The sequence below is a fragment of the Ahaetulla prasina genome, chromosome 4 (genome assembly GCF_028640845.1).
Source record: "Ahaetulla prasina isolate Xishuangbanna chromosome 4, ASM2864084v1, whole genome shotgun sequence".
NCBI classification, from domain to species: Eukaryota; Metazoa; Chordata; class Lepidosauria; order Squamata; family Colubridae; genus Ahaetulla; species Ahaetulla prasina.
In genome coordinates, this window is record NC_080542.1 from 5,966,267 (window position 1) to 6,085,400 (window position 119,134).

Below are 119,134 nucleotides of genomic sequence, written 5' to 3' on the forward strand. Positions count from 1 at the left end.
TTTAGATGCAAATGAGGAGGGCGGGGCTGCTCTTCTGCCAGCATATTAATGCAGACTTCTCTTTTCTGCGGTGGAGGTGGAAGGGTGGGGGACTCTTGGATTCCCACATGCAGTCCTGTTTTTTGGGGATTGTCCAAGCCTGATTTCACCTCTCTGGCTTGGAAGTAGCCCTGTTCATCTGGTGGTTTTTGGCCTGATTCCTGGGGTTCAGAAAGGATCCCCGGAATCCAGGGATCGACTTGGTCTCTGGAGAACAAGCTGGAACAACTTTCCTTTCCTTTCCTTTCCTTTCCTTTCCTTTCCTTTCCTTTCCTTTCCTTTCCTTTCCTTTCTTCTTTCTCCTCCTTTCTTCATTCCTGAATCCCTCCCTTTTTTCTTTCCTCCTTTCCTTCCTCCTTCCCTCCCTCCTTCCGTTCCCCAATCCCTTCCTTCCTTTCTCCCTCCCCCCTCAATCCTCCCCCTCCCTTCCTCCCTCCCTTTCCTCCTCCCTTCCTTCCTTCCTTCCTCAATCCCTCCCTTTCTTCTTTCCTCCTTCCTTTCTTCCTTCCCTCCCTCCTCCCATTCTCCAGTCCCTTCCTCCCTCCCTTCTCAATCCTCCCTCCCTTCTTCCTCCCTCCCTTCCTGAATCCCTTCCTTCTCCCCTCTCTTCCTGAATCCTCCCTTCCTCCTTTTCCTCCTTCCCTTCCTCCCTCCCTCCTCCTTCCCTTCCCCAATCCCTCCCTCCTCCCTCCTTCCTCCTTCCATCCTTCCTCAATCCTCCTTTCTTCTTCCTCCTTCCTTTCTTCCTTCCTCCTCCTCCCATTCTCCAGTCCTTCCTCCCTCCTTCTCAATCCTCCTCCTTCTTCCTCCTCCTTCCTGAATCCCTTCCTTCTCCCCTCTCTTCCTGAATCCTCCCTTCCTCCTTTTCCTCCTTCCCTTCCTCCCTCCCTCCCTCCTTCCCTTCCCCAATCCCCCCCTCCCTCCCTCCCTTTCCTCCTTCCATCCTTCCTCAATCCCTCCCTTCCTTCTTTTCTCCTTCCCTTCCTTCTTTCCTCCCTTCTTCTGTTCCCCTATCCCTCCCTTCTTTCTTCCTCCCTCCCTCCCTCCTCAATCTCTTCCTCCTTCCTCCCTCCCTCCCTCCTCCCCTTTTTCAATTCCTCCCGCCGTCCTCTTTTTTCGGTCTTCCCGTTTCCCAATCTGGAGTACCAATCTCGGGCTCTCCTCGTGGTGCCCCATCCCTTTTGGAGATGAGACAACGGAGGGCTAGATTGCTGCTTCTCAACCTTGGCCAGTTGAAGATGCCAGGGGGTGGGTGGGAACGCATCAAGGTTGAGAAATACTGGTTGAGATGACTGGAGGTTTTCTTTGTGTGTGCGCATGTGTGTATATGTCTGTGTGTGTCTGTGTGTGAGTGTGTGGTGGTTTGGGGGTAGCTTGCCAGACCTTCCTCCCTCTGGGACCTCCTTGTGGTCTCCCATCCCTGGCCTAAAAAGCCAATCGGCTCGCTTCTCTCCCCTTCCCTCCTTCCCTCCTCCCCATCTCTCCGCCTGGCCTCACTTGCTCTACGCTCCCCTTCCCTCCGCCTCCAGGTGACAGCGTCCAAAAAAGCCGATAATTGCCTCCCCCCACACATCAGTTAATGGTTTGACCCCCCCACCGCTCTGCAGCGTTGATTGACAGTTCCGGCGGCTGGTATATACGCCCCCTGTCCCATGACGGGGAGAAGCGTCAATACGATGTGGCAGGAGTGGAGTGGGATGGAGGGGTAGACAGAGAGAGGGAAAAAAGGAAAGGAAAGGAAAGGAAGATAGAAAAGGGAAAGGAACAGGAAGGAAGATAGAAAAAGGAAAGGGAGGTAGAAAAAAGGGAAGGAAGATAGAAAAAAGGAAAGGAAAGGAGAGAGAAAGAGAGAAAGAGAAGAGAAAAGGATAGAAGACAAAGGAAGGAAGGACAGAAGAGAGGGGGAGAGAGAGAGAGAAAGGGAAGGAAAGGAAGATAGAAAAAGGAAAAGAAGATAGAAAAGGAAGGAAGAGAAAGGAAAGAAAGGAAGATAGAAAAGGAAAGGAGAGAGAAGAGAAAAGAAGAGAAATGGATAGAAGAAAAAGAAGGAAGGACGGAAGGAAGGAAGGACGGAAGAGAGAGAGAGAGAGAGAGAGGAAAAGGATAGAAAAGGAAAGGAAAGAAGATAGAAAAAGGAGAGGAAGAGAAGAGAAGAAGAGAAAAGAAGAGAGAAAAGGATAAAAGAAACAGGAAGGAAGGACAGAAGAGAGGGAGAGAGAGAGAGAAAGGAAAGGAAAGGAAGATAGAAAAAGGAAAGGAAAGGAAGATAGAAAAGGAAAGAAGATAGAAAAGGAAAGGATAGAAGAAAGGAAGGAAAGGAAAGGAAAGAAGATAGAAAAGGAAAGGAAAGGAAAATAGAAAAGGAAAGAGAGAGAAAGAGAAGAGAAAAGGATAGAAGAAAAAGGAAGGACGGACGACGGAAGGACGGAAGAGAGGGAGAGAGAGAGAAAGGAAAGGATAGAAAAAGGAAAGGAAGATAGAAAAAAGGAAAGGAAAAGAAGATAGAAAAAGGAGAGGAAGGGAAAGAGAGAGAAAGAGAAAAAGAGAAAAGGATAGAAGAAACAGGAAGGAAGGAAGGACAGAACAGAGGGAGAGAGAGAGAAAAGAAAGGAAGGGAAGATAGAAAAAGGAAAGGAAGATAGAAAAAGGAAAGAGAGAGAAAGAGAGAAAGAGAAAAGGATAGAAGAAAAAGGAAGGACGGATGGACGGAAGGACGGAAGAGAGGGAGAGAGAGAGAAAGGAAAGGATAGAAAAAGGAAAGGAAGATAGAAAAAAGGAAAGGAAAATAAGATAGAAAAAGGAGAGGAAGGGAAAGAGAGAGAGAAAAGGATAGAAGAAAGAGGAGGGAGGGAAGGACAGAAGAGAGGGAGAGAGAGAGGGAAAGGAAAGGAAGATAGAAAAAGGAAAGGAAAGGAAGATAGAAAAAGGAAAGAGAGAGAAAGAGAAAGAGAAAGAGAGAGAAAAGAATAGAAGAAACAGGAAGGAAGAGTGGGAGAGAGAGAGAAAGAAAGAAAGAAAGAAAAAGAGAGAGAGAGAGAGAGGGAGGGAGGCAGGGAGGGAGGGAGGGAGGGAGGAAGAGGAGGGCTGCAAAGCCAGTCGGGGATGGGCAGAGAGAAGAGGAGGGGGCCCAGGACACGGGGACGGGGACGGCTAGAGAGAAAGCCTGGCAGGTTGGCAGGCGAGACATTTCCGCCCCCCACCCCCACCTCAGTCCCCAAAACAAGCCTGCTTGGCCGCGCACGAGAGATGCCAATTAAGATAGCGGCAGACCGTGGCGCGCCAGCTTTGAAACGTGGCGCGCACCCGGAATAGCAATCAGCTCCAGGCTCCCACACGCCAAGCCTATCCCATCGCAAGCACTGGGGGTGGGTGGGTGGAGAGGACAGCATCCTCTTCTTTCCACCCCCTCCCGCCAAAATAAGGCAGGCCCTTCCCTAAGAGGGGGGGTCTCTTCCTAGCTCTTCCTGCCCTTCTTTGCAGCGCCCAGAGACCAGGTGCGAGAACAGACCCCACCCCCCATTTGAGGGTCCCTTGCCCCCCCTCCCACGCTCCCAAGAATTAGAGGCCGGGCCGGCTGCCTACTGTTTTGTCACATTTGCACGATTCCCGCAATACACCGAGCCCTCCTTCTGGGTATCAGAGTAACAGAGTAGGAAAGGATCTTGGAGGTCATCTAGTCCAACCCCCTGCTCACGCCGGAGACCTGCGCTAGGGATTCGAACCGCCAAACTGCCGACCTTTCGGATCGACAAGCTCCGTGTCTTAGCCACTGAGCCACCTAGTCCGGCGACTAATTTGTGCAAGCTTCCGAAATAAACAAACTAGCTAACTAACCTGGGTCGGCATGAGCTAAACTGGCTGTGTGAATGAATCCAAGCTTGCCGGTTTGGTCAGCTGATAGTCTGGAGTGGCAGCCTCCGATATCCTTAGTCCCATTGGAAGGTATCTAGAGAGCCCCGATTCACACAAAGTGAGGACCGCATGAGCCCATCCTCTCCCAACCAGCGTTCAGAGGTAGCTGACTTACTTGCCCCGTAACCCGGTTTGGCTGACTGATCTCGCACCTGGTTGCCTTAGTTTATGGCAAGACTCAGAACCCGTGTGGCCTGTCCTCTATCCTGGTTTATACTGGCCTCCGGCTTCCTGTAATGGATGCGATGTGGCCATCTGTTCCTTCCCGACATTGTCTAGCTTATGTGAGGTCATGCTGGTTTACGTCGGCTCAAGCCAGTGGCTTGTGTCGATTATTCCCCATCATGTCGGCTAATGATTTCATTTTTGGAGGCCCCGTGAGTCCTGAAAATGGATCCCTCTTTGATCTGGAACCGAACAAAAGAGCCCAGACTGATATCGCTCAAGCTGGTTTATTTTGCACAGTTTCCCTTCCCCACCTGACAATCAATCTATGGCATTCTCCGTGCTCAAAACAATAGATTTCTCGATCAAAATAGACCATGATTGCTGCTAAAGGGTTACAGAATAACAGTTGGAAGGGAACTCGGAGGTCTTCTAGCACAACCCGCTGCTTAAGCAGAAAAGACGGGTGTTAGTTGGTCTCTTCGTGAGGATCCTCTTTGCGGTCTCCATCCTCTTCAGCACGGAACTCCAAGCCACGATAAACTTGACTCAGATCTTCCCGCGACACGAAGACCCACCCGTTGGGCCGGACGTGATAGAGATCCACGTTGCCGCCGGAATAAGCGTCTCGGTGGGTAGCGTGAGCCACCGCTTGGCGAGCCAGCCAGAACGCCTCCGCCCGGGGTAGATCGTACCGATAGGTGCCATCCAGCACTCCGTAGGCGTAAGTTGATCCGGACCCCACAGCCAAAACGTCCCCGGAGAACCGGGTCCCGTCGCTGTAGACATAGTGCAAGCCGGGTCCCTGGCGATCCCAACCGCAGAGCAAAGTGGCCACGCAGAGATCCTTCTGGGTGCATCCCCGCAGCATGAGAGCGAGCAGCTTGGCTGCCCCAGCCACGCTCGGCTGCCGTCCTTCCGAAAGGTGTCTCAGGCGGAGCGCACAGCGCAGGAGACGCAGCCAGGTAGCGCAGTCGGCCGAAGTCCCTGACGTGGTTGCTATAAGATGTTGGTGCAGCGTGACGACTTTGCGGGAAGACGGGTCGGATACCAGACCCGCGCAGGAAGAGCGAGTGTCCGCTGCTACCACCACCCCGTGGCTGCAGCGGAAAGCTAGCGTGGTGGTGCCGTGGGACAGCAGGAAGGGACGGGGCACCTCGGGCCCACCGGGTGATGGCTGAACCCAAGGAGGTGCCTGCGAAGGGTCCCTCTTTCTGACAACGTCCTGGAGCGCCATTTGGCAAGAAAATAGAAAGCGAGGGGAGGAGAGCATTTAAAGGATGAGCCCCTTTGCTCGGATGGGGAGAGGGGGGCCCAGGTCAACTGGAGGAGGAAGAGGGGAGGGTGACGCGGAGGAGCTAAGGATTATATTTCTTGGGACGTGGAGCAAGATTTGAGAGAAGCAGCAGCATTAGGTTGCAAGCGTCGGAGAGCAGGTCTGGGCCCATGTCAGGGCTCAATTATCTCCCTAAATGGGATGCTTTTAGATGTTTTCATCAAACGGAGGTGGAATTCGATGCCGCAGCCTATCTTGGCCCCCAGCTTCAAGCTTTTCTAAAGAGTGGTACGGTGCACCTTCTTCTGGATTCGAATTCGGGACCTCTGTATCCCAAGCAGTCTTAGAAAAGCACACCGGTGTGGGAAGAAAGGAATAAAAATTCGTCTTGAAGAATAGTCTCGGCGAGCAAGGCCGATAACCCAGTATGGAGAGTCCTCTACTTACAAACAGTTCATTTAGTCATCATCATCGTTTAACGACCCAATAATCCCTTGAGAGTGTGGGGTCTAGGCAACTGAATGGAGCTAGCAGAGTGTTTTTTACTGGCCGGATGCCTTTCCTGTCACCAATGTGGAGTTGTGTTCAGCAGACATATATTCTCATTGTGCTGAGAGACAGAGAGAGAAATATCTGTCTCTACCTAGGATCGAACTCACAGCCTCCTGATTGTGATGCGAAAGCTCCACCTCTAGGCCATGGCACCATTCCACATGTCCCCATAATCATTGTCCTCTTTTAATTACTGTAAAATCCCTTGCGGGTGGAGTCTGGGCAGCTGAACGGAGCTAGCAGAGTGTTTTTTTACTGGCCAGATGCCTTTCCTGTCACCAATGCGGAGTTGTGTTCAGCAGACATATATTCTCATTGTGCCGAGAGACAGAGAGAGAAATATCTGTCTCTACCTAGGATCGAACTCACAGCCCTCCTGACTGTGAGGTGGGTGCTCCATCTCTAGGCCACCACACCACTCCACAAACAGTTCATTTAGTGACCGTGCGAAATTACAACTGTGCTGGAAAAAGGGACTTAGGACCAGGGGGTGGGATTCAAAAATTGCTGTGGGCACCACAGGGATGGGCATTTTCGCCCTCCCCAAGCTCCGGAGGCTTATCTCAAGCCTCAGGAAAGGTGAAAATGGCCACCCCGGGCTCCAGAGGCCCTCCAGAGGCTGAAAATGAGCCCAGAACCCTGTTTTTCACCCTCCCAGAGCCTCCACATGGGCACTACACTTACCTGGCATTCAAAACGGGCCATATGGAGACTCCTCGGAATGGCGGGGAGGGGCAGATGGGGCCAGCCAGTCCTTGAAACTACCGGTTAGACCAGCGGTTCTCAATCTGTGGGTCGGGACCCCGCTGGGGTTCAAATGACGATTTGCCAGGGGTCGCCTAAGACCATCGGAAATATGGGAAGTATACTTGCGAGTCGAAGAATCGCGCTCCAATGGTTGAGTCCACAAGCCAGCTGCAGGCTCTTCAAATCGCTAGCCAAATTCGGCTTCAGGCGCGATGAATTAAAAAAGAGAGAAATCTTTCCTCTGATGTCTCCCTCTCAAGCCAGCTGCAATCGCTCCCAATCGCTAGCCTAATCTGGCTTCAGGCGCCATAAACTTAATAGGGGAGGAGTCTCCGCTTTAATGCCTCCGTCCTCAAGGCAATCGCAAGCAGTTCAGATCGCTAGCCAATACGGCTTCAGGCGCGATAAATTCAAAACGAAAATAATTTTACGGTTGGGGTCGCCACATCATGGGGAATTGTATTAAAGGAGTCGCCACATCGTGTGGAATTGTATTAAAGGGGTCGCAGCACTATAAAGGTTGAGAACCACTGGATTAGACAAACCAAATGTAAAATTAGCATCCGGTTCTCCCAAATTGGCTGAATCCCACCCCTGTTTAGGACTGGTTTTTTTTAGCCTAACCCTTTGGGATGGGGCTGAGCAAAACATAAGACAAGGAAAGAATCTCTCTTTTGTTCCAAGAGTGTCTTTGATTGGCACCCACTGCTCCCTCTTGGGAGGGAGAGAAACAACTTGATTTTTACTCTTGGGATGCTGTTTTTAGGACAATTTCTCTTGAGCAATCCGGCAGTTGCGTTTTGGTACCCAAGATACCTTCGCTGCATGCGGCGTTCAATGTCGTTTTTTGGGTGACCTGTCCTGGAATACAAGGACAGGACACAAAACGGCTGGCGAATAAGAACACCTTAATTCAGGTTTGACTTTCCCTGCGGCCGAGACTGGCGTTCCCAACCTAAAAATGGTTTGTCCTCTTGCCAAGGTTATTCCTGGCTTTGTCTCTTCCTCGCCTGACCCCAAAACGATGCTTATTGTTAACAGCTGTTAGTCTTTCCTAACCACGCGTCCTCCGCGGGGGCGACGTTGAATTGTCTCCACCCCACCCCACCGCACCCCTGCCTGTCCTTCCCGAGGTTGGGAAACAAGAGTGAACAAGAAAAAAAAAGTGTACGTGCCACAGATGTGCCGGAGGTGTGTATCTGGATAGCGGGAGACAGCTGGGGACTGTCTTTACACACTTCATTGGCGCTCCAAAATCCCGTGGAGATTCTCTTCGAATTTATTCTAATTTACTTCTCGAGCGGTTTAACTTTATGGCAAGAACTGAGCATATTTTGGCTCCTGCGATCTTGGGAAAAGTTGCGACGCTTGTTCCAGATGTTGGAAATTGCAGTTGTCAGTAGAATAATTTGGGGTTCCAATTTGGGGTGAGTTGAGCGAGCAAGCTTAAACATGAGATTCAAGGTGTTGGTTACCATCTTTAAAGCGCTCCATGGCATAAGACCGGGTTACTTACAGGACCGCCTGCTGCCACCAATAGCCTCCCAGCGACCTGTGCGCTTCCTCAGGGTACCGTCAGCCAAACAATGTCGACTGGCGGCACCCAGGGGGAGGGCCTTCTCCGTGGGGGCTCCTGCCCTCTGGAACGAGCTGCCTCCAGGGATACGCCAACTCCCCGACTTCCAGACCTTCCGACGCGAGTTAAAGACCTTCTTGTTTCGCCATGCAGGGCTGGCCTAACGTATTTTAATGTGGCTTTTTACTATGGTTTTATTACTGTTTTATTCGTTTTGGCCGAATTGAATTTTAGATTTTAAAATGTTTTTAATTTTTGTATTTTGCTTTTTATTTGGCTGTAAACCGTCCTGAGTCCTTCGGGAGAAGGGCGGTATATAAATGGAATAAATAAATAAATAAATCTGTACAATTGTGAGGAAAGAAGAAATATTTATTTCCCGAAAGCAAACCTTTTGCCGTTAAGGGCAGCTGCAGAGAAATGGGGTACGGCGACCGATTTTCATGGTGGGAGGGGGGGCAGCTTGGCTGAGGTGTGGAAGTGTCTATGTGCTGATTTTAAGGTGACACTTGAGTGGCGTTTGTATATGTGTGTGTGTATATGTTTGTTCATGCCGTTCCGCTGGGAAATCTAATTTAATTAACTCTTCTTTGTGTTTACAGACCTTATCCTTTGATATGTGGATTAGGGGGTTTGAGGAAGTTCGAGTAAAAGATTTCCCTCCATTTTGCTATTTTTACTTGATTAACTTAGTTTCATTTTGACTGTCGGTTATCTAGTGGGGAGGCTGATTCTCTGTCCGTTGGGGATTCTATTAATGTTTTAAGAGACAATGGAAGCAGCATAAAGAATGAAGTATATTTTGATATTAAACTTCCCACAGGGTCAAAGAGAAAGAGAGGTCTAGAGACTTGAAGTGGTTATTTTAGTTCTTCCAGTTCCACCTTTTGAAAAAAAAAAAAGTTAGGTTATTGTTAGAGATAGTCCTTGATGCACAACCACAATTGACCCCAACATTTAGATTGCTAAACAAAGACATTTGTTAAGTGAGTTTTACCCGATTTTATGACTTTTCTTGCCTCCGTCGTTAAGTGAATCATGGCAGCTGTGAAGTTAGCTACACGGTTATTAAGTGCATCGGGTTTACCCCATTGACTTTGCTCGTCCGAAGGTCACAAGAGGGGGAAATCGCGTGATCTCGGGACACTTCAACCGTCGTAAAGGTGAGTCGGTTGGAGGATGCTGCAGTGACTGTAAGTGTAAACAATGGCCGTAGGTCCCTTTTTTTTCCAATTATGTTGAACGGTCACTAAATGAACCAATGGAACGGCTTGCCTCGAGAAGTTGTGGGCGCTCCATAACTGGAGGTTTTAAGAGGACAGCCATTTGTCTGAAATCAGAGGTGGTATTCAGCCGGTTCGCACCGGTTTGGGAGAACCGATCGCGGTTACTGTGAGTGGGCCCGCCCTCCCGCCCTGGCATAATGCCATCCTATTTAGCCACGTTTTCGAGAGCGGGCACATGTGTGGAAGGCCGGGCACTTGTGCGGAAGGCAGACGTGCAAAGCGAGCGTGCGCGCGGCGATCCGGTGGTAAGAATATGTGAAACCCACCACTTTCTGAAATGATGCAGGGCAGTAATAGCTAACCTTTTTTTTTCCTCGGGTGCCAAAAGCTCACACCCATAATGCAATGCCCCCCCACGCACGCCCCGCACCCCTGCGCATGCACGCGCAATTCCCCCTGCGGTCCCCATCCCCCCCTGCGCAGGCACGTGCGACTCTCCCGCGCTTCCCCACCCCCGCACACGCGTGTGTGACCCCATTTTGAGCGTCGCAGGCCTCCCTCAAGCCTCCGGAGGCCGGAAATGGCCTGTTTCCGGACTTCCAGTAGGCCCATTTTTTTGCCCTCCCAGAGCCTCCGCGCGAGCCCTGCAAAACAAGCTGCATGGAGACTCCTGGGAAGGGAGGGCCGGCATAGGCATGAGCGCACATCCTGCGTGCGCGGCAGAGACCCAAAAATCCGCTGCCCGATGGAGGCACGCGCGCATCGGCAGTGGAGCTGACCTAAGGCAGTGATAGTTAACCTCTTTGAGGTTAAAAGCGTGCCAAAAGTGTGGGGAGCATGGGGGAGGTCACGCGCACACGTAGCCACACCCATAATTCAATCCCCCTGCCCCCACCCCTTTGGGCATACATGCACTCCCCCATCCCACGCTCCCCACACTTTTGGCACGGTGGGCCTGATAGGCCCGTCTTTTTTGCCCTCCCCAGCCTCCAGAGACTTTCTTGGAGCCTGGGGAGGGCGAAAATGGCCTTCACCACCATCCCGGAGGCCCTCCAGAGGTCGGAAACGGCCAGTTTCCTGACTTCCGGTGAGTCTGGAAGGCTTGAAAATCAACTGGCTGGCTCACACCTGCGCGCTGGAGCTGGCCTAGGGCCTGTGGCACGCGTACCATAGGTTTGCCATCGCGGACCTAGGGTGACGGCTCAGATGCCCGCAGAAATGGCTACATCACGGATGTAGGGTCTCCTGCTTGAGCAGGTGGTTGGACTAGAAGACCTCCGAGATCCCTTTCCCACACTGCCATTCTGTGATTCTGTAAGTCAAGGGGAACCCTTACAAAATTTAATGGAATTGACTATGATTAATTCCACCTGTTCGGTGGCCCAAATGTCATTAGTTCCTTGATCATTTTTAAAAGAAGATTAAAGAGGAATACGAACGCCAGGTACAGGGAATAAACAGGAACAAAAGCACACCAAAAAAAACAAAACCCACCAAAGCTATTTTCTGTAGAGAGATCACAAATCTTAAGAGACACCTTCCCATGGAGAATGTTCAGCGCATCAGCATGGAAGCGAAACTATTACGACCGTTCTAAAGCTTTCTACAGATATAAAATTGGGATTGAATTTCCTTTTTTCTGCGGGGAAGAAGGTAAGTGTTCCGGGAGGTCCTTGGAAGGGGGTCCATCCATGCAAGTAATAACCTGGCCTGATGTAAAAAAAAAAAAACATTTATTTTGTAAAAGAAAATAAATTAGCAACCTATCAGCGATGATGTATTGGTTTACCTTTGCTTTTGTTTTGTGGTGGGTTAGCCCCTCAGAGTCACCTGTTAGAGATGGGCAGCCATGTAAACTAAATTCATTTTATCTATCTCAATCTCTACTATCTATCAATCTATCTATCTATCTATCTATCTATCTATCTATCTTATATATCTCTCTCTCTCTATCTATATCTATCTATCTCTAGCTATCTATCTATCTCTAGTTATCTATCTATCTCTCTCTAGCTATTTACATCTATCTATCTATCTATCTATCTATCTCTATCTATCTCTAATCTCTTATAGCTATCTATCTATCTCTAGTTTATCTATCTATCTATCTATCTATCTATCTATCTATCTATCTATCTATCACCATTTCTATAACCATCTATTATCCATCTCTCTCATCTATCTACATTTATTCATCCATTGTCTGTGTCTATCTCTCTCTCTCTCTGTGTGTTCCAGCATAACTCTGGAACGGCTCGAGCAATTTCAATAAAACTTGGTACATAGATGACTTACACTCTGGAAACAAATACTGTGGGGGGTAAGACACTCCTGGTGTGTGTGGGTGTGTGGTTGTGTGTGTCTGTGTGTGTTCCACCATAACTCTGGAACACCTGAAGCAATTTTAACCAAACTTGCTACACAGATGACTTACTCTCTGGAAAAAAATATTGTGCGGGTAACACACCCATAACATCCCTCAGTGTGTGTGTGTGTGTGTGTGTGTGTTCAGCATAACTCTGGAATGGCTCAAGCAATTTCAACCAAACTTGATACACAGATGACTTATTCTCTGGAAACAAATTTTGTGGGGGTAAGATACCCCTAACACCCCTCGGTGTGGGTGGGTGGGTGTGTATTTCTAAGTGTGTGTGTTCCAGCATAACTCTTGAACGCCTTGAGCAATTTTAACCAAACTTGCTACACAGATGACTTGCTATCTATCTATCTATCTATCATCTATTTCACCATCATTTCTATAATTACCTATTATCTATCTATCTACCCATCTATCTATATCACCATCATTTCTATAATTACCTATTATCTATCTATCTATCTGTCTATCTATCTATCTATCTATCACCATTTCTATAACCATCTATTATCCATCTCTGTCTCTCTCATCTATCTACATTTATTCATCCATTGTCTTGTCTGTCTGTCTGTGTCTTTCTCTCTATTTTCCTTTCAATCATATCTATCACCATCATTTCTATAATCACCTATTATCCATCTCTCTCTCTCTGTCTATCATCAATCTACATTTATCCATCCATCGTCTGTCTGTCTGTCTGTCTATCTATTTTCCTTTCAATCATGTCTGGTTCTTGAAGACTGTCTCTGCACCTTTTCTTGCCAAGTTTTTTTTTTAAAAGTGGTTTGGCATTGGCTCTTTTGTTGGGCTCAGCAAGTGACCGGCCCAAGGTGACCCAGCTGGCTCGGTACCCAAGGCAGGACTAGAACTCATTGTCTCCTGTGTCTAGAGCCCAAAGCCTTAACCCACTACACCAAAATGCCTCTTGTGTGAACGTTACAGTATCGATTTGCTATCGTTGAATCTCTTTGTACTCCAGTGCCATCATGAGGCAGTGAGTTCCCCGGGAGAACTCTGCGTGGCACAGATTGCATCCTGCAGAAATCAAAACGGACTCCTTTTTGGGTTATTTACTTCCCTAAAGTGGAATAAATTTGGATTTCAACAATGTTTCTTTCTTTTTTTGTTTCCCTTCCCAGAACTCATAAAACATCGGGCGGACCAACCGGCCTGGCAAGCTCAGCCTTGCCCTCATCCAACATGGCATCTCCCCCATTGTTATCCAAAGCAGCTAAATCCGGCACCGAAGTTAAATTCTGCCCTCATCCAACATGGCGTCCCCCCATTGTTATCCAAAAGCAGCTAAATCCGGCGCCGAAGTTAAATCCTGCCCTCATCCAACATGGCGTCCCCCCATTGTTATCCAAAAGCAGCTGAATCTGGCGCCGAAGTTAAAATCTTGCCTTCATCCAACATGGCGTCTCCATTGTTATCCAAAACAGCTAGTCCGGCGCGGTCGCGTCTTTTTTTACGACTTGACGCGGTCTCTTGCCCTCACCCGACATGGCGCCCGGCATCTATATAGCCTGGAGGCCGTAAGCGCTTTCCTGAGTCACGGTGAATTGCCCTCACTTAAGATGGCGCTGGCCAGTTTGTTGGAGCCTCAAGTCCCCTCGAATGGGCCCGGTTTCTTCGGCGTGGGGGCGCCGGGCCTTCGCGGCGGGGCGAAAATGTCAGGAGACCTGGCGTTGGCCGCCCCTTACGCCGGGCTGACGGCGGGCGACGCCAAAATCGAGCTGGAACACGGGACCACCACCCTGGCTTTCAAGGTAGGCAGGCGGCGGGAGAGCCAAGGTAGACTTTGAGAGGAGCTGGAGGCTCTGCGGAGCTGGTGAGGGCTGCCCAGAGGACGGGAAAGCCCTGCAGGGCTGGGGAACCTCGCTGAGCTTCACAAAGGGCCCAAAATCGTGATTTTTTAAATTAAAAAAAATGATTTACGTGCCTCTTGCGCTATTTTTATGGTAGTCCTCGACTTACGACCACAACCCCCAAAAAAGCAGCTGTTAAGTGCGATCTTGATTGAGTTTTGCCCCATTTTACAACCTTTCTTGCCGCAGTCGTTATGTGGGTTGCCCTAGCTGATAAAGTAGTAAACCTGGTTGTTAAGTGAAACCCCCACCCCTGGACTTGGCTGGTCGGAAGGTCGCAAAAAGGGGATCGCATGACCAGAAGGGGACCCTGCCACGGTCGTAAGTGTGAAACAGTTTCCCGGCCTCTGTATTACGATCATTGGGGGATGCTGCGATAGTCATAAGTGCGAAAAATGGTCGTAAGTCACTTTCCCCCAACCCATGCCGTTGTAACTTTGAATGGTCACTAAATGAACTGTTGTAAGTTGAGGAACTACCTGTCTAGGCTGGGTCAGAGGGCGGTGCTCAATTGCACTTTGCAGGTGTCTTTTAATAATCCTTGATTTACGACCACTGTTGAGCCTGAGACATTGGTTAAGTGAGTTTTGCCCCCTTGGACGACTTTTCTTGTCACAGTCGTTAAGTGAATCACTGCCATTGTTAACTTAGGCCGGTGGTTGTTAAGTGAGCCCGGCTTCCCTGTTGACTTTCTTGGTCAGAAATTCGCAAACGATGATCGCATGAACATTGCAACCGTCGTAAATGTGAGTCGGTTACCAAATGTCTGGATTTTGAGCACATGACCACGGGGAAGGCGACAAGGGTCGTAAGTGTGAAAAACGGTCGTAAGTCCCTTTTTTCAGTGCTTGTCAGAAGGTTGCAAAAAAAGGAGATCCCATGACTTTGGGGACACCGCCACGGTCGTAAGTATGAAACAGTTGCCCGGCCTCTGAATTACGATCATTGGGGGATGCTGCGATAGTCATAAGTGCGAAAAATGGTCGTAAGTCACTTTCCCCCACCCCGTGCCGTTGTAACTTTGAATGGTCACTAAATGAACTGTTGTAAGTTGAGGAACTACCTGTCTAGGCTGGGTCGGAGAGTGGTGGTGCTCAATTGCACTTTGCAGGTGTCTTTTAATAATCCTTGATTTACGACCACTGTTGAGCCTGAGACATTGGTTAAGTAAGTGTGAAAAACGGTCGTAAGTCCCTTTTTTCAGTGCTTGTCAGAAGGTTGCAAAAAAGGAGATCCCATGACTTTGGGGACACCGCCACGGTCGTAAGTATGAAACAGTTGCCCGGCCTCTGAATTTACGATCATTGGGGGATGCTGCAAAAGTCGTGAGTGCGAAAAATGGCCATAAGTCACTTTTTCCCCCACGCCATTGTAACTTTGAATGGTCACTAAATGAACGGTTGTAAGTCGAGGACTACCTATCTAGGCCTGGGTCGGAGAGTGGTGGTGCTCAATTGCATTTTGCAGGTGTCTTTTCATACAGGTAGTCCTCGATTTACGACCACCATTGAGCCTAAGATTTCTGCTACTAAGTGAGACATTTGTTAATTGAGTTTTGCTCCATTTCATGATCTTTCTTGCCTCAGTTGTTAATTGAATCATCGCAGTTCAGTTAGTGACGTGGTTGTTAAGTGAATCTGATTTCCCCATTGACTTTCCTTGTCAGAAGGTCACAAAAAGGGATCACATGACCCCCCCAGGACAATGCGATCGTCATAAATGCGAGTCAGCTGCCAAGCATCTGCATTCTGATCACGTGACCACAGGGGGATGCTACAAATGGTCGTTAAGTGTGAAAAACGGTCGCAAGTCACTTTTCAGTGCCATCGTAACTTTGAACGGTCGCTAACCAAACTCTTGTAAGTCAAGGACCGCCTGTAATTCGAAAAGGTGCCATCGGAGTCATCCAAACTCTTCAGCTACGGGGCTGAATTTAGAATAATCTCTTTTAACGCAGATTTTTCTGCAGGTCGTCGTTTCACGGAAAAATAGGGGAAGGGATCACTGAATAAAAGGAGTTAATGAAGATTTAATCCAGTGTTTCTCAACCAATATGGTTTGCCGGTCCAGACAATTGACACTAAATGATTGACAGTCAAGGTTTGAACTCCCAGAATTCCTGGCTGGCTGGGGAATTCTGGGAATTGAAGTCCCCACATCTTGCCAAGGGTTGTGAAGCTGCTTTAAGAAATAAAAATGGGAGTTTTGACTTGTCTGCCTCTTTAACATCCAGAGGCTGTGAGGGCCTTCCGGAACAACCCAAGATATACCTGTACAGGTAGTCCTCGACTTATAATTTATTTAGTAAAAGCACTGAAAATATGACTTAACGAGTATTTTTCACACGACCGTTGCAACATCCCCATGATTACACGATCAAAATTCAGACGCTTGAAAGCAAATTAGATACCCAGACAACACAATGTTTATAAAGTGCTAAGAATTGCATTTAATAAAAAAACAATTTAATAAAAAAATTCAGACGCTTGGCAACCAGCTCCTATTTATGACCCTTGCAGTGTCCCGGAGTCACAACTCTCCCTTTTGTGACCTTCTGACCAACAAACTCAATGGGAAAACCCGAATTCGCATAACGACCCACAGTGACCAAGTTACTACCTTTGGCCAATTTAACAATTGTGGCCATTCACTTAACGACGGTGGCAAAGTGTCAAGACTTTGTTGTTGCACACATACTCAGGCGCACAATTACCGTATATACTCGAGTATAAGCCGAGTTTTTCAGCACGTTTTTTGTGCTGAAAAACGTCCCCTCGGCTTATACTCGGGTCTATACGGCTTATACTCGAGTTTTTTTTTTAAGCCCTCTATACAGTATATATCTTTATACTTTTTTTCTTTTTTTCACATTTTGAAGCCCTGCCGGTGCAGTGAGAGGCGGGCGGGGGCCAGCCTTCTCAGCTGAGGGAGGAGGTTTCAGGTGGTGCCTCATTTCCCTCCCTCGGCTTATACTCGAGTCCCCAGTTTACCCCAGTTTTTGGGGTAAAATTGGGGACCTCGGCTTATACTCGGATCGGCTTATATTCGAGTATATACGGTAAATAATTGTGTGGTATGGCTCAGCCTTTCATCCTTTATAAGGTATGTAAAATGAGGACCCAGATTGTTGGGGAGGGCAATAAGTTGACTTTGTATATAAATATACAAATAGGATGAAATTATTGCCTTACACAATGTAAGCCGCCCTGAGCCTTCGGAGAAGGGCAGAATATAAATGTAAAAAAAAAATAATAAGAAATAATCCTGCAGGATTCATCTACATAAGAAAATGTCTTTATATACAATACCGTTGTAGGTTTTTCCATGTTGTAGAGAAGAGAAATAGCAAGTACAAACACAGCACAAAATGGAAGCAGTGCCCTCAAGCTTTTATACAGAACAGTTAAGCCAAACCCAGGCTCCAAACTGTCTCTTATGATCCCATATAAATATTATGTTTCAGTTACCAAACAGCCCTCATTGGCTGACCTGTTGCTATGCCCTATTCCAGTTCATGAATATACTCCGACAGTTACTACCTTTGGCCAACTTAACAATTGCAGCCATTCACTTAATGACCGTAGCAAGGGAGCTTATAACAGGGGGACGAAGCTCGCTCAACATTCTCCCTTAGCGATGGACGTTTGGGGCTCAATTGTGGCCGTAACACATAGATTTGACCTAATTTTTGATCTTCGGCGGTCTCTCTTGCTTGGTTTCTCCAGTTCCAGCACGGTGTAATTGTGGCGGCGGATTCGCGGTCCACGGCTGGCGTGTACGTCGCTTCGCAGACTGTCAAAAAAATCATTGAGATTAACCCTTACCTGTTGGGCACCATGGCTGGCGGGGCGGCGGACTGCAGCTTCTGGGAACGGCTCCTCGCCCGGCAGTGTCGTATTTACGAACTCCGCAACAAGGAGAGGATTTCGGTGGCAGCTGCCTCCAAGCTCTTAGCCAATATGGTGTACCAGTATAAAGGCATGGGCCTGTCCATGGGCACCATGATCTGTGGCTGGGACAAGAGAGGACCAGGTGAGGAAAAAAATTACCTCTTTCTTTTGTAGATTAATGGAGGGGGGGAATTGAATTTCAACAATGGCAGAATCAGATTGCAGCATAACAAAATGGACAAAACTGGCGAAAGTCTGAATGCTCTCTGAACACGTTGTGCATTTCGTTTATTATTGGCTTTATATCATCGTCTTTTTAACGGCCCTGTAATCCCTTGTGGGATGCAGTCTGGGCAACTGAATGGAGCTGAATGTTTACTGGCCAGATGCCCTTCCTGTTGCCAGGAGAGGAGGGAGGACAGGCAAAACACAACGCTTTTCTCTGATGCTTCTGAGAAAACGTTGATATCGAAGACATTTGGGGGTCTTTATTGACCGAAACTGTCTCGGAGGGACAGTGAGCAAGAGAGGCACAAACTGGCTAACACAGGGAAATTGTAATTCCCTGGTTAGGCAGAAGTAGCCTTTCAACCAGACGACTGAGATAGCGGCCATTGAATGAGCCGCAGCGAAGCTGGGGCAGTCACAGCGGAAGCAGAGAAGCAACGGACGTGGAATCATCTGGAGTAGAAGCCGGCTTTTTGATTTTATATTTCTTTTCATAAATCCCGAGAAACATCTTGAAGAAAAGTAAAGGGCACAAAGAGAGCCTGATTGAGTATTTTTAAATGTTGGTCTTTTGGAGACATTTGCTTTCAAATGAGTTACTGAAAACCAGAATTTTCAACTCTTCTATTTTGTTGACACGTTATGCAGTTCTTTAAATTTTGCTGGAATGGCTCTGGTGTCCGTTATCGTCGTTTCTTGTCTTGACTTGCTTGCCGTTCTCTCTGTATGTTGCACGTTTAGCCACGCAATATTTCCCTGCATAATTGTTCACAGAAGCGGAGCCAGGAGTTCTGTGCGCCAGATGCAATTGTCCAGTGGTCCCTTGGAAAAATTACATCCAGTGTATCGTTTTTGTTTTGAGAAGTTGTGTTCTGACCCAGGCAGGCTTCCCTAAAAAGCAGGAAGCAGAGTCTTGATCCCGGCCAAAACCCCTTCACACATGACTGAATTCCTTTCATTCACAGTCGGCAAGGCCTGCCCAAACAGTTTTTTCAAAGGAATATTTATCAACACAGACCTTCTCTCGCTTGGCAAGCTGCAATGTAAATGCAGTGCAAGGCCAAACTTGGCACAGAGTCTCTGAGTCACAGACAGATCTTCCCACTCTTGAAACCACCAAACGAACGAATTGTTTCCTGCAAAAGCCCCTTCCCTGTTCGCTCCTCTTTTGATTCCTCTGGGAGGGGCCAGTCGCCTCCAAGGTGTGGCTTTACTCCCAAGTCGACCCTTCTTTCTTAGTTGTTCTTGTCTTCTCGCAGCTCTGCGGCTGCGCACACTGGGAATGGGCTCCAGCTGTTCCTCTGCCTCACTGCTGTCTCTGCCTCCGACGCAGAGCCCTTGTCTGAGCTTTATTGGCCAAGTGTGATTGGACACACAACGAATTTGTCTTTGGTGTATATGTTCTCAGTGTACATAAGGAGAATATTCATCAAGAATAAAAAGATAGAATACTTAGTGATAGTCAAGGTTACTAATAAGCTATCAATTCGTACTAGGAAACAAAAACAATATAATTGAAAGATACAAGCAACGTGGTTATAGTAATAAGTGGGAAGAGATAAGATACTAGTAAGGAAGAGAAGAATAGTAATATAGTCTTAGTAAATTATTTGACAGTGTTGTGGGAATTAGTTTCCCACTCTGTTAAGCAGAGTGATGGCATTCGAGAAAAAAACTGTTCTTGTGTCTAGTTGTTCTGGTGTGCAGTGCTCTATAGCGTCGTTTTGAGGGTAGACATTGAAACAATTTATGTTAGGATGCGAGGGGTGTGTAGATATTTTCGCAGCCCTCTTTTTGATTCGTGCAGTATACATGTCCTCACTGGGAAGGCAGGTTGGTAGCAATTATTTTTTCTGCCGTTCTAATTATCCGTTGAAGTCTGTGTCTGTCTTGTTCGGTTGTAGCGCCAAACCAGACAGTTATAGAGGTGCAAATGACAGACTCAATCATTCCTCTGTAGAACTGGATCAGCAGTTCTTTGGGCAGTTTGAGCTTCCTGAGTTGGCGCAGATGTGCAGGGTGGTCGCATCCAGTTCTCAAAGGGTCCCCCCCTTATAATGGGACAAAATTCACTTTACAACTGCCTCGCTCAGCAAGACAAGCTTCGGGCCCAACTGTAATCATAATAACAACAGTAACAGAGTTGGAAGGGACCTTGGGAGGTCATCTAGTCCAACCCCCTGCTCACGCAGGAGATCTATACTAGGGATTCGAACCGCTGAACTGCCGACCTTTCCGATCGACAAGCTCAGCGTCTGAGCCGCCCAAAATCTTGCCCAAAATCGGGACATTCAAAACTCCCAGCATTGCAAAATATATATATATGTGTGTGTGTGTGTGTGTGTGTGTGTGTGTGTGTGTGTGTGTGTGTGAGCATTTTGCAAGGTTAATGAGGCGGATTCTATCTTGCAATTTGCCTTTTTATTCCTTTTTTCCTGAGCAGAATGCCAACCCATTAATGGAGATGCCACAGGTTTATTTATTTAGTCATCTTTATCTTAACGCTGTAAATTTGAGGCATTGGCAGCTCGGTTTTTGCAAAGTATGCGGTGTTTGCCTCCCGCCATACATAACTTTTTCCCCTGCGTTTGGGCTGTGCCACAGCTAGACAAGAGATAACCCAGAAGCCCGAAAACCCTTCACACATGACTGAATTCCTTTCATTCACAGTCGGCAAGGCCTGCCCAAACAGTTTTTTCAAAGGAATATTTATCAACACAGACCTTCTCTCGCTTGGCAAGCTGCAATGTAAATGCGGTGCAAGGCCAAACTTGGCACAGAGGCTCTGAGTCACAGACAGATCTTCCCACTCTTGAAACCACCAAACGAACGAATTATTTCCTGCAAAAGCCCCCTCCCTGTTCGCTCCTCTTTTGATTCCTCTGGGAGGGGCCAGTCGCCTCCAACGTGTGGCTTTACCCCCAAGTCGACCCTTCTTTCTTAGTTGTTCTTGTCTTCTGGCAGCTCTGCGGCTGCGCACACTGGGAAGGGGCTCCAGCTGTTCCTTTGCCTCACTGCTGTCTCTGCCTCCGACGCAGAGCCCTCGTCTGAGCTTTATTGGCCAAGTGTGATTGGACACACAACGAATTTGTCTTTGGTGTATATGTTCTCAGTGTACATAAGGAGAATATTCATCAAGAATAAAAAGATAGAATACTTAGTGATAGTCAAGGTTACTAATAAGCTATCAATTCGTACTAGGAAACAAAAACAATATAATTGAAAGATACAAGCAACGTGGTTATAGTAATAAGTGGGAAGAGATAGATACTAGTAAGGAAGAGAAGAATAGTAATACAGTCTTAGTAAATTATTTGACAGTGTTGTGGGAATTAGTTTCCCACTCTGTTAAGCAGAGTGATGGCCTTCGGGGAAAAAACTGTTCTTGTGTCTAGTTGTTCTGGTGTGCAGTGCCCTATAGCGTCGTTTTGAGGGTAGACATTGAAACAATTTATGTTAGGATGCGAGGGGTGTGTAGATACTTTCACAGCCCTCTTTTTGATTTGTGCAGTATACGGGCCCTCACTAGGAAGGCAGGTTGGTAGCAATTATTTTTTCTGCAGTTCTAATTATCCTCTGAAGTCTGTGTCTGTCTTGTTGGGTTGCAGAACCAAACCAGACAGTTATAGAGGTGCAGATGACAGACTCAATCATTCCTCTGTAGAACCGGATCAGCAGCTCTTTGGGCAGTTTGAGCTTCCTGAGTTGGCGCAGATGTGCAGGGTGGTCGCATCCAGTTCTCAAAGGGTCCCCCCCTTATAATGGGACAAAATTCACTTTACAACTGCCTCGCTCAGCAAGACAAGCTTCGGGCCCAATTGTAATCATAATAACAACAGTAACAGAGTTGGAAGGGACCTTGGAGGTCATCTAGTCCAACCCCCTGCTCACGCAGGAGATCTATACTAGGGATTCGAACCGCTGAACTGCCGACCTTTCCGATCGACAAGCTCAGCGTCTGAGCCGCCCAAAATCTTGCCCAAAATCGGGACATTCAAAACTCCCAGCATTGCAATATATATATACATATATATATGTGTGAGCGTTGTGCAAGGTTATTGAGGCGGATTCTATCTTGCAATTTGCCTTTTTATTCCTTTTTTCCTGAGCAGAATGCCAACCCATTAATGGAGACGCCACAGGTTTATTTATTTAGTCATCTTTATCTTAACGCTGTAAATTTGAGGCACTGGCAGCTCGGTTTTTGCAAAGTATGCGGTGTTTGCCTCCCGCCATACATAACTTTTCCCCCTGCGTTTGGGCTGTGCCACAGCTAGACAAGAGATAACCCAGAAGCCTAAAAACCCTTCGGGCTATTGTGTTGTCGTCGTCGATTTGTACTCTTGTGTTGATTCTGCTCGGCTGGGCAGGTTTGCCATCGTCCTGAGGAGGAGGGGGGATAAAAGCTATAAATTTCACTTAAATTGCTTGTGGCCTGAAGGGTTTTTCCGAGGGTCCCCGAAGCCACCTCTAGAAATTCTCCAAGCGTTTTGTGTAAATAGATCCGTTTCCATTAACTCCCGGGGGATCAAGCTGGCTGGTACTTGAGAGAAATGTCACCAAATGTGCGTTTGGTGGATGGCGCTACGGTTCTGAAATAACACGGCGAGAATAAATTTCTGCTGAAGTACCTGAACGGGGAAGTAAATAAATTTTGGAGTGGGATTATCAATCATAGGCATGGTCTTTCTCCCTCCCCTCCTCCCTGTGCTGTGGGGTTGTTCTTCCAAGCTTAGTGTTTCTTCACCTCAGCGATTTTAAGACGGGTGGACTTCAACTCCCAGAATTCCCCAGCCAGCCATCTTCTCTCAAAGTCCTTCATTGGTTCCCTGGAAATATAGTACGGGGTCTCTCTTTCTTCTCTGTCTCTTTCTCTGGGTGTCTCTCTCTTTCTCTCCTGTCTGTCTCTCTGTGTCTCTCTTACTCTGTGTCTCTGTCTGTCTCTCTCTCCTGCCTGTGTCTCTCTGTCTCTCTTTCTCATCTGTCTCTCTTGCTCAGTCTCTCTCTCTCTCTCTCTCTTTGTGTTTCTGTCTCTCTCCTATCTGTCTGTCTGTCTCTCATCTGTCTCTCTCTATATCCCTCTTTCTCCGTCTGTCTCTCTCTCCTGTCTATCTCTTGTCTATCTCTCTTTGTGTTTCTGTCTCTCTCCTGTCTGTCTGTCTGTCTCTGTCTTTCTCTGTGTGTCTCTGTCTCTCTCCTATCTCTGTCTGTCTCTCATCTTTCTCTCTATATCCCTCTTTCTCCGTCTGTCTCTCTCTCCTGTCTATCTCTTGTCTCTCTCTTTCTCAGTCTCTCTCTCTCTTTCTCTGTCTGTCTATCTCTCTCTCTCTCTTTCATTGTGTCTCCATCTCTCTTTCGTGTCCGTCTCTTGCTCAGTTTCTCTCTCTCTCTCTCTCTGTTTCTGTCTCTCTCTCCTATCTCTGTCTGTCTGTCTCATTTGTCTTTCTCTGTGTCCCTCTTTCTGTCTCCTCTCTCTCTCTGTTTTTTTCTCTGTGTCTCTTGTCTCTTTCCTGTCTGTCTGTATGTCTGTCTGTCTCTCTCTCTTTCTCTCTCTCACCTTTCTCTCTGTGTCTCTCTCTGTCTGTCTCTTGTGTCTATCTGTCACTCTCTCTGTCTCTCTCCTGTCTGTCTGTCTGTCTGTCTGTCTCTGTCTCTCTCTGTGTCTCTGTCTCTCTCCTATCTCTGTCTGTCTCTCATCTTTCTCTCTGTCCCTCTTTCTCCGTCTGTCTCTTTCCTGTCTCTCTATCTTTCGTCTGTCTCTCTTTCTCAGCTTCTCTCTCTCTTTTTCTCTCTCTCTGTGTGTGTCTGTGTCTCTCTCTCTCTGTCTCTCTTTCATTGTGTCTCCGTCTCTCTTTCTCGTCCGTCTCTTGCTCAGTTTCTCTCTCTCTCTCTGTTTCTGTCTCTCTCTCTCTCTCTCTCTCTCTTTCTTTGTGTCTCTGTGACTCTCTCCTATCTCTGTCTGTCTCTCTCATTTGTCTTTCTCTGTGTCCCTCTTTCTCTCTCTGTCTCCTATCTCTCTCTCTCTCTCTCTCTCTCTCTCTCTCTCTCTTTTCTCTGTGTCTCTCTCTTTCCTGTCTGTCTGTCTGTCTGTCTGTCTGTCTGTCTCTCTCTTTCTCTCTCTCTCATCTTTCTCTCTGTCTCTCTCTCTCTCCGTCTGTCTCTCCTGTCTCTCTCTCTCTCTCTCTCTCTCTCTCTCTCTCTCTCTCCCCTGTCTGTCTCTTTGCCTCTTTCTCGCTGTCTGTGTGTCTCTCCCTTCCCCCCCACATCTCTACAAATCTGTTCTAATTTTGAACCCCTCCGTGAATTTTTATTTGAATAACCCCATAATACGCTTTCCTTGTATTGTCTTGAAATGGTTTCTTTGAAGACCTCTTCCTCTGTTTACACTATGGCTTACTCCCTGTAGACAGCAGCCGCTTTGCTGCTTGGATGGCAGTGCTATGGTTTCTTAGCAAAGCTTTAGAATAAAAGGCCGGAAAACAACTTGGAAGAATTCCTCTTCCTTCTCCCCTTTCCCCTTCCTCTCCTCTTTCCTCTTCCTTTCCTTCCCCTTCCTCTTCTCCCCTTTCTACTGCTCTTCTTTCTCTTCTTTTCCTCCTCTTTCCTCTTTCTCCTCCTCCTCTTCTTCCCCTTCTCCTCCTGCTCTTTTTCCTCTTTCTCTTTTTCTTTCTCGTCCTCCATTCCCCTTTCTCCTCTTCTTTCCCCCCTCTTTCTTCCTCCTCCTTTTTCCTTTCGTTTTCTTTCTCCTCCCCCTCCTCTTCTCTCCTTCTGCTCTTCTCTTTCTTTTCCTCCTCCTATTTGGGAGGGCTGAATGGCATGAAATATGCCAAGGTAGAAATATAAGCAGCGCCCTGCTGGAGGGGGAACCTGCCCTCATAGTAGCCAAATATGATTGGACACACCAGGAATTAGTCTTTGGTGCTTAAGCTCTCACTGTACATGAAAGCTATAAGTGATAAATCATAGTCATCATAAAAATACATTCATCATAAATCATAAGATACCGCACTTTGTGATAGTCATAGGATACTAAATAAGCAATCAGAAACAAGAGTTGGAAGGGACCATGGAGGTCATCTAGTCCAACCCCCTACTCAGGCAGGAGACTTAGGGATTCGAACTGCCGACCTTTCTGATTGACAAGCTCGGTGTCTTAGCCACTGAGCCACCTAGCCAATCAACATAAATCGCACTAGGAAACTCAATTAAAAAAATACAAATCGTACAGATCCAAACAACAAAGTTCTAGTCATAAGTAGAAAAGGAATTAGGTAGTCAGAAAGATGAAAAGACGACTATTAATGCAGACTCTCTGTATTTGAAGGTGGTAAAATTTGGAGTAACTCGGTAGATTTCAACCAGAAAGCGTGTTTCGCCTAATTAAAACCTTTTTAATTTTTTAAAGGAAGAATGCCACATGCTTAGCTGCGGTTTAAGGCAGGGGTGAAATTAAAAAATTTCCCCTACCGGTTCTGTGGGCGTGGCTTGTTGGGGGAGGTCATGTGACTGGGTGGGCGTGGCCAACTCGACATCGCTCACATCGAGGGGCTCCTCACCTGCCACTCCCCTCCTAGCCACTCCTTGTCACGAATGGCAGGAAAATGGGGAGGGGAACATTCCTGCCTACCATCCTTCCCTCAGTCTGTGCTGAGATTGAGGAATGGATGACAGGCAGGAAAATCCCCTTCCCCGTTTTCCTGCCTTTTGCAAAAAAACGGCTCAGTTCCAGCTGCTCTCTCCCCACCCCCTTCCTCCTGGGGACTACCTTAAAGTAACGTCCCGCTTCTGGCGGGACAGTCCCGTTTTTTAATAATTTGTCCCGTGTCCCGCGGCATTTCAAAAAAGTCCCAATTTTTTTAAAAAAATCCCACCTTCAGACGCAGACTCCATTCACTCCCATTCTGAAAATGGGAGGCGGCAACACAAGAGGAGGAGGCAGAGGCGGGGGAGTGGGTGTTACAGACATCAAGCAGCGTCTTTCCTCTGCCCGCTCTCGCGAGATTTCCCGCTCTCGCGAGAGCGGGCGGAGAAGAGACACCGCTTGACTTTGCCCGCCAGAGGCAGCCTGGAAGAGCCGAGAGCCGAGAGGAGAGGTGAGCCTGCCTGGAAGAGCCGAGAAGCAGTGCAGCAGCTGCTCCTCCTCCTTCAGCCAGGTGGCGAGACCCAGCGCGCATGCGCAGCCCCCCCCCCCCGGTCAATGGTGTCCCGCTTTGCCATCGCTGAAATCTGGTCACTTTACCTTAAAGGGACAGGCTGCAGCAGCTCCGTTCTGAATGGAGGGAGAAAAGTTAGCAGTCTCTCTGCTGCATTGAACATTGAATTCTGTGGCAGAGAGAAGGCTAACTTTTCTCCCCCCATTCACAGTGGAGCTGCTGCTCCCTTTATGGTTCCCTCCCGGCCCCCTCCCTCCTGGGGACTACCTTAAAGGGACAGGCTGCAGCAGCTCCGTTCTGAATGGAGGGAGAAAAGTTAGCAGTCTCTCTGCTGCCTTTAACATTGAATTCTGCCGGAAGAGTTGAGCGGCGACCGGCCGAGTGTGGGTGGAGCCAAGGAGGGGTAATTGCTACCGTTTCGGTGAACTGATGCCCATAATCTCTAGCGGTTTGCCCGAACTGGTCCAAACCGGTAGGATTTCACCCCTGGTTTAAGGCCATTGTAGAAAAATTACGGTCGATTCCATTAACCCTGGTTTCTTTGCTTTGTCTTTCAGGTCTCTATTACGTGGACAGCGAAGGGAACCGTATCTCGGGAACCGTCTTCTCAGTGGGCTCCGGTTCCGTCTACGCCTACGGGGTGATGGACCGTGGCTACTCTCACGACCTCTCGGTGGAAGACGCCTACGATCTGGCCCGCCGAGCGATCTATCAAGCCACGTACCGGGATGCTTACTCCGGTGGCTCGGTCAACCTGTACCACGTCCGCTCGGACGGCTGGATCCACGTCTCCAGCGACGACGTCGCTGAACTGCGAGAATTGTTCGTTGACACGTCCGCAGAAGCCGTGGCTTGAAACCGTGGACCGAAAGGGGGGGGGGGAGACAGCAGGCCATGGGGTCTACAAAGGCGTGTATGTTCAAAACCGTCAAGAAGCGAAATTGTAACTCCAACTGTTAGCAGAGGCCGCAAGTTGTTGAAGACGTCTTGACCAGTGTTTTATGTAATAAAATGTCCGGTTTCTTCGGAATTAAACTTTGCTTGTCCAAGCTATTTGGTGTTCTCATTGGAAGAAAGGGAAAGTGAGTGGTGCGGTGGCCTCGAGGTGGAGCTCTCGACTCACGATCAGGAGGCTGTGAGTTCGATCCTAGGTAGAGGCAGATATTTCTCTCTCTGGACACACCGAGAATATATCTGCTGAACAAAACTCCGCATTGGCGACAGGAAGGGCATCCGGCCAGTAAACACTCAGTTCCATTCAGTTGCCCAGACTCCACCCTGCAAGGGATTATGGGAACATTAAATGATGATGATGATGATTGGAAGAAAGGGAAAGCAAGTTGGATCTTGCCTACTGCAGTCCCACTGAGTGTGCGCATATTCACACAATGCCCGTGTTATACAAATAGATTCAACTTCACGACCATAAGAGAGCCCCAATCATTTGGACACATCTCTTAAGGTGAATTTTGTTCCATGTTACAATCTTTCTTGCCACCGTTGGTAAGTGAATCCCTCCAGTGGTTCAGCTAGCGACACGTTAAAGTGCCTTTCCCCTTGGTTTGTCTGAAGATCGCAAAAAGGGAATCAAGTGACCCCGGGACAATACCACTGTCATAAATACGAGTCGCTCACCGAGCGTCCAAATTCTGATCACGCAGACCATGGGGATGCTGCTATAAAAACCAGTCTTAAGTCGCCCCCCCCTTTTTTTTTTCATTTTGTAATGGTCACTAAATCTGTTGTGTCCCCCTCCCCCTCCGACGACCGGGTCAGGGAAGTCTGTATCAAACGTGGCAACGAAGCCTCTGCAGCTTGCCAAATTCCTTCGAGGTTTATCAGGGCAGGCAGGAGTCCAAGTTGTGACTTCAGCGATAGAGTGATATCAGCAAACTAGATGAGACTTTGCTTGACTCAAGGTTGGAATGCCAAAAGTAGGTCCTTTATATAGGCTGTGGGGTGTGGCTCCATGACTCAGCATTTATCCAGGCCTGCCCCTCCCTCCCTTCTGCTGGCGTTGCCTCTCAGATCTCCGGAAGCGAGGATCCTCCCACTGTGAATTCTCTTCAGCTGGATCTGCTGTCAGTAATTCCAGCACGTGGCTGGCTTCCTGCTCACATGCTGTAGGAGTGAAGTTTATCGGGTTTGTCTGTTCACTCCTGACATCCTCTCCGGGCATGGGGCCGGGGGCTGGAGACATGACAGGCCGTTCATCTTCATTATCAGACTCGGAGTCTGATAACAGGCCCGGGTGGAGACGGGAGGGGCCCGGCTGAGGAGAGGAGGGAGGACGAGACACAACAAAATCAGTGCTGGTATTCAGCCGGTTTGGATCGGTTCGTGCGAACTGGTAGTGGTGACCTGCGGGTGGAGGGGTGGTGGCTATGCCATCCTATTTTGCCACGTTTTCTAAGCCGCGCGTGAGAGAGCAAAGCGCATGCGCGGCGAACCGGTGCTAAAATTACCGTGAAACCCACCTGTGCGCTAAATGAATGGTTGCATTCTCCAAAGCATTCCGAGAGGCCACAAAAGAAACGGGGAAGCTGGAACGGTCGCCATTCGCTTTTTCCCCCCAAATGCCGTTTGCAGCTTGGAACGGTCACTTCAATGAACCGTTCGTAAGGACGAGGACTATCTCTAGTTTTAAAAGATCCTCGCTCAGACAGAGCGTGAACGTCTGCAAGGATGTTGATTGAGCAGATGCTGGAGCTGGGTATCTGATTGGAAGGTTTAATTTGGGGACAAACCCCCTGCCCCCCTTCCCCATGCCCAGCTGAGTCGTGTGATCATCAGAGCGTTTTGGTTTTTTTTACTTTTAAAAGCATTTTTTTCTTTGGCCGAAAAAATGCTTTTAAAAGTTTTTTTTTAAAAAAAGTTGGCCACGCCCACCCAGTCACATTATTGCCCCCCAAGCCCCTCCCACAAAACTGGTAGTAACAAAATTTACATTTTACCCCTGGCCTGAACCCCCAAGATCCAATGCACACGCGGCCCCACATATGGCCCCCCCTGCACGGTTCCGCCTCTCCCGTGCATGCCAAGTCCCCCCCCCCCGCTCATGCGACACTTCCCCCGCATGCGACCCGTGCGTGGTTCCCCCCACGTGTTCTGCCCACCGTGCATGCACATTTATTTATTTATTTATTATTTATTTATTCATTGAATTTATATACCGCCCTACTCCCGAAGGACTCAGGGCGGTTTACAGCCAGATAAAAACACAATAGCACAAAAATTAAAACGATTTTAAAAATCTGATTCAATTAGGCCGAAACAAAATTTTAACACTATAATAAAACCATAATAAGCCCCTATTAAAATTACTTTAAGTCAGCCCTGCGCGGGAAAAACAAAAAAGTCTTCAGCTCGCGACGGAAGGTCCGGAGGTCAGGGAGTTGTCGTATCCCTGGAGGGAGCTCATTCCAAAGGGCAGGAGCCCCCACAGAGAAGGTCCTCCCCCTGGGGGTCGCCAGTCGACATTGTTTGACGGCACCCTGAGGAGACCCTCCCTATGGGAGCGCACAAGTCGATGGGAGGCTATTGGTGGCAGCTGGCGGTCCCGTAAATAACCTGGTCCTATGCCATGGAGAGCTTTAAAGGTGATAACCGACACCTTGAACTGCACCCGGAAGACCACCGGAAGACAGTGCAGCTTACACAGGAGAGGTGTTACATGGGAGCCTCGAGTTGCTCCCTCTATTACCCGCGCGGCCGCATTCTGGACCAGCTGGAGCCTCCGGGTGCTCTTCAAGGGGAGCCCCATGTAGACAGCGTTACAGTAATCACAGTAGTCACATCAGAAACCCGAAGAACAGCTGGCCGCAGCAGAGCTAAACTGGGGCGACGGCTCGGGTGCTCAGAAGGAGGGCGCTGCGTGTTTCCTCTGGCACGCGTGCCATAGGTTCGCCATACAGGTCTAGACTCTTCTTCAAAATCTCCACTGATGGAGTGACCACGATTTCCAGTGGCAAGCTGTTCCATTGGTTAATTGTCCTCGCAGTTAGGAAGTTTCTCCTGAATTTCAGGTTGCTTCTCTCTTTTGATTAGTTTCCAACCATTGTTTCTTGTCCTCCCCTCCGATGCTTTGGAGAATAATTTTTTTTTTGTCACAACATTATATACAAGCACGTACATTGAAAGGAAACAATAGGACAGGAACGGTAGGCACTTTTGTGCACTTATGCACGCCCCTTACAGTCCTCTTAGGAATGGGGTGAGGTCAATGGTAGACAGTTTTTGGTTGAAGATTTTGGGAGTTTGGGAAGAGACCACAGAGTCAGGTAGTGTATTCCAAGCATTAACAACTCTGTTACAGAAGTCATATTTTCTGCAATCAAGGTTGAACATTAACATTAAGTTTGAATCTATTGTTTGCTCTTGTATTGTTGCGATTGAAGCTGAAGTAGTCTTTAACGGGAAGGACATTGCAATAGACGATTCTGTGTGTTAAACACCGGTCTTGTCAGAGTCGGTGGAGTTCTAGGTTTTCTAATCCCAGGATTTCAAGTCTGGTGGTATAAGGTATTTTGTTGTTTACAGAGAAGCGGAGAACTTTGTTGACTTTGTATATAATATACAAATGGATGAAGACTATTGCTTGACACATTGTAAGCCGCCCTGAGTCTTCGGAGAAGGGCGGGATATAAATTCAAATAAAAAAAAAACTCTTCTTGTAAAATATTTCTGGACGCGTTCAATTGTATTAATGTCAGAGATGTGGTGAGGGTTCCAGACAGGTGAGTTGTATTCAAGAATAGGTCTAGCAAATGTTTTGTATGCTCTGGTTAGTAGTGTAGAGTTTTTGGAAAAGAAGCTACACTTCTTTGGGGGCAACCCCTCAAATACTGGAACACTGCTATCATGTCGCCGTCCCTCAAAAATTCTTCTTTTCTTTAGACTAGCCAGACCCAAAACCTGCAGCCGTTCTTCATATGTTTTTAGTCTCCAGGCCTTTGCTCTTCTCTGAACTTTTTCCAGTTTCAGCATCCTTTTTGACAGGCTCATACCTTAGATAATCCTCTGCCTTCCTCTCAGCTTTCTCTGAGGTGGGCAGTACCAACCATCCCTTTCCTCCCTCTCTCTCTTTCTCCCTCCCTCTCTCTCTTTTCTCTCTCTGTCTATCTCTGTGTCTCTTGTCTCTCTCTTTATTTCTCTGTTTCTGTTTGTGTGTTTCTGTATCTCTGTTTCCCTTTCTGCCTGTCTCTGTCTCTCTGTGTGTGTCTCTTGTCTCTCTATCTCTGTCGCTCTGTCGCTGTTTCTGTGTGTCTCTCTTTCTGTTTCTCTGTGTGTGTCTCTCTCTTTCTCTCTGTCTCTTGTCTCTCTCCTTATCTCTGTCTCTCTGTTTCTGTCTGTGTGTCTCTGTATCTCTTTCTCTCTGTGTGTGTCTCTTGTCTATCTCTGTCGCTCTGTTTCTGTGTGGCTCTTTCTGTATCTGTTTCTCTGTGTATGTGTCTCTCTCTCTGTCTTTTGTCTGTGTGTGTGTGTGTGTGTGTGTTTCTCTCTGTGCCTCTGTTTTTCTCTCTGTCGCTCTCTCTCTTTGTTTCTCTATGTGTGTGTGTCTCTATCTGTTTCTCTCTGTCTCTTTCTCTTTCTCTGCCTCTTTCTCGTTTCTTGTCTCTATCTGTGTGTGTGTTTCTCTCTCTGTCTCTCTGTTTCTCTGTGTGTCTCTATCTGTTTCTCTCTGTCTCTGTCTCTTTCTCGTTTCTTCTCTCTCTCTCTCTCTCTCTGTGTATCTCTCTCTCTGTTTCTCTGTGTGTGTCTATCTGTTTCTGTCTCTTTCTCTTGTTTCTTCTCTCTCTCTGTGTGTGTCTGTTTCTCTCCCTGTCTCTCTGTTTCTGTGTGTCTCTATCTGTTTCTCTCTGTCTCTGTCTCTTCTCTGTCTGTCTGTCTCTGTCTCTTTCTCTGTCTCTTTCTCTCTCTCTCTCTGTCTGTCTGTTTCTCTCTCTGTCTCTGTTTCTCTCTTTCTCTTGTTTCTTCTCTCTCTCTCTCTGTGTTCTCTCTCTGTTTCTCTGTGTGTCTATCTGTTTCTCTCTGTCTCTTTCTGTTTCTTCTCTCTCTCTGTCTCTCTGTGTGTCTCTCTGTCTCTGTTTCTCTGTGTCTCTATCTGTTTCTCTCTGTCTCTCTGTCTCTCTCTCTGTCTCTCTGTTTCTCTCTGTCTCTCTTGTCTCTCTTGTCTCTCTCTGTTTCTCTCTGTGTGTGTCTCTGTCTCTTTCTCTTCTCTCTGTCTCTCTCTCTGTTCTCTGTCTCTGTTTCTTGTTTCTGTCTCTCTCTCTCTCTCTCTCTCTGTCTGTTTCTCTCTCTGTCTCTCTCTCTGTTTCTCTGTGTGTCTATCTGTTTCTCTCTGTCTCTGTCTCTTTCTCTTGTTTCTTCTCTCTCTCTCTCTCTCTCTCTGTGTCTCTCTCTCTGTTTCTCTGTGTGTCTCTATCTGTTTCTGTCTCTGTCTCTTTCTCGTTTCTTCTCTCTCTCTCTCTCTGTGTCTGTTTCTCTCTCTGTCTCTCTCTCTGTTTCTCTGTGTGTCTCTATCTGTTTCTCTCTGTCTCTGTCTCTTTCTCTTGTTTCTTCTCTCTCTCTCTCTGTGTGTCTGTTTCTCTCTCTGTTTCTCTGTGTGTCTCTATCTGTTTCTCTGTCTCTTTCTCGTTTCTTCTCTCTCTCTCTCTCTTTGTCTCCCTCTCTGTGTTCTCTGTGTTTCTCTCTCTGTTTCTCTCTGTGTCTGTCTCTTTCTCTTGTTTCTTCTCTCTCTCTGTGTGTGTTTCTCTCTGTGTCTGTTTCTCTCTCTCTGTCTCTCTCTCTGTTTCTCTGTGTGTCTCTATCTGTTTCTCTCTGTCTCTGTCTCGTTTCTTCTCTCTCTCTGTGTGTGTGTTTCTCTCTGTGTGTGTTTCTCTCTGTGTCTGTCTCTTCTCTGTCTCTCTCTGTTTCTCTGTGTCTCTCTCTGTTCTCTGTGTGTGTGTGTGTGTGTGTGTGTGTGTTCTCTCTGTGTCTCTGTTTCTCTCTCTGCTCTCTGGGTCTCTCTTTTTCTGTTTCTTTGTGTCTGTCTCTCTGTATCTGTTTCTCTCTCTGTGTGTCTCTTGTCTCTCTCTCTGTATGTTTCTCTCTGTCTCTGTTTCTTTCTATCTCTTATCTCTCTGTTTCTCTTTCTGTTTCTCTGTGTGTGTCTTTCTGTCTGTCTCTTGTCTCTATCTGTCTTTGTGTGTGTGTGTTTCTCTGTGTCTCTTTCTCTCTATCTCTGTATTTCTCTGGTTTTCTCTATTTCTCTTTGCCTTCCTCTTCCCCCCCCCCTCTCTGTATCTCTCTTTCTCTCTCTCTTTCTCTCTCTCTCTCTCTCTCTGGCCTTTCTCCTTTGTTCTTCACTTGGCACTGTGTGTGTTCAACGCCTAGACCTAAATGTGAAAGGAAAAGATCATTGCAAGCTTCGGGGGAGTAAAAAGGACGAGGAGGCAGGCCACACGCTTGCAGAAAAGGTGTTGTAATCTTTTCTTCTTAAACAAAGGTGGCTTCTGAAGTGTCGTCTTTCTTCGGCGTGCGGCTTTCCAGCTTGCAAAGAGGAACGGATGAAAGAGTTTGCCAAAACAAAAACCAAAACCCAAAGTATAGGCCAAGCGTAAAAATGTTTCGCACCCGTTGCAAAGTGGATTACTAGACAGGTGAGAGAAGGATGGGGATGTTTGCCCTGGGTTCAAAACTCCCGTGCAAATAGGGGTAGGCCTCGAAGTATGGCTGCAAGTGAGCCCCAGATTTCTGTCGTTCAGCGAGTTTTGCCCCGTTTTCCTGCCACCGTCGGTACGTGAATCGCTGCCGTTGATAAGTTAGGAAGCCGGTTGTTGAGTGATGCTGGAAAGCTGGTAAGTGTGAAAAACGCGCAAGTCACTTTTTTTCTAGTGCTGTTGCAACTTCGAACGGTTGTTAAATGAACTATTGTTAAGTCGAGGGCTATCTGTCCAGCAGTGGTGGGATTCAGCCGGTTCCCTCCGGTTCGGGCAAACTGGTAGCGGCGACTGTGGGAAGCTCCGCCCACCAGCCAGGATGTTATGCGCGAGCACTGCGCATGCTCAGAAGGCCGTGTGCATGCGCAAGATAGAGGCGCATGTGCTCACATTTGCGAACTGGTAGGGCTTGAGGGGACGCGGTGGCTCAGGGGCTAAGACATTGAGCTTGTCGATCGAAAGGTCGGCAGCTCAGCGGTTCGAATCCCTAGTGCTGCTGTGTAACGGGGTGAGCTCCCGTTACTTGTCCCAGCTTCTGCCAACCTAGCAGTTTCGAGAGCCTGTAAAAATGCAAGTAGAAAAAATAGGGACCACCTTTGGTGGGAAGGGAACAGCGTTCCATGCACCTTTGGCGTTGAGTCATGCTGGCCACATGACCACGGAGACGTCTTCGAACAGCTCTGGCTCTTCGGCTTTGAAACAGAGATGAGCACCGCTGCCCCCTAGAGTCGGGAACGACTAGCACGTATGTGCGAGGGGAACCTTTACCTTTAGGGAAGGTAAGTAAATCCCACTGCTGCCATCCAGGTAGCAGTTCATTTAGCAAGTGTTCCAAGTTACACCGAGTCACACGATCAGAATTCCGACACTTGGCCACCGACTCGTATTTACGACGGTTGAGGTTTTCCCCGGGTTCACGGGATTCCCCTTTGGCGACCGGCAAAGTCCACGAGAAAAGCCAGATCTGCTGAACAACCGTGTACTGATTTAACGACGGGCAGGGATTCACGGAACGCCTGTGTTGGCAACGGTATATTCCGGCTTCGATTGTGGTCGTAAGTCAAGGATTCACTTGTAGTACTGCTGGTTAGAGCCAGCAAGGGAAGCGATCTAAAAAGCACCCAGAATTAAGAGGTGAAATGTTCATGTCAAGGAGAAGGGAAAAAAACAAAAAAATTGGAGGTGCCCAGTTTTGGTCGATGTTCCCTGTTGGGGCCCTGCTTAGGAATGCGTGTGCAGCTCTGGCGTGTAATTGTGTGTGCGCACGTGTGCAGGAGACTGGCCAATCAGGGCAGGAGGGTGGGGGGGAAGGCACGGGGGTGTGGCGGTTGGCAGCAGGATGCACAACCCCTCCCCTCTCTTTATTTGCACACACACACATGGACACGCAGGCGAATACAAAGAGCTATACGACCTTCCCGTATCCTTTGCCCAGGGATGCGTGTGCATGAATGCATGTGGGGGGAAGGGGCGGGATCCAGGGGAAAATGTGGGGTGGGGGGGAAGGATGGCGGGAAGGAGAATCCTCCCCAGTCTGCCCTGTTTTTTTGGCCTTGCCAATAAGAAAAAAAAACCAGGAAGCAGAATGAGGGCGGGGGAAGAATTGGCAGGAAAGGTGTACATGTGTGTGTGTGTGTGTGTGTATGTACATATACACACACACACACACACATATATATATATATGTATATGTATATGTATAGATATGTTTTCTGAGGTTTTCGCGGGTGTTTGTATGTAGGTCTTTGGTTATTCGGGTTTTCTCCCGCGTAAAATTGGAAGTGTCTTGGTGACGTTTTGACGAAATCCCATTCGTCATCTTCAGGCTTGTTCTGCACCGCTGTAAACATAAGATGACGAATTTATAGACCTTTAATTACGGGAGAAAACCAGACAACAAGATATATACAATGTGTGTGTGTGTGTGTGTGTGTGTGTTTTTTTGTAGGTTTTCACGGGTATAGGTATGTAGGTCTTGGCATTTTCGGGTCTTTTCCTATGTCAGGTTGAGAGTATCTTGGCGACGTTTCGACGAGGTCTCACTCATCACCTTCAAGCTGGTGTTTTCAGGTTCATGCTTATGGACTAGCTCGAGAAGCACAAAGCCAAAGACACCAGCCTGAAGATGATGAGTGAGACCTCGTTGAAACGTCGCCAAGATACTCTCAATCAAAGATAATAAAAGACTGTACACACCTATATATATATATATATATATATATATATATATATATTTTTTTCTGAGGTTTTCATGGTGTTTGTATGTAGGTCTTTGGTTATTCGGGTTTTCTCCCGTGTAAAATTGGAAGTGTCTTGGCGACGTTTGACGAAGTCTCATTCGTCATCTTCAGGCTTCAACCGTGCTTCTGGGAGCAATGTGTGATTGCAGCTGTTTCTTCCTTTTAACTGCTAGTGGGGTTTGAACTGATTGGGTGGGAGCTTGGCTGTGCTCTGATTGGATGGGGTTTTTGTGCTCTGATTGGCTGGGGTGTGTCCTGTTTGGGTGGGGGCTTGGTTGTGCTCAGTTAGTCTGAGTTGCAGGGGATCTGGTGAGCTGCACTGCTGCTGTTTGGCTTCGTGTTGGTGGTGGTGCTACATCTTCATAGTGGGTGTCAGTCTGCTGCATGTATGGATTGGAGGGGTTTGAAATGGCTAATGTTGCAGCTGCGGTCTGGCTTCTGGTCCTTGGTCGTGCTTCCTGATCAGTGTGGGTTTGGGTGTGCTTTCTGGGTGGATGTGTGGTGGTGACATCCTGTGTGGACCTCGTGAGTGTGGGTCTGGTGTCATTCCTCGTGTTAGGGACACGTTTGTCAATAAGGGCAGGTTTCCAAATGGCTGGTAGGCGGGAGGTATCATCTCGTTTGTTCATGCTGTGTGGGCGTTTTTCTATCTCGATGGCTTCTCTGATTATTCTGTTGTTAAAGTGTTCAGTTTTGGCGATAGTTCTGGTCTTTTTAAAGTCAATATCATGTCCTGTGACTTTAAAGTGTTGGACCAGGGAAGAAGTTGGTTCCTCTTTTTTGAATGAGTTCTTGTGTTCTTCAATCGTGCACTTATTCTTCTGTTGGTTTGTCCAATGTATGTGGTGGGGCAGGCGGTGCATGGGATTTCATATACTCCTTGATTTTCTAACTCAATTTTGTCTTTGGGGTTTCTTAGGATGGTGGATATTTTTGGTTTGTGCAGAATGCTGTCTTGATGTTATGTTTGTGGAGGATCTTGCTGATTCTGTCTGTGGTGCCTTTTATATATGGGAGGAGGGCTGTGCCATTTTCTTGCTCTCTGTCTTGGGTTTTAGTGGGGGTTCTTTTGGATTAGTTTGGTAATCTTATTTCTCTGGAATCCATTGGATGTTAGTACGTTTGTGAGAGTGTGTAGTTCGGTTTTTAGGTGTTGTTCGTCAGCTAAGCATTTTGTTCTAGAGATGAGTGTCTTGGCTACGGAGTTGATCTGTGCTGGGTGGTGGTGTGAGAGTGCATGCAGATAGCGGTTTGTGTGTGTTTTCTTCTGGTAGATGGTGTGTCCTAGGGAGCCATTGGGTTTCTTGTAGACTAAGACATCTAGGAAGGGAAGTTGGTTGTTAACTTCTGTTTCCATGGTGAACTGTATTTTGGGGTGTAGGCTATTGAGGTGTGTGAGGAAGTTTTCAAGTTTTTCTTTCCCGTGTGGCCAGATTATGAAGGTGTCGTCTACGTATCTGAGCCAGAGTTTGGGTTTGTGATCAGATTTTTCTAGTGCTTGGGTTTCAAAGTGAGAGAGCAAGACAGAGAGCAAGAAAATGGCACAGCCCTCCTCCCATATATAAAAGGCACCACAGAGAGAATCAGCAAGATCCTCCACAAACATAACATCAAGACAGCATTCTGCACAAACCAAAAAATATCCACCATCCTAAGAAACCCCAAAGACAAAATTGAGTTAGAAAATCAAGGAGTATATGAAATCCCATGCACCGCCTGCCCCACCACATACATTGGACAAACCAACAGAAGAATAAGTGCACGCATTGAAGAACACAAGAACTCATTCAAAAAAGAGGAACCAACTTCTTCCCTGGTCCAACACTTTAAAGTCACAGGACACGATATTGACTTTAAAAAGACCAGAACTATCGCCAAAACTGAACACTTTAACAACAGAATAATCAGAGAAGCCATCGAGATAGAAAACGCCCACACAGCATGAACAAACGAGATGATACCTCCGCCTACCAGCCATTTGAAACCTGCCCTTCTTGACCAACGTGTCCCTACCAGGAGGAATGACACCAGACCCACACTCACGAGGTCCACACAGGATGTCACCACCACACATCCACCCAGAAAGCAGACCCAAACCCACACTGATCAGGAAGCACGACCAAGGACCAGAAGCCAGACCGCAGCTGCAACATTAGCCATTTCAAACCCTCCAATCCATACATGCAGCAGACTGACACCCACTATGAAGATGTAGCAACCACGAACACGAAGCCAAACAACAGCAGTGCAGCTCACCAGCTCAAATCCCCTGCAACTCAGACCAACTGAGCACAACCAAGCCCCCACCAAACAGGACACACCCCAGCCAATCAGAGCACAAAAACCCCATCCAATCAGAGCACAGCCAAGCTCCCACCCAATCAGTTCAAACCCCACTAGCAGTTAAAAGGAAGAAACAGCTGCAATCACATTGCTCCCAGAAGCACGGTTGAAGCCTGAAGATGATGAGTGAGACCTCGTTGAAACGTCGCCAAGACACTTCCAATTTTATTGGAGAAACCTGAAAAAAGACCCATATATATATATATATATGTAGGTCTTTGGTTATTCGGGTTTTATATATATGATGGCCAGACAAGTTGATGTGTACCCAGAGAAAGCGGGAAGCTAACCAAAGGGGGAATTTGGAAGCGATAAACCAGCAGCGCGTAGAAACTCAGGCTAAATAGGCATTCGATAAGATAGACCGAACTCGAGTCGCATCGTTGGGTTTCTTGAAAACCAAAACAAAAACCGGGGCGCAGGAAATCAGGATCTGCAGAACCTTTCCTCGTGAGTGTGCAAAAGATTTGTGGTGTGTGTGTGTGAGTACGCAAGGATTCTTCCGAACGGGAGAAATTGATCTCCTTAAGGATCGGATCGTCGGGGTGCAGGGCCACCTTTCCCCGAAAGCTAGAAAAGCAAAAAACGAAAAAGAAAAAGCGATGATAGCCGTAAGGCCCAGAGCAAGATTTTTACAAACGACAGCAATGAGAATAGAATAGAATAGAATAGAATAGAATAGAATAGAATAGAATAGAATAGAATAGAATAGAATAATTTATTGGCCAAGTGTGATTGGACACACAAGGAATTTGTCTTGGTGCATATGCTCTCAGTGTACATAAAAGATACCTTCATCAAGGTACAACACTTACAACTCTTAATGATAGTCATAGGGTACAAATTTAACACTTAATGATACAACACTTAATGACAGTCATAGGCTACAAATAAGCAATCAGGGAACAATATCAGTATAAATCGTAAGAATACAAGCAACAAAGTTACGGTCATTAAGTGGGAGGAGATGGGTGATGGGAACGATGAGAAGATTAATAGTATGCAGATTTAATAATAGTTTGACATTGTTGAGGGAATTATTTGTTTAGCAGAGTGATGGCCTTCGGGAAAAAAATGTCCTTGTGTCTAGTTGTTCTGGTGTGCAGTGCTCTGTAGCGTCGTTTTGAGGGTAGGAGTTGAAACAGTTTATGTCCAGGATGTGAGGGGTCTGTAAATATTTTCACGGCCCTCTTTTTGATTCGTGCAGTATACAGGTCCTCCATGGAAGGCAGGTTGGTAGCAATTGTTTTTTCTGCAATTCTAATTATCCTCTGAAGTCTGTGTCTGTCTTGTTGGGTTGCAGAACCAAACCAGACAGTTAATGAGGTGCAGATGACAGACTCAATAATTCCTGGGTAGAACTGGATCAGCAGCTCCTTGGGTAGTTTGAGTTTTCTGAGTTGGCGCAGGAAATGAGGAAATTTCGGGCCGATAGTTTATGAAACCTCTCCCTTTGGGGGTTTTCATTTTGGATTGGCGGGAGGCAACATGAGGCTTATTCAGTATTATAATTGTCGTTTTCATTCCCAACTCCTCAGCCCCAAAGCCACCAAACTTCAAAATCAAGTTTTCAATCTCTGGCTGCTTACTCTAGCCCTTACAGAAATCCAGTAGCCCGGTTAACGGAGCTTTTTCCGGGCTTGGTTTCCACCGCCCAGTTAAAAGAATAAATAAAGGTGTTTTTAAGTGCAGGGAAATGGCAATCGTTCTCTGTAGGAAGCGGGGCCTGAGTGATGGATGGAATTGAACAGGGAAGGCATGTATGATTTCATGGGGCAGGATTTTTCGTTTGCAAAATAGGAGAACCGGGCCGATTTGAGGCCTGGAGCCAGAAACCAAAAAATAAAAAAATAAGCGAATGGAACTTGCAGGTGCAAATTACATTTTAGGGCTTGAAAGCTTTGCTTGATGTATAGGCATCCCTCGGGGTCTCTTCAGAGCTGGGGGAGACCTACCAAGGGAGATTGCAAAAGGGAAGAGAAAAAACCCCCTCAAAATCTTGAATTTAAATAGGATTTATTCGCCACAAGCGTCTTTGGCTCATTCTGGGATAGCAAAGCAAGGTCCCGGGGCTGTTGCAAAGACCCTTCACCAGAAGTCAATCTCTTTGCAGCATCCAATCAAGGCAGGATTTGGTCAGAATACAAGCTGGATGGGGACCCTGGAGGTCTTCTAGTCCAACCCCCTGCTCAAAGCAAGAGAACCGAGTGCCAAAAAGAGAGCATTCGCACACACAGCACTAAGTGCCAAAAAGAGAGCACTGCATGTGTGGATAGGATAGGATAGGATGGAATGGAATGGAGTGGAATGGAATGGAATAAGAAAGGGAATAGGATAGGATAGGATAGGATAGGATAGGATAGGATAGGATAGGATAGGATAGGATAGAATAGAATAGAATAGAATAGAAGAAGAGAGACTAGAATAGAATAGCAGAGTTGGAAGGGACTTTGGAGGTCCTCTAGTCCAATCCCCTATAGAATAGAATAGAATAGAATAGAATAGAATAGAATAGAATAGGAGCTGCAAGGGATCTTCGAGGTCTTCTAGTCCAGCCCTCTGGCTCAAGCAGGAGAAAGGAGTGGGTGGGGGGCAACTAGAAAAAGCATCTGAGCCTTGAACTCATCGCTTGCAAGTTGGAACCCTCTGGCCGTTTCAAAGCAGCAGAGAGAAGGCGAAAGTCCCGGATTCCAGAGGCGGCCTTGAAAAAAATCAAAAGCATCCAGCCTCGCGAACCTCCCTCAGGCGGCCCCTTTTTTCTCCTTCTTGGGCTTCCTTCCTCCCCTCAACTCCCATTCCCTTTTCTCGTCTCCGGGGCAAGGCGGCAGGTCTCGGAGCCAATCAGATGCGTCCGGCTCCACCGCGCCGGCCAATGGGAAAGAAAAAGGGCCGGAGAGCAAGAAGCCCTTCGCGTGGTGTACACGGCGGCTCGCTGAGCTGGCGCGCGCGAGGGCGCGCGCTCTGTACACGCGGGATGGAACGTTGGGCGCCGCGGCGTTCCATTTCCCAGCCTTTGAAGTCGGAACCCGTGTCGATCGCGCGTCGTGTGAACCGGTCGACCCGGATTTTTTTTTTTGATTTTTTGTTTTCCTGACAGTGAGAACCATCGCAGCTTGCCTTTCAGAAGCTGTGGGAAGCTTCATCACTGGAAGATTCTCACATGGTTGTGGTTTTTTTTTTCAGAAGGCAACTGGACATTTCTTGGTTTTTTTTGTTCGTTGAAGACTTCTCTCATGGGAGGCTTTCAAGAAAACTGCCATCTGTCAGAAAGGATGTAGGGTCTCCTGCTCGGCCGGCCGGGTTGGACTAGATGACCTCAAAGGTCCCTTCCAAGTCTGTGGGTCGGAGTTGCAAAGCCGTCTGCGGAGCTTGAACCCCAGTTCCTCACACACACACACACACACACACACACACCCCAAAGATGGACCTAGCATTCCTACGACCTCCTGTTGCTTCGGGAAGCCATTCAGAGGTGTTTTTTTGTTAGAGCCCGTCTTCCCCGATTTAAGATTCATTTTCACCGCTGTTAGTTTAGGCCGCAGCCTGCCGTGCCCGCAGCCAGGAAAAAAACAACAACGGTGAACCGAAGAGTCAGGTTGACTCGATCAAAGGAGAGATTCCACCTAGAAATAAGGAAAAATTTTCTGACAGGGACGACAATCGACCCGATGGCACAGAAGTTGCCTTTGGAAGTTGTGGGAAACTCCATCCCCAGAAGTTTTGAAGAAGAGACTGGACTGCCATCTTGTCAAAAAGAATGTAGGGTCTCCTCCTTGGGAGGGGGGGAGGGTTGGACTGGATGACCTCCAAGGTCCCTTCCAACTCTTGTTATATAGCACGCAGGCGAAAGGTAACGGGGTCTACTCCTCAGCCAGTTAGTTACGGCCTGGAGATGTTTTACAAGATTAGTGAATAAGTAGCAACTTAAATTGGGGCTGCTCTTCTCACAGATTCACTCAAAGATCCTTCACTAATTGAAAAGTTTTCAATTCTCCGGCACTTTTCATCAAAGCAGGGAGAAAACAAAATCACAGGAGAGAGAGAGAGAGAGAAACAAAAAATGGGGAGAGAAAGAAAGAAAGGAGAGAGAGAGAGACAGAGAGAAAGAAAAAGATGGAAGAGGAAAGGAGAGAGGGGGGAGAGAGAGAGAGAAAAAAACTCCCCGATCTCCGGACTTTTCGACGCGAGCTGAAAACATGGCTGTTTCATCGAGCAGGACTGGCCCGATAGTTTTAATTGGGGAGTTTTAATTGGGAGTTTTAGATGGGTTTTATAGTGTCAGACAAATTTAAATATTTTATTTTATCTTATTTTAATAGAATAGAATAGAATAGAATTTTTATTGGCCAAGTGTGATTGGACACACAAGGAATTTGTCTTGGTGCATATGCTCTCAGTGTACATAAAAGAAAAGATACGTTCATCAAGGTACAACATTTACAACACAATTGATGATCAATATATCAATATAAATCATAAGGATTGCCAGCAACAAGTTATAGTCATACAGTCATAAGTGGAAAGAGATTGGTGATGGGAACGATGAGAAGATTAATAGTAGTGCAGATTCAGTAAATAGTCTGACAGTGTTGAGGGAATTATTTGTTTAGCAGAGTGATGGCCTTCGGGAAAAAACTATTCTTGTGTCTAGTTGTTCTGGTGTGCAGTGCTCTATAGCGTCGTTTTGAGGGTAGGAGTTGAAACAGTTTATGTCCTGGATGTGAGGGATCTGTAAATATTTTCACGGCCCTCTTCTTGATTCGTGCAGTATACAGGTCCTCAATGGAAGGCAAGTTGGTAGCCATTATTTTTTCTGCAGTTCTAATTATTAATATATTATTAATATAATTAATTCTAATTATGTTTGTAGAAATGGTTTTAATATGGCTGTAAACTGCCTTGAGTCCTTCGGGAGAAGGGCGGTATAGAAATATGAGAAAGAAAGAAAGAAGAAAGAAAGAAAGAAAGAAAGAGAGGGAAGAGAGAAGAAAGGGGAGAGAGAGAGAGAAAGAAAGAAAAAGGGAAGAGGAAAGGAGAAAGAGAAAGGGGAGATAGAGAGAGGAGAAAGGAGAGAGAAATAAAAACAGAAAAAGGAGAAAGAGGAGGTGGGGGAGAAAGAGGGGAGAGAAAGGAAAACACGGGAGAGGAGGAGAGAGAAAGAGAGGGGTGAGAAAGGAGAAAGAAAGAAAGAGGGGAGAGAGAAAAAGAGAGACAGTTAAGGGTCATCCTGTGATCCTGAAGGCACAGTAAAGGTATTCCTCAATTTACAACCATTCATTTAGTGACCAAAGTTATCGTGGCACTGAAAAATGTGACTTATGACCATTTTTCACACTGATGACCGCTGCAGCATCCCCATCTCATCAAAATCTGGAGAAGCATGGTCAATGGAAAAACTAGATTCACTTAACAACGGTCTTACTCATTGAACAACTGCAGTGATTCACTTAACGACTGTGGCAAGAAAAGCCGCAAATGGCGCAGAACTCACAATTGGGCTCAATGGTGGTTGTAAGTCAAGGACCACCTGCATTGTCTTTTGAACTACAACGGCCATAATTTTGCTAATATCCAGCTGGGGCAGCCAGATTTATTCAGAATACGTTGTAGTCGTCGACTTACGACCGCCATGGAAGCCCAAAATTTTGGTTGCTGAGCGAGACTGTTGTTAACTGAGTTTTACCCCATTTTACGACTTTTCTTCCCACCGTTGTTAAGTTAGGAACACGGTTGTTAAGTGAATCCGGCTTTCCCCATTGACTTTGCTGGTCAGAAGGTCGTAAAAAGGGGATCGCGTGATCCTGGGACACTGCAACCGTCATAAATACGAGCTGGTTGCCAAGCGTCTGAATTTTGATCACGTGACCAGCGGTCGTTAAGTGTGAAAAAGGGAAGGGAAGTATGCAGTGGAGTACTCCAAGGCTCTGTTTTAGGCCCAGTACTCTTCAACATCTTCATCAATGACTTGGACGAGGGGATAGATGGGGAACTCATCAAATTTGCAGATGACACCAAGCTGGCAGGAATAGCCAACACTTCAGACGATAGGCTCAAGTTACAGAAGGATCTTGACAGACTTGAACATTGGGCGCTATCTAACAAAATGAAATTCAACACTGAAAAAAGTAAGGTTCTACATTTAGGCAAAAAAACCCAAAATGCACAGGTACCGTATATGTGGTACCTTGCTCAATAGTAGTACCTGTGAGAGGGATCTTGGAGTCCTAATGGACAACCATTTGGATATGAGCCAGCAGTGTGCAGCAGCTGCTGAAAAAGCCAACACAGTTCTGGGCTGCATAAACAGAGGGATAGAATCAAGATCACGTGAAGTGTTAGTGCCACTTTATAATGCCTTGGTAAGGCCACACTTGGAATATTGCATCCAGTTTTGGTCGCCACGATGTAAAAAAGATGTTGAGACTCTAGAAAGAGTGCAGAGAAGAGCAACAAAGATGATTAGGGGACTGGAGGCTAAAACATATGAAGAACGGTTGCAAGAACTCGATATGTCTAGTTTAATGAAAAGAAGGACTAGGGGAGACATGATGGCAGTGATCCAATATCTCAGGGGTTGCCACAAAGAAGAGGGAGTCAAACTATTCTCCAAAGCACCTGAGGGTAGAACAAGAAGCAATGGGTGGAAACTGATCAAGGAAAGAAGCAACTTAGAACTAAGCAGAAATTTCCTTACAGTGAGAACAATCAATAAGTGGAACAACTTGCCTCCAGAAGTTGTAAATGCTCCAACACTGGAAATTTTTAAGAAAATGTTGGATAACCATTTGTCTGAAATGGTGTAGGGTTTCCTGCCTGGGCAGGGGGTTGGACTAGAAGACCTCCAAGGTCCCTTCCAACTCTATTATTATTATTATTATTATTATTATTATTATTATTATTATTATTATTATTATTATTATTATTATTATTATTACAAGCCGGTTACCAAGCGTCTGAATTTTGATCACGTGACCAGCAGTCATTAAGTGTGAAAAAACGATCGTAAGTCACTTTTTTCCCCAGTACTATAGTAATTTCCAACGGTCACTAAACGAAGGGTTGTAAGTCCAGGATTACTTAAAATGTGTCAATACTTTATCCGGGTTTTCTGATAAGTTTCAGACTGTTCTGGAAGCTGCCGAATATTCCGTTAACCGGAAAAATGCTTGTTTTTGAAAATCCCACTTCTCGTTTGGTAGTTCCCCCGCCATCTCTCTCTCGGCGCTGAGTTAATTGCGAGAGTCCATTGACAAGACACTCAGGAGGCCATGAATAAAATTTACAAGAGGTCAGCAGTGAGTTAATAGAGTTTCCGATGCTGCGGAGTAAGAGCCAAGACGACACTACAATTCAGATGAAACGGCAAAGCGAGAGACGCTGAAGGATCTTTTATGAAGGAGTGTTTCCGTCTTTGAAGGGCTGCTGAACCGAGCCTTAAGATGGAAGTGGCTTCTGCCACTTTATTAATGTTTATTTATTTATTTCTAGGCTGATTTTTATTATTTTTACAAATAGCTCAAGGCGATGAAGCATATCCAACACCCCTTTCTTCACCGATTTTCCCTACAACAGTAACAACCCTGTGAGGTGGGCTGGGCTGCGAGAAAGGGAGTGGCCCAAAGACTAGATGACACTAAAACTCACAGTCTCCTGGTTTTTGGCACAGTCACCCAGCCAGCTTTTGTGTGGAACTAGAACTCGCAGTCTCCTGGTGATGGATTCAAAGTCATCCAGTGACTTTCATAATTAAGGCAGGACTAGAACTCACCGTCTCCTGGTGACTGGCTCAAAGTCACCCAGTGACTTTCATAATTAAGGCAAGACTAGAATTTACCATCTCCTGGTGATTGGTCCAAAGTCACCCAGCTGGTTTTCATGCCTAAGGTGAGACTAGAATTCACAGCTTCCTGGTAATTGGCCCAAAGTCACCCAGCTGGCTTTCATGCTAAAGGTGAATTAGAACTCCCAGCCTCCTGGCTTCTAGTCTGATGCCTTCACCATTAAACCAAGCTGGCTCTCTTTCGCTCCCTTTGGCTGGTTTTTGTGTCCGCCTGGCTGGCAGAAATTGGTTAGAGACCCTGGTTCGAAATCTCTGCGCTGTTCCAGAAAAACCACTTGGCCAAGTTGCATGGCCGACGCTAAGCCACGTTCATCCAGCTGCTTTATTTTCCTTGATTCGTTCCTTCGGCAGCCTGGTGTCTACAGGTTGAGCCGCATCCTGAGGTTTTACACACCGCACTGGTGTCGTCCTCCCTTGTACTGTCACTGGTGTGACGACACCGCACTGGGGTCGTCCTCCCTTGTACCGTCTCTGAGATCCCGGTTTCAATGTCGTTCAGCGCCACCATCTTGTTCTCCCCACCCCACGCTAATGAAGCCAAATGCTGCTGTTGCACTTGCAAGCAGGAGCCGGGGGCTCCCGTCACGGCCCCGCCACCCCCGCCCCCATCGTCCCCTCCTTGCACCCCCATCACCATCACGGGTACTGGGCTGACGGTCCAATCCTCGGAACAGCTGCTCCACGTTATCTACCAGCGGGTTGAAAAGGCAGTCAGCTTAGCCGAACTGGCGCTCAGCTTGGCGAAGGCCAACAACGAAGCTCTGAGACGTCTTGAGGAAGACGTGGCGGCCCTGTGCCAGGGTCCTGTTGTGGCCCTCAAAGCCAGCCCCCTGCAGGTCTCCGAGGCGCCCGAAAACGAGGAGGAATTGGAGACCGAAGAGTTCGGGAACGGCGTCCAGGTGGTCATCGAAGAATTGAAGCAGCTGGGTGCCGCGTCGGCTGCAGTGGGGCGGCCCGAACCTTTGGACTTCTTGCCCGGAGTATGTAGCCTAAAATCGCGGGCCTCCATCTCTCCCACCCCATAAAAATCCGTAATCCCGTCCCTCCGGTTGGGCACAGATGGCATCATGAATAGTTGATGGCATTTCTCGCGCTTCCTGCCAACCAACCCTCCAGAGAGTGGCGGTCTGGGAGTCGCGCCAAATCCAGGCTGGAGAGGCTGCAACGAGAGCCGAAAAGAGTGGCACGGTTGGCAACATCATCCCAAGCTGAACTGGAACTGGGTTTGGTTCTGTTCGGGCCAAATAAAGAATTTGGACCAAGCTAGGAGGGAGGTGTAGGGGAGGTGAGGTTGGCAGCAAAAGAGCGCAGAAAAACCTTCCGGCAGGATGAGGAAAAACGCCTCCCGGCCTCCGGTGCTCATTTGAGCCTGGCATGATTTTCATTCGCGGGCGATGCGAAAAGGTTTGCTTTGTAAATGCGTGCTCGGAGCATTGTAGATTTTGCATTTGCATGTATAGTCCTCGGCCTGCGACCATAATTTCCACCGCTCAGCGAGGTGGTTGTTAAGCGAGTTGTGCCCAATTTTACGACCTTCCCTTTTCACAGTTGTTAAGTGAATCACTGCAATTCTTAAGTGAATCATGCTCATTAAGCCATTCCAGCTCCCCCCACTTGTCGGAAGCCATCTGGGATGGTTGCAAAAGACAATCACAAATGACTCAGGTGATACAACTGTCGTAAACACATCCCATACAGCTAGTGCTCGACTTACAAAAACAGCTCGTTTAGTGACCATTCAAAGTTACAACGACACTGACAAAAGTGACTTAGGACCGTTGTTCACAGTTACGACCTTTGCAACATCCCTCCTGGACATGCGATCAAAATTCAGACGCTTGGCAGCTTCATACTTATGACCGTTGCTTTGTCCCCAGGTCACGGGATCCCCTTTTTGCGACCTTCTGACAAGCAAAGTCCATGGGCAAGAAAGATCGTTAAACAGGGCAAAACTCACTTAACACATGTGTCTCCCTTAACAGCAGGAATCCTGCCCTCAGTTGTGGTTGTAAGTAGAGGACTACCTGCACTCATACATCAACTGTCTCGCTTAGCAATGAACATTTGGGGCTCCATCGTGGTCGTAAGCCGAGGACTTCCAGCAAAGGTGATACTTGTTTGCAAACGTGTATAATTCTCCCTCTCCCGCCAGGTAGCCGAGCAATGTCCTGCAGGAGATGCCCCAATGCCGCCGGTCTATGTTCCTCCTTCCTCTCCTACCCCACAGATGGCCCATCAGCCACCTCTCCAATCTCTGGACGAGCCCCTCTCCTGTCCAGAGGGGTCCCCCAGCAGCACGACACAAGAGGAGGCCACGAACGGTGAACCCCATTTCTGTGTAGGTTTCGCTGGTCTCCCTTGCAGGAGCAGAAACCTCGGGCAGAAGAACGCCAGGCGCAAAAGGGATCTGGTCTTATCCGTAAGTCGATTCCCTTCCTTGGGGTGAGCTTGTGACCCACAAGGCACGTGCCATTCAGACCTAAAAAGCTTGTCGGAATTGTGTTTTTCATCACATGGGACCGATGGCATAATACCGGGTTTCGCTGAAAATAAGACCAGGTGTTAAAAGGTAAAGGTTCCCCTCGCACATACGTGCTAGTCGTTCCTGACTCTAGGGGGCAGTGCTCATCTCCGTTTCAAAGCCAAAGAGCCAGCCCTATCCGAAGACATCTCCGTGGTCATGTGGCCGGCATGACTCAATGGCAAAGGCGCATGGAACGCTGTTACCTTTCCACCAAAGTGGTCCCTATTTTTCTACTTGCATTTTTTACATGCTTTCAAACTGCTAGGTTGGCAGAAGCTGGGACAAGTCACGGGAGCTCACCCCGTTACGCGGTGCTAGGGTTTCGAACCGCTGAACTACCGACCTTTCGATCGACAAGCTCAGCGTCTTACCCACTAAGCCACTGCGTCCCTTTGAGACCAGGTGTTACATATATATATATATTTATTGACCAAAAGACCCATTAGGTCTTATTTTCTGGGATGTCTTATTTGCGGCCGCTCACCCGCTCCCTCCCGCCATCTGCTTGCTCATGGCCGCAACACCTTACAGGCTGCACTTTTCACCCGGCTGGAGAAATGACGGAATACTGGAAGCTTTGAAGCAAGCAGACGAAGTTTTGTCTCCCTCTGGGTGAAAAGTGGTTAGCGATTTTCTCCGTTCCCGAGCGCCCCATAGGTGCCCAAACACTTTTCACCTGGACGGAGAAATAATGGGATACTGGAAGCTTTGGGGCACTTTGAAACGGAGCTGTTGTGTCCCCCTCCCCCTCCGACGACCGGGTCTAGGAAATCCGTATTAAGCGTGGCCACAAAGCTTCTGCAGCTTTGCCAAATTCCTTTCAGATTTCTCAGGGCAGGCAGGAATCCAAGTTGTGACTTCAGCAAACGAAAGGAGACTTTGCTTGACTCAAAGTTGCTTGACTCAAGCTGATCCTTTATATAGGCTGTGGGGTGTGGCTCCATGACTCAGCGCTTATCCAGGCCTGCCCCTCCCTTCCTTCTGCTGATGTCGCTTCTCAGATCTCCGGAAGCGGGGATCCATCCACTGTGAATTCCCTTCCTCTGGATCTGCTGCCGGTAATTCTAGCACGTGGCTGCCTCCCTGCTCACACGCTGTAGGAGTGAGGTTTGTTTGTTCATTCCTGACATTCTGTCCGGGCATGGTGCCAGGGCTGGGGGCTGGAGGCATGCCAGGCCGTTCCTCTTCATTATCAGACTCTGAATTTGATAGCAGGCCCGGGAAGCAACAGGAGGGGCCCGGCTGAGGAGAGGAGGGAGGGTGAGGCACAACAGGAGCTGGTCGCGAAAAGTACGCAGTGGAGCCAGTCAGAGGCTGAGGCAGGGCAAGGCAGGCGATCCAATGCGCTGCTCACTCTGTCCCACCGTTTCTAGGCTTCCCCGTGGCTATACTGGGGCAGGTTCCTGTGCGAGATGTCAGAATTGCCTGCCTCCAACCTCGTGCCTCTGCTTCCACCTGTTGCCGGTGCTACCACGCAAGCCTCCCACGAGGCTCCCATGAGCCAGGCAGCCGCGCACCACGTCCAGATCGGCTGTCTCCCCCACCCCCGCGTCTCTGCCTCCGCGCTTGGACTTATCTGCGCTGTGCCAAGGGGCCGGATGGCGGCTACTGCCAGACACCGTCGGCCCCCTCATGCTCTCCACCTGTTATGCTGGCCACACCAATCCCCGGGCTTAATTTTGGGGTAGGGTTCATATTAGGCTCACCCTAAAAATCAGGCGGTGGTGTATTTTCAGGGTAGGTCTTATTCTGGGGGAAACACGGTAGTTGAGCCAATCCTCACATTCTTCTCTCTTTCCCTTGGTAGAAATTGGTCCACAACGTTCACAACCACATCGCCAACGAAAAACGGTTTGACGGCGCGGAAAGGTGAGGAAAAATCAAGCGTTGCTAATTACAAGGAAACAGAGTTGTGGTGGCGCAAGTGGCTAGAATGCGGTATTGCAGGCTGACTCTGCCTGCTGCCAGCAGTTTGATCCTGACCGGCTCGAAGTTGACTTAGCCTTCCGTCCTTCCGAGGTCGGTAAAATGAGGACCCAGATTGTTGGGGGCAAGAGGCTGTAAACTGCTTAGAGGGGGCTGTAAAAACAGTGAAGCGATATATAAGCACTATTGCTATTGCTACAGGTAGTCCTGGACTTGTTTAGTGACCGTCCGAAGTTACAACGGTGCTGGAAAAAGGACCGTTTTTCACACTTACGACCGTTGCAGCATCCCCATGGTCACATGTTCAAAATTCAGGCACCTGCGACCTTTTGACAAGCAAAATCTATGGAGAAGCCAGATTCACTCAACAACCGTATGACTAATTGAACAAGGGCCGTGATTCACTTACCAACTTCAAGAGGAAGAGTCGTAAGTGCAGCAAAACTCACCACTGTCACACTTAATGACAGACGTTTTTGGCTCGGTTGTGGTCCTAAGTCGAGGACTACTTGTATATCTTTATCGTCTCGGGATCTTGCCTTCCCGTCGGAGAAGAATACACTGGACTTCGTAGCGCTGGGCTTTGTAGCAAGACGGTCCACTGTGTGATGACCCAGGACAAGGCACGAAGGCCACACAGCCAGCTGAGAGTTCAAACTCCCCTCTAAGGTTCCAACTTTCCCCCAAACGCTTCCACGTGCATGGCAAGTCGCAGAGCAAAACACTCACACGCACATACAGCAGCCTCTGGCTGCGAGCAAAGCCAAGGAACTGGGAAATGGATTCGTGAAGCAAGGAACAAGGCATTGAATCCACGAAGCAGGGAAGAAACAACGAGTCCACAAAGCAGGGAAGAAGCAATGAGTCCACAAAGCAGGGGGAAAGAAATAAGTCCACAAAGCAGGGAAGAAGCAATGACTTCATGAAGCAACAAACAAGGCACTGAGTCCACAAAGCACGGAAGAAGCAAACAGTCCTGCAAAAGCCAGACGTCGACAACGGCACACAAAACTCCACTAATTCAGCATTTGTTCCCGACAAATGTCCCTCCCCACAGCATCTCCTTAAATCTCAGTCCCCAGGTGTGCCTTGGGAAGAGGGGGTGGACGCTCTCCTCCTGAGTCGTCAGGTCGGCCTGCGCTGTTCCCGACTTCCCTCCTCTCTCCGTGCTCGTGGATCAAGAGGGGGAAGTCCTTGCTCATCGCCTGAGCTCCATCCCACCTCATTTCCACTCCTTGCCCTCTCTCCGTCGTTGTTGTGGCTCCAGCCCCCGAACCTGACCCCATGCCCAAAAGTGACTCCGAGAGTGAGGGGGAAGGGCCGGTAAGGTTTACCTCAGAAGCGCGGATTCCTTTGGCCCGGCTCCAGGAGCCAGAACCAGGCCAGTCGGAGGACGTAATGAGGCTGACATCCCCTGATTCCTCCCTTCCTCAGGCTACGCCTTCAGACGCAGCTGATAATCATACTAATCAAGCCTGGATCGACCCGTGCTTCAGAAGATTAGAGAGGCGGCGTCATCAAAGGGAAGGGTGGGGCAGGAGCTCCGCCCCACAGGATATATAAGGAGCTTTGGGACTGCTCTCAGTTCCACGGGAAGCAAATTAGCTGAACCGTGTCGAAGTGAGCTGAAGTCTTAATCTGTTGGAACTTTTTGGCAGGCAGCTGCGTTTTCTCAGCCAGGACTGATAGGAGCCGTGAACCCACTGGCTGTAGGCCAGCTCGTTACTCCAGAGTGAGGACGGAGACAGAACAGTTGTCCTGCCCCCGTTCTTCCTGCTAGCAAGATGTCCCAATCCTGAGGGGGCCTGGGCTGCCTCATCCTGCTCCTCCCCATATTCCTCCGAAGCTAACGAAGCTGCCCCCTCGATTCATCCTGCTTCGCAGATTCAGGCTTCAATGGGGGCATGACATATTGATGGTGCGGTGTTTTTTATCAATTGTGTATGCCATAATGCACAAACCCAGCAAAGATTTTTCTTCCATTTTTCTGGCTGCCTGCTTCCATAAGAATCCCATAATCCGTTGTTATCAGCAGAGTCTGATTTATAGATTATGTGCAAAAAGTATTTTATCAACGGAGTGCAGTCCTTTCCTGTGAAACATATAAAAACTGCACAGTTAGTCCTCGGCTTAACGACCACGACTAAGACCCAAATTTCCGTGGCTAAGAGAGACAGCGGAATGAATTTTGCCCCATCTTACGACTTGACACGGTTGTTAGGTGAATCCCTGCAGTCAATTTAGTCATGTGGTTGTTAAGTACATCGGGCTTCCCCGTTGCCTTCGCCTGTCGCAAAAGAGGGTCACGTTAACCCTGGACACTGCAACCATCGTAAATGTGAGTCATTTGCCAGGCGTCCCAGTTTTGATTGCATGACCACAAAGATGCTGCAACAATCCTAAGTGTGAAAAATGTCCACAAGAGTTGTGGTCCGTCAGCATTTGCGGAGCTGGCAGCAGAGTCGGACAGTCAGGATGCTGGGGAGGAATCCTGGAGTCTGGAAAGCCTGGACGAGGGCTCTGCGTCGGAGGCAAAAACGGGGCCAGGGCCATCTGGGAGTTATGCGCGGACTCCGGAACCTCCAGAGTCGGACAGCAGAGAGGCAGAGGGACAGGAGGAGCCTGTTCCTAGTGCGCGCATGCGCAGAGCTGCCAGAAGGCAAGAACAGTTAAAACAAAAGGGACGACTTGGGAGTAAGGCCTGGAGATGATTGGCTCCTCCCATAAGGCTTAAAAGAGGAGCAAAGGCACGTGGGCCCTTTGCAGGAAAGCAACGTTGTTAATTCTGTTCCCAGTCGGCATCTCTGTTTGATTCTGGACTCTGTGTGGCTTTGCCAAGTAGGTCTTTGGTAGCGTATCAAGGGAGATAAAGGTGGGTGATTATCCCGAAAGACTTTTTGCAAATAATTGGGATTCAGCTGTGAATGAACGTAATTCTCAGCTGTTGCAATAAAAGAGGGTTTGGGGATTATTCGTGTATTTTAATGACTCAGTAAGCCTAGGTCACAACAATAAGTCACTTTTTTCAGCACTGTCGTAACTTTGAACGGTCACTAAATGAACTGTTTGTAAGTTGAGGACTAACTGTATTTCATTCCATAAAGGCACGTCCTTTTCCTGTGCATTGTAAGTACGGTATTGGTCTTTTACTGATACTATTGTGATTTTATTCTAGAGTGGTGCTGTGGCCTAGAGGTGGAACTCTTGCCTCACAATCAGAAGGCCGTGAGTTCGATCCTAGGTAGAGGCAGATATTTCTCTTCCTCTGGGCACAATGAGAATATATCTGCTGAATATAACTCCGCATTGGCAACAGGAAGGGCATCCGGCCAGTAAACACTCGGCTCCATTCAGTTGCCCAGACTTCACCTTGCAAGGGATTATGGGGTCATTAAAAGGAGACGACGATGATTGTGGTTTTATGCTAAAAAATTTTGGTACCGTTTTTTTGAAGTTCCTCATTCTTAATCTGAATATTTAACTCCCTTCCCTCTTTTACAGTATTAAGTCACCCTGGAATATTTCGGTAGTGAAGTTTTTGCTGGAAAAACTCAAACACGAATTGGTCTCCAAGCACCATAATTACACGGATAAGGAACTAAAAGGTGAGCTGAGTTTTTTGTTTTGTTTTTTAAATTTTTCCACCCGAGATCAGGCGATCCTCTTTTACGACCTTCCGACAAGCCACGTCAATGTTTAATCCGGATTCACTTAATAACGGCAGTCAGTCACTTAACAAGTGTGGCGTAAAACAGAGCAAAACCTCACTTTAAAAACAAAAACAAAAACAAGTTTTTATTGATTTTTTAAATTTCCCCCGTTACACACATACATGGTTTATGAACAGAGTATTGGCCATATCATATCTTATACAATTCAATACTTATTTATTTTATTTATTTATTTAATTTATATACCGCCCTTCTCCCGAAGGACTCAGGGCGGTTTACAGCCAAATAAAAACAAATATCACAAAAATTAAGAAACATATTAAGAAACTAATTCAATCAGGCCAAAACAGACTAAAGCTATAGTAAAACTCCCATTACAACTACATTAAGCTAGCCCTGCGCAATGAAATAAAAAAGTCTTTAGCTCGCGTCAAAAGGTCCGGAGGTCAGGGAGTTGACGAATCCCCGGAGGCAGCTCATTCCAGAGGGCAGGAGCCCCCACAGAGAAGGCCCTCCCGCCGGGGGTCGCCAGTCGACATTGTTTGACTGACGGCACCCTGAGGAGCTCCTATGGGAGCGCACGGGTCGATGGGAGGCTATTGGTAACAGCAGGCGGTCCCGTAAATAACCCGGTCCTATGCCATGGAGCGCTTTAAAGGTGATAACCAACACCTTGAATTGCACCCGGAAGACCACCGGAAGCCAGTGCAGCTTGCACAGGAGAGGTGTTACATGGGAGCCTCGAGTTACTCCCTCTATTACCCGCGCAGCCGCATTCTGGACCAGTTGGAGCCTCCGGATGCCCTTCAAGGGGAGCCCCATGTAGAGAGCGTTACTGTAGTCCAGGCGGGAAGTGACAAGGGCATGAGTGACTGTGCATAGGGAGTCCCGGTCAAGGAACTGGCGTATCAGGCGAACCTGATAAAAAGCTCCCCTGGCGACGGCCGTCATATGCTCTTCTAAAGACAGCCGTACATCCAGGAGGACACCTAAATTGCGAACCCTCTCCATGGGTGCCAATGACTCGCCCCCAACAGTCAGCGATGGAGTCAGCTGGCTGTACCGGGATGCTGGCATCCACAGCCACTCAGTCTTGGAAGGGTTGAGTCGAAGCCTGTTTTTCCCCATCCCATATATTCAAATACATTTTACTTAGTTACAATTTTTGTCAGAATATTCTTTTTTCATAATTTTTATTCATATCCTAATATTTCCTTGCTCCTTTCACTAAGTCACTTCTTCTTTCGCCCTCAAGTTCTAATTTCTCCATTTTTATTAGTATTTATTCTCTTTCATTCTTTTTTTTTTTAACTTTTTTTCGATTTTTATCCTAATACGTTCAAATACGTTCGGGGTTGCCTTTCTTCCATTTCATCTTTTCCTTTTCACAGCAATCCTTTCTTCTCCTTCTCACTCCTCTTCCTCCCTTCTTTCATCCTACCTACTTTCCTCTCTCCTCTCCTACTCCTTCTCTACTTCCCTGTCCTTTCTCCCTGTCCTCCCCACTTCCTCCCTGTCTGACCTTCTCTCCTACTCTTATTTCCCCTACCTTTCCTCCTCTCCTCTTCCCTTTCTTCTTTCCCTCTCCCTCCTTCTCCCTTTCCATCTCTCTTCTTCTTCTTATCTTCTCCATTGCTGTATTTATTTTCATTTCAATATTTCTGGTGTCCAGGCAACCCCGATTTTCTCATTCATTGAGTATATTTCTCAAACCTCCCCTCATATATTTTAGTTATTAGCATTGTCTTCATCTTATTCCATTTGTGTCTTACAATCAATTAATACAACCTCATTGCTCACTTAGCAGCGGAAATTTGGCTCGGGAATGGCGGTCGTACGTCGAGGACTGCCTTCATTCCAAATATATCCCTCTGCCCCCACCGAAAAAAAAAAATAAAATTAACATTTCTGTCCTTCGCTAAGCCGAAAATTTTCTTCGGCTTTAGCAATAGCTGCCGGCTGTTTAGTCCGCAACTGATGGATGATATTTGAAATGTTGAATTGTGTATGCAGACACGCGTTTATAGCAGCCTCCGGCTATTCTAGCCCCTAATTCTGGATTGCTGATTTCTACACACTTGTGCACAGACAACATTTTCTCCTCTTAGGTGCTTGCGTGGCCTACTTTCTGACCAAGCGACGCGAATATCGGAATTCTCTCAATCCCTTCAAAGGGCTTAAGGAGAAAGAGGAGAAGAAATTACGCAGCAGGCGGTATCGGGTAAGCTTTAGCAATTCCACATGCTGTGGGTATGTCTAATCTAGTGTAAAGAAGGACTTGGGGGGGGGAGGTTTGACATGATAGCAGCCTTCCAATATTTGAGGGGCTGCCCCAAAGAAGGGGGGGGGGGTCCCACCTTTTCTCCAAATCCCCTGAAGGAAGGAAGAAGAAGCAACGGATGGAAACTAATCAAGGAGAGAAGCAACCCGGAAATGAAGGAGAAATTTCTTGAAAGAACAATTAATCAGTGGCTAATTCAGTAGTTGTGGGTTCTCCATCACGGGAGATTTTGTAAGAAGGCATTGGAGAACAATTTGTCTGAAATGGCATAAGGGGTTCTGTTTGAGTAGGGGGTTGGACTAGAAGACCTCCAAGGTCCCTCCCAACTCTGCTTTTTTTAAAATTATTTTTGTTCACCTCTAAGACTTGTTACCAGAGGTGAAATCCAGCAGGTTCTGATAGGTTCTGGAGAACCGGTAGCGGAAATTTTGAGCAGTTCGGAGAACCGGTAGCGGGAATTACGAGCAGTTCGGAGAAGCTGTAGCGGGAATTATGAGCAGTTCGGAGAACCGGTAGCGAAGATTTTGAGCAGTTCGGAGAACCGGTAGCGGGAATTATGAGCAGTTCGGAGAACCAGTAGCAGAAATTTTGAGTAGTTTGGAGAACCGGTAACGGGAATTATGAGCAGTTCGGAGAACCGGTAGCGGGAATTTTGAGCAGTTCGGAGAAGCAGTAGTGGGAATTTTGAGCAGTTCGTAGAACCGCTAGCGGGAATTTTGAGCAGTTCGGAGAAGCGGTAGTGGGAATTATGAGCAGTTTGGAGAACCGGTAGTGGGAATTATGAGCAGTTCGGAGAACCGGTAGCAGAAATTTTGAGTAGTTTGGAGAACCGGCAAATACCACCTCTGGCTGGCCCCAGAGTGCGGTGGGAATGGAGAGTTTGCAGTATCCTTTCCCTGGAGTGGGGTGGGAATGGAGAGTTTGCAGTATCTTTCCCTTGCCACACCCACCAAGCCACGCCCACAGAACCGATAGTTAAAAAATGTGGATTTCACCACTGCTTTTTACACACGTATTGCATCTAGTTCTGGTCACCACAACCTAAAAAAGATGTTGAGACTCTGGAAAGAGTGCAGAGAAGAGCAACCAAGATGATTAGGGTCAGCGGTGGGTTTCAGATATTGTTACCACTGGTTCGCCACATGCTTGCTTCGCACCCCCTTCTGCACATGTGCCCAGCCTCAAAAACGTGGCTAAATAGGACGGCATAGCGCCGGGGCGGGTGGGCAGGCCCACCCGTAATCTCCACTACCGGTTCAGGCGAACCGGTCCAAACCATCTGAGTACCGCCTTTGATTAGGGGAATGGAGGCTAAAGCATATGAAGAATAGTTGCAAGAACTGGGTTTAATCTAACGAAGAGACAGACTAGGGGTGACATGATAGCAGCGTTCCAATATTTGAGGGGCTTCTACAAAGACGAGGGGGTCTACCTATTCTCCAAAGCAGCGGTCACCAACTGAGAAAATTTTGGTGGTCCGCAGAAAAATTATTTGCATTTTTTATATTGCACTAAATCAGGGGGTCCTCAAACTACGGCCCCTGGGCTGGATATGTGCAATGAACGTTTGTGTTCTGTCCCCCTCGCCTCAGTCCGAACAATGACTTAATTAGCCGGCAACTATCAGCTTCTGGCAGCAAACTAGCGAGCGTCTGCCAAGTGTCTCTGTTATCTCTCTTGATGCCGATGAGTCAACCAGGAACAAGCAGTACTTCAGCTCTAGTTAAGCAGTTGATTTGCTTGCCACGAAGTGGTATAGCAGCCCTTGCTGCTTTTATATCCGGTGGGGTGTGGCTCCGTGTCTCAGCACTTCCTAGGCCTGCCCCACCCCTGCTTCTGTTGTCCCTGCCCCTCCTACCTATGAAACCTAGGGTCCTGCCAGGCCTGATTGCCTGGGGGGGGAAAGAGTCAGGGGAGGCCTCGTTATCTCCTCCACCTGGCCTGCCTCTGGCTCCTGGAGCTGAGCCAGGGAAGCCGGTGCTCCAGAGGTAAGTCCTGATGGCACCCACAAAGACCAGCTGGCCGGCGCGCACATGTCTGTTTTTTGGCCGTTTTGAGGGCCAATTTCAGACCGTTTTCAGGCTGTTTTTTTGGGCCGTTGTCAGGCCGTTTTCCAGCGCTCTGGCACCTGCGAAGACCAGCTGGCCGGTGCGCGCATGTCTGTTTTTTGGCCATTTTGAGAGCCAATTTCAGACCATTTTCAGGCTGTTTTTTGGGCCGTTTTCAGGCCGTTTTCCAGCGCTCTGGCACCCACAAGGACCAACTGGCCGGCGCGCACATGTCTGTTTTTGGGCCACTTTGAGGGCCAATTTCAGACCGTTTTCAGGCTGTTTTTTGGGCCGTTGTCAGGCAGTTTTCCAGCGCTCTAGCACCCACAAAGACCAGCTGGCTGGCGGGCGTAGGCCTGTTTAATGGCCGTTTTGAGGGCCAATTTCAGACCGTTTTCAGGCTGTTTTTGGGGCCGTTGTCAGGCCGTTTTTCGGCCTTTTTTTGGCCTGAAGAATGTCTCAGAAAATAGCCCCCAAAAGGCCCCAAAATGACCTGGAAAACGGCCTAAAAACGGCAGGGTTTTTGGCCATCTTTTGGCCATTTTCCGGCACTCTGGTGCTCGTGGGGACCAGCTGGCATGCACACTAGAAACCAGAAGAGCAGCTGGCGATGGTGCGCATGCCCACAGAGCGGGCTCTGTGTGCCGCCTCTGGCACGTGTACCGTAGGTTCGCCATCCTGGATATAGGGGAATTCTTCTAGACTCCATAAAACGTTGCTCTCTTTTTCAACTCCGGCCTTAGCCTTATTTATTTTCAAATGCAAACTTCTATTTTTACGACCTCTCTTTAATTGTATTTACCGAAGTGCTGGTTCCATTATCTGCCAGGGCTGATATATAGTGAGGCTGGCAGTTTATCAACATTACGGTGAGATTAAGTCTTACTGGATTTAATTTAGATTTAAGTTCTAGTCCCTCCGCTTTGCAGTTAATCGCAGCGTAAACCCGCAAGTAGTCTTCAACTTATGATGGTTCATTTAGCGACCGTTCAAAGTTACAAAGGCACGGAAAAAAAGCGACCTACGGCCGTTTTTCACACTTACGACCGTTGCTGTATCCCTGCGGTCATGTAATCAAAATTCAGAACTGGTTCCTATTTATGACGGTTACGGTGTCCCGGGATCACACGATTTCCTTTTGCAACCTTCTGACAGGGAAGCCAATATTCACTTAACGACCGTGTGACTAACTTCACAAATGCAGTGATCCACTTAACGCTGCAGTCGTAAAACGGGTCAAAACTCACCTAACACATGTTTCACTCAGCGACGTCAATAAAGGGGAATAGCGTCGTATGGTATCGCATCAGGGGCCGATCAAAATTGTGCAATGAAATGAAACCAAGGGGCTCTCCCAACTTGGCAACTTTAAGGCCTGCGGACTTCAACTCCCAGAATTCCCTGCTGCCTGAGTCCACGCGATGTAAAGTAGACAAAGTTGAGAAATACGGCCTAGGCCAAGGGTCGGCAACCTTAAACACCCAGAGAGCCATTTGGAACCGTTTCCCACAGAAAAGGAAACACAGAGAGCCGCAAAACCCTTCCCATGCCCGACTACTTCCTGAACGGCCACAAAACTAGCATATGTTGTTGAATTAAATGTTCCTGTTTTTGTCGTGTCCCACTCCTCCACTGACGGCCGGGTCAGGGAAATCCGAATCAGGCGTGCCTCTGCAGCTCTGCCAAAGTCCTAGCAAAGTCCTCAGGGCAGGCAGGAGACCAGAAAGTGACTTCAGCAAGATATGTTTAGACTTTGCCTGACTCAGAGAATGCCAGAAAGCAGATCCTTTATATAGGCCATGGGGTGTGGCTCCATGACTCAGCACTTATCCAGGCCTGCCCCTTCCTTCCTTCTGTTGCCTCCGCCTATCAAGTCTTCTGACGCGAGGGTCACTCCAGTCGGCAGCTGTTGGTAATTGACCTCCCTCAGGCTCACATGCTGTGGAGGAGGGGGAGGGGTCTAGTTGCTCCGTTTGCCTGGGCATGGAGCCAGAGCTGGGGGCTGGAGATACTTCCTCCTCTTCAGCCTGTCTGGGTATGGAGCCAGGGCTGGGGCCGGGAGGCATACTAGGACATTCCTCCGTGTTCGGAAGCAGATAAGAAGGCCCCGGCTGTGGTGAGATCGGACGAGACACAACAGTTTTCTCCTGAAACTTTTCTTTTCTTGGATTTATCCATGGTTGGCCTACCGGGGGTTGAAAAGCTCAATTAATTGCAATAAATGGGTGCCGCACATTGGCGGTTGTGACGCATATTTTGAGTGACAGGGAGCCGCAGCAGAGGGATGAAAGAGCCACATGCGGCTCCAGAGCTGCGGGTTGCTGACTCCTGGCCTAGAAACTTGAAGTCAATGGGATTTTGAGCTAAGAATGATCGTTTCTTTCTTGATCTAGTGGATCTTCCATAGATAATTACCTATTTTGGATCCAGGTCGTTGCCATTATCTGTGCTTTTGTGTAAAGGCGACAACAACAAGCTACAGAGTCAAAAGAAAACCGCAATGGTATCACACAGGTTGTGATATCTCCGTATAGGTGGCCTTGGATTTTTTTCCCCCTCCTTGTTTCCTTTCCCTACCCTGATACCCGGCAGAAAGTTTTACAGTATTTTCATCCTGGTTTATTTCGGGGTAAACAAACCTAATTCAGTAGAGTCTTCCTGCCAATTTCAGCTCCCCCCTCCTCAGAATAGATCATCCTCTTTTAACGACCCCATCATCCCTTGTGGGGTGGAGTCTGGGCAGCTGAATGGAGCGGAGTGTTTACTGGCCGGATGCCCTTCCTGTCGCCAATGCGGAGTTTTTTCCACCACCACCCCCAGCAAATATATTCGCAGTGTGCCCAGAAAGAGAAATATCTGCCTCTACCTAGGATCAAACTCACGGCCTCCTGATTGTGAGGCGAGAGCTCCATCGCTAGGCCACCGCACCACTCAACCCTCAGAATAAGATAATTTGGTTAAAAAAGAATAATTCGACCGCCTCTTAATCATCCAATTCAGGGCCAGGAAGCGATAGCAGGTTTATAATACTTTAAGTAGAAAAAGAGCATAAAAATTCCAAAACGAATCTTTTACAAGACTGGATATGATTTAAGTTTTATCCTTTGCTTAAACAAGCGAGGTCTTTAATCGGGAAAAGTCTCTGGGATCTTTTTTTTTACGGTTATCTCGTTAAGTTATGAATGGATGTCTCCGAGAAATAAATTAGATTTTACCCCCCCTGGAATTCATGTGCCTAAGATGACGTGAGAGAGGCTTCTTAAAACAACGCCCCCCCACTTCAAAAAAATATTATTTTCCCAAGCAGCAGCTCACCGCCCGATGTGCTCCTACGTCAAGGTAATCCTCGACTTACAACAATTCGTTTAGCGACCGTTTGAAGTTTACGACGCCGCTGGAAAAAAAGACAGCCGTTTTTTTTTCACGCTTACGACCCTGGCAGGAGGTTTCGCTTAGCAACGCCAGTAAAGGGGAATAGCGTCGTATCGTATTGCGCCAAGGGCCGATCAAAATTGTGCAATAAAACGAGACCCCTAGGTGCAGTTCTGTGGGCGTGGCTTGGTGGGGGGGTAATGTGACTGGGTGGGTGTGGCCAACTTTTTTTCTTTTTTTAACTTTCAATAGCATTTTTTCTACAACCTCTTCTTCGGCCAAAGAGGTTGTAGGAAAAAAATGCTTTTAAAGGGTTCTGACAATCCCAGCTGAGTTGCCTCATTGCCAGAACCCTTTAAAAGCATTTTTCTCACAGCCTCTTCAGGCGAAGAGGTTGAGGAAAAAATGTTTTTAAAAGGTTCGGACGATCCCAGCTGAGCTGCGCGATCATCAAAGGCTTTTTAAAAAAAAACTTTTAAAAGCATTTTTTCGGCCAAAGAAAAAATGCTTTTAAAAGTAAAAAAAAAAAAAAACTCTGATGATCGAGCGGCTCAGCTGGACATGGGCTGGGGGCGGGGGGTGTCAGGGAGTTTTGCTACCGGTTCTCTGAACCACCTGCCGCCATTGCTACCGGATTGGGCGATCCGGTCCGAACCGGGAGCATTTCACCCCTGGGCAGGTGTCTCCCAACTTGGCAACTTTAAGGCTTTTGTGGACTTCAACTCCCAGAATTCCCTGCTGCCTGAGGAATTCTAGGAGTTGGAGTCTGGGAGCTGGAGTTGTGAGGTAATCAAAATTTGGACGCTTGGCAAGCGGCTCGTATTTATGACGATTGCAGTGTCCTGGGGTCAAATATGACCTTTTGATAAGCAAAGCGAATGGCGGAGCCAGATTCACTTAACAACTGTGTTCCTAACTTGCAAAAATGGCAGGGATTCACTTAACAATGGTTGGGCTCAGTTATAGTCGTACGTTGAGGACTACCTGTATTGAATGTTAGCGGCCCCTCCCAGATCAAGAGGGTTTATTTCTCCGCGTGCCTATAAAATGGAGCAAAACTCACTGAACAACGGTCTTGGCTCAATTGAGGTTGTAAATCGAGGACTATCTGTATACAGGTACCCCTTAACTTATAAGTATTCACTTAGTGATGATTCAAAGTTACAACAGTGCTGAAGAGTTATGTCCAGTTCTCGCACTTGCAGCCTTCCCACGATCACACGATCAAAATTCTGACGCTTGGAACTGACTCATGTTTCTGACGGTCGCAATGTCCCCGGAAATCACATGATCCCCTTTTTGCGACCTTCTGAGTAGCAAAGTCAAGGGGGTAAGCCAGAATCACTTAACAACGGTGGCCCTCACTTAACAACGGCAATGGCCGCTAGGGCCCGAAACATCATCAAACGGGGCAACACGTAACAAACCGTCGCGCTTAGCAATAGAAGGGTTGGGTCCAATTGTGGTCGTTAGTCGAGGGTGGCCTCAGTAGTGGGTTCCACTTACCTTCGCTGCCGCTTCAGAACTGCGACCATGCGCGTGTGAGCGCTTGCTTCAGTCGTGCGCAGAGCTTCTGCGCGTGTGCAGAACCTTCTGCGTATGTGCAGAGCGTCCGTGATGACATCTGGGCGGGTGGGCCTTCCGCCACTATCACTATCCCGTCACTGCCTCCCGCCGCTGCTACTATCAGTTCGCCCGAACCGGGCTGAACCGATAAAAACCCACCACTGGGCAGCCTGTATATTTCATTATTACGGCTCCCTCCCAGATCTGGAGGGTTTAATTCCCCAAAGTGCTGGTAGGTGGTCAGCAGAGAAAAACTGTTCTGACCCAGCTCTCCGAACACGACAAACCCTCTGAAGTGAACTCAAAGATTCCTTTAATTAGGAACGCCGGTAGCCCCAGCAAAAAGTTTCTCTCTCACCGCAGGCTAACAAATCTGTCCGGCTGGAAGATGAATAGTTGTTTGCCACATCTATTCATCTCTGCCCCCTGCCTTTTCTCCCCGGAGCTAGGATGGGCCTTCGCTAGCAGCGGTGGCTCTTCCGTCCCGAGGATCGGCCCATAGATTTCCACTGCTCTCCTCTCCTCTGCCTTCTGCACATTCTCCCGTCAGGCACTGGACCCAGCTGTTCCTCCTCTTCCTCATCAGCCACCACCAGACCTAGGAATTGTTGATTCTCCATCTGAGGGCTGACAGATGGCTCAGGCTCCGCCTCTGTCTCTCTGTCTCTGTCTCTGTCTCTCTCTCTGCCAGCTCCACTTCCCCCTCGGAGCTCTCAGGTTGCCTTGGTTGTGACCCAGGCCCAAGTAGGTAGTAATAAACTTAGTCCGTGGACAAACAAACTATTCGAACAGCTGGGAATTACTTCATTCTCAGCATCGTTCAGCTCAAAGTAAAACAAATGCTTCCTGTTGTGTCAGAACACCTCCCAATACAAATTCTTCAGTTATCTCACAAACCTTGGTCCAATTAGGCAAACTGCCAAAGGCCCTTTTTGGCAAACATCCAGAAGCCACAAAAACAAAGACGTATACGAAGCAGAGGATGAAGCAGAAGATGCAGCTACAACATTGTTTTCCGGCAAAGCTGAAACACTGGTCTGTTTTAAGCCTTATGGGAGGGGCCAATCATCTCTTGGCCTTACTCCTCAGTCGTCCTCTCTGCTTCAGCTGCTCTTGCCTTCTGGCAGCTCTTCTCATGATTGGATTAGGAACAGGATCCTCCTGTTTCTCTGCCTCACTACTGTCAGGCTCTGGAGGCTCTGGAGTCCGCACCTCACTTCCCGATGGCCCTGGCCTCACCTCAGCCTCATTGCTGTCTGACTCCGTTGCCAGCTCCGTAGACTGCTGACGGACCACAACAGCCTTGATGCTGACCCTGACTCCCACCCTCCTCTGATTTGGCTGTGGAGGGGCCGACGGCCGACAGGCCACAACAAAAAATAAAAAAAATTGGGAAGACAGCCTGCGATTTGCCTGCAACCCACTGGTTTTCCAAGAGCGTTCGGCAAAGCCAGAGCTCGCTTTGGCTTTCCAACAGCGGAAAAATTGAGCTGGTCGTGATCTATGGAAGCTTCCCTCGCCCAAGACCGCCCGCTCCTCAACAGCAGCAGCTGTGGAATGAGGTGGGGGGCTGCCAAAGGGACCCGCCAGATTCAAACCCTCCCACCTTTCCACCTGCCAAGAAGCTTTTGAATTAGTCACGGTCATCCGATCCGTGAAGCCGCGTGGGCCTCTGACAAATTTGACAGGGGATTACTTCCCGGAACCGCCTCATGCCAAATGTGGAGCAGGGGACCGAGCCTTGCATGTACCAAGCACACAAAGAAAACACAGGTACTCCTTGACTTACAACCGTTCGTTTAGTGACCGTTCAAAGTTACGACGACACGGGAAAAGAGTGACTGTGATCTTTGTGACTCTGTGATCACGGGATCAAAAGTCAACTGGTTCGTATTTTTGACCGTTGCAAGTGGAAGCTTTGTGGAAGTGTGTCGACTGCCATCTGTCCAAAATGGTGTAGGGTCTGCTTGGGTGGTGGGTTGGACTGGATGACCTAAAACAGTGATGGCTAACCTTTTTGCCATCACGTGCCAGGAGTGGGGAGGGTTGTGCGCGCACATGCCCACACTCATAATTTTTTGCAGCCTGGCCCCGCGCATATGCATGCGAACCACCCCACCCCCCCGCACTCTCGGCACGCAATGACACGGTAGGCCCATTTTTTGCTCTCCCCAGCCCCCAGAGCCTTTCTAGGAGTCTGGGGAGGGCGAAAACAGCCTTCTCCACCCCTCGGATGTGCTCTGAAAAACGGCCCGTTTGCCAACTTCTGGTAATAATAATAATAATAATATTTTTATTTATAGACCGCCCTTCTCCCAAAGGACTCAGGGCGGTGTACAGCCATAAATAAAATACAGAAAGAAACAACAATACAAAACTAAAAACAACCCTTAAAAAAACCTATATAATTTGGCTACTTATAGATAAAAATATTCCCCCTAAAATTTACTAAAAAAATTTAAAACCCATAAATCAATTTAATAATATAAAATTTAAGCGAGTCCAGCAAGACGAAATAAGTAGGTTTTAAGTTCGCGGCGGAAGGTCCTAAGGTCAGGTATTTGTCGGAGTCCAGGGGGAAGCTCGTTCCATAGGGTAGGAGCCCCCACAGAGAAGGCCCTCCCCCTGGGGGCCGCCAGCCGACATTGCTTGGCGGACGGCACCCTGAGGAGCCCCTCTCTGTGAGAGTGCACCGGTCGTTGGGAGATAGACGTTGGCAGTAGACGGTCCCATAAATATCCCGGTCCTAAGCCATGGTGGGACCTAGAAAGGCTCTTGAGAGCAAAAATCAGGCCTTCCAGTTTGGAACAACCATGACCTGGATGACTGAGAATCTCTAGACACTTTTAGCTATACAATTTGGGATGAACATCCTTTGGAAAGTGTGGGAATAGGAATGGATTTCCAGAGGAAAAAAATTGCAGACTATAGGAAACCCTTTGCGCTACTCGGGTGACCCTGAGGACACAGATAAACCTCCAAGTGGCCTCAACGGTTCTCTAAAAAGGCGGCAAATGACCAGCTGTCTTGCAAGGAATATCAATCCTTCCCTTCCCTCACCATCCTGTCAGAGCTGAAGAAGCTTCTTGGATGAGACGCGAAACGTCTTCACAAGAAAAAAAAACAAGAAAGTCCAGTTGTCTCTTGAAAAAGCACCTTTGGGACAAAGGAGATTTAGATCAGGGGGCTCCAACCTTGGCAACTTTACGACTTGTCGACTTCAACTCCCAGAGTTCCTCAGCCAGCAAACCACAAGTCTTAAAGTTGCCAAGTTTGGAGACCCCTCACCTAGATGACTTGAGAATCTCTACAGACTTTTTTTCTCCTATTTAAGTGATTGTCCACTAGGACTCCAAGATCTTTCTCACAGTTACTACTATTGAGTGAGGTACCATGTCAAAGTAGTAATTTATTAAGAGCCGAACAGCTGGAGCAATGATGGGAATGAATCCGCAGGATTTTTGGCTGTTATCCCTTTAAGAGCCTGTGTAATAAAAGGAGGCCCTGTTCACAGTTTGTGGAGTTTCTTCCCTGCTGTAATTGCTGTTTGTTTAGATACTGCTTGTAGCACGTGTATGTATAGTATCCCTACATTCCTAGTGTAGATAAAGACCACTATTTGATACAAACCACTGTTGGTTGTACTTGCTCCTGGGTTGATACACGTGATAGACCTGCGCAAACTCTTGACGTACCACCTCACTGTACTTGTGCATTTTGTTTTTCTTGCCGAAATAAATTGGAATCTCCTCTTTTTTTTTTCTTTTTTCCCTTCCTTTCCCAGCTTTTCGCCAACCGTTCGGGGGTGGCCCGGTTGTTGGGCTCGGAAGAGCAGCGATTGTGGCGAGGGGTCACCGAAGAGCTGATGTCGGACGAGGAAGACAGCGCCCGCGAAGCCGGCGTGTGGGTAGCGCGACCGCCCCGCTTCCGAGCGACGCCTCTCAGCCAGCTCTGCTACCGTCTGGATGCCAACTCCAAGCACGGCACGAAAGCTAACCGGGTCTACGGGCCGCCCTCTGAACGGCTCCCGTCCGCCGAAGTCCAGCTTCTGCCCCCGCAGCTCTACAACCCCCATTTTCAGGAGGAAGACCCCAAAACGGGCACCCTGGTCCACGTACCCACCCGCAAAGATTTCGGCCCAGAGCTCAGCTCCTTTGTGGAGATCAAAGTAGAAAAGGACCAGTAAGGACTATCGGCTCCTTTGTACGACGGCCCGCTGAATAAAACCATCGTGAAGGGAGCCGGGTACTGTACAGGTAGTCCTCAGATTACAACCGTTCTTTAGCGACCTGTTCGAACTTAGAAGGGTCCTGAAAAAAGTGACCCGCTTCCCAGTTTTGATCAGCTGAGTGTGGAGATGCTTACAACGGTTGTTAAGCCTGAAAAACGGTCGTAAGTCACTATTTTTCAGTGACGTCGTAACTATGAATGGTCACTGAATGAGGTGTTGTTAAGTCAAGGACTCTCTGGGCGGGCGATTAGTGACTGTTCAAAATTACAACATTTACGACCTCGGCAGGATCGCCGCGATCACCGGATTCAAGGATTCAGACGTTTGGATAACTGGCTCGGACTTACGACCGTCGTTGCAGTGTCCCGGGGTCACGTGATCCCCTTTTGCGACTGTCTCGACAAGCAAAGTCCATGGGCGGGAAGCCAGATTCGCTTAACGGCCATGTGACTAACGTAACCACGGCAGCGATTCACTTAACAGCGGAGGCCAAGAAAGGTCGCACGACGAGGCCAAAGTCACTTAACGAATATCCCGCAGAGATTTTGGGCTCCATTGCGGTCGTAAACCCGGGGAATACCTATATATTTGTGCCTCCTGAATGGTAGCTGTGACAGATTTTGGGCGCCGACGGATGACCTCCATCAACGAGTTGCAAATCCTTTTGGCCTGATTCCCGTAGATCTCCGTTTTATTTGCAGAAAGATTAAATCGATAGTTTATAAGAGAAAAAAGGATCATTTTAAAATCATTTCATGCGTTTCCCCGCAGTCATATTGGCTTAGCGCCTCCGATGGGTGTCTTGGTGAACCCTGTCTGCCCCCTGGTGGTTCTTTTCCGTACTACAAATAAAGGAACGGTCCAAGTGCACTTAACTTACAACGGTTCATTTAATGACCGTTTGAAGGGCACAGAAAAAGGACCAACCGATAGCCGGCTTCCTTGCACTTTGGGCACCTGACAAAGGGGGATGTATTTAACAGAAGAATAGATTTTGAAAGGGACCTCGTAGGTCATCTAGTCCAACCCCACTTGCAACCTGGTCAGCCGCCTTCTGACAAGCAAAGTCAATGGAGGGGGAATGCCAGATTCGCCTAACGACGGCCTGGTTCACCTGGCGTGATTTGCTTAACCAAAGAGGTCATAAAATGAGACGTGACTCGCTTAACAGTGGAATTTCCGGTCACCGTTTTGATCACGAGAACGACCTGGACTTATTCGCGATTTTTCAATATTGAAAAAAAACGCATGAAAAATCTTTTTTCTTTCATCCTGCGGCTCTCATCCCTGGCTATCTGTGTTTCGTTCCTTTCTTTGTTTTTGTCTTTTTATATTTACTTTCCCAGGTGAAAATTAAAAAATATTTTTGGATCATTGGAGAGGCCTGGACATCCTGGATCTATAAATTCGTTGGCGGGAGAAGCCGTTTAATCTAGTTTTATTTACTTGTTTGGCTTATATTCCACCTTTATTATTTTTATAAATAACTCCAGGCGCCAAACATGCACCATGTTCCATCTTCCCGTTAGTTTCCTCAGAACAACAACCTTGTGAGGTGGGCTAGGCTGAGCGGGAGGGAAAGGGACTGGCCCAAAGTCATCCTGCTAGCTTTCATGTGTATGGTGGAACTAGAATTCACCGTCTCCTAGTGATTGACTCAAGGTAACCAGCTGGGTTTTCATGCCTAAGGCAAGACTAGAACTCACCATCTCCCAGTGATTGGCTCAGTCACCCAGCTGTATTCCATGCTTAAGGCCAGACTAGAACTCACCATCTCTTGGTGATTAGCCCAAAGATACCCAGTCGCCTTTCATCTCTAAGGCGGAACTAGAACTCACTGTCTCCTAGTGATTGGCCCAAAGTATCCAGATGGGTTTTCATGCCTAAGGCAGGACTAGGACTCAGTGTCTCCTGGTGATTAGCTTAAAGTCCCCCAGCCAGTTTTCATCTCTAATGCGGAACTAGAACTCATTGTCTCCTGGTGATTGACCCAAAGTCACCCAGCCACCTTTCATCTCTATGGCAGAATTAGAAGTCACCGTCTCCTAGATGATTGGTCCATAGTCACCCAGCTGTATTCCATGCTTAAGGCAGGACTAGAATTCACCGTCTCATGGTGATTGGCCCAAAGTCACCCAGCCACCTTTTATCTCCAAGGTGGAACTAGAACTCACCGTCTCCTAGTGATTGACTCAAAGTAACCAGCTGGGATTTCATGCCTAAGGCAGGATTAGAACTCACCATCTCCTGGTGATTGGCTCAGTCACCCAGCCAGTTTTCATCTCTAATGCGGAACTAGAACTCACCGTCTCCTGGTGATTGGCCCAAAGTCACCCAGTCACCTTTCATCTCTTAAGGAGGAACTAGAACTCACTGCCACCTGGTGATTGGCCCAAAGTCACCCAGTCACCTTTCATCTCTTAAGGAGGAACTAGAACTCACTGACACCTAGTGATTGGCCCAAAGTCACCTAACCGCTTTTCATCTCTAAGGAGGAACTAGAACTCACCGTCACCTGGCAATTTGGCCAAAGTCACCCAGTCGGGCTTCTGTGCCTAAGGTAGGACTAGAATTCACTTTCTCTTTCTGAGGGCCCCCAAAATCATCCAGTTTTGACACCCCTGCCTAGGCAGAACTAGAGCTCCCGTCTCCTAGCTTGTAGCCAGTTTCTGACTTTGAAAACAAGGGATGATCCAAACAGCGTGAAGAATTCCTATTCCAAAGAAGGCAGATTAAAAAAAAAGCTCTCCAGCTACATCCGGTTTCGATTCTTGAATTATTCTTTATTTATTTGATTCTTTTCCACCCAGAAAAGCAAAATAGTTTGTGCATCAGGGGGAAATCCACGATTTTGAGGAGATCGGGAAGAGCAGAAATATTAATTAATATTAATTAAGTCACTTAAGTAATAGGAATTAATACAAGTCATTTGAATATTAATTCAAATGGAAATTCCTTTCCTGGCAAGAATTTAGATTTTCCTCCGCAGAGAAATTTAATCTCTTAAAATGTCCCCAATTCATCCCTGCCGAAGCCCATGCTGGCTGGGGATGATGGGTTTTTTTTGCACCTAGACGACGGGAGGACAGAGCTCGAAGATCCCAGAGGCGTAAAAAAAAAATCCCGACGATCCTTTAAAAAGCCAAGGAAAGAATTTTTTTTTTTTAGAAAAAAAACCCCAGATTATTATTATTATTATTTGCAAGCCGGATTGGATAAGAATTGAGCGGCGGGCGCCCGGTTGGAGAAGGCGAGCCCGCTCCACGCTGAAGGCCTGGGGGAAAAGAGCACGACAGCGCCCTCTTAGGATTGCTGGAGGGAAATAAACCCAAGCGCTGACCAATCAGAATGCTTTAAACGAAAAAAACAACAACGCTCGGAGACCCCTTCCTTCGGCTCCGACCCGCCTTCGTTACCCAAGGCCACGCCTCCCCTTGGCGCTTCCCGTGCGCCCATTGGCGGCTTTCCCTCGGCCAATCGACCAACCAATCCCTTCCCGCCAGCCTTTTGGTTGGAATTCTCGGCGCGCGCGAGGCGTTTCGTCGAGCGCGCGGGGCAAAAGGAAACGGCGGGGGAAAAAAAAGAAAAGGGCGCGGGTAGAGCGGCCCCGCCCTCCCGTGACGTCACAGGTTGGCCTTCCAGGGCTTTGCTAGGGAAGGGGAGGAATTGGGGAGATGCACGTGCGGGGGGTTGTTGAAATCTTGCAATCTAATATTTCTTGGCTTTGTGCTATTGCTTTGCAGTTTGGTGGGGGGCGTGTAGGAGAGCTTCACCGGTTGCATTTCTGCCTGTTGCTGGGCAGGGTACAGCAAAGCAAAGGATAAGCGAGCAGGGGGTGGGGGCGGCTTTGGGAAGTGGGGGTGGGAGAGGATGCAAGGTTGTTGGGAGGGGGGAGAGATTTTCCTTGGGGGCAGGCGGGGGGGGGAAATCAATAAAGCCCCCCCTCCCACACACTGCCCTAGGCAGGGGGTTGGACTAGATGACCTCGGGTGCCCCTGGGCGGCCCCTGGGATTGCTCTGGTCTCTGTAGGGTTGGCAGGGGAGGGGATTGCATTCGCATGACGCCCTTTAGAGTGGGGTTAACCTTCTTTCTTCCGCCAACCCTATAAGGTGGGGCTGGGCTGAGAGGAACTGGCGCAAAGCCACCCAGCTGGCTTTCCTGCCTAAGGTGGGACTAGAACTCCCAGGCTCCAGGGGATTGGGCCAGAGTTACCTAGCCAACTTTCGTGTCTAAGTTGGGACTAGAACTCCCAGTCTCCTGGTGATTGGGCCAGAGTTACCTAGCCAACTTTCGTGCCTAAGGCGGAACTAGAACTCCCATTTCCCAGTGATTGGCCAAAAGTCACCCAGGCGGCTTTTGTACCTAAGGTGGGACTAGAACTCCCAGTCTCCTGGTGATTGGGCCAGAGTTACCTAGCCAACTTTCGTGCCTAAGGCGGAACTAGAACTCCCATCTCCCAGTGATTGGCCCAAAGTCACCCAGGTGGCTTTCGTGCCTAAGGTGGGACTAGAACTCCCAGGCTCCAGGTGATTGGGCCAGAGTTACCTAGCCAATTTTCGTGTCTAAGGCAGAACTAGAATTCCCATCTCCCAGTGATTGGCCCAAAGTCACCCAGGTGGCTTTCGTGCCTAAGGTGGGACTAGAACTCCCAGTCTCCTGGTGATTGGGCCAGAGTCACCCAGCTGGCTTTCCTACCTAAGGCGGAACTAGAACTCCCATCTCCCAGTGATTGGCCCAAAGTCACCCAGGTGGCTCTCATGCCTAAGTCCGGATTAGAACTCCCAGTCTCCTGGTGATTGGTCCAAAGTCATCGAGCAGGCTTTCATGCCCCAGGCCGAACTAGAATTCCCAATCTCCTGGTGATTGGCCCAGAGTCACTCAGTAAGCTTTCATGCCTAAGGTGGGACTAGAACTCCCAGTCACCTGGTGATTGGCCCAAAGTCACCCAGCTAGCTTTCATGGTTTAAAGCCAGACTTGAACTCACGGTCTCCTGCTTTCTAACCTGGTGCCTCAAACTAGCTTTCTTCCGTGCCACGTGAGAAAGGAGGGGATTGGCTCAAATTGTGAGGGAATCATCAACCCTTCATCGCCCCATCCGTCTCTTCTCCAACCGCTAGCCCCTTCCCGTGGGCGTGAGTTCGAATCCTAACCCTCCTTCCCCCTGGTGAAAAGCTCAGCCGCCAATTAATCCGGAGGTCAGCAGGTTGAATTAAAAAAAAAAAAATCTGATATAATCGTGATGTGCTTTTTATAAATCTGGGATCTCGAAAGGAAGCCGCCGGATTGATCTCCCAGCCATTTTTCCCCCCCTCCATCCTTCATTCTGTGGCTTTCTCTGATTTTATTTCCTTTTTTTTTTTTTTTTGCAGTTTTCCTGAGGAACGGGAAGGAATGGCGGCTTCGGAAGCTGTGGACGGTAAATTCCTACAACCAGGTTCATCTGGGAGGGAACGTGAAAAGAATTTTAAAAAGGGGGGGAAATTAGCTTTATTCCTGCCCCCTCCCCAATATCTGTTTCCACCTAGACTGTAGGAGCCGGCTGCCCCTTTGCTCCATGACAGATGATGATCTCTCTGCTTATCCTGGCTTGGCTAACCTCCTGATGGGTCTGAAAAAACACATCGATCCTTCGGGGATGACCATCGCTTTGGCCCAACCATTGGAAGAGGTGAGAGGAGAGATGGCTGGAGTGGGGCAAAGAATAGAATAGAATAGAATAGAATAGAATAGAATAGAAAAGAAAATATGGAATGGAATGGAATGGAATGGAATAGAATAGAATAGAATAGAATAGAATAGAAAATATGGAATGGAATGGAATAGAATAGAAAATATGGAATGGAATGGAATAGAATAGAATAGAATAGAAAATATGGAATAGAATAGAATAGAATAGAAAATATGGAATGGAATAGAATAGAATAGAATAGAAAATATGGAATGGAATAGAATAGAATAGAATAGAAAATATGGAATGGAATGGAATAGAATAGAATAGAAAATATGGAATGGAATAGAATAGAATAGAATAGAATAGAAAATATGGAATAGAATAGAATAGAATAGAAAAGAATAGAATAGAATTTTTTATTGGCCAAGTGTGATTGGACACACAAGGAATTTGTCTTGGTGCATATGCTCAGTGTATATAAAAGAAAAGATACCTTCATCCATTTACAACACGAATGATGGTCAGTATATCAATATAAATCATAAGGATTGCCAGCAACAAAGTTACAGTCATACAGTCATAAGTGGAAAGAGATTGGCGATGGGAACGATGAGAAGATTAATAGTAGTGCAGATTTAGTAAATAGTTTGACAGTGTTGAGGGAATTATTTGTTTAGCAGAGTGATGGCCTTCGGGAAAAAACTGTTCTTGTGTCTAGTTGTTCTGGTGTGCAGTGCTCTATAGCGTCGTTTTGAGGGTAGGAGTTGAAACAGTTTATGTCCTGGATGTGAGGGATCTGTAAATATTTTCACGGCCCTCTTCTTGATTTGTGCAGTATACACAGTATATACATTGTGCAGTTCCTAGTCCTCAGTGAGGTGCTTCTGCTGAGCCTCCTTGATGGCCAGATCCAATTTGAACTGAGCTGTTTTGCCAACTCTTTCTTTCTTTCTTTTTTTTAAAGAATTTTTATTTTTAACAAAAAGGTCCTCAATGGAAGGCAGGTTGGTAGCAATTATTTTTTCTGCAGTTCTAATGATCCTCTGAAGTCTGTGTCTTTCTTGTTGGGTTGCATAATAGTAGGCATACAGGTAGTCTTTAACAGATTAATAGAGATGGGAAGGATCTTGTAGGTCATCTAGTCCAGTGGTCACCAACTGGTGGTCCGTGAGAAAATTTTGGTGGTCCACAGAAAAATTATTTGCATTTTTTTTATATGGCACTAAATCGGGGGTCCTCAAAACTACGGCCCCTGGGACAGATACGTGCAATGAACGTTTGTGTTGCTGCAGAGAGTCTCCCCCTTTGGGGGTCTTTGTGTGGGTCGGAGGGGGGCAGAAACTTGGGGTCTGCTTCAACCTCCTGTTGCGGGGCTTTGGGCGAAGGCTGGACGGACGCGCCGCTGGTGGCGAAGAGCCGGAGGGCCTCATTCCAGTGGGACTACATCATGGCCTGGAACTGGTTGACCATCTCAGCCTGCTGAGCCTCCAGGCGCCGGTACCTGGCCTTGCACTCTCGCAGGTCTTCCCTTTGCTTGGAAAGCCTATGTTCCTAGTCCTCAGTGACGTGCTTCTGCTGAGCTTCCTTCTTGGCCAGATCCAATTTGAACTGAGCTGTTTTGCCAACTATTTCTCTCTTTTTTTTAAAAAAAAAAAGAAAATTTATTTTTAACAAAAAAAAAAACCATTCACATCAAACAATTTCAATATGCTGAAGGGGTGTTTACATATCTTCTTGTGCAATCTCAAGATGAAGATCTCTTTCATAAATATATTTTTATTTTTCTAACATATTTTCCCATCTAGCCAATTATAGAATGAATCCCATATTTTATAATATGGCTTATCTTCTTGATCTCTAATTTCAAAAGTCAATTTACTCATCTCCGTACATTCCATCGTCTTCCTAATTATTTCATCTTGCAAAGGTAATTTCTCATTTTTCCAGTTTTTGGCAAACACAATCCTGGCTGCTGTAATAATATTCACAATCAAATATTTTACATCTCTAGTATATATCTCTGGAATAATTCCCAACGGAAAGACTTCTGGCTTAAAGTCTATGTGTTTTTTAATCATTTTCTCCAACCATGTGTGTATCTTAGTCCAATATCTTTTCCCTTCAACGCATGTACACCATATATGGTAATCTTATTCTAATCCTATTCTTGAATACAGCTCATCTGTCTGGAACCCTTACCACATCTCTGACATTAATACTATCGAACGCGTCCAGAAATATTTTACTAGAAGAGTTCTCCACTCCTCTGAAAACAACAAAATACCTTATGCCACCAGACTTGAAATCCTGAGATTAGAAAACTTAGAACTCCGTCGCCTTCGACGAGACCTAAGTTTAACACACAGAATCATCTATTGTAATATCCTTCCTGTAAAAGACTACTTCAGCTTCAATCGCAACAATACAGGAGCAAACAATAGATTTAAACTTAATGTCAGCCACTTCAAACTTGATTGCAGAAAATATGACTTTTGTAACAGAGTTGTTAACGCTTGGAACTCATTACCTGACTATATAGTCTCTACTCCAGGGGTGTCCAAAGTTTTTTGAGTGAGGGCCAAATACAGAAAAATAAGCAAAGGCACGGGCCACGGGGCAGGGGGGGGCTAAAAATTTTTGTACCAGTTCTGTGGGCGTGGCTTATTTTGGGGTGTGGCTTGGTGGTCATGTGACTGGTGGGCGTGGCTAACTCCTCATGTGACTGAGTGGATGTGGCTATGGGCATAGAAACCTAAATACATAGAGACCTAAATACTGACAGCGGCTACCAGTAATCCTCGGCTTGCAACCACTCATTTAGCGACCAATACAACAGCACTGAAAAAAGTGACTTACCACCAGTCTTTGCATTTATGACCTTCGCAGCATCCCCAGTTACATCAAAAGTCAAGCTTTTGGCAACCAGCATGTATTTACTGGGGATTTTCCGCCGTCCGTCGCGAACTCTCTTCCCACTGAGGGAGACACAGCAGCCAATGGAGGGACTCCGGGGAGGCCCAGGCGAGGCCCGCACCGCTTCCTCGCAGCCACTCAGGTGTGCCACGCGGCTCCCACCCAGGCCAGAAAGGGACGGGGCTAACTAGGGGGCGAGAGTGGGCGGGCACCGGCCCCTCCTCCGAACGCCGAGTGGCGGCGCGGAGCGGCAGGCGCGGCGGCCAATGGGAGCGGGCGAGCTCAGCCGCGTCACGGGCCGGCACACGGGCCCGCGGCTGAGGTAAAGCGGAGCGTGTGGCGGGGCGCCGCGGCGGCTGCTTCGGCGGCGCATGGAGGCGATGCCTTGCCGCGACCGGCGCGTGGTGGGCCCGGCGGGGGCAGAGGCCGGGATGCCGGCGAGCGGCGAGGGCGGGCCTCAGCAGCTGCGCTTCGCCGACCCCGGCCCGGGCAGCGGTGACAGCCTGAGCCCGGACAGCAGCAGCAGCAGCGCCGACGGCAGCCGATGCTGCTGCGCTGGCGGAACGGCTGCTGTGCGGGCGACGGGCGCCGAGGAGGCCACGGCCACGCCGGGCGACGGCGACGCATCACGACTGGCCGGGATCGGCGGCCCAGCTCAAACTCCTGCCCATGAACGACCAGATCCGGGAGCTGCAGACCATCATCCGCGACAAGTAGCGCCCATTGAGTAGCGTGCAGAGCGCCGCGCCTGGAGAGGATCCCGCGGGCTGGGAAGCAGAGCGCCGCCCGCCTGGCTTCCGGGCTGCAGCCTGGGACGATGGCGCCGCCGCCCGCCTCTTCCTCTGTCTGGTGGGCCGGGCTGGAGCCATGGGCGCCCTGGGCGCCTACAGCCCAGTGGCGGAATGGCCGCCCGCAGCCCCGGTGGGCGGGATCGCCTCAGCGGAGCCACTCCGCATCTGCAACCGGCGAGCGGCGGCTTCCTTGGGGCCAGGACGGGGCCGCACCCCACTGTCCACCGAGAATTTCAACTGACCAGTTTGGACACCCCTGCTCTACTCAAAATCCCAAAATCTTCAACCAAAAACTACCTACCTTTGACCTCACCCCGTTCCTTAGAGGACTATAAGGGGCGTGCATAAGAGCACAATAGTGCCTACCATTCCTGTCCTATTGTTCTCTTCATTATAGTATTATATGCATACTTTTACTTATATATACTTTTTCTCTCATGATGAATTATTGTTTATGTTGACGATTGTATATACTGTTGTGACAAAATTAAAAAAAATGATCCAGATGCCTGATGACACTTCCAACATTTTTCAGATTTGTCTTTAAACATTCTTGCAATTCTTGTCACCTGTAAAACATCTTCTACAAATTCTCTTTATATGCTGTAGACATTGTCATTTTATAATTATACATCCATAGTTTTTGCCAGGCATCTAAATCTATCCCATAGGCAATATTCTTCCTCCAAGCAATCATAGTTTCTTTTACTTGTTCTTCCCCCATTTTTTTCTTCTAATAAATATCCATACAGTTTCTTAATCAAATTGTCATCAGAACCAGTTAAAAATCTTATCAAAAGCAGTTATATTATTATCAAAGCCTTCTGTTTTAACATCTATCATATCTGGATTGTATTTGCAAATAAGAAAACCAACTAACCAACAAGAAAAACACAGACTTCAGAGGATAATTAGAACTGCAGAAAAAACAATTGCTACCAACCTGCCTTCCATGGAGGACCTGTATACTGCACGAATCAAGAAGAGGGCCGTGAAAATATTTACAGATCCCTCACATCCTGGACATAAACTGTTTCAACTCCTACCCTCAAAACGACGCTATAGAGCACTGCACACCAAAACAACTAGACACAAGAACAGTTTTTCCCCGAAGGCCATCACTCTGCTAAACAAATAATTCCATCAACACTGTCAGACTATTTACTGAATCTGCACTACTATTAATCGTTTCATAGTTCCCATCACCAATCTCTTTCCACTTATGACTGTATGACTATAACTTGTTGCTGGCAATCCTTATGATTGATATTGATATATTGACCATCAATTGTGTTGTAAATGTCGTACCTTGATGAACGTATCTTTTCTTTTATGTACACTGAGAGCATATGCACCAAGACAAATTCCTTGTGTGTCCAATCACACTTGGCCAATAAAATTCTATTCTATTCTATTCTAATTATTATGCCTTCGGCTGAAGAGGTTGTTCAAAAATGCTTTTAAAAGTAAAAAAAAAAAAAGGCTCTGACGATCGCGTGACACAGCTGGGCATTTGGGGGGGGGGGCAGGTATTTTTGCTACCGGTTCTCCAAACCACCTACTGCCATTGCTACCGGATCAGCCGAACCGGGAGCATTTCACCCCGGTTACACCCGTGTTCAGTGAATCGGGCTTCCGCGTTGACTTTATTTGAAGGTCGCAAAAGAGGGACTCCCGGGATGCCACGGCCGTCATAAATATGAGTCAGTTTACCAAGCGTCTGAATTTTTGATCACGTGACTGTTGCTGCTGCAACGGTCGTAAGTGTGAAACACGGGCCATCGGTCGCTTTATTCAGTCCCGTTGTAACTTGCGACGGTCACTAAACGAACCATCGTAAGTCTAGGACTGCCTGTAGAGGTACGCTGAGAGTTTTGCCCCATCGTACGACTGTCTCATCAGAAGGCCGCAAAAGGGGATGAGGATCCCGTCCCTGGGTCCGTCGTAAACGTGAGTCAGCTGTCGGGCATCCGAACGTAAAATTGTGCGATTGTGGGGATGCTACAACGGGTCATGGTAAGCATGAAAAGTGGCCGTGAGTCACTGCGAACGGTCACTAAATGAACTGTCGCAAGCCTGAATTCCTGGAAAAAAATCCATATTTTTCCGTGTTTGGGGTCAGGCGTTGCGAAAGAGGTGAAGGAAAATTAGGATCTAAATCAGCATTTTTCCATTTCAGCCACTTGAAGACGGGGGTGGACTTCAAGTCCCAGAATTCCCTAGCCGGCTGGGGGAATTCTGGGAATTGAAGTCCATCCCTCTCAAATAACCAAGGTTAAAAGATACGAGGTAGAATTTAAGGAAGATCTTAAAGGGGTTGGGGGATTATGTTGCATTGCAGATCTTAAGCTTTGAATGAGCAAATGGACCATATTCCCTGCTCGTCGTGTGCAGCGCAGAGAGCTAAAACAAACACCACAAAAAGAAAAATATTTACCCATGTAAGCTGCGGGGTTCGACGTCTCTTGAGGCGGTATTTTTTTGCCCCCCATTTATGATAGCGCGTGACATACACACGGCAGCTAAGCCAACCACAGGAAGAGAGCAGAAGTAATAAGGGGAAATCGTGCGTTAACGCTAGGTCCGGTTCCTAAGGACGGACAGAAAATCGGCGCGTTTTTATCCAGCGTGTTTATCTAATTCAGAGTTCAGAGATTTGTCGGGTTGCGTGAATCGGGTAGCTCGGTTCTTTTTCTGGGTTAAAAAAAAAGGGGGGGGAAAACGTATTTGGACCCAGGATATTCAGCAGAGCTGAAATGAAGTTAACTGGAAGTTAATTCTTCCCGCTGGCACTCCAAGAAATCTTGTGGGGGGGGGGGGAAATGGGTGTTTTGGTGTCTGCTTGCAAAATAGTCTGTGTTCAGTGCCCTTAAGATGAATAGTCTATTCCAGCTTCTATACATTGCCTGCCTGCCTGCCTCTCTCTCTCTCTCTCTCTCTCTCTCATCCATCCATCCATCTCTCTCTCTCTCTCTCTCTCTCTCTCATCCATCCATCCATCTCTCTCTCTCATCCATCTATCCATCTCTCTCTCTCATTCATCCATCCATCCATCTCTCTCCCATCCATCCATCCATCTCTCTCTCTCATCCATCTATCCCTCTCTCTCTCTCTCTCATTCATCCATCCATCCATCTCTCTCTCCCATCCATCCATCCATCTCTCTCTCCCATCCATCCATCCATCTCTCTCTCTCATCCATCTATCCATCTCTCTCTCATCCATCCATCTCTCTCTCTCTCTCTCTCATCCATCTATCCATCTCTCTCTCTCATCCATCTATCCATCTCTCTCTCATCCATCCATCTCTCTCTCTCTCTCTCATCCATCTATCCATCTCTCTCTCTCTCTCATTCATCCATCCATCCATCTCTCTCTCTCATCCATCTATCCATCTCTCTCTCTCTCTCATTCATCCATCCATCCATCTCTCTCTCCCATCCATCCATCCATCTCTCTCTCTCATCCATCTATCCATATCTCTCTCATCCATCCATCTCTCTCTCTCTCTCTCTCATCCATCTATCCATCTCTCTCTCTCTCTCATTCATCCATCCATCCATCTCTCTCTCCCATCCATCCATCTCTCTCTCTCTCTCATCCATCTATCCATCTCTCTCTCTCTCTCATTCATCCATCCATCCATCCATCTCTCTCTCCCATCCATCCATCCATCTCTCTCTCTCATCCATCTATCCATCTCTCTCTCATCCATCCATCTCTCTCTCTCTCTCTCTCTCATCCATCTATCCATCTCTCTCTCATCCATCCATCCATCTCTCATCCATCTATCCATCTCTCTCTCTCATCCATCCATCTCTCTCTCTCATTCATCCATCCATCCATCTCTCTCTCCCATCCATCCATCCATCTCTCTCTCTCTTTTTTTTGTTGTTGTTGTTTACATTTATACCCCGCCCTTCTCCGAAGACTCAGGGCGGCTTACAGTGTATAAGGCAATAGTCTCATTCTATTTGTATATTTTTACAAAGTCAACTTATTGCCCCCCCAACAATCTGGGTCCTCATTTTACCTACCTTATAAAGGATGGAAGGCTGAGTCAACCTTGGGCCGGGCTTGAACCTGCAGTAATTGCAGGCTTTGTGTTCTTAATAACAGGCTTTACCAGCCTGAGCTATCCGGCCCCTCTCTCTCTCTCATCCATCCATCTCTCTCTCATCCATCCATCCATCTCTCTCTCTCTCTCTCTCTCTCTCTCTCATCCATCTATCCATCTCTCTCTCTCTGTCTCTCACATCCATCCATCCATCCATCTCTCTCTCATCCATCCATCCATCTCTCTCTCTCTCTCTCATCCATCCATCTCTCTCTCTCCCTCTCTCATCCATCTATCCATCTCTCTCTCTCTGTCTCTCACATCCATCCATCCATCCATCTCTCATCTATCCATCCATCTCTCTCTCTCTCATCCATCCATCCATCTCTCTCCCTCTTTCTATCTTTCTTTCTTTCTGTCTGTCTATCTATCTATCTAAACTAATCTATCAATATCTACCTACCTACAACACCAGCCTTGCAAGGTAGGTTTGGCTGAAAGAGCGTGATTAGCCCAAGGTCACTCAGTTGGCTTTGTGTCTAAGGAGGACTAGAACTCTTAGCCTCCTGCTGGTGCCTCAGTCTCTCTCTCTCTCTCTTCCTCTCTCTCTCCTTCTCCCTCTCCCTCCCTCCCTCCCTCCATACATACATACATACATACATACATACATAAATGTTTGTGTATGTATGTATGTATGAGCTAGCCATACCCTTACTCGGATTCGAACTTGGGCTGCCTGCATATTAGGCAGTTGTATTAACCTCTGAGCCATTTATCTTCTTTATCAGCAAATATATATTTGGTATAAAATGGTTGGTTGTGAATGCGACTGCCTGAGGGCTCCTGGATCAGAGCTGAAAGGTGATAGGGAAGCAATATGCCTCCCTCCCACATTGGGGCAGACCAGCCGGTAGGTTTCACATTTTGTTACCACTGGGTTTGCTGCGCGCCCACTCGTTTCGCGCACCCGCCTTCTGCATATGCGCCCAGCCTCAAAAATGTGCCTACATAGAATGGCATGGAGCCGGGGTGGATGAGCCCACCTGCAATTTCCGCTACCGGTTCAGCCGAACCGGTCTGAACCATATGAATACCATCTCTAACACACACACACACATATATACAATATATGTCTCTGCCTTCCTCTAGCTACTGTCTCTGTATCTCTATCAATTTCTATCTACCTCTGTGTCTTCCTATTCATCTCTATCTCTTTCTGTCTATATTGATCTATTTCTATATCTATCTACTTATCATGCAGAATGAAGAAAATTTGGTAAAACAAATTATAAATCAAATTCAGGCGCATATTAGAATTAGAATAGAATTTATTGGCCAAGTGTGATTGGACACACAAGGAATTTGTCTTGGTGCATATGCTCTCAGTGTACATAAAAGAAAAGATACGTTCATCAAGGTACGACATTTACAACGCAATTGATGGTCAATATATCAATATAAATCATAAGGATTGCCAGCAACAAGTTATAGTCATACAGTCATAAGTGGAAAGAGATTGGTGATGAGAACTATGAAACGATTAATAGTAGTGCAGATTCAGTAAATAGTCTGACAGTGTTGATGGAATTATTTGTTTAGCAGAGTGATGGCCTTCGGGAAAAAACTGTTCTTGTGTCTAGTTGTTCTGGTGTGCAGTGCTCTATAGCGTTGTTTTGAGGGTAGGGGTTGAAACAGTTTATGTCCTGGATGTGAGGGATCTGTAAATATTTTCACGGCCCTCTTCTTGATTCGTGCAGTATACAGGTCCTCAATGGAAGGCAGGTTGGTAGCAATTGTTTTTTCTGCAGTTCTAATTATCCTCTGAAGTCTGTGTTTTTCTTGTTGGGTTGCAGAACCGAACCAGACAGTTATAGAGGTGCAAATGACAGACTCAATAATTCCTCTGTAGAATTGGATCAGCAGCTCCTTGGGCAGTTTGAGCTTACTGAGTTGGCGCAGAAAGAACATTCTTTGTTGTCCTTTTTTAATGTTGTCCTTTTTTAATATAAAGAGATTGTATAATGTGTTGATAGAAATAGACTCTGAAAGGGATTTAGTAAAGGATTGTATGATAAAATGGGCACAAAATATCCAAGAACCAATATTTTTGGAAACTTGGGAAAAAATTTGGGTTAGAAATGTTAAATTTACGCAAGCACAGAACTTGAGGGAAAATTTTTATAAAATGTTTTATAGGTGGCACTTAGACCCTAAGAAACTATCGTGTATATATCCAGATATGCAAGCGAAATGTTGGAGATGTAATTGTGATGATGCTACATATTTTCATATTTGGTGGACTTGTGAGAAGATTAAGGCTTTTTGGATAAGGATCTGTGGATTATACAAAATGTTTTGAAAAAGAAGATAAAGTTCCTACCGCAATTTTTCTCATTGGGAATTATTACGGACTGTACAGTAATTGAGACCAAGTTAATTTTAAACTTAATAACAGTGGCAAGACTACTGATAGGACAATACTGGAAGAAAAAAGAGTTACCTACAATAGAAGAATGGATATTGAAAGTTGCTAATTTGGCTGAGATGGCTAAAATCTCAGCCTTTTTGAAAGACACTACACAAGAAAAATATCTTAACTGAATGGAAAAAATGGATTGAATACACGCAAAATAGATATCAGATTAAGAGATATCAGATTGCTTTTGAATAATTAGGATGTATTTATCTGTGATTTGTATGGGGGAAGTTAGGATTTGAGAAGAAGGGTAGGATTATAATTTGTGTTAGGGAAAATTTAGCGAATGATTGTTTTTTCTTTTGAACTATACCTTGTGTTTGTTCTGGGAAGTGGGGGGGGGAGGAGGGTGGTTTTGGAGGGAGGGGAGGGATGAAGTGAGGGGGGAAAATTTTTGTAAAAACTTTTTCAATAAAAAAAAAGAAAGAGATAGAGATGAACAGAAAGAGACATACAGTAAACAGACAATCTACCTACTTACCTGCTGTTTCACCCCCTCCCTTCTCTTTCTGTCTTTATCTACTCTCAGTATCTCTATCAACCAATTTATATCTATCTACATTTGAGTATAGGGGCCGCAGTGGCCAAGACGCTGGGCTTTGTGGATTGAAAGGTCGGCAGTTCAGCGGTTCGAATCCCTAGTGCCGCGTAACAGGGTGAGCTCCCGTGGTTTGTCCCAGCTTCTGCCAACCTAGCAGTTTCGAAAGCAGGTTAAAAAAATGGAAGTAGAAAAAATAGGGACCACCTTTGGTGGGAAGGTAACAGCGTTCCGTGCACCTTTGGCATTGAGTCATGCCGGCCACGTGACCACCGAGATATCTTCGGACAGCGCTGGCTCTTCGGCTTTGAAACGGAGATGAGCACTGCCCCCTAGAGTCAGGAACGACTAGCACATATGTGCGAGGGGAACCCTTACCTTTACATCTGTGTATGTCTCTTTCTATCCCTCTCTCTATCTCTTTCTGCCTATATATTTGTCTATGTACCTATCTAAGGTTGATAGACAGACAGTTATGTATATATATAGATTGATATAGACAAAAAGAGAGAGAGATAAGTGGATAGAAAGAGACTTTGATGGGTAATCTATCTATCTATCTATCATCTATCATCTATATCCTCTCTCTCTCTCTCTCTCTCTTGTCTCTCATCTATATCCTACCTACCTACCTACCTACCTACCTATCTCTATCTATCTTTCTATCTTTCTATCTATCTATCTATCTATCTATCTATCTATCTATCTATCTATCTGTTAAGTTTGGGTATTGACGAGGCAGGAGACCAGGTTAGTGACAACAGCTCTTTAATATAGTGTGACCCAGCAAAACTCTGGAGAAAAACCTCTCCTTATATACACTTCAGCCTGAGGCTGCATCCAATCAGAAACGAGATATTTCCCGCCTAAAACTCCCGCCAAAACTTACAGTAATACATTACACTCCTTCCCTCCCAGAAGGCACTTTGCCAATATTTGCATATTACTTCTCTACGTAGTCCTGCAGGTACGTGGGGCGTCTCCTGACTCTCCCGGACCTGCGCAGTTCACTTTCTGGAGTTGAGTCGAGCTTGCCGGAGGGACTTTTCGTTCCTCTGAGCTCCTCCTCCCGCCATCCGCCCTGGATTATTCGCCGGCTCGGACCTGCTGTCCTCTAGAGGGACCGGAGGTGTCGCTGGACCTCGCCTGACTCAGATAAGTCTCTGTTTGGTTCTTTGCTTACGCTTTCTGTTTGTTCTTGGCGCCGTCAGCTGTGGGGTTAATTAAATCATAGTCAGGGCTGTTCTCGCCTAATTCTGCCTTATCGCTCAATCTGTTTCTTAATTGATCTATGTGGCGCCCAGATTCTGCCATCGTCTAGTTCCACTAGATAAGATTTGGGGCCCGTTTGTCTATGACTATCCCCTCTTCCAGTTAGGGCCGTCGCTGTAATTATGTGCCCACACCGAGTCTCCTATGTTTAACTCTCGGATTCTATCTGGTTTTGTTTTGAACCCGTCCTGTACGTAGTTCGGTGTAGCCGGTCTAGCGGGCACCGTAGCTTCCGCCCATTAATAGCTCGGCTGGGCTGCGGCCGGTGGCCACACAGGGGTCCTGTGTTGGACGGTTAGGAATCGTCGATTTGTGCCTGCCAATCGCCGGGCCGCTTCGTGATAGCGCTTCTTCGCACTCCGGACAAACGTTCAGCAAGGCCGCTCGACGCAGGGTGGAACGGCGCTGAGAGGGCATGTCGGATGCCCTCTTCAGCCAGGTACCCTTCAAATAATGCTGCGGTGAACTGTGGGCGTTATCGGACACGAGGGTGTCCGGTAGCCCGTGCGTGGCGAAAAGGTGTTTTAGTGCTGAGATGACAGCTCCAGCGGTTGTGGATTTCATTAGGATGATCTCCAGCCATTTGGAGAATGCATCCACCACAATTAGAAATGTTTGGCCGTGGAAGGGCCGGCAAAATCAATGTGTATGCGGACCAAGGGCCTTGGGGTTTCTCCCACTCCAAAACTGGGGCCGAGGTGGTAGTGGTCTGATTCCTGACATACTTGGCATCGCCAACCCTGTCACTGATTTCCCTGTCCATTAGGGGCCACCAGACATAGCTCCTAGCCAAACCCTTCATCCTCACAATTCCTGGGTGACCCTCATGCAGGAGTTCCAGAACTTTTTCTCAGCTTCTCTGGAACTACCACCCTATCCCCCAGAGCAGGCACCCCTTGCACAGACAATTCTTTTTCTTTACAAATTCCTTGAAACGTTGCGCAGCGGCCATCCCTTGAACCCAACTGATTACAGTCCTTAAAACAACGTCGGTAGGAGGCCGAGCCACTTCCTGCGATGTGACTGGCCCAGAGTCCAAAGAGTCAATTAGTAGAACGGGTGTGCCCGGGTGGGGTCCTCGATTTCCCTGGCAATGGGCATCTGCTCAATGCGTCCGCATGCCCCAGCTCCTTTCCAGGCCGATGCTGCAGCTTGTAGGAGTATGCGTCAAAAAATAGTCCATCTGGTCAGTCTAGGTGAGAGTGCTACTGGCGTTGGGCGGTCGCCAGCCAGTAACCCCAATAGCGGTCTGTGATCAGTGATAATTTCAAATCTCGCCCAAAAGCGTATTCGTGAAATTTTTCACCCTGACACTATTGCGAGCCTCCTATCTAGCTGGCTGTAATTCCTTTCAGCCGGGGACATCGTTCGTGAATAGAACGCTATAGGGGCTTCAGTGCCGTTTGGGAGTCTGTGGCTAAGTACAGCTCCTACTCCATAGGGGACGATCACAAACCAATACTACCGGCAGTCTGTTGTTGTATTGTATTAACAGGCTATCACTTGATAGCAAACTTTTTACTGCCTCAAATGCCCTATTCTCTGACTTCCCCCACGACCAAACAGTGTTTTTTCCAAGCAATTTATGCAGCGGTTCAGCAACGGTTGCCTTGTCTTTTAAAAACACGGCGTAAAAGTTTACCAGACCCAGGAAAGCCTGGAGTTCTGTCTTGTTTTTGGGTGCTGGGGCTCTCTTTATCGCCTTGACTTTGCTCTCAGTGGGTGAATCCTTTTTGTCTATTCTATAGCCCAAAATTCAACAGATTCGACCCCTATCTGACACTTGCTTGCTTTGACTTTTAATCCTGCCGACCTAAAATGGCCAAAACTTTCCTTAATCGCTTCCCCAGTTCTCTTAAATCTTCCCTGATACCAACACATCATCGAAATAGTACGACTCCCGGTAACCCTTGTAGGAGCCGCTCCATCAAATTTTGGAATAGCCCCGGGGCCACACTCACCCCGAACTGTAACCGGGTGCACTTAAAGGCACCCCGGTGCGTTACAATGGTCTGGGCCTCAGCTGTGCTAGCATCTACGGGTAGCTGTTGGTACGCTTGTGCCAAGTCTAATTTGGCGAAAACTTGTCCGTGCCCTAGTGAGTGCAATAAGTGTTGCACTACTGGAACTGGGTAGGCGCTCTTTGCAATGCTTTGTTCAAGGTAGCCTTGTAATCAGCGCAAATCCTTATGGACCCGTCTGGTTTTATAGGGGTGACGATTGGCGTCTCCCATTTGGCATGGTCAACTGGCACTAGTATCCCCTGGCTGACTAATTTATCTAACTCTTTGTCGATTTTAGGTTTGAGTGCAAAAGGAACCCTCCTTGCCTTTAACCTAATGGGAGCTATTTGGGGTCTAAATTGAAGGAGATAGGGGTCCCTTGTACTTGCCTAAACGGTCCTCGAATCGTCTGCGAATTCCTCCAGTAGGGCGTTTTGCAGGTTGCATCCGCTCCGTGGACGCCAGTCACCCCATTCCCAACGCCTGAACCAGTCTAGCCCCAGCAAGCTTGGCAAGGTTCCTCGACTAACGTGATGGGCAGGGTCTTTTCGTATGTCCGATTGACCTCGACGGTCGTTGTCCCTCGAACAGGGATGCGGTTGCCCTGGTAATCCTGCACCCGGAGCCGTTGTTTCTGTAGCTTGCGCTTTGCGATGTCGGCAAGGCTTTCACAAAAGTGTCCCAGGACATGATTGTGATAGCTGATCCTGTGTCTACTTCCAGTCGGCACGGTACGCCTTCAATTGTCGGGTTTGTGAAGATCTTTTCTTCGATGCGGGTAGCTGCGTGGTCTATGGTAACAGTCATTCGGTTTGACTTCGCTCTTTCTTTCCTGTGCCAGCGGGTCGCCTCGCCGATCTCGCTCTGATTGGCTGGTTTGAAATTTCCGGAATGTGGGGTTTGCATCTCTGACTCAGAGCCGCTCTGATTGGCCGATTTGAATTTTCGGCGGGAAGGTTGGGGTGCTCGGCAGACTTGAGCCAGGTGCCCTTCCTTTCACACCGCCGCAAATGGCGCCCTGAACTTACATCTTTGGCGCTGATGTCGCCCGCAACTTCCGCATTCCTCCGGGTCTTCCCTTGTCGATTTTCCGGTGTAGTGGACTTCTTCCTCCTCTTCGCTGGTTGACTCACGATAGGTTTCTTCGTGGTGGACTGTGCTCGCTTTGCGCCCGCCATCGGCGTGAGTCGCTTTGTAAGGTGTCTGCTGCATGGTTGGACATCTCATGGGCTCTGGCTTCGTCCAGAGCGTTTGCCAATGTCAGGTTGCTCTTGGCTGTAACCGTCTCCTCAAACGGATGTCTCTGACCCCCGTATAAGTTGTTCCAGCAGCTCTTCGTCCAGATCGCGGTACTGCAATGCTTGGAGGCTTGTCTCAGGGCTGCCATGTAGTCGCTGATAGACTCGCCTTCTTGTTGCCTCGCTCCCCAAACTCGCACCGTCCGAACGATTTGGACGGGGCTGGTGCGAGTGATTCTTCAGGAGGGTCTGAAGGGTCTGCCACGATACGGAGTGTAGCGGTGTTGGCTCCGCTAGGGCTTCTGCGGCGATGACTGCTGACCCACAGTGGCTTATGAAGTAAGCCCGTTTGCGGTTGTCGGAGACTCCTGTAGCTCGTTGCCTCCAGGAAACTTTCGAAACGGGTCATATATATTCCCCATGTCTCCTGGGCAGGGTCAAACGGAGTGGGTGGCGTGTAGCCGGTCATCGCTGCAATGGCCGTCACCTTGCTGGGTTTGATTCTCGTAGTGAGTTCAGCTCTGTTCTGGTGCTCTGCCTCAAGATCCCATCCTCGTCGCCAATGTTAAGTTTGGGTATTGACGAGGCAGGAGACCAGGTTAGTGACAACAGCTCTTTAATATAGTGTGACCCAGCAAAACTCTGGAGAAAAACCTCTCCTTATATACACTTCAGCCTGAGGCTGCATCCAATCAGAAACGAGATATTTCCCGCCTAAAACTCCCGCCAAAACTTACAGTAATACATTACACTATCTATCTACATACACACACGGAGTTCTACCGGTTCGGGCAAACTAGTAGCACCGATGATCAGCTGGGAGCGAACCGGTTCTCCCCGACAATCAGATGGGCCTGCCCGCCCATCCGCCCACGCTATTTTCCTACCTTTTATCTTCTCAGCTGAGTTGCGTGGCAGAGTGGATTGCCGCACGAATCAGGTGTGTTACTCCTCTGAAGAAACCCGAAAGTGAAAATTTCTTCAAAATGTGCAGGCGCGCGCAGCGTGCATCAGGTGTGGGCGCGCGCAAAGCGTGCAATCACCAAATTGGTTGTTAAACTGAGACGATCCCACCACTGTATATATGTGTGTGTATGTATGTGTGTATGTATATGTAAAGGTAAAAGATTCCCCTCGCATATATGTTCTAGTCGTTCCCGACTCTAGGGGGCGGTGCTCATCTCCGTTTCAAAGCCGAAGAGCCAACGCTGTCCGAAGACGTCTCCGTGGTCATGTGGCCGGCATGACTCGACGCCAAAGGCGCACGGAACGCTGTTACCTTCCCACCAAAGGTGGTCCCTATTTTTTCTACTTGCATTTTTTACATGTTTTCGAAACTGCTAGGTTGGCAGAAGCTGGGACAAGTAACGGGAGCTCACCCCGTTATGCGGCACTAGGGATTCGAACCGCTGAACTGCCGACCTTTCGATCGACAAACTCAGCGTCTTAGCCACTAAGCCACCGCGTTCCTTGTGTGTGTTTGTGTGTGTGTTTGTATATACACACACACATCTATCTTTATCTGTCTAGCTATCTCTAGCTAGCTATCTATAACTATTTACTAAATCTGCAGTACCATTAATCTTCTCATTCTTCCCATCACCCACCTCCTTCCACTTATGATATGACTGTAACTTTATTGCTTGTATCCTTACGATTTATATTGATATTGATTGTTTCCTGATTGCTTATTTGTAGCCTATGACTATTATCAAGTGTTGTATCATTAAGTGTTAAATTTGTACCCTATGACTGTCATTAAGTGTTGTAAGTGTTGTACTTTGATGAAGGCATCTTTTCTTTTATGTACACTGAGAGCATATGCACCAAGACAAACTCCTTGTGCGTCCAATCACACTTGGCCAATAAAAAAATTCTATTCCATTCTATTTTATCTCTATCTCTCTATCTATTTATCTCTATCTCTATCTATCTATCTATCTATCTATCTATCTATATCTACCTCTATCTATCTATCATCCATCTATCTATCTATCTATCTATCTATCTATCTATCTATCTATCTATCTATCTATCTCTATCTCATCTATCTATCTGTATCTCTCTCTCTCTCTCCTCTCTCTTTCCCTCCCCCATATATATGCATGCACCACACATTAAAACAAGAACTGACTGCCAGCCAGCAAGAGAAAAATAAAACCCCTGCTGTTTCGTGGTCAAAGATGGTAGATCCTCATCTTGGCAAGGTTATCTGAGCCAGAGCCCGGGGGACTGCCTTCGCTTGCCGTTTCCTGCCAGCGGCTATTTAATGTAATTTGAGCAAGTGCCCATTGCCCTTATTAAAAACCTTTTTCTCCTTTTCCCTCCCCTCCCCTCCCCTCCCCTCTCGCAGGCCAGGAAGGAATTGCAGATGCACCGTGCCAACTGGTTAAAATGGGAAGCCGTGCATCGTCTGTTGCAGGAAGCTTTGCTGAAGCTGGCCGCTGACCCCTCCCTCCAGGATAAAAAAGTAAAGCCCGGGTGAACGAAAGCCAGGCGGGCGGTTGGCGAGAGCGAGATAGCTTGGCAATGTGGCGCCAACTAAACCGGCCAGCCGAGAGCCGATTCGGTGGTCTAACTAATCTCAACGGAGCAGAAAAGCGGAATAAAAATTAATTGGTTTGGCTGGAGGGCTTGCCGTCAATTCGGCAGTTACCTTCTCTTTTTTTTTTTTTAATTTGCATTTATATCCCGCCCTTCTCCGAAGACTCAGGGCGGCTTACACTATGTTAGCAATAGTCTTCATCCTATTTGTATATTTATATACAAAGTCAACTTATTGCCCCCAACAATCTGGGTCCTCATTTTACCTACCATATAAAGGATGGAAGGCTGAGTCAACCTGGGGCCTGGTGGGACTAGAACGTTAATAGCAGACTGTCTTAGCAGTCTAAGCCACCAGAGGCCCTTTTAACAGTAACAGAGTTGGAAGGGACCTCGGAGGTCATCTAGCCCAACCCCCTGCTCAGCTGGACCCAACCCCGTGGTAGGATAGGAAAGCCTGATATGGGGGGGTGTTTTCTTGAGCCCGACATTCCTGTCGTTTGGCGACACGTGGGAGAAGTGAGCTTCTCCCCGTTTTACGACTTCCCGTGACGACGGACGTTAAGCGAATCGTTGCCGTTGATTAAAAAAAAAAGTCAGCTCGGTTGTTAAATGAAACCTGGCTTCCCCCTTTGTTGGAAGGTCTCGAGGAAGAGGAGGGCGGCGACGGCTGAGGGGGTCCTTGGTGCTCTCTGAGTCGGTGGTTTTCTTGCAGACGTTTCATGACCCAACTAGGTAACATCATCAGTGCGAGTGATGATGAGTGGGCTTGCCCTGGGAGTTTTGGTGGGAATGTTCTTAGTGGTTCCTTCATTAGGAACTTTTATATATATTATGTAAGTATATATAATTCTTCTTCTCCTCCTCCTCCTCCTCCCTTCTTCTTCTCCTTTTCTTCCTCTACCCTTCCTCTTCTTCTCCTCCTTCTTTTCCTTCTCCTTCTCCTCCTCTTCCTCCTGCTCCTCCTCCTTTTCCTTCTCTTCCTTCTTCTTTCTCCTCCTTCTCCTTCTTCTTCTCCTTCTCCTTCTTTTCCTTCTTCTTCCTTTTCCTTCTCTCCTCTTCCTTTCCTTCTCCTCCTCCTGCTCCTGCTCCTTTTCCTTCTCTTCCTTTCCTTCTTCTCTTCCTTCTCTTCTTCCTCCTTTTTCTCTTCCTTCTCTCCCTTTCTCCACCACTTCCTCCTTCTCCTTCTTTTCCTTCTCTTCCTTCTCTTCTACCTCCTTTTTCTCATCCTTCTCTCCTCTTCCTTTCCTTTCTCCTCCTCTTTCTCCTCCTGCTCCTCTTCCTTTTCCTTCTTCTCTTCCTTCTCTCCTCCTTCTTTTCCTTCTCTTCCTCTTCTTCCTTTTTCTCTTCCTTCTCTCCTACTTCTTTTCCTTCTCTTCCTTCTCCTCTTCCTCCTTTTTCTCTTCCTTCTCTCCTCTTCCTTTCTCCACCACTTCCTCCTCCTGCTCCTCCTCCTTTTCCTTCTCTTCCTTCTCTTCTTCCTTTTTCTCATCCTTCTCCTCCTCTTCCTTTCCTTTCTCCTCCTCTTTCTCCTCCTGCTCCTGCTCCTCCTTCTCTTCCTTTTCCTTCTTCTCTTCCTTCTCTCCTCCTTCTTTTCCTTCTCTTCTTCCTTTTTCTCTTCCTCCTCTTCTTCCTCTTCCTTCTCTCTCCTACTTCTTTTCCTTCTTCCTTCTTCTTCCTCCTTTTCTCTCTCTTCCTTTCCTTCTTCTCCTCCTTTTCCTTCTCTTCTTTTCCTTCTTCTCTTCCTTCTTCTTCCTCCTTTTTCTCTTCCTTCTCTCCCTTTCTCCACCACTTCCTTCTCCTTCTTTTCCTTCTCTTCTACCTCCTTTTTCTCATCCTTCTCTCCTCTTCCTTTCCTTTCTCCTCCTCTTCCTCCTCCTTCTCTTCCTTTTCCTTCTTCTCTTCCTTCTCTCCTCCTTCTTTTCCTTCTCTTCCTTCTCTTCTTCCTCCTTTTTCTCTTCCATCTCTCCTCTCCTCTCCTCTTCCTTTCCTTTCTTCTCCTCCTCCTCCTTATCTCCGCAAGTCTCACTCACTTACTACTGATGTTTTTTATTTTAATAATGAAATTCCTGCAAAATAACAACCAAGCTCGGAGACCACCAGGGTCCCCACAATCCTCTTCTCCTCTTCTCCACAAACCCCTTTCCCTTTTAGCAGTGATGATGTTACCTAGTATGGTAGTGAAACGTCTAAAAAAAACAACAACAACCCTCCACAGAGAGACCACCAAAGACCCCTCGTTTGAACCCTGAGCTAAAAACGTTCTCTTTCCTCGACAAACTTTTTGAGTTGCGCTCCCAGAGGCCTGTGGAACCGGCATCGAGCCAAGTTGTTTTCTCGGCCGTAAAATTGGGGCCTCGCTTGAAATCCCTCTGCGAGAAAAGCTAGGATTACAAAACAACAGGATTTAAAAAGAAAAATAATAATAATAATCAATGGCCATAGCCCAGGGCCACCAATAATTGCTGTGCCGTACGGCCATCAAACACGGCTCGACGGGTCATTCTAATGAAACAAGGCCGCTTGGCCGGCGCGTTCGCACAACATTGCGAAGCAAAAAACCCAGGGCCTTTGGTGTTTTTTTGTTTTTTTAACCTAACGGCCAACTTCACATAAGGCTCCATCGGATTTGTTTGTTTGTCTTTGGCTCGGTGACTCAGCCAGCCAGACATTTTACGGCTTAAATATGTTGTCTGGAGGGAAGGTTCTGGACGGGTGAAGTTTATTTATCTCTCTCTTTTTTTTCCCCCCACTAAATCTTCTTTTCCTGCCCTCAAGTTCTTGGAAACCCTGGAACAGCAGCTGTTAGTAGTGGAGTTGAAACGGATGCTCGATCGCCATTCGTCCCCGCCAAACGCCCGTCCGTCTGTCTTAGGCCTGGAAAGCCGACATTTAACCGAGTTTCTCCCGCCTCACCAAGTAAGGATCCACCCATTCCTTTTCCCCATCCGTTGTGGGGAGAGGCCGCTCTGTTGAAAAGGTGGGGAAAAAAATAATCAAGTTTTCCTCGCTATGCAAGACGGTCCTCGAATTACAACCAGAATCGAACCGTGAATGTTCTCTTGCGAAGCGAAGGCTGTAGCGAAGTGAATTTTGCTTCCGTTTCACGACCTTCCTTGCCGCCATTCTTAAGTGAATCCTGGTGACGTAGGCAGGGGTGAAATTCAGCCGGATCTATCCGGATCGCGCGATCCGATAGCGCTGGCGGTGGGAGGCTCCGCCTACCTGCCCGGATGTCATCACGCCCCGTTTTTTTTATCCTCTGCGCATGCGTGGAGGGGAGCACACTCACATTTGCGAGCCGGTTAGGGAAAGGTAAGTGAATTTCACCCCGAGCGTAGGGATTCACTTACGTTCTTAAGAACACGGTCATTAAGTGAATCTGGCCTCCCATTGACTTGGTTGGTCGGAAGGTTGCAAAAGCGGGTCGCGTGACTCGTGGACACTGCAGCCGTCATACATGTGATTCTGTTGCCAAGCATCCAAATTTTGATCACGCGACCAGGGGGATAATGCCAACGGTCGTAAGTGTGAAAAATGCCCATAAATCACTTTTTTAATGGTGTTTTAACTTCAAATGGTTGCTAAGCGAAGTCTCGTAACTCGAGGACTACTTATAATATTCCCTGCTGGAGTATCACTCCTATTTTAGGGACCCCGATAGCCACAACCTGGACTTAATCCGTTGGATTGAGACTACAAGTTGTCCTCAATTTACGACCAAAGTTTACAACGGATCTACTTCCGGGTTACTTCTTATCCGGATTCAGAGTTCCAACGGTCAGATCTCCACAGTTACATGACCGAAGTTGGAAGCGCGGCAGCCATTTTGCGGGGTCCAAGAATCGTGTTTCCACAATGTCTTTGCCAAAAATGGACATTTTTTCAATCATACCGTGCTCTTTGTGAGCCATTAGTTTGCTTAACGACCGCTGATTCGTTTAATGGCCCCTTCAGAGAGGTAAAATCATCTCTACAGATGAAAGTGTAATTAAAAAAAAAAAAACCAGAATGTGCAGAGATGGATAGATTAACGCTCAGAATAAAGGAGAAGGAAGAAACAATATTTTTTTTAACCTGGGATTTGTTTTACCAATGATTGGTTAATAAAACCAGAAGTTAGAAACTCAAAAGTTTAAGAGAATGATTAACTATACAATGAAGGTTTATTAGTATGGATACGCAAATATTAGTGCTGTTACTTTTCAAAATTAATTGTACCCAGACAGCACACTATTCATGTAGTTATTGAGTTTTTATGTATTTTAAAGAAAAATGTATACATAGATACATACATACATATATATAAAAAGATACAGGACTGACCCATTTTACGACTGCCTCAATTTATTTAATTTTTTGAAAAAGTTCTTTAATTATTTTTAAGACAAACATAAAAACATCTTCAATCCATTTACAGTGTGATGGGGTGATTACAGATCTCTTGTGCAATTTCGACATAAAAATATCTTTGATTCATTTAATGTTACATTACATCTCTCTAATATCAAATCCTTTAATTAACCAATGGCTATAAGCTTCTCATTCTCCCGTTTCATATAAATTTCTACAAATTAACATTTTATCTAATAACATCATTCATTCCCTCCTTAATCAGTTCAATTTGTTATTTCACGTAATAATAGCCTTTCTCAGATCTTTTCTATCATATCCTTCCTTCTAACCATTGATAAAATAAATCCCATATCATATAATATTGTTTATCTTCCTGCTCTCTAATTTCAAATGTCAATTTACTCATTTCTGCACATTCCATTATTTTCCTAATAATTTCATCTGGCAATGGTAATTTCTCATTTTTCCAATTTTTAGCAAACACAATCCTAGCTGCTGTTATAACATTCACCATCAAATATCTCAATTCTCTACTGTATATTTCTGGTATGATCCCCAATAGAAAAACTTCTGGCTTAAAATCTATATGTTTTTTAATCATTTTTCCCAACCATGTGTGTATTTTAGTCCTGTTGTGTCTGCGTCCCCCGAGCCAGGCCTCCTGCCAGAAAGTGACTTGGAAAGTGAGGGGGAAGGGCCGTCAGAACTTACCTCGGGAGCACCGGCTTCCCTGGCTCAGCTTCAGGAGCCAGTGGCAGGCTATATGGAAGAGATAACGAGGCTCTGTCCCCTGACTCTTTCCCCACCCCCCCAGGCCACGCCTCCAGACCCGGCTGATGGCAATCAGGCCTGGCTGGACCCTAGGTTTCGTAGGCAGGAGAGGAGGGAACAACAGAAGCAGGGGTGGGGCAGGCCTAGGAAGTGCTGAGTCATGGAGCCACACCCCACAGGATATAAAGGCAGCAAGAGCTGCTGTGCCTCTTCGTAGCAGGCAAATCAACTGCTTAACTAAGAGCTGAAGTACTGTTTGTTCCTGGGTGACTCATCAGTGTCGAGGGAGATAACAGAGACACTTGGCAGGTGCTCGCTAGTTTGCTGCCAGAGCTAATAGTGCCGGCTAATTAAGCCATCGCTCGGACGGAGGCGAGGGGGGAACAGAACAAGTCCAGTATCTTTTCGCTTCCACACATGTCCACCACATACGGTAATATGATCACGACTTCCTCGATTTACGACTGTGGTGGACAAGGCTCTATTACAGTTGTATGTTGAGGTCTGCTTATTATGTCACAAGTTCAATCAAAGGCATGGGATGGGTGAAATTTATTTTATTTATTTATTTATTTATTTATTTATTTTATTTGCATTTATATCCCGCCCTTTCTCCAAAGACTCAGGGCGGCTTACACTATGTCAGGCAATAGTCTTCATCCATTTTGTATACTATATACAAAGTCAACTTATTGCCCCCCAACAATCTGGGTCCAGACGACTCATTTTTCACCTTTTTCTTAAAAATGGATACCCCCGATGAAGAATATGCCTAAAAGTCTTAATTCTGAGCAGAGGAACGTTGCCTGCAATAACATCCCTAATACAGGTAGTTCTTGAGTTACGACGGTCGGTTTAGTGACCGTTTGAAGTCGCAACAGCCATGAAAAAGGTGACTTATAATTTTCTTTCATACGACTCTTCATTATCATCGTTTCACAATCCCATAATCCCTTGTGGGATGGAGTCTGGGCAACTGAATGAAACTAGCAGTGTGTGTACTGGCCGGATGCCCTTCCTTGTTGCCAGTGTGGAGTTTTATTCAGCAGATATATTCTCAGTGTGCCCAGAGAGAGAAATATCTGCCTCTACCTAGGATCGAACTCCCGGCCACCACTCTCCCACGACTCGTGATTACACGATCGAAATTCAGATGTTTGGCAACTGACTCGGATTTATGACGGTTGCATTTTCCCTGGGCTCAAAGTGATTCCCCCCTTTTACGACCTTCGGACCAGCAAAGGGGAAGCCAGATTCACTTAGCAACCGTTGTTCCTAAGTGAACAACCGCAGCGATTCGCTGAACAACGGTGGCAGGGAAGGTCGTGAAACGGGGCGAAAGTCACTTCCACAAACTGTCTTACTTAGCCATGGAAATTTCCGGGCTCGATGGTGGTCGTACGTCGAGGACTATCTAATCCTGGAGAGAGCAGGTGATAAAATTGAAAGTTTTGGCAGAGAAAGGAATATATTTCTGAGGCTCCAGTGACGTCACCGCTCCTGCTGGGTGCTCTAACAGAGCACTCCGTGTTAGAAGATTGTAAAAGTCAGTGAAACAGAAAAAAAATCACTGTTCACTGAGCTTAGCATACCCTCTGGGCAAAAGAGGGTTATCAGAGTTGTGGGAAAGTGGCAGGTCTGACAGGGGGTTTGCTCTTAAGAGCGAATTTTCCTGGATTTATGACCCCACCGAATTCCACTCCCTCCAACTTCAACACGCTCCTGTTTTTATCAGGAAAAAGGAGTGGGAGAGTCGCTTCTGTTCAACAGGACTTATTAAATTGATTGATTTTCTAAGCAGACGGGAATTTCACAAGCGTTCGATCTTTGATGTAGATTCAGCACTGCAAGTACCGACTCCCTTTTTGAAACTTGAAACCTTTCTTTGTCTTTGATTAATTGACTTTTAAAATGACGTCTGAAAGTGAAAGTAAAAATTTTTAGTACGATAAAGTAGCGTTATTTGTGGATTGTTACAAACGGAGTTTTTTTATACTGAAAGGAGGGAAGGAAAGTTATTAAGTTTAAATTCCTGATTCTTTTGAAGACAGAATGGCAGCTAAACCTTTAAAGCCTTCTGGAAGAAGGGGATCTGAACCAAGTCTTGAGGAAATATTGAAAGAACAATTAAAACTTTCTGAAGATAGGCAAAAAGAGATGATGGAGAATTTTAATGCAAAAATAAGAGAAGATATTCTTATGGCAGTTCAAGGACTGAGTAAAAAATTGAGGATTGGAAGTGGAAATGCAACAGATCTCTCAGTCAAATAAGCATTTAGAAGACAAAATGAAAGGTGTTCAGAAAAAGTGGATCAAAATGAAGATCAGGTTGTGATATTACAATATAAACTTATGGAAGGAGCTCTTAGAATTGTGGTATGCAAGAAGAGCGAGGAGAAGACTTAAGAAAAATTATATCAGAAGCATTGGCTGAATTTATTGAAGTGGACCCCAAGAGGTAGCTTACCAAATTGATAAAATATATAGAGTTAATTCTTGGATTGCAAGACAGAGAAAGCTTCCTCGGGACATTGTGGTTTATTTTGTGAAAAGGACTATGAGAAATCAAATTCTGCAAGTTTCATATCAGACAACTTTAAAAATTGGAGAACAGGAGTTGAAGGTGTTGAAAGAGATTCCTTCAAAGATGTTAAGAGACAGGAAGGAATTTGCTTTTTTTACACAAGAACTTAAAAAACATCAGATTCAATTCAGATGGGAGGTGCCAGTTGGACTGACAGTATTCTATCAAGGAAGGAGATATAGAATTGACACTGTTTTAAAGGCAAAGGATTTTCTTTCTACAGTTTTGAAAGTCGAAATAGAAGTGATAGAAAAACTTCAAGAGATTCAAGAAGGCGTGGTGATCCAAGAGCCTTTATTGCTGCCAGTATTAGAGGAACCACAAGAGCAAAGGGTGACAAGAGGAGCCCTTAAGCGTAAAGAAGAGCAACAGTCTCAAAGTAAAAGTCAGGATCCCATTATGGAAGCTGTGGGAGGAGCTAGACGGAAGATACGGAGGAGGAGCTTCCGTTGTCTGCTTCAAAGCTTCAGGAGGCCAGTAATGGCAAATAGAATCTTGTCATGGAATGTTAATGGCTTGAATTCAGCTCAGAAAAGAAGGAAAATATTTCACTACTTGAAACAATTTAAAAATGATGTGATTTGTTTGCAAGAGACACATATAAAATTATCAGACCAAAAATATTTAATTAATTCAAAATTGGGTAACCATTTTGTTGCATCAGCTTTGGAAAAGAAGCATGGAATTGTTGTATATATCAGGAAGGATATACCAGCTAAGCTAATTGAGGCAGATATTCAAGGAAGATTTATTGCTATTGAACTGGTGATAGATGCAAAAAAGACTTTGTTGATAGGTATTTATGCACCTAATCAGCAACAAGAAAAGTTTTACAAAATGTTACATGAGAGGTTGACCCTCTGGGATTATAGTTCGTTTATTTTATTAGGAGACTGGAATGGAGTAATTGATACAAGAAGGGATAAGAGAACCTCCTCCAAGAAGATACCTATACATGCAAAATTACCAAAATCCTTTTTTGAAATGATGGAAGACTTTGAGTTTAGAGATATATGGAGGTTACGGAATCCAGATGAGAGAGATTTTACTTTTTTTTCTGATAGGCATCAATCTTTTCACGATTGATTTTATTTTAATTTCTAATGACTTGCTTTCTAGGGTGAAGAAAATGAAGATATTTCCGAGGTGTTTAACTGACCATAGCCCAGTATGGATGGAATTATTACAAGGGAAAAAAGGTGGTAGAACATGGAGGTTGAATGAAAATCTGTTTAGATATGAGGATAATGTAAATTATTGTAAGAAACAGCTGAAAGAATTTTTTGATTTTAATATGTACAAAGGGACACCTATAGGAACTGTGTGGGAGGCAAGCAAAGCGTTTATTAGAGGGATATTGATTTATTTGGATAATAGGCAAAGGAATAATAAACAAAGGCAACGTAGGTACTTGGAAGAAGAAATTCAAAGGAAGCAACAGTTATTAATTCAAAACCCACAAGATCACAAACTTAAAGAGGCTATAAAAATATTACAGAGTCAATTTAATATGTTAATGGCAGACCAGGTGGCAACGAATATACAATATGCTAAACATAATACCTTTTGTAACGCAAATAAACCTGGGAGATGGTTGGCATATAACTTAAGGAAAAAACAGAAAGCACGTGTCATACAAAAAATAGAATATAAAGGTAAAGAGATATATCAACAGGATAAAATTAAAAAGGCATTCTCAGAATTTTATACTGCACTATATGCAAAAGACAAAATATTGAATAGGGACATTTATGATTATTTGAAAGATTATAAGGTTAATATTCTAACATTAGAACAGAGGGAGGAGCTGAATCGGCCGATAGCTACTGGAGAAATAGTGGAGGCAATTAAACAATTAAAATGGGAAAACCCTGGTACAGATGGTCTTACAGCAACTTATTATAAAAACACAGGATGAAATATTAGGCCCACTTAAAGAATTATTTAATCAGATACAATTAGGAGTGGAATACCCCGTCATGGAAAACATCTTTTATTTCACTGATACCAAAAGAGGAGCAAGACTGCTCTAAACCTGGTAACTATAGGCCGATTTCACTTTTAAATAATGATTATAAGATTTTTGTAAAAATAATAGCAAATAGATTAATGTTAGTTTTACAACAAAGAATTCATACTGATCAATCTGGTTTTATAAAAGGGAGGCAGATGAGGAATAATGTTAGACAGATTATTAATATATTGGAAAATTTGGAAAGAAGAATACTTCAGCAGCACTTATTTTTTGGATGCAGAGAAAGCCTTTGATCGATTGCATTGGGATTTTTTATTTAAATTAATAGAGAAAATGCAATTTGGAGACTGTTTTATTAGAATAATTAAAGCGATTTATGGAGAGCAAACAGCACAGATTATAGTAAATGGTAGTTTGACAGAAGTTATTAAGATTGCGAAAGGAACAAGACAGGGATGTCCCTTATCACCATTATTGTTTGTTTTGACTCTGGAACCATTATTAGATAAAATACGAGAATTAACGAAAATAGAGGGAATTAAGATTAGACAACATGAGTATAAAGTTAGAGCTTTTGCAGATGATGTAGTGGTTACATTAACAAATCTTATAAATTCAAGTAGATTTTTGTTGGAAGTAATTGATAAATATGGAAAGGTATCAGGATTTAAAATAAATCAGAATAAAACAAAAGTGATAATTAAAAATATGTCTATACAACAGAAACAAAAACTAGAGGAAATGACAGGATTTGAGGTAGTAAAAAAGGTTAAATATTTAGGGGTCTATATTAGCTCATCGAACAAGAAAACTTTATAAGAATAATTATGACTTGCTATGGCAAAAGTTCAGAATGATATGAGTGGCTGGAAGAAATTGCAGTTATCCCTATTGGGAAGGATTGCTATTAAAATGAATGTGTTACCTAGATTTTTGTTTCTGTTCCAGATGATACCAATAATTAAAAGGATAAAAATTTGGAAGATTGGATATTGAAAGTTATTAATTTGGCTGAGATGGCTAAAATCTCAGCGCTTTTAAAAGACAATACGCAGGAAAGATATTTAATTGAATGGAAAAATGGATTGATTATCTACAAAACAGATATCAGATTAAGAAATATCAGATTGCCTTTGAATAATTAGAAAGTTATTTTATGTAATGGGAGGTTGGGAGATGAAAAGCTTTGGATGTGGTTATTTGGATTGAAGGAAAATTTTATTCTATGTTTGGTTTATGTATAACAATACCTTGAGATTGACCTGGGAAGCCGGGGAGGGAGGAGGGGAAGGGCCGTCAGAACTTACCTCGGGAGCACCGGCTTCCCTGGCTCAGCTTCAGGAGCCAGTGGCAGGCCAGATGGAAGAGATAACGAGGCTCCGTCCCCTGACTCTTTCCCCACCCCCCCAGGCCACGCCTCCAGACCCGGCTGATGGCAATCAGGCCTGGCTGGACCCTAGGTTTCGTAGGCAGGAGAGGAGGGAACAACAGAAGCAGGGGTGGGGCAGGCCTAGGAAGTGCTGAGTCATGGAGCCACACCCCACAGGATATAAAGGCAGCAAGAGCTGCTGTGCCTCTTCGTAGCAGGCAAATCAACTGCTTAACTAAGAGCTGAAGTACTGTTTGTTCCTGGGTGACTCATCGGTGTCGAGGGAGATAACAGAGACACTTGGCAGGTGCTCGCTAGTTTGCTGCCAGAGCTAATAGTGCCGGCTAATTAAGCCATCGCTCGGACGGAGGCGAGGGGGGAACAGAACAAGTCCAGTATCTTTTCGCTTCCACACATGTCCACCACATACGGTAATATGATCACGACTTCCTCGATTTACGACTGTGGTGGACAAGGCTCTATTACAGTTGTATGTTGAGGTCTGCTTATTATGTCACAAGTTCAATCAAAGGCATGGGATGGGTGAAATTTATTTTATTTATTTATTTATTTATTTATTTTATTTGCATTTATATCCCGCCCTTTCTCCAAAGACTCAGGGCGGCTTACACTATGTCAGGCAATAGTCTTCATCCATTTTGTATACTATATACAAAGTCAACTTATTGCCCCCCAACAATCTGGGTCCAGATGACTCATTTTTCACCTTTTTCTTAAAAATGGATACCCCCGATGAAGAATATGCCTAAAAGTCTTAATTCTGAGCAGAGGAACGTTGCCTGCAATAACATCCCTAATACAGGTAGTTCTTGAGTTACGACGGTCGGTTTAGTGACCGTTTGAAGTCGCAACAGCCATGAAAAAGGTGACTTATAATTTTCTTTCATACGACTCTTCATTATCATCGTTTCACAATCCCATAATCCCTTGTGGGATGGAGTCTGGGCAACTGAATGAAACTAGCAGTGTGTGTACTGGCCGGATGCCCTTCCTTGTTGCCAGTGCGGAGTTTTATTCAGCAGATATATTCTCAGTGTGCCCAGAGAGAGAAATATCTGCCTCTACCTAGGATCGAACTCCCGGCCTCCTGATTGTGAGGCGAGAGCGCCACCGCACCACTCTCTCACGACTCGTGATTACACGATCGAAATTCAGATGCTTGGCAAAACCGATTCGGATTTATGATGGTTGCATTTTCCCTGGGCTCAACGTGATTCCCCCCTTTTACGACCTTCTGACCAGCAAAGGGGAAGCCAGATTCACTTAGCAACCGTTGTTCCTGAGTGAACAACCGCAGCGATTCGCTGAACAACGGTGGCAGGGAAGGTCGTGAAACGGGGCGAAAGTCACTTCCACAACTGTCTTGCTTAGCCATGGAAATTTCCGGGCTCGATGGTGGTCGTACGTCGAGGACTATCTAATCCTAGAGAGAGCAGGTGATAAAATTGAAAGTTTTGGCAGAGAAAGGAATATATTTCTCTTTCTGTCTTTCTCCAGGACCTGGAACAAATGCAGAAACACCTCCCAGCCGAGGTGGAGAAGTTTCTGAAGGCCAAATGTTTGGACGTGCTCAGTTACTATCGTCCCGAGAGTGGTAAGTTTGGAACCATAGTACATATGAGGTGCAGGCTCGAGTCCCAGGTGTTGTGTCTCGTCCGATCTCACCACAGCCGGGGCCTTCTTATCTGCTTCCGAACACGGAGGAATGTCCTAGTATGCCTCCCGGCCCCAGCCCTGGCTCCATGCCCAGACAGGCTGAAGAGGAGGAAATACCTCCAGCCCCCAGCTCTGGCTCCATGCCCAGGCAAACGGAGCAACTAGACCCCTCCCCCTCCTCCACAGCATGTGAGCCTGAGGGAGGTCAATTGCCAACAGCTGCAGACTGGAGTGACCTCGTCAGAAGACTTGATAGACGGAGGCAACAGAAGGAAGGGAGGGGCAGGCCTGGATAAGTGCTGAGTCATGGAGCCACACCCCATGGCCTATATAAAGGACCTGCTTTCTGGCATTCTCTGAGTCAGGCAAAGTCTAAACATATCTTGCTGAAGTCACTTTCTGGTCTCCTGCCTGCCCTGAGGACTTTGCTAGGACTTTGGCAGAGCTGCAGAGGCACGCCTGATTCGTATTTCCCTGACCCGGCCATCAGCGGAGGAGTGGGACACGACACCAGGTGTGGGAGGGGGGCACTTTTTAAAAAACTGACAAGAAAACTTAAATGTAAAGGTCCGGATGAACCGATAACCAATTAAGCAGAGTTGGATGGGACCTTGTAGGTCATCCAGTCCAACCCCGCTCCCTCCCCGCCCAAGCAGGAGACCCTACACCCTTTCTAACAGATGGCAGTCCAGTCTCTTCTTGAAAGCCTCCAGGGATGAAGCTCCCACAACTTCCGAAGGCAACTTCTATTCCATGTGTTCCTTGTTCTCCCTGTCAGAAAATTTCTCCTTATTTATTGAGATATTTGATTGTGACTGTAGTAACAGCAGCTAGGATTGTGTTTGCTAAGAATTGGAAAAGTGAGAAATGACCATCGCAAGATGAAATTATTAAGAAAATAATGGAATGTGCGGAAATGAGTAAATTGACATTTGAAATTAGAGAGCAGGAAGATAAAACAATATTATAAGATATGGGATTTATTTTATCAATGGCTAGAAGGGAAAATATGTTAAAAAAAGATTTGAGAGAGGTTTTTATAAGGAAAGAATTGTTGAAAGACACGATTTAAGATGATGGAATGAATGATGTAATAAGATAAAATATTAATCTAGAATATTTGATATGAAATGAGAGAATGAAATATTATAGTTAGTTAAAGGATCAATTGATTAAAATATTTGGATACATATTAGATTGACAAAATGTAAGACTAGACAAATTAATGATATGTTTATGTTGAAATTCCACAAAAGATTTGTAATCAACCTACCGACACACTGTATCTGTATTGAAGATGTTTTTTTTTTTTTTATTATTATTATTATTGTTGTTGTTGTTGTTGTTGTTGTTGTTGTTATTGTTATTGTTATTATTATTTACATTTCTATACCGCCCTTCTCCGAAGACTCAGGGCGGTTTACAGCCAAGTTAAAAAGACATATACAAAAATTAAAACACAATATTTGAAATTTAAAAATCTGAAACCATAAGGCCGAATATTAAAATAACATTATGTTTGTTTGTATTAAAAAAATAAAAAAAATACAACAAAAAAAAAGAAAAGAAAATTTCTCCTTATTTCCAGGTTGAATCTCTCCTTGTTCAGCTTCCATCCATTGTTCCTTTGTCTGGCCTTTGGGAGCCTTGGAAAAAAGTTTGACACATACCCCTTCCTCTCTGGGGCAGCCCCTCAAATATTAGAAGATGCTATCATGTCTCTCCTGGTCCTTCTCTTTATTAAACTAGCCAGGCCCGGTTCCTGCAACCGTCCATCGTATATTGTAGCCTCCAATCCCCTCATCATCCTGGTTGCTCTTCTCTGCACTCTTTTCTAGAGTCTCCACATCTTTTTTTTATAGTGTGTTGACCAAAACTCGACCAATACAATCAAGATCAAGGGAGGTACTAACACCATTCTATAAAGCCTGAGTAAAACCACACCTAGAGTCCTGCATCCAGTTTTGGTCACCAGGCTATAAAAAAAAAGATGTTGAGACTCTAGAAAAAGTGCAGAGAAGAGCAACCAAGATGATGAGGGGACTGGAGGCTAAAACATACGATGAACAGTTGCAGGGACATGGCTAGTCTAGTGAAGAGAAGGACCAGGGGAGACATGATAGCATCTTCCAATTTTTGAGGGGCTGCCACAGAGAGGAGGAAGGGGGTCAAGCTATTTTCCAAAGCACCCGAAGGCCAGACAAAGGAATAATGGATGGAAACTGATCAAAGAGAGTTTTAACCTAGAAATAAGGAGAAATTTCCTGACAGTGAGAACAATCAACCGATGGAACAGAAGTTGCCTTTGGAAGTTGTGGGAGCTTCATCACTGGAGGCGTTCAAGAAGAGACTGGACTGCCATCTGTCAGAAACGGTGTAGCGCCACGATGGCGAACCTATGGCATGCATGCCCAAAGTGGCACGTAAAGCCATGTCGCCCAGCACGCGCAGCCTCACCTGCTTGTCCTTTGGGTTTCTGTATGCGCATGAGCGCGCGCTGATCAACTGTCCTTGTGCGCGGCTGTGCTAAAAATCGGGAGTGCGTATGCGCACTGGCGAGTTGATTGTCGGGTGCGCATGTGCGCCAGAACCTAAAGGTTCGGCTTTTCCGGACCATGGTTCTGACAAGCAAATGCACGCACGCGAGGTTTCCGCCCCACTTTTTCGGCACTTGGTATTAAAAGGTTCCGCCATCAGTGGTGTAAGGTCTCCTGCTTGGGCGGGGTGGGGAGAGGGTGGTGGTTGGACTAAATGACCTACAACAGGGGTGTCAAACTCTTTCATTGAGGGCCTCATCAGGGCTGTGGTTGACCTTGGGGACGACCGGGGGGGGGCGTGGACAAGTGGATGGGCCTGGCCAGGTTGACACCACTCCTCAAACTGCTAGCCCGATGTTTTCTCTTCGCATTGGGTAGTGTTGTGATCCGCTAGCAGCCTGCAGGGCTGGCAACAGAGTCGGACAGCGATGAGGCTGAGGAAGAGCGTGGGCCAGTCCTTGAGGCTGGGGAAGGCATAGATGAAGGCTCTGCGTCGGAGGCTGAGGTGGGGCCAGGGCCATCTGGGAGTGAGGTGCGGACTCCGGAGCCTCCAGAGGCTGACAGTAGTGAGGCAGAGGAACAGGAGGAGCCTGTTCCTAGTGCAAGCATGAGAAGAGCTGCCAGCAGACAAGAGCAGCTGAAGCAAAAAGGACGACTCAGGAGTAAGGCCAAGAGATGATTGGCCCCTCCCATAAGGCTTAAAAGACCAGCAACAGCATTTGAGCTCTTTGTCGGAAAACAACATTGATAGCTTCGTTTTCTTGCATTTATTTTTGTATCGGTGTCTTCTGAACTTTTGCCGAGGAAGGCCTTTGGCAGTTTGCCTAATTGGACCAAGGTTGGCGATAGGACTGAGGAATTTGTGTTGGGAGGAATTTGCTTTAATTTAATTTGAACTACGCTGAGAATGAGTTAATTCTCAGCTGTTCGAATAAACTTAGTGGTGGCTGTAGTGGCCACCGTAGGGGCCCCTTACATTTTCCAGATCTGGCCTGCGAGGCCTGGACTTCAACATCCCTGACCTACAAAGTCCCAATCTTGGGGGGTTTTTTTTCTTTAAATTCGTTTTTTATACCTTCCATCTCCAACTCTTGCGATTCTATCGCTTGGCTCTTGTCCCTTCCGAATTTACTTCCGGCAGGTAACGTCGGAGCCGCAGCTCAGATGGTTATGCTGGGGGCCTTGGCAGAGAGTCTAGCCACCGAGAAGCAGCATTTGAAGGAGGCCAGATCTCGGCATGAAGAGCTGATCGGGTATCTGGAGCAGCAGAGAGCAGCTTACCCCCAGGTAGAAGGTGCAAATATATATATATATAATTATTTTTTCCTGGCCTGTCCAACAAAGGATCCATTCTGCTCAGGGTAAAGGACTTCCAGTTTGTTTTGGAATGCCGAGATTAGGGTAAGCTTTGAAACAGGCAGCCTTTCGAAGTCGGCCGTCTGCGTTAGAGACCCGGTTTGCATTTTTGAAGAAGCCGCGGACGGTTTAATCCCACATAGATGATCTGTGGCTCCTGTAATCTTTGCCGCGAAATCCTCGGGTCGGGAGTCTGTTACCGACGAAACGAACGATGCTCCAAAGGGCTGAAGCTCTCCTTATTTTGTCGGCGCGGGCGCCTGCAATTGAGATTTTGATCCGATTGGGTTTTTTAGCTGACTTTTTATGATTGCTCGTAATAACTCGAGGCAACCATACCCAGATACTTGTTTTTCCTTCCGCAACAATTTTACCCGGGAGAACTTCTTGTGAGGTACGCTGGGTTATTAACGTGGGATTAGAACTCACAGGCACCTGGTTTCTAGGCCAGCACTTTAACCACCATCTTTCTATCTATCTATTTATCTATCTATCATCCTTTCCTCCCTCCTTCCTTCCTTCCTTCTCCTCCTCCTCCTCCTCACTGTTTCCTGGTGATTGTCCCAAAGTCACCCAGCCGGCTTTCACGCCTAAGGTGGGACTAGAATTCCCCATCTCCTGGTGATTGGCCCAAAGTCACCCAGCTGTATTTTCTGCCTAAGACAGGATTAGAATTCCCCGTCTCCTGGTGATTGGCCCAAAGTCACCCAGCCGGCTTTCATGCCTAAGGCGGGACTAGAACTCACTGTCTCCTGATGATTGTCCCAAAGTCACCCAGCCGGCTTTCACACCTAAGGCAGTACTAGAATTTCCTGTCTCCTGGTGATTGGCCCAAAGTCACCCAGCTGGCTTTCCTGCCTAAGAGAGGACTAGAACTCACCATCTCCCGGTGATTGGCCCAAAGTCACCCAGCTGGATTTCCTGCCTAAGAGAGGACTAGAACTCACCATCTCTTGGTTATTGGTCCAAAGTCACCCAGCCGGCTTTCATGCCTAAGGCGGAACTAGAATTCCCCGTCTCCTAGTGAATGGCCCAGCACTTAGCCACTAAACCGAATTGGTTCACATGAGGCTTGAATTATTGTGAGGAGAGACCGCCATTCCAGGAAAGGGTGCAGTTGTCCCATAAGATGGACCTGTGCAAGGGATGAACAGTATACGATAACTTAAGAGTGTTGCTGTGCTCCTTCCTTTGTGATTGTCTCCTTGCATTTTTGTTATTCGTTTGTGTCAGGTCCTGTTGCGTTGTTTGGCTCTCCTGAAGCGAATGGCCCGTGAGTTTCACCTTGGGATCCAGTCCGAACTGGACCAGGTCAACATCCAGTACATGGAGATTAAATGCACTGCTATGTTGCTCAAGATAAGGTCAGTTTCCTTGCCTGAAATTGAGAGGCCAAAAATGGGCGACTCCTAACGCCGTTTTTCCCAAGGAAAACAACTCCTAATAGACTTTTCCTCTAGTGTAGTGGTGACGAACTTACGGTGGCGTGCCAGAGGTGACACTCGGAGCCCTCTCTGTGGGCATGGGCATTGTCACCCCAGCCCAGCTCCGTTCCGTTACAGAGGGGAGAGTCGGAGGGAGGGAGAGAGGGAGGGAGAGAAAGAGAAAGAAAGGGGGGAAAGAGAGGGAGGGAGGGGAAGAGAGAAAGAGGGAGGGGAAAAGAGAGAGGGAGGAAGGAAGGGGAAGAGAGGAAGAAAGAGAGGGAGGGGAAGACAGGGAGGGAAAGAGAAAGAGGAGGAAAGAGAGAGAAAGTGGGGAAGAGAGGAGGAGGAAGAGAGAAAGGGGAAGGAGAGAAAGAGGGGAAGAGAGAGAGGAGGGAAAGAGGAAGGGAGGAGGAGGAGGAGAAAGAAAGAGGAAGGAGAGAGAAAGAAAGAGGGGAAGAGAGGAGGAGGAGGGATGAGAGTGCGAAGAGTGGGGAAAGAGGAAGGAAGAGAAAGGAGGGAAGGAGAGAGAAAGGGGAAGAGAGAGGAGGAAAGAGAGAAAGGGGGGAAGAGAGGGAGAAAGAGGGAAAGAAAGGGGGGAAGAGGGAGAGGGGAGGGAAAGAGAGAGAAAGAGAGAAAGAGGGACGGAAAGAGAGAAAGAGGAGGGAAGGAAAAAGAAAGGGAGAAGAGGGGGAGAGGGAAGGAAAGAGAAATAGGGGAGAAGGGAAGAGGGAGAAGAAGGGAAAGAGGGGGGGGAGGGAGGGAGGGGAAGAGAAATGATATTACAAAAGTTTTCCTTTTTTATTGTTGCTAACCGTAATATTTCAAAAGCAGGGGAAAAAAACGAAGGGGCATCAAAGTGCATTTATCACGTTTTTCTTAGAACAATTAGCTGAACCCTGCCTTCATTATTCAGATTAAAACTGCCGCATTGGCACTTTGCGATAATTAAGTGGGTTTTGGGTTGCCGTTTGGCCATTCGGGTCTCTCAAAGGTTCGCCATCCCTGCTCCAGCGGGCAACTTTCCATAGTATGTTGTCAAGGAGAAGCTGAAGGATGGTTGGTTTCTAGAAAACTTTCTCCAGATAAAGCGGTCGGTGGCGAAAGACCCTCTCTTTCTGGTAGGCATGGAAATCGACCAATTCCCCCACCGCAAACTCTCTTCCAACCCTTTCTTCTAGGTTCGAGGAACTGAAGATCCTGTCGGAAACTTACACACCTGAGATAGTGAAAGTGCATCGGATGATCAGGTGAGCTGAGAATGGAATGGAATAGAACAGAATCAGGAAAGGATCAGAATCAGAATCAGGAAAGAATGGAATTGAATAGGATAGAATAGGATAGAATATAGAATAGAGTACAATAGGAATAGAATCGGTGCTGGGATTCAGCCAGTTCTCCGGATCGCGCGAACTGGTAGTGGCGACTGCGGGAGGCTCCGCCCACCCGAGCAAACGTAATGTGCAGAGGTGGCGCGTGTGCTTACATTCGCGAACTGGTAGGGAAGATAAGTGAATCCCCCCCCCCCGGTGAATAGAATAGAATGGAACGGAACGGAATGGAATGGAATGGAATGGAATGGAATACAATATGGAATAAAAGGATAGAATAGAATAGAATAGAATAGAATAGAATAGAATAGAATAGAATAGAATAGAATAGAATAGAATAGAATCAGGAAAGAATGGAATGGAATGGAGTAGAATAGAAAATATGGAATAGAATAGAATAGAAAAGGATCAGGAAAGAATGGAATGGAATAGAAAATATGGAATGGAGTGGAATGGAATGAAATGGAATAGAATAGAATAGAAAATATGGAATAGAATAGAAAGAATAGAATATATGGAATAGAATAGAATAGAACAGAACAGAACAGAACAACAGAATAGAAGATATGGAATGGAATGGAATGGAATGGAATGGAATGGAATGGAATGGAATGGAATGGAATGGAATGGAATGGAATGGAATGGAATGGAATAGAATAGAATATATGGAATAGAATAGAATAGAACAGAACAGAACAACAGAATAGAAGATATGGAATGGAATGGAATAGAAAATATGGAATGGAATAGAATAGAATAGAAAATTAGAATAGAATAGAATAGAATAGAATAGAATAGGAAGAATGGAATGGAATGGAAAATATGGAATGGAATAGATTAGAGTAGAGTAGAATATATGGAATGGAATGGAATAGAATAGAAAATATGGAATAGAATAGAAAGAATAGAATATATGGAATAGAATAGAACAGAACAGAACAACAGAATAGAAGATATGGAATGGAATGGAATAGAAAATATGGAATGGAATGGAATGGAATAGAATAGAAAATTAGAATAGAGTAGAGTAAAATAGAATAGAATAGAATAGAATAGAATAGAATAGAATAGAATAGAATAGAATAGAATAGAATAGAATAGAATAGAATAGAAAGAATGGAATGGAATGGAAAATATGGAATGGAATAATATATTAGAGTAGAGTAGAAGATATGGAATGGAATGGAATGGAATGAAGGGACCTGTTCTTACCGACGCTTCCTTAGAAAGTATGAAGCAAATTCTTAATCCCGGTAAAACCTCTTTCATTAACACAACTGAATTCCGTCTGTTCACAGTCAATAAGGCTTTGGCAAACAGTCTTTCAGAGGAATGTTTATCCACCCCTAAATTACCTCACTTGGAACGCTGCCAGAGAACCAATTTCCAAACGCAGAGCAAGGCCAAACTTGGGACCGAGAGTCACAAACAGAATTTTCCAATCTTGGAACTAGATAAACTAATTGCTTCCTGCAAAAGCCCACATCCCGTTTGCTCCTCTTTTAGGTTCTATGGGAGGAGCCAATCTTTCTCCAAAGTGTGGCCTTACTCCTGAGTCGACCCTGCTTTCTTAATTGTTCTTGTCTTCTGGCAGCTCTGTGCATACGCACACTGGGAACGGGCTCCAGCTGTTCCTCTGCCTCACTGCTGTCTAGCTCCCTCTCTGCCTCCGAGCTTTCCCTAGCTCCCAGGACTGGCCCAAGTTCAAATTCAAATCTTTATTGTCACTGCACAACCAATGTGATTGGTTGAGCTCCCTCAGTGCACCCTCCCATCCAACACAATACAACTCACAGTGAAGACAAAAAACTTACCCTGTCACTTTTTTCAGGAGCCGTTGTCCCTTCGAGCGTTCGCTAAATGGACTTGCCATAAATCGAGGATTGCCTGTGTACATTTTATCCATTCTTTCATTCTTCTCCAGGGACAAACTACAGGGCAGCTTAAGCCAGGAAGAACAAGATCTAGCCACTTCTCGCAAGTTCCTTTCGAATTACGAGATCCTGGGGCCGGAATTTGAGGAGTTAGTAAAAGAATACACCCGGTTGCAAGAAATTATTCAAAACCGCCGGTGGGTGCTTGCCGAATTGAACAAAGACTGAAGGAGGCAACCGCTCGCCCGTCCCGTTTGCGGACAGTTGAAAGAGGATGCGCAATAAATGCGTCACACAATAAAAAAATTGAAACGTCTAGATTGCTTTCTTCTTCCTGTCTGCCCACCTCGCGACGACACGGGACATGATTTTAAAATCCTTGTGTTCTGATGACAAATTGTTTGAAGTTAATGCAAAGATTCCTTTAATTAGGAACGCCAGCAGCCGGGAGATGAATAGTTGTCTGCCACATCTATTCATCTCTGCCCCCTTGCTTTTTATCCCCAGAGCTGGGACGGGGGGGGGTTCGCTAGCTGTGGTGGCTCTTCCGTCCTGAGGATCAGCCTATAGATTTCCACTGCTCTCCTCTCCTCTGGTGTCTGCATGTCAGGCACTGGACCTAGCTGTTCTTCCTCTTCCTCATCAACCATCTCCAGACCTGGGGGTTGTTGACTCTCCATCTGAGGGTTGATGGACGGCCCAGGCTCCACCTCTGTTTCTCTGTTTGACAGCTCCATTCCCGTTTCCCCCTCGGAGCTCCCAGGTTGCCTTGCTGCTGACCCTAACTCCCATGCCTCCTCCTTCTCTGATTTGGCTGCTGGAGGGGCCGGCGGTTGAACCTAGAATTATTTACATGTCCGTCTTTGCTTAATTCAGAAGTCAGGAAAAATGCTCCTTTAATAAGCCAGCACAGAACGGTGTTTTTCAACCTTGGGAACTTTTAAGAGGTGTGGACTTCAACTCCCAGAATCCAATTCTGGCTAAGGGATTCTGGGAGTTGAAGTCCACATCTCTTAAAGTTGCCAAGGTTGAGGAAAACTGACCTAGGGTACCTGCCAGTTCTTCACATTCATTCCCAGTTCTTAGCTTGAAAAAGAAACATTTTGGGGCCCACCATTCCTGGTTGTGAACAGCGGTCCAGGAGACACAAATGGAAACACACAAAATTGCCTTAATTAAATTATAGCTAAAACGGGTGGGATTCAGCCGGATCGTGCGAACTGGATGCTAATTTTACATTTGGTTCGCTGAACCGGTAGTTGCAAGGACTGGCTGGCCCCACCCACCCCACCCCTCCCAGGAGTCTCCAGGCGCCCCGTTTTGGATGCGAGGTAAGTGCAGGGCCTGCGCGGAGGCTCTGAGAGGGTGAAAAACGGGCCTACCCAGAGTCCAGAAATGGGCCCGTTTCCAGCTTCCAGAGCCCAGGGGAGTCTGTTTTCTCCCTCCCGGAGGCTCTAAAGCCTCCGGAGCCTGGGGAAGGCAAAAAAATGGGTCTACCAGAAGTCCAGAAGCGGGTCCATTTCCAGCCTCCAGAGGGCCTCTGAAGCCCGGGGGAGGCTGTTTTCGTCTTGAAGGCTCAAGGAAAGCCTCCGGAGCCTGGGGAAGGTGAAAATACCCCATCCGCAGTGGTGCATGAGGCCACGCCCCATGGCCACACCCACCCAGCAACCAAGCAGAGAACCCCTTGCTAAAATTTTTCAGTCCCACTGAGCTAAATTGATGACATCCTAGTATTTGGTGGGTGCTTGTGTGCTATGAGGGGTGGGATTCTTTAACACGGGGGTCTCCAACTTGTCAACTTTAAGACTTATGGACATCAACTCCCAGAATTCCTCAGCCAGCTTGGGAGTTTAAGTCCATAAGTCTTAAAGTTGACAAGGTTGGAGACCCCTGCTTTAACATAGGTAAAAGTAAAGGTTCCCTTCGCACATACGTGCTAATCGTTGCTGACTTTAGGGGGCGGTGCTCATCTCCGTTTCAAAGCCGAAGAGCCAGCGCTGTCAGAAGACATCTCCGTGGTCATGTGGCCGACATGACTCAACGCCAAAGGTGCACAGAACGCTGTTACCTTCCCACCAAAGGTGGTCCCTATTTTTTCGACTTGCATTTTTTACCTGCTTTCAAACTGCTAGGTTGGCAGAAGCTGGGACAAGTAACGGGAGCTCACCCCATTACACGGCAGCACTAGGGATTCGAACCGCTGAGCTGCCGACCTTTTGATCGACAAGCTCAACGTCCTAGCCCTCAACATGTCCCCTTGCTTTAACATATCCCCGCATTAAAGCCCTTTTTCCCAGTACGTTCTCTCCATAGGGAATACAACAACTCCCAGAATTCCCCAGCCATCACGGATGCTCAGAGGATTCTGGGAATTGAAGTCCATATTTATATAGAGTGGCCCTGTACTACAACAGGGGTTTTCAAGCTGTGTTACTGTATTTAATTTTGTATTTTTTTTTAATTGATCAATTAATGAGACAAAACTCTACTGCAATGTTTACATTTTTTTTTCTTCCAACATTAAATCACCGAGTGTCCCAAAAGTACTTTTCATTATACAGATTAAATTTATCGATATTGACTATATGAAATATTAAAATGGACGCGTTTTCTGCTACTGCCGCTTCAAATTGTCCAACGGGACGGAGATAGGGGGTTAAGAAATACAAAATACATAAATAAATGTTAATATTGTATTATTTTTCGGTGCAGGCGGGCAAATAATTTTGATTTTGACGGTTTGGGGAGATTTGCATTGGGCCTTAGATCCCACGAGGGAGGAAAAACTGATGCAACGATAGAAAACCGGAAGCATTTGAGTATGAATTTTAATTTCTTAAACAGAACCCCGTAAAATCCTCATGGAACTCTCTATGTTTTCCACAAACCCAGTTTGAAAAAACCCTTTCCTACTTTGCTATCCGTTGAATGACAGCAGTCTGGCAATCCGGCAGAAAAATAACCTTGGAAATCCACCCTCGGCATTTTATTGATCGATCGGTCAATGAATCAGGCTTGTTACGTTTTGCAGAATGTCACTTAAGCGGCTTTCCATAATCGCTGGAATTAATTTCACGAACTTGGCTAAAAACTTGCTGTTTCTCTTTAAAAAAAAAAATACTGATTAAAAGTTATAACTTCTTGGTTTCTTAATGGCGAGACTGAAGTTTTGCACTATAAATGAGGCTCTTCGGCCAGCAGAACTTAAAAACGTTCATTATTAGAGGACGAAGCAGCTTTTTCAGCCCTGAAAATTGCTTGCTGTTATTCTTAAGACAGAACAACAGAGTTGGAAGGGACCTTGGAGGTCTTCTAGTCCAACCCACTGCTCAAGCAGGAAACTCTAGAACAGGGGTTGGCAACCTTAAACACTCAAAAGAGCCACAAAGGTCTTAAACCGGAAGCTTCCCGTTCAATGTTGGATCCAACTGGAAGTCCAGTTCCCCCACCATAGAGCAGGGGTCTCCAACCTTGGTCCCTTTAAGACTTGTGGACTTCAATTCCCAGAGTCCCTCAGCCAGCTTTGCTTTCAGCCAGCTTTCAGCCGGCTTTCAGTTTTGCTTTCAGCCAGCTTTCAACTTCCAGAGTCCCTCAGCTGGACTTTGCTGGCTGAGGGACTCTGGGAGTTGAAGTCCACAAGTCTTAAAGGGACCAAGGTTGGAGACCTCTGCCATAGAGTCTCCTCCTAGTGCGGCATCCTTTTTCCTCTACCTGTCCTAACCGAAATCCCTATCAATTGTGGAGCCAACCAGCAACAGGGAGCCCCAGCAGAGAGAAGAAAGAGCCACAGGCGGCTCCCGAGCTGCGGGTTGCTGACTCCTGCTCTAGAATTTGAGGCTGTCCAGTCTCTTCTTTTTTTTGTCTTAAAAAGTTTTATTTTGACATTCTTATCCAATAACATATCCAATAACATATTTAATGTACCCTCATATACAATTAATCGGGTTTGCCCGGTCACCACCCCCTTCCTTTTCCTTTTACTCTCCTCCTTTACCTTCTTCTACTTTCCATAACCATCCTCCCCCTCTCTTATCTACATCCTCTCCTCTTTCCTCCCTACTCCTTTCTTCTCCCTCTTCCCCTCTTCCTTCCTTCCTTTCCTCCTCCTCCTCTTCTCTTTCCTCCTTCTCTCTTCTACTCCTTCTTTCCCTTCATTCTAAAGTAGTAACCAGGCAGGTCCGATCTTACATTAATTATACATCTTCAATCATCTTTGTACATTAACTATCAATCCATTTTCTACCCCCTCCCCCTCCCTTCCTTCCTCCCCACCCCCAGGACTTCCGAGAACCGAGTACAGGGTATAAAACTAACAACAAAATTAAAATCTAGCACAAATCATAATCCATAGTCGTTCCTTAAAACCTCCACTCCTTCCAAAGACAAAGAAGATACTTTTCTTCCACTCCATTATATATCAGACCATTCCACTCCTAGAATTCTCAAAGTTTCCGATTGAGTTAGTGTTTATTCTTGAATAAAGTACGTAGTTTTAATATCCAACCTTCATCAATCAATATCAAAACAACGTTCCATCTTCCAATATTCACCAAGGTTTCTTCTAAAATGTCTTTCTTCCTTAGCAGTCTCTCAAAAATAGTTCATATTTCCAACTTAGTTTCTTTAATTTTTCTGTCCAACCTTCAGGGGTAAGCAATAGTCCATCTTTTCACATCTTTAACATTTATATATACAACAAATAATATTACAAATATCCAAAGTGTCAATTGTAATAATTAAAATCTTCACTTTACCTTACTTATGTCAAATAACATTGTTAAAATTACACCTATAACATCCAAAATATATCTATTATAACAATTACATTCTAATTAACATTACATCCATCTCTTAAATATAATATTTAATCCAAGTTCCTAAATTTTACTATCTATCCTCCAAAATTAAACAATATTCCATCTTCCTATTCCTTTATACCTTTAATATATCATATAGTACCCCTAAAATTACACATTTATATCCACAATAAATCATTTACAAAAATTAACCATAATCATATATAATAAAATTAAACATTCTCCCTCCCCTTCTTCTATCTTACATTTTCGACCATCTATTCACCATTCAACTTAACATCTGTTAACAAAAAATTCCCAATCTTTAATACATTAGTATAAAAATCTCGTGCTTTACAAATTGTATTGAGAAAATACTTTCTTCCTTTATAATTCAGTGTTAAACCTGCTGGAACCTCCCATCTAAAATATATCTGATGTTTCTTAAGCTCATCCACCAGAAAGGCAAATTCTTTTCTCTTTCTTAACATTTTAGGAGGAATTTCCTTCATCATTATTATATCTTGTCCTAATATTTGAAATTTATTTTTATAAAATGCTCAAAATTCCATACCTAATCCTCTTATTTGTAAAATAGATAACCACATCTCTCGGTAACCACTTCTGCCTTGCCCACCAGGAATTAACACGATAAATTTTTCCAATATTAACTTCAAAATCTTCTGGTTCCATTCCCTCTATCTGGGCAAAGGCCTGAATAAAAATCTCTTTCAAATTTTCCTCTTTAGATTCTCTTAAACCCTTACCCTTATAGCATATTCCATTAATTTATATTGTAATATAACCCTTTCTTCCTCTGCCTTATCAGCCTTAACCTGAATATCATCTATTTTATTTTCTAAATTCAAATTAATTTGAACTTCGTCTATTTTCCTTTGCAAATCTAAATTAATTTGGTTAAATTCATTCAGTCTTTCTTCTGTCTGTGTACTAGATAACAATAATGGAGTAATTGATTCCTTTAATTTTTCATCTCCTTACTCTGCTCTTCCACCAAATCTTTAAAATCCAGTATTTCTTTCTCCATTTCATTAAATTTTGATCTATTTCTGAAAGATGAGCCTCCATAAGCTCCTGTAAAAATTCCTTAGACTTTCTTTAATATCCTCTCTCAATTTCCGTACCTGAAGTGAAGATATTTCCAATAATTTAGAAGTGGTTAAATCTCTTTGCTTAAAAGCCATTTTAAACTAAGTAATATCAAGAAGAAGAAGAAAAAAAAGGGGAGGAATAAAAAGAAAAAAAACCCAATAAATTTTCTTCTTAAACACTGTAAAAAAAGATAATAAAAAGAAATAGATTTTTTTAAAAGAATTCCATTTAGAAAAAAAATCTTGTTATTTTCTTCTTAGAGGTTCCACACCAGCAATTGTAATCAGCATTTCCTTAGCTTTCACTTTCAAAACACAAAACGCCATCTTTCTTCATCTCCACTCTTCAAATAACTTCTCTGTCAGGGAGTTAAATTCATCTTACAAACAAATGCCAGCCCTCCTGCTTTCGATTCTTTCCGTGTTGTCAATTTATCAATAATCCTCTTCAGTCACGGAGATGGACGCTGCGTTTTGCTCTGCTTTTGCAGAGGCGTTCTGGACTCTGGAGCTTTTTTTGAACTATCGAAGGAGCGTTCCCATCAAACCACCAGAAATCATTCTGGGGCTTTTCTTGGGGGCTCAAACTTCAGTTCAAATGCTCATCTCCCCCTCTTTGCCCGAGGGCAGAGATTTACGAGCTGTTGACAGAAGATTAGCACTGTCTAAACAGCTCTCACAGAATCACAAAGAACGGGCGGACTGAAATCGCCCGCCAT

General features: G+C 46.4%; 4 protein-coding genes and 1 long non-coding RNA gene across 8 annotated transcripts; 4 read left to right on the top strand and 1 right to left on the bottom strand.

Moving 5' to 3' along the window:
• Positions 1-4,585: 4,585 nt before the first annotated feature.
• PSMB11 (proteasome subunit beta 11) lies at positions 4,586-8,576 on the bottom strand. Its single transcript, XM_058180464.1, has one exon. The coding sequence runs from the start codon at positions 5,387-5,389 to the stop codon at positions 4,586-4,588; it is 804 nt and encodes a 267-aa protein (XP_058036447.1). The 5' UTR covers positions 5,390-8,576.
• Positions 8,577-13,406: 4,830 nt separating this feature from the next.
• PSMB5 (proteasome 20S subunit beta 5) lies at positions 13,407-27,048 on the top strand. Its single transcript, XM_058183453.1, has 3 exons — positions 13,407-13,639; positions 17,464-17,770; positions 26,567-27,048. The coding sequence occupies exons 1-3, from the start codon at positions 13,448-13,450 to the stop codon at positions 26,863-26,865; spliced, it is 798 nt and encodes a 265-aa protein (XP_058039436.1). The 5' UTR covers positions 13,407-13,447; the 3' UTR covers positions 26,866-27,048.
• LOC131198626 (uncharacterized) lies at positions 13,665-16,188 on the top strand. Its single transcript, XR_009155123.1, has 2 exons — positions 13,665-14,596; positions 14,956-16,188. It is a non-coding gene; the product is annotated as an uncharacterized LOC131198626 (long non-coding RNA).
• An 8,011-nt stretch (positions 27,049-35,059) lies between the features above and the next one.
• On the top strand, positions 35,060-69,080 carry C4H14orf93 (chromosome 4 C14orf93 homolog). Of its 3 annotated transcripts, XM_058182942.1 has the most exons (7): positions 35,060-35,129; positions 46,484-47,112; positions 48,285-48,551; positions 50,464-50,525; positions 54,084-54,187; positions 56,362-56,474; positions 67,305-69,080. In XM_058182942.1, exons 2-7 carry the CDS (start codon positions 46,621-46,623, stop codon positions 67,704-67,706), a joined length of 1,440 nt encoding a protein of 479 aa, XP_058038925.1. In that variant the 5' UTR covers positions 35,060-35,129; positions 46,484-46,620; the 3' UTR covers positions 67,707-69,080. The 3 variants fall into 3 exon arrangements, with proteins under 3 accessions (XP_058038925.1, XP_058038924.1, XP_058038926.1); XM_058182941.1 differs by lacking the exon at positions 35,060-35,129 and having other exon boundaries at positions 44,467-47,112; XM_058182943.1 differs by lacking the exons at positions 35,060-35,129; positions 48,285-48,551 and having other exon boundaries at positions 44,467-47,112.
• A 2,188-nt stretch (positions 69,081-71,268) lies between these two features.
• HAUS4 (HAUS augmin like complex subunit 4) lies at positions 71,269-112,817 on the top strand. 2 transcript variants are annotated; one of them, XM_058183520.1, is made up of 10 exons: positions 71,269-71,380; positions 73,123-73,169; positions 73,279-73,421; positions 91,066-91,182; positions 94,035-94,175; positions 103,830-103,926; positions 107,667-107,812; positions 109,115-109,245; positions 110,484-110,552; positions 112,558-112,817. In XM_058183520.1, exons 2-10 carry the CDS (start codon positions 73,145-73,147, stop codon positions 112,733-112,735), a joined length of 1,047 nt encoding a protein of 348 aa, XP_058039503.1. In that variant the 5' UTR covers positions 71,269-71,380; positions 73,123-73,144; the 3' UTR covers positions 112,736-112,817. The 2 variants fall into 2 exon arrangements, with proteins under 2 accessions (XP_058039503.1, XP_058039504.1); XM_058183521.1 differs by lacking the exon at positions 71,269-71,380 and adding an exon at positions 71,740-72,948.
• Positions 112,818-119,134: the final 6,317 nt, after the last annotated feature.

Excerpts from the sequence above, each read along its gene's own strand:
- PSMB11 (XM_058180464.1), bottom strand. The coding sequence starts at position 5,389 with ATGCTCTCCTCCCCTCGCTTTCTATTTTCTTGCCAAATGGCGCTCCAG.
- PSMB5 (XM_058183453.1), top strand. The coding sequence starts at position 13,448 with ATGGCGCTGGCCAGTTTGTTGGAGCCTCAAGTCCCCTCGAATGGGCCC. Across the intron at positions 13,640-17,463 it reads CCACCACCCTGGCTTTCAAG|TTCCAGCACGGTGTAATTGT; the intron begins GTAGGCAGGCGG and ends TGGTTTCTCCAG. Across the intron at positions 17,771-26,566 it reads CTGGGACAAGAGAGGACCAG|GTCTCTATTACGTGGACAGC; the intron begins GTGAGGAAAAAA and ends TTTGTCTTTCAG.
- C4H14orf93 (XM_058182942.1), top strand. The coding sequence starts at position 46,621 with ATGTCGTTCAGCGCCACCATCTTGTTCTCCCCACCCCACGCTAATGAA. Across the intron at positions 50,526-54,083 it reads CGGTTTGACGGCGCGGAAAG|TATTAAGTCACCCTGGAATA; the intron begins GTGAGGAAAAAT and ends CCTCTTTTACAG. Across the intron at positions 56,475-67,304 it reads TACGCAGCAGGCGGTATCGG|CTTTTCGCCAACCGTTCGGG; the intron begins GTAAGCTTTAGC and ends TTCCTTTCCCAG.
- HAUS4 (XM_058183520.1), top strand. The coding sequence starts at position 73,145 with ATGGCGGCTTCGGAAGCTGTGGACG. Across the intron at positions 91,183-94,034 it reads CCTCCCTCCAGGATAAAAAA|TTCTTGGAAACCCTGGAACA; the intron begins GTAAAGCCCGGG and ends CCTGCCCTCAAG. Across the intron at positions 109,246-110,483 it reads GCTATGTTGCTCAAGATAAG|GTTCGAGGAACTGAAGATCC; the intron begins GTCAGTTTCCTT and ends CCTTTCTTCTAG.